The sequence below is a fragment of the Micropterus salmoides genome, unplaced genomic scaffold (genome assembly GCF_014851395.1).
Source record: "Micropterus salmoides isolate LMB-PRFRI ecotype aquatic unplaced genomic scaffold, ASM1485139v1 Ms_hic_scaffold_7, whole genome shotgun sequence".
In the NCBI taxonomy this organism is placed as follows: domain Eukaryota; kingdom Metazoa; phylum Chordata; class Actinopteri; order Centrarchiformes; family Centrarchidae; genus Micropterus; species Micropterus salmoides.
The window spans coordinates 16,857,519-17,000,158 of NW_024044459.1; the positions used below are offsets into that span (position 1 = coordinate 16,857,519).

A 142,640-nucleotide genomic window follows, 5' to 3' on the forward strand; every position below is an offset into this window, starting at 1 on the left:
GATGCAATCAAAAACCCTGATAGGTAATCAATGGCAACTAGATCAGGGCACAAAGGCAGTCCATGTGTCTCAATCAGCCACCATTCAGCAGGACAGGGAGATCAGTACTGGCCAAAAACTGCATTCACTTTTTGTAGCACATGCATGCACATGCGTGGTGCACATAATATACAGTATCACAAATATCTAAAGACACGTACGCATGCATGCACACAAATACACACTGTTACAAAAGTGTACAATCACTGGGACGACAAAATGCATTGCCAGAAAATCCACGCCCGCACACACATGATAGTAAATTGATCTGCAGATGGCCATGGTACTATGACCTGTTCCCAGACAGTGATTTATCAGGAGGCACGTAATGCCTTAAACACCACCCCCTGAGCTTTAAAAGAAGAATTACAGGACATAAAGGGGAATGATGGAAAGAGCGATGGAGGAAGAAAGAGAGAGGGAAAAAATGAGTGGGGAGGGAGGAGTAATGAGGGAATAGGTAAGAGCGAAGGAAGGGAGGAGGTTGTGGAGAGACAGGCTGATTTATTAGACCTTCTAGTTAACCGAGCCCTTTGCACAGGCACATACTGTACACACACACACACACACACACACACACACACACACACACCTGCAGCATCCAGTGAGAGTGATGAGTGGAGAGAGGTTGGTAATGCTGCTCAATGATGCGTATGGCGTTTAGTTCAGTCTGAGTGCACCCGTTTCTCCAGCCATGCAGGCTCGCAATATGCCCCAGCAGGTGGACAAGGAGAGAGAGAGAGAGAGAGAGAAAGGGCCAAGGCCACAAATTGGGTCAATATGCCTGGTTCATAAACAGAGCGGAACCCTCAAAGTAGCCCGGCACTCTAAGGGGCAAAATTAGCACCCACATCCAAGCTGGAGGGACTTCAGGGTGCACGCAAACATACACACATACATATGCAAACAGACACAGACGCTCAAGAATGTGCAATAACTCGATTTATTAGGTTATATACACCAGCGCATATAAATGCAGAAACACATATACCAATAGGAACAATAATAGTCCTGACATGATAAAACACCATCAAGAAGGGGATATGAAACACACCATGCTCCCTGCAATAAGATTACAGGCTATCAGCCCTCAGTAGATTTGCCAGCGGGAGTCCCCAGTATAATAAAATCAGATTAAAGGACAATCATATTTATTTCTAGTATATACAATATATCAAGGTTGCTCAGTAGCTCTTACTGTGATAGGCTGTGAAAAGCCGAGCCTCTGTGTACTCTCCTTCTTCTAAGTTGACGTTAGGCTGTGTTTAATGAGCTTCAGGTGTCAAGGAGTCGGGAATGTAACAGGATATGTTGGCGAGGCTTATTGATTTATTGTTTTTCAAAGAAGTTTTTGTACTTTTGTTATTGCCTGGCTGTCCCCGGTAATGTCATTTCAGAATCATTTCTAGTGAATAAAAGGGACGGTGTGTAAATGTGAGCATGTGATTGCTCTGCTGCTGGATAAAATATTAGAAAATAAGATGACTTAGAGAGGTTAATATGACTTCTGACACACCCTGTCCTGGGAATTAGTAGGTATGTGAAAATATGCAACGATTTTAATTTGTAGGGATTCAGAATAGAGCCAAAGGAGTGAATGAAATGAAATGGAAGTTTTACATAACATGTCTTAATTATTTATAACCTAAATAACTACTGCCAGTTCTGCTACTGCCGCTACTACTACTACTGCAAACACACACTATACACAAGTATGGAGGATAACAAATCATTCCATAAAACTACCTGTATAAAGAAATATATTGTCACACAAGAGCTGAAAGTGAGAAACCTAACTCATTTGGTAGCTCACACTTAATAAGTTGTTTGCAATTATACTGCATGTGTAAATGTTACTGAGTAAAATGGCGTTGGGACCAGATGCTCTTCAGTAGGTGGTCAAAAAGTCTATGCAGGTGTCCTTCCTCATTAATTAATATTCCAGAAGGTTACTAAACCAAAGTGAGCTGCATTGGCAGGAGATATACACAAACCACAGTGATTGATTACTTAAATGTCAGCTTACAAACCCAGTGTTTTTTTATGTATTAATTATAAAAGCTTATTAACTGTAAAACATTTAAAACAAATGGTTAACCATTATTGAAGTCCAGAAAGTTTTCGTATAATTGCAAGACAAATAGGCAGTGGCTTTTCTTAAAGATGCTATAATCATTCATTGATCATAATCATTAATAATTAATCATAATCATTAATCATAATCATTAATAATTAATCATAATCATTAATCATAATCATTTTAAAACTGTTTTTGTTTTACGGTTTGCAAATTTACAGTTTGGTTCACTCTTTTGTTAAGGTAATTTTGAGCTGCAAAAAGCACCTGTTTTCAGCAGAAAAAGCTCTACAAAGCCACTATTCACTACCTGCACAGCACAGAACAGCAACAAGGTTAGCTACTAGCTGTTGAACACAGTGGGCAACTACAGAGGCAGATATTTCCATAAAAAGTTGATGGAAACCAAAAGAGAGCTAAAGGAAAGTGAATGTTGGACTCACATTGGTCGGATGGGCATACACACAACTACAAATGAAAGCTATGATTGCTCCATATTGTAAATAGGTAAATATGCGATAGGTAATATGTAATGTAGCTAACAGTTTGCGAATCACAACAAAAGAGATTTTTCAGTATGGTGTTTACAGCTTGTTGGCAACAACAAATATGAGGTCATTTACATACAACATATACTGATATAAGTTAGGAAATGTATAATGTTTATCTTGTGAAGTCAAAAAGACCTTTAAATATACACAGAAATCATGCCGTCTTGAGTTAGACTTTTAATTGTTGTAAATGCCATGAATCATTGCTCAGGTGGCACAGATACTGAACACAGAAACCCCTGAACTACACATAACGGGCATCACATTTTAAAAACATAAAGAACAGTAGGTCTCTCCAAACAAAGAGCAAATTTTATTATACAGGCAGACCTTTAATAAGAAATTTAAGTCTATATCACATAAAATTATAGAAACTAAAATCTAATATGTGCATAAAGATTTGACTTGAGTTTACATACTGTATCATGCTTTCTATGTATGACTGTATAATAAAGCTCTTGTCAGCCTGAATGATAAGCAGTATAAATGCAGTGTTAGCTCACGTCACTTCGTTCTGCACAGCAGGGTTTGAGGTCACTTTGCACCATAGCATACACTTCATTTGGTACCGGTCTCTTGACCGAGAAGCTCTTTTCCCTCCACACTTTTGCATCCACTGAATAGAGGCTCCGTGCACTCTGCCCCCAGCCAGCTTTGTGCTTTGCAACCAGCTGTTTGTCTGCTTTGCGCATCCTGTCCAGGGAAAGCAACTGTCTAAACAGCACTTGTATCATTGGATCGTAGAGGTTGTTATCAGAGCCTGATAATACAAAGAATGTTAAAAGCCCACATAGATTTGACTGATTCCACCAGAGGTATGGCTGCTTCTTGTGCAATGTTTAATATTGTTAAAAGAAGTCATCTCTGCAGTGACCGCAATATCCTTCAATATCTTTGTCAGATTATACTGTCTGGATAAAGGACCCCAGCTTGGCAAATAGTGTGCTATCTGTGCAGTCCCGTGGACTGAAACCATAATTTTCTTTTTAACAGAAAACACAACTATCAAGAAAATGTGAGATGCAGGGTCGTCACACTAGCTAACACACCAAAGGTCAAATTGTTTTGCAGTTGGTGATGTTGAACTGTAGAGAGGGTGATAATTATCTGTGGTTTTAACACCATGCATGACCGCACATAAACTTTTATCCATTGTTGATACAAAAATATTGATTATTGTGTGAACTGTTTCCATGGTTCCTTATGACTGGACTAAAAATGTACATTTTTAATAGACTTCAGGCTTACACATCACAAAAATCCTGTTTAATTGCTTAACCATATTTCCATCTCCAGACATTGCAAAGCAAAAAGATACTGGAGGCTATTCAAATAGCCAATGTTAAATATATAAGCTCTATCCAAGCTTGCATTAATAGTTGTAGTCCACTCTTTTAAGTGCAGGGAATTTGCAACTATGCCTACTCGTTGTCAAATAACAGCTTAAAATGTAGAACTGGGAGGCTCAGACTTTGCAGTGGTCCACTCGCCCCCACATGACTAGATGTCCCTTTCCTTTACCTAAATGCCACACAATTATGAGTGGCTCCAGGTTTGACAGGCCAAGATGGTTGGGGGTTGTTGAGGAGTGAGATTGCATGTGTGAGTGCATAAGCGCGTGTGTGTTTGTGCATGTGTACATTGTGTGAACAGAGAAGTCATCTTATTTACCCACCTTGGTGTTAGGGGTGGCCATCGCCCGCCCAGCTAAATGCCATGCAAATGCTGCTGCTGCCGTCAAGCTGCCAATCACGCCGGTGTTGGCATTCACAGCATGCCGCCGGAGCATTTACAGCGCCTGTGATCTTTACTAAATGAGAAATAACCCTAGCCTGTCCAAGCTGGCCGCAGCGTTTAAACAACGCTATCCCCAAATTCCCTTTGGAAGAATGCTGTGAAGTGAAGACATCGTATTGTGTTAGAGGAATGATAAAGAAAACAAAGGGGGTGGAGGGGAAGTGGGTGGATGTGTGGGTGGTGAGGGAGGTGTCTTACTCCCCTAGTACAGCCTCATTATGATGATGTGATTTGCTGGAATGGCAGCAGCGGCTCTCATCACTAATACCAGCTCCCCTGAGCCACGAAACAGCGCTTTATTAAACTTTATGAAAGGCTTAGCTGTCCAATTTATGAGCCTGCCTGCTGAGGACATGAGCGTGCAGAGACAGAGGAAACACTGCAGCACTACATCAGATGAGATTACACAGAACAAAAAGTTTTACCCCTGACAGCACTTTTTCTCTCGCTTTATTCAGAAATGCAAACACGAGACACTGTGTTAGAATGTTCTTACAAGAATTGAAAGAATTGGATCAGTTCGCTAAGTAAAAGACATTCCTATCATCATACAATCATGGAAAAACTTTAATGAAAGCATTAATAGAAGTGCAATCATAAGAAAAAAAGTCATTATGATTTGTAGGGTTACATTATCATAACTTGTTTAATTTAGCGATGATGATATGTTGTGTGTAAAAAAAAAAAGAGGTTTTAAAACTAAACTACACTATTTAAGAGAAGCAGATTTATAGATAATTAGATATACATTATAAAATATAAAACAGGTTGTAAAACTACACAGCCAACAATTAAGAGAAAGTAAATTCAAGGTCAGATTTTGTTTAATTTGAGAACAACCAGCCATTCAGAGCTTTTTAAGTTATCAGTTAGAAAGGACTGTAAAATCAAGGAAATGGCCAATCCTCATTACAAAATACATGAGTGAGCTTTGCAGGATAGGCAACTTTATGGTTATCTAAATGTGCGGAGATAATAACATTAATAACTATTAACTTAACAGCTAACTCCAAACCTAAATCTTCTGTACCTTCGATGGAGTTAATGAAAACAGGGCAATCTGTTGGATATGTTACAATTTACATTTGAGTTACTTTAAGTTTATTATCAAACTAAAAAAAATGGCTTGATTAGATTCAAATTTGAATCCACTTTAGATCAGATACAGTATGGACAGTAGTATAAATATGTATGGGTACATGAAAAAATAGTGTATGTATAGTAGTGTGGCAGTAGTAGATATTAAAGTTACTTTGGGATTATGAGAAATTGATTTTGTAAATATGGGTGATGCCCAAAGACTGTAGGCTTCTAGCTAGCTTGTTTCTATTGTTCAGTTCACCATTAATTAAAATGTTTCATGTCAATATGCTATATGAAAGTATATAGAAAACATTGTAAGCAATATATTTTTTCTTTTATGGTTTGTGTATGTTTAAAATTAGATGAGATGATTTTTTTGATGCTTGAAATTTAAAACTGCTTAACTATTAGCAGAAATTGTATTACCAAATGTTGACATTATTATATTATTATATTATATGACCATTTAAGATTCGTCTTCATTCAGAGAGTAATAAAATATCTAGCACAAAAACAACCTAACAGATGGGGGACCCTGGGACAAAATCCTTGATGTGAAACAGTTAGAGAACCACTGACATACACAATGTTGCAGAAAAGCACAATCATTTGAATTGCACAGGATAAACAGGTACAAACAGTGTGCTGTCACCAAAATACTAATTAAGAGACACTGATACTCATGTAACCAGAATGGGACCCAATACAGAACCTTGAGGAGCCCCACAATGGACCACAGACTGCCAATCTGTCAGGTATAGGTGAACACAATTCATGAAATGACAACAAAAGAGCAGATGACCATTATTATCACAGTATGATTACTCCCTATTATCTTCCTTTACACACAAACGGCATAAAGACGGTGATGACCGCTTACTCTGATAGGCTGATACTGTTCTGTGCTCTGATGAATGATGTATCAGGGATTGCAGAATTGTCTCATATCAGTGTTGTGTTGATTTACTGTACTGATGATGAATTTGAGTACCCATTCTGATACTCTGCACTACGGCTGCACAGATTACTCACGAGTCATGATTATAGATAGAAATGGTGCCCACAGAGCTGTGTTCACCTTGCTCAATCCATTTCTGGTGAGAGGAAAAAAATGCCTCATTAACTCCTGTGTCTTTGCTGACATTCTGTTATCACACACTAACAGACACACAGAGATAAACACGTGCATACAATATTCACTAAAGTGTTTATTTTGGCAGAAAGACAGCCAGGCAAACACTCACACGTGTGCACACACGAACACAGATCCCCAGGCAGCAATTAGTCCTGCCCCATAAGAGTTCCTATCATCATCTCACTTAGCTGTTGGTGCAAATTAAATTTGTCTTAATGCGCTGACACTGGTCTCTCATCATAACATGAACATGTCAGGGTCACACAGAGGCAAAGGCACGTGCGCTTACTCACAGCGGGATTTTTTTAATTTCCTGCTGTGAAAAGTAGACTCTCAAGAAGAGAGCTGCAGAGTTTTACCTTGATTTCTGTGTCTTGGTTGTAAGATTATTCACACAACTGATCTTTTAGTGATGCTGTAATCTGAAAGGGGAAAGTTTTTAGATTAATTTAGTGTCAGTCTTTCTTTTTAAACTGATGAGATGCACCTTGCTCGGGAAGTGAAACTATATGATATATTGTTATACTTCAGAGCTCATATTAGGCTACAAAGCAGGATTTTCAGTCATCACCTGTGGAATTGATTTATTGTATTTTGCTGATACAGGAAATGTTATGTAACTGTGATCCTAAATAAATGTAAAGAAGCAAAGCAGAATTGGTAACACACTATTTTAAGAATCTGTAATTTACTCATTGCCTTGAAAGTGTTTTAGAAAGATATTAATTGGAAGAAGAGTTTGAAGAGGTATAATGAATTAATTTGACATATTTATAGAAACAGAGACATGTGAGAAGTCTTTGCCAATTAGACCTCGCTTTGACATCAAAAGGGGTCTTATCCATTCGGGCCAAAGATGGATTTAAAGGATTTAGAGAAAACTGGTTAAGGCAGGTGAATTTCTGTGTGGAGAAACACACTTATCTGGCTTTGTAAACCCACTAGACCAGGTGCTTTAATTTCATTGGAGGGATTCTCAAATTAACCATTTGTAAATTTTCACGAGAAAGCCCAGGACAGGAAATGTTTTTCTGCACAGTAACAAGGTAAACGTGGGATTTTAGAGAAACACTAATAGTATAAAAATAGTACTAGAACTAATAATAATAGCAGTAGTACTAAAATTCATGCAAATTCTTGCTTTGCTGCAACCTGATTTATCACAGTAATCTGTAATCTGAATCTGATCCGGTAAATGTAGTCAGTGACTCAGCACAACTATTAAAAAAACTCCAAATGTGCAGTTATTCCATGCCATGACTTTACCACATGAATAAGTTAAGCACACTTGTACCACAGCAACGCTGAATGGATGCGTGTCAGTGGTGGCAAAATGACAATGTAACACTCAAAACCAATGGCACTCTGCTGCTAATGAATGACAAGGCTAATTGCGGGAACGGCTTGTTGCTCTTTGGTTGAGATAAATACCCCGACAAGTGAAGTGCTTTAATTATCCCCAGTGTGTTTGTGCCTGAGCGCAGTCGCCAACGCTTCACTCGAGATGCCTGCCGAATGAGACAAGCTAATTAGGAGTGATTTCCCCGCTCCCCACTCATTAATAACACAACAGCAATTAAGAGGAGCTAGCGGAACATGGTGCATTTGGTGCTAACAAGATTAGCCTCATGGAGCAATGAGTTTACGAAACAGACATAGACACACGCAAAAAGGGAAAGATAAAGCTGGGAAAGAGATTCAATTAAGAAATAAAGATATTAGAAGGTGTTGGGAGGAAGGAGAGGGGGAATGAACTGAAAAGACAGGGAAGAGAAAGGAAGCAGAGAAAAGAAGTTTTAGTAAGGAAATAATATTTAGTTAAATGGGGAAGAGAGGGACGAGGAAGGTGCAGAGAAAGAGGAAGAAAAGGAACAGGATAGTAAAAATAGACAGAAACTGTGTGCTTCTGATTCAAACAGAACCTTTTTATCATTTTCCTGCATGAATCACCAGAGTGGCCTTTAAATGGGCTGTTGCATAAAGGACATTTAGTTTCATGAGCTCACTGAATAATAACAGAGGCTGGGAAGAGACTGTGCACCTCTGAGTGTGACAGCATTTAATTACCAACAATACTTGAGCCTCTGTAAGAGAGATTGTAGAGGTAATAAATTCAGGATGTAAAATGCAGTAAGTAGGTTATGTTTACACTCAGGCACTAGTTTATAACATGTAGGTACAACAATCAGTACATGGAATTAGATCACCAGTACAGTGAGTCACATGGCCGTTATTTGCTATAAAAATAGGATAAGCTAAATTAGGGGCCTGACAAACAAGAATAGAGTCTAAAGCCATACTAACATCTCTTTGAGGCCAAACAGGGCTTTGAGCTAAATGCTAAAATCAGCATGCTTACATGTTCCCAATGACAATACTAAAATACTGATTTTTAGCAGGTCTAATGTTTACCACATTCACCGTCTTAGTTTAGTGTGTTAGCATGCTAAGGTTTTATAATTAACACTAAACACAAAGTACAGGCTGATGGGAATGGCATTAGTTTGCAGGTAGGCTACTTGTCATAAACCAAAGTGTTTGACCATTTTTAAAACTGATGTTGAAATAAAGTATTTTAGTCTGTACCAAAGCGGTGGAGAAACCAAGCGACCAACATTACCACTAGTGACTAAAAAAGAAAAGAGGAAAATCCCACTCACCCCTAGCAAACTGGTTTAATTTGCTGAGGCTTTTTGATGCCCATCAAAAATAAATTTGCCAGAAAAATTTGCAGTCTAAAATCATGATGACAGTGGTTTTCTGAGCATGCTCGTTGTGCGATTTCAAACTTTACACTTCTGTTTTGTGCTAGCATGTTGTGGTGCTGTTAAACAAACTAGGTAATTTACAGTGTGCAGACATTCTCAGGCACAAGCGTCTTTCCCTTCTGTTAGGCTACTTCTTTCTGCCAGTTACACAGGCTTAAGTAATAATGAGAAACTGAAAGAAAACAGTGTTCATAATTAATACGTTTATTGTGCTGTTCTGGAAGAGCTTGTTTGACCACGTTAAAGCTGCATGAATTCACATTTTATATTAAAAAATGATCAAATTACTAAGTGTAAAGTGAAAGGGGAGCTCGTAGAGACAAACCTACAGAGAATTATCTCCTGAATGCAGGGCCCTTTAGCTTTACAGAACATTTTAGCATCTAACAGTTCATTGTGTTGGTTCTGGCCTGCAACTTAACTGTTTTGATTCACTCTCACTGCTCTCATCAACACTGTTTTCAGCAGCAGCTGGCGTTGTCAGTCATAAAGCTCTGATAAATCCACTGTACGCGACCTGCTCAACACCAAACAGCAGACAGACAGACTGTAACAGTTAGAAAATAGCTGGTGAACATAGTGAAGCGTTTAGTGGAGCCAGATATTTCCCTCAAGATATGGCGAATGAATATGTGAATAGTGAATAGTGGAGACTAACACAAATCCAAATAACAGACAATGAGTATGTCTAGATCTGCACTACATGAACCTTAACAAAGTAGTTGTGGTGCCTAAACCTAACCAAGTAGTAAGGCTTCTGGCAGATAGGCTTTCTGCCAGAAAGACCTGAGGACAAACTACTCCCATGTGTGCTATCATCTCAAAAAGGGTACTCTTATTCCACATGAAGCCACCATTTTCTGCTTAAACTATGCTTTTCCTATGGAGCTGCTGTATGCAGCAGTATAGCAGCACAGATTTGGGGAAGAAACACAATTATTCCTTTTTCTTTTTTTGGGTGAAACTGTACTAAATGCTCTGTAATGCAAAATGAGCATTCCCAGGGGAAACTAAGAAACTAGTTCAAGGATAAATTCAGAATTTAGTGATCTTCCTTGAGCAGACAGTATGTACAGTATCTATAGAAAACAGATTCTGAGGAAAGGCAAAATGTGTGTGTGTGTGTGTGTGTGTGTGTGTGTGTGTGTGTGTGTGTGCGTGCGTGCATGCGTGCGTGCGTGTGTGTGTGTGTGTGTGCGTGCGTGTGTCTGTCTGAAATAGACTGTATAAAGGATGTCAGTCACAGTAACTTTTCATGCTGCAAGCATGGAGCTCTTGACAAGAGACTCAATCAGCAGCACTAAAGCCTGCCTCTGCCTCCTCTGCCTCTGCCACCCTACTTTTGTGTCGACTAATCTCCACTGTAGGATGTAGAGGAGCCATTTGATATTGTCTTCCCCGGTGTTTTTCATTATCACCGTCTTACTGCAGCCTGTCGGTGGCATTACCGCGACATTAGTGGGCTTGACAGGACGAGAATCACCACACAATCCTGTCACAACCTCCCATCTGTGCTGTAACCCTACTCACATTTCAAAGCCCCTCTGCCTCTTCTTATCTTTCACTTGCTTTTTTTCTCCTTTGAGTTGGATCTGCAGCAGGGTCATGGACAGTATTTTTGGGGAAATTGCTGAGAGGTTAGGCAGTTTGTCAGAATCCAAATTGCATTTAGGCAGACAGTAGAGTATAAGAGCCATTGTACACCTAAGACACAAGAGCAAAATCTCTATTGGAATATGCCATGCATAAAGCTATAAACGATTTTTTCATATTTCCTCCACAAATATCTCTCCTCACAAATGTAGACAAATTGTTGAATTAGCTTAATTTAATTGTCTTAAAGTATTCTAACAAGGATTCTTTATCAACCTTTTTGTCCTTTATTTTATTTCTTGACTGCAATAAACTGCACAAAAGGCAAGTTTGTTCAACACAGTCACTTCCAAACATGCACAAATTGTTGACAGGCTTATTCCAATTACTGCAGGGCTGCTATCAATTATAGCGCCCCCTAGTGGCTGTTATAGTCCACACCAGCAGATTTTGATGAGCAATCTAAAATCTGTGTTTGTCAGAGGAAGATCATTTTTATTCCCATCCCTTCTTGCATTTACATTGCCTAATTTGTTCCAGTTCTTTCTTCCATTTTAGTTCCATGGCTTTTGGGGGGTTAAAGGTCTCAAGTTGGCAACAAGAGACCTATTCAGTTTTCCATTCCGTAAACACACCTCAAGTTATAGAAACAGAGATTTTGAGAAGAGAGAGCTCACATTAATCCTTTTGCGTCATTTACCGTACCTCACTTGCCTCAGGCAACAGTGGATCTTATTGAATTTCATCCTGAACTAGAGGTCCCCACCCAACGGCATGGACTGGAGATTTATCACTGGAGGCTTGTATAACAGTGTAGATTCCCAGGTTTCCTTTTGCAATCTAAATGAGCAGGACTGTCTTTATTTTACCTCCCTATCAGAATCTTGATTTGCTTACAACTTAGTTGTTTCTGTTCTACTAGCTCTCTCTTACCTGAGCACATGTCTAGCCACGGTAGTATTGTGGCTCTGTGGACGGCAATGTTGTTCTGTCAGTCCATCACTTTGATTCAGGGTGTAGTTTCACAACAGTTATTGGATGGACTGAAATTAAATTATGGTCAAACATTCATGATATCCAGAGGATGAATCCCACTAACGTCGTTGTTAACGCCACCACAAGGTTGGCATTTGTGGCTATGAGTCTCCACGAATCCTGAATGGATTTCCATGAATTCTTGTATGTTCCCCTCTGGATAAATTGTTATCACTTTGATGATCCTTTGACTTTTCATCTAGCACCATCATCAGGTCAAACTTTCAATTTATTTTGGTTTATGACCAGATACCTGCAAAACTAATTACATTCCTCCCAGCCTCAGGTGAGCTTTGTGTTTAGTACTAAATTGTGAATGTTAGCATGTTAATACACTAAGCTAAGATGATAACAAGTTGACATTGTCATTGTGAGTATGTTAGCATGCTAATGCTAGCATTAAACCCAAAACACTGCTTTGAAGTTCAGCTTCACAGAGCCACTGTCATGACTGAAGACTCTTTATCTTGTTTCAATATCCAAAGCTGCACTACACCTTGACCCAAACACAGAATCACACATTTTTAAGTTGCCATCTTGTAAACTTTTTTTTTGTCACAATAGACATCCTTCTCCTGTGTTCTGAAGCACCATGACCATGACGTGTGCCAGGAGAGGTTTGATTAATCTAGGAGCTGACCCAAAAACACATAGGGAATAAGGTAAAAAAAAAAAAGTACCTGTCTTGGTACACTGAAGATTAGCCACCAAAATCAAGCTAAAAGGTAAGATTGAAGTAAAGGAGCTCAGATGTGTTCTTATGCCCCTGTGACTCTAATATGAGGTGGCAAAGAAAGGTTTATTGATGATAAAAATGAGCATGATGTCAAAGTTCCTGCAGCTGATGGGAGCCTTAAGGTTTTCAAGGCCATTATTGAAGATGACCATGAACTAAGACAAGCTGTCACTGAAAGACTTGTATAAGAGAGGTATGAATGTATCGTGCTAACATAAAACTCATCTGGCTTAAAGCAATACCTCACTCTGGCAGTACATTTTTATCTTTCAGCATACAAACCTTTGCAGCAGGTCCAACATCTCCAGCCCTGGGGATCCACAGTCAACACCAGCATTCAGACTTTCTCCCTTGCTCTTGGTATTGATATTTGCTAACAGCCAAAATTACTTTTTGGAAAGAATCATCCGGGATGTTATATAAAATAATAACTCCTGGATCAACTTTACCTTGTGTTTCATTACATTTCAAAATGAAAGTAAGAAAAGTAGCTAGTTGCTTCTTCCTGTGGTGACCTCCTACTCACACTAGTAGTTTCAGAGGTTACACTTCCTGATCGGCCACCACCTAGATAGTAGAAGTAGAAAAGGTATATTAAATTTATGTGGTGAAAAAAGAACTTAATGAGAAATATCACTTAAGGTATAATACAGATGCTAGGCCTGCAAACATGTTGAGAGGCTGCCAGGGTAAAAGTTAAATTCCAACTTATTCCACCCATACAGCCATTCATGCACTGATAAAGTTGTAAAGCATGGAAGATAAAGGCACTGTCAAAACATGCCATGCTCTATTAACATCATGCCCACTCCACACTAATTGCCTTTTTACACAAGTCTACATCAGGATGACAGTCATCCGGAGAGGAGATATTCCTGTTAATCACCTAAACTGTCCAGCTCCTGAATCATATCACGTGCCTTACAACGATAACTGTGAACAACATGCTTTTCTATGTCTAATGGGGATATATTTTCAGTGGAATAAATGCTATGGATTGATCAGAAGTGAAATGTAACGCTGCTGAGCTGGAGACTGTTTTTTCTGCTGAAACATTATGAAGCAGTGTTTTTAGATACAGATTTTGTTCTTTAGTTGAGGACCCTTCGTCTGTGGTGATGAGTTGACCTTATCTGAAGAAACCACACAAATTTGTGTGTGCGTTTACGTGTACTTACTGCATTATGACGACCAGAACAGGATTTTAACCTACAGATTGAGGACATTTTTTGAAAATTAGGATATTTTGGCCAATCCTCACAACATCCTCACAGAGTGCTGTTCAAAGTTTAAGATTTGGTTTTAAGGGTTAGGGTGGAATTAGGCTGAGGTTAGGGTCGGCATTTTAGTTGTGATGGTTAAGGTTAGGGTAAGGGTCCAGGGAACATATTATGTAAATGAGGGTCCTCATTGTACTATAGAAGTACAAGGATGTATATGTGTGTGTGCATGCGGGTGCGTGTGTGTGTGTGTGTGAGAAAGCAAGAATGCAATCTATCTTTTTCAGAAGTGAATAAATTATCAGTAATTAGTTGTTTCAATCACATGTTTTGCTTAGATTTTTTGTGTATTGGACATTATTATAATTATTATTTATCTATAGTACTTGCCATATCAATCTATTTATTGCATATGTTTTGGCAACATGATTTGATCAAAATATCATGCCGATAAAGCCTCATTGAATCACTATGGAAGGAGTCAGACCCCCATTTGATCACCTGCACTTTGCAGACATGCGTTTCTAGATGAACACTTCCACCTAGAGGTCATTTGCATCAAAACTATCAGCTAGTTTTATTTTTGTTCAAGCTTTTAAAACATACTTTTATTTAATATCTCATCTTGATTTTAATTGAGCTTTTTTTCTTTTAACTTGATTTTACCTCAATTTATTTATTTTACTGTGGTCCATGTTGTCTTTTTTGTTCATTGGTTCTGCACTTATATTTGATTTTCTAATTGTTGATTCTTGTTTTAATTTCTGCCTAGGGTGAACCTGTGTTTTGGAAAGTGCTCTATAAATAAAAATATTTTTAAATGTTTTATATATATTTCTTTATTTATTGTTATACATATTTAAAGTATGGTCTATACCTGCTCTCCTGAGATAACTTTTGTTATGATTTGGTGCTATATAAATAAATTGAATTTTATCATTATGATTATTCTTCAGATAAATGCCTGCTATATCAAGCAAGTTACAACAGACAACTATTTGCACACATTTTGAATACACCATAGACTGTATGATATACACACCTATACAAACAGTCTGGTTGCTGGACCCTGCCATCCCATCTTCTTTGAGACCTCTTTAATTTATGTAACACACAACTCCTACTCTTGCAGACAGTGAGGACCTGGAGAGGACCTGTAGGCAGGTTTGGTCATGACACTCGCATGCATAGTCGGAAAAAGTCACAAAAAACAAAGCAAATACACACTCACCACAGCTTATCATACTATTCCCTCACAATACACATGTTAACATCAAAAATTATCTCAGTCATTTTGAACCAAACCTACATAACAATTTTGTCTTGTTAGTAGCCTTTAAGGATACGTTACGTTATCGACCCCAGTAATGAAATTCTCATTTGGCCGCCTCCTGCCTCTCTTCTCTTTTGCATCTCCTCCAGGGAGTTCAAAGGTCAGGGTCAGATACACTCGGTGCTCCTGGAGTTGGTACGGAGTCTTGCTGAAGAACAGCCTCAGTGGGGTGAATGCAGAAGGGAACCGGCCTCTGGACATCCAGATGGAGGGCAGTCTCTCTCACCATGAAGCCATCCTGCCGCCCTGCTGATGTTATGTAGACCTGTTCACTCCTACATACTGGGATGTTTTTGCTGTCAGCCGGAAGTAAAGTTGTAGGAGGTGATTCCTTAATCTCACAGGGAAGAGACTGACTGTGCTTGTAAAGTAGTTGAGCTGCATATTATTATTTAAGAGTAACATCAGACTAAAAGGCAAATGTTCTCTGCCTTCTGTTGCACCACACACTAGAGGCTGACATTTTTGCAGCCTCTAGTGGCATTCCTGTGGAATGGGAGTCAATTTCACTAATCATCACGGGACTTGGGACTCAGGACTCAGGACAAGACAGGGAAAATAGTCAATGGGAGCGGATGGGACGGGAATCATAGGTCTGTTTTTCATATAGAAATATGATTTCTAATATGAATACTGTAAAACCTCAATTAATAGCCCAGGCTTTCATTTGATTCAAACACTGAACTCTCCCTGCCTTTATTTGGGAGATGCCTTTAATTCCTTTCACACGAAACTTTTGCTCAGCAAAAATAGGCTACCATCAAATTGTTTATTTCCACCAGTATAAATATTACTTGCATAAAAATCAGGCTTTTGTTTACCATACCTGTAAATCTGAATTATGTCCGTAAAATGAACTGAACGATTGACTTGTGAAGAATCTATTTGATTGAATGATGTGTAGCATGCCCATATTGATTGTCAAAACGTGTAGCCAAACTAGGCCATTGAAAGGGACAGGCGTCTAATTGAAGCTTTACAGTAAACACTATTTTGTGATTTTGTTTATCAGGATTGTGATGGGACAGAAATCATTCTTCTGGGATTGGGACGCAACAGAAGAGTAGTTTTTACTCATGGCCGATTGGGACACGGGTATTTTTGTGGGAGTGAGATGTAACAGGAGTAAAATTATACTCCTGTGTTACTGTCTACCACACACAGCATCACTGATGGGTATGGTCAGAGGCATGTACGTGGACTTCATTCCAGAAAGATTTTCAACTGCTAAGGTTACTTCTAGCTAAAGGCCAGAAGTATTTTTAGTCCACATGGTTTCAATCTGCAAATTAGAGTTCTTAAGAAAGTCACATTTTATCTTTGGCTAACACAATTAGTACTAGATGACTGTTGTTGGTTAAAAGGTCAGTTCACCCACATTACAAAGCATTTTCTCACTTATCACCAGCATCTTGCCACACAGATATTGTGCAGGCTCCTTCTTGACCTTGGAAACAGCATCTTGCCAAAAAAATCGTACTTTTTGTTTCCTAAGCTTTCAAGCACATCTCGTGGCCTTCCGCAGTGGATGGAGTTGCTCAATTGTGTCTTGGAAACAGTTTGGTTATCACGTGACCTAAGATGATAACAGCTGGTTATATATGGAGTTCATAATCCCCGTCTCTCTTGAAAAATAGCCTCTGGCACACAGTCTTTGATCTCTTCCCAGTCGATGCTGTGACCAGTTTTAGTGTGGTGTTCACAGACAGCTGATGTTTGTTGTCCACAGTCCTTGATGTTTCTGTAGCATTGCAACTAGTTTAACAAGTAAATTGGACCCTCTGCCTCCACCACAGTAAACTAGAGTCAATAGTTTTTTTCCCCTTGCTGAGGTTTTGTGTGATAATTATGTTCAGCAAGATTTGGTTTGATGTTGCAATCTACAACATTCATTATTGATTATTGTTTGGAATATAGTACCGCCTCTTGGCTGCTTCATTATGCAATACAGCACTCCTGTGCCACCCACACCACAACAAAGCTGAGCACATTGATTTATATTATCATTAACGTGATCGCCACAAACAACAAAACTCCATTCACCTCCACTGTATTGGGGGTAGAGTCAGAAATCTCTAAATATCCTAGGAGATATCTAAAAACCTGGGCAGACAAAACCAATACTGTCTGCATGGCTAAATACTAGAGATAAGAGAGAAAACATGTTTTTCTAAAGTTGTAACCACCACAGCCAGTCAGATTGGTGAGGGTAAATTTAAACCCCTTGAGATGCACCTTATAATTTTCGAGGGGTTCCTGAATTTTTCTTGTGTAGCACTGCTTCTCTGTTCTAAGATGTGAGAACTGATTGATATTGGTTGATAACTGTTTAAATCATAAAATGTTGTCCGTTGTAAAACAACACTCAAGACAAGAAATGACAAAATGTAAGTAATGTCAAGTTAGATTTACTGGTATGTAAATATATTTTGAACAAGTAACAAGAATTACGTACAGTATGTACACCAAAACACCGTTAGTCAATAAATTCATTAAAAGAGTAAAGTGTATGAAACACAGATGTAATTAAGACATTACTTGTAACAGCAGTGGTTAAAGCTTATTAGGAACACAGAAACGTCTAAAGTGTCTAAAAGGTGCACCTTCCAGATCCAACACAGATCTTAACTAGAGGTAAACAAGAGCTGTTTTGAAACTGTACTGGTGTAACCAAATGCCACTATGTGATATCAGCTGAATTTTAGCGTGGCCTGTATTACTGGTGCTCTTTCAGGAATTCTTTCATATAGGCAGCCAAGGCTTCAGTGTCCTCCACTGTGACAGCATTGTACAAAGATGCACGAATTCCCCCAACTGACCTGCAGGGAGAGACAAATCATGTTTAAAAAGGTCTTCAAAGGACAGGTAGTTCTCACTTTTCATAACGTCGCTTGAAAAAAGACACAGGACCCAGTATTCTCTAGAACATGCAAATAAAAAAGGTATTAATTAAAAAGGAGGCATGTGTTTGACAAACTCTAACCTGTGTCCTTTCAGTGATATCATTCCACGTTTGGATGCGCCATCCAGAAACTTCTTTTCCAAGGCGTCATCTCCCTCTTTCTTCCCCACACGAAATGGCACATTCATGCGGCTTCGACAAGCCACATCGACAGGACACCTGGACACAGCCGTAGGTAGTTCAAATTAAAATGCTTTGCTTTATAACTTAAAGTGTATAATATTTAGGAGGATCTATTGACAGAAATGCAATATAATATACATAACTGTTTTCAGTGGTGTATAAAGACCTTACATAATGAACTGTTTTTATTAACTTAGAATGAGCCATTTCTATCTACATAACAACGTGTGCCCCCTTACATGGAAGTTGCCATCTTGCGGTGCCACGTTTCTACAGTAGCCCGAACAGAAAAACTGCTTTACAGAGTGTGTTTCATCACTACGTTGAATACGTACGAAGAAGAAGACAAAGAAGAACAAGACAACGTCTGGTTTGTTAGAAGTAAATTTTGACATACAGTCTGTGATTTTGACAAATGGAGGACCACATGTATTATTTAGCCTTAGAGCGGACAGAGCGTGTCGGCCACCGTAGTTTCTACTACGTGCTTGCAAAGGGAGCAGTGAGCAGTGACTGATGAGTTGTTTGCAATTCGCAACCTTCACCACTAGATGCCACTAAAACTTACACAATGGACCTTCAAACAGTTTCCTCACTGTTACTGTCACTGTAGACAAAAAGTGTCTGCGGAAATTGTTCCAATTGTAAAAAGCATTGTGTCCAAGGCAAAAGAAAAAAAAAAAGATTATGTAAATAAATTAAATAATTCAAGGGGACAGTATGGGTGGGTTTATCAAAGGCTAGGCTTTGACGTAAATAACCTTCAGTTTGGTCTAGTAGTCTATACTCCAGTAATTTGTTGTTATTCATGCTTACGGATTATAATGGCTGCATTATTATTTTCCCTTTAGTTGATGAAAGAGAGCCCAAGGTGCAAATGATTTCCAAACAAATGAAAAGGTTGTATTTTGGTCAATAAGGGCACAAGCTTTTAGTATTTTGTTTCTAATTGTGTCTTTTCATAGTTTTCTTGAGTTTGAAAGTGACTGTGTGTAAGACAGCAAGACTGCTTACATTACACGAGTTCTGTGCACCACAAATTTGTCGTCTTAAACAATTGAAATTCCTTAGTTAAGTTGGTTTTGCTCGTCTTTAAAACATGCTGTAAAAATGACAGTATATGAGGCAAAGCATACTTAAATAAAGTAGGTTAAATCTGTGCATTTTATGTGTTATTGTGACCATTTCTTTTTTACCTTAAATATACTGACATGTAGATTTCTAGCAGGGCCTTATATATAGTCAATGAAATATCGAGAGTAGTAACTGAAGATCTTAAAAATCGCCACTGGAGGATTATAAGGCTACAGTCAATTGGCACCAGCTACCAGCCAAATGCTGGTAAAATGTGCAAATGTATGGTAGATTTACTTCCCTCACCAGCCAAAAAACAATGGTCAATCTATTGAGTGGCTGGTAGACTTTGAGCATTCACTAGCCATTGGCTGGTTTGAGATTTGTACAGACCACAACAGTCTCCAGAGAGTCATAAAACCTGGAGAAAAACAATCATTGGACTCACCCTGCCCTCTCTGGAGGACATCTTCAGGACCTGCTGCGTTTGCAGAGCTAACAGCATCCTGGGAGATGCGACCGTGCCCTATCAAGCCTGTACTCTGTTACCCTTCGGGAGGCGGTACAGAGCACTCAAAGCTCACACCTCCAGACTGAAGGACAGCTTTTATCCAAGAGCCATCACTGAACGGGACAGCACTGCTTTCATGCTTTTAAAAGGCTTTTTAATGTGCTTTGTTTTCTTTTCTTTTTTTAAACTTATCTCTTGTGTTGGGATGACTGTGCACGAGTGCATGTTTAAGTATTTATTTCTGTTTGTTTTCTTTTTTTTTTAATTCAGGCACAGCACAGCAAATTTCATTGTACATAAATCTGTGCAATAACAATAAAGTCTATTATCCTATTCAGCAGGGGAAGCTATACAGTATATAATGCTGATACAGGTGGAGTTTTAAATATTGTCTTTGCAGATTCAGTAAAGCGTGAAATGGACTGTGGGCCTTGACTGGCACTGGTGGCTCACAGTGTCTTAACGTTTCCAGAATGTTTTAACCTTCACTGAATTTCCTATTTTATCATCAGCTGCTAAAGTTGTGCGATACTTACACATAGAAACCGTTAGAGGTGTCAATGAGGTCATAAATCATGGAGGACTTCCGCTTGTTGAGAGTTTCCATGGCAGCACTGCCACCATTGTTCTTAATCCACTCCAGAACCAGACCCATGATGTAGATACTGAACGGACACACACAATCAAACTGGTAAGAATCACTGTTACTACTGTTGAGTTTTCCCTTCTCTTTCTTATCATTCATATGTTACGATTGTAAAATATTTAATATATTTATTATATTTAATATAAATATTTAATAGGTCTATATTTCGGGAAATAGGCTTATTCGCTTTATTAGAGTTACTTGAGAAAACATTCTTGTCTTTATGCTACATATAAGGCTAGATGATTAGATGATTAGCTTAGCTTAGCACACAGAAAAGACCGGAAACAGGAGGAACAACTAGTCTGGCTCGGTCCAAAAGGTTCATTCTCAGTTATAAATTTGTTTGTTTCATTCATCCAAAACTAGATGTAAAAACAAGTTGTGGTTTCGTCTCTGTCAGTGGAGACTCCAGGAAGCAAATCGTCCAAGTCAGGAAATAGTCCAGCACATGAACCCCCGGAAAGCCACAATGGGTCGTTAGTACAGATTAAAACAAACAACATATAACGTGTTAATTGGTGAGCTTTAGGCTAGCTGTTTCTCCCGGTTTCCTGTCCTTATGCTAAGCTAAGCTAATCAGGCTGTAGCTTAGCTCTGTAACAGACAGATATGAGTCATATTGATCTTTTCATCTAAACTCACAGCAAACACATTCCCCAGAATGCTGAAATATTCTATTAAAACTTGTTAAAAATGCAACCAGCAACTCCAGGAGACTCATAGAAATCAGTCTTTTTAACATGTACACTTTACAAATGTATTTTTCCTAGCTGACTAAAATATTGATAATCCTCAATCTGTAGGTGACTTCAGGGAGTTTCTAAAGTTACAAACAGAGGTGAGTCAGCACCTGAAACTTGGTGGTGTGTTGTAGAGGGAGTTCATTTCAGCCTGCACCTTGTAGTCCAGGACAATGGGACACTCTTTGAGGGCATGACCTAACAAGTCCTCCCGCACGATTACCACAGTTACCCCGGCACAGCCCACATTCTTCTGAGCCCCGGCGAAAATCAGCCCAAACTAAACAATGCAAGAGGACACATTAAAACATGACTCTCTATAACCACTTTTTATACAATCACTATGGACAATCACTTGTCCTCACCTTCGACACATCCACAGGTCGGGACAGGAAGTTGGAGGACATGTCACTGACAAGGACCACCCCGTTTGTTTCAGGTGTGAAGTTGTATTCCACGCCGTGGATCGTCTCGTTGCAGCAGTAGTACACGTAGGAGGCTGAGGGGTTCAGGGTCCAGCTGCTGGGGTTGGGAATTTCTGGAGAGAGCAACAACACAACATAGTTAAAGAGTCTGCAGCTACACTAGCAGCTCTGTGAGACTGAACTGTCAAAATACTAACATGTTCACAATGCTAACATGCTAATGTTTAGCAGGTATAACGCATGTTCATGATCTTATTACGCAACACTCACCCTGTGGGGACCATGAATGTCTTTGCAAGATTTCATGGGAATTCACCCAACAGTTAAAATATTTCAATATGGACTAAAGTGGCGGACCGATGCTGCCGTCCCCAGAGCCATGTTGATAAAAACTGTCCACATAGTCTTGCATTACTTTGGCAGTATTATATACAGTAAGTCATACTGATTGCTTCTGCAAATACACCCACACCCCTTTCTCAAGCCAGGGTGTGTGTATTTTCTTGGAGTATGGTTTCCACAGGCCAGAGTGACCATTTAGCAAACATGGCACAAACCAGAAGTGCCAGTTGTCTGCGGGACCAGGCTGTTAATGAGAGACTTCTCTGTCTGTCGATGACAGACTGAATCAATTTTCAGCCTGCCTGATGACAGACAGAAGGAGCAACATATTTGGATTTGGATTTACTATCATTTATCTTTAAATCTATATGTGTGCAATGAAATAAATTTTACATTTACAGTTAAATGTAATTCTAAAAACACAATAAAATTCCTTCCAAACATTAGGTTACACAAGAAGCCCACTAAAATAACTCAAATCAGACACAACCATGTGGAAAAGGCTACTCACATACCAGAGTCTTTCATTGGCAGTTGGCTCTATTGTTTATTACATAACAGTCTGGACACAGCCAGATTTTGCAAAGGGCCCATCCTAACGCAGCCTGAATGACAATGACCGAGTCATAGCAGCTCAGCTCAAACGGTTTTTTGATGTGGTGACGGCAATTAAATTAAAATTCTTTGTGTCATCCAAGAAAAAAAAACTGCATTCTGGATCTAAACCTTCTCACCAGTTATTACTACTTATTGCTGATTGTTTTCCTTCTTCTTTTTGTTAGAATAGGCGAAAAAGAAAATTATTTTTCTGCATCTGTATTCACACAAACAAAATTCAGACTTTTCCCCATGCACAAAGTCTCACTTGTGTAACTATCCAGCTTCGGGTGGACAATGTTGACTTTGCCGTATTTCTCTGCTTCTTTTGCTGCTTTTGCTGACCATGTGCCGGTCACCAGGTAGTCAGCGCACCTATCTTCCTTCAGCCCAATCAGGTTGAGAGGAACAGCGCTGAACTGTCCAGACCCGCCGCCTTGCAGAAACATCACCTTGTAGTTGTCTGGGATGTTTCTGTGAAGACAAAAGGTTACTGTGTTAAACACTGTGTACGGTGCAGACAGACCATCATCAGATGAAGCAGTGGACTCACAGAAACTATTCTTAGACTGACCCACATGCACAGAGATACAGTTTGCGATGAAATGTTACAAACAAAACAAGTAGCTCTGTATTGTTTCTCTATAGTTAAATCTTCTGGTGTATTTAATACAAATAGTAAAGTAAAACCAAGATTATTGAAGCCATTTAAAAAGCAGATCAAAATTGACTGAATGGAGTATGTATCTGAATTTTATAAAACTCAATGAAGTCCATTTTGACCAATTCTGGGAGGAAAAAAGTAAGCTGTGTTTCTTTTAAATTAGAGACATTTTAGCATGAAAGAAATTATTTTAATAACCAAACCCCTTAAAATATTAACGTAAAGAAAATCTGAACTACAAACATCCGATTATCACATGAATATAACATAATATGTAAAACATTTTTAGCTTGCTGATTTCTTTGCAACCATTTTGCATATTTAAATATGTCTAGGTAATTTGACTTTTTCAAATGTAAACCTTTGGCACTTTAAAAGTACTTGAATTCATAAATGTCCAGCAGGTTTGTAAAATCGTGAAAACTTCTTGAAAGATTACACAGTAAAGCAAGGTTAAACTCCTCCTGATGAATCTTTCTTCATTAATAACTACGTGGAGAAACACACCTACTTAACTAACAAACACTACCTTTGCAAAGTCTAACCCAAAGCCTTTTAGGACACAAGACAGCCAGAGGAGAAACTAAATAGGATGTGAAAAACATGGGAGAGAACGTACAGGTAATTATTATTGTGGCAATTATTTCGTTCCAATCATTCTAATTGTCCATTAATCACATTTAATTCATTGGTATTTCTAGGTATGATGGTGCTTTGTGTTTCCAAAAGTGTATTTCCAACATATTGTATATTGTAATCTGAAACTGCAAGAGAACATGCATTAACACCCTCGTTTGAAAGTGTGCACAGTCATACTGTAGTGCGACCTTCCTTTAAAAGGAAAGAGTGAAGAAGGAGGAGAATACAGTCGAAGCCATGTGAAACAACAAACACAGCACTTACAGCAACTCTCGCAGCAGACTCTCTGTTTTGTTGAGGATTTTGCTGAAGTCCGATGATCGGTGACTCATCTCTGGTTTGAACAGAATCAAAAACATTTGAATTGAATCGCAGTCATTGCCTCTTAGCTAATTTTGATTATATTTTGGGTCATTTAACACTGGGACACATCTATAGAACAGATACCAGAGGGTGAGGAGTCAGTGATCAGCTGTGAATGCAGATAATACTGATCTGCTTTGTGTAGATCTCTGTAGTTATCATGAATGTGGACAGTGTTTTTAATCCATACAAATGCGATATATGTCAACTATATGGGCTATAGCGATGCATTAAACAACAGCTATTTCAATACAAATCATGAGGCATGCAGTAGTTTTGTCTCATAATGACTTCAAATGCAACCCATCTGTAGTAGGGTTGAACAATTAAATGAAATTTTATCGAAATATGGCCTAGGTTCAAGGTGATGTGTGTGTCAAAATACCATTTCAAATAAAATATTGTCATGCTGCAGGGATGTTCTGGCCTGCACATCATATTCTAGAGACTTAAGAAAACATCTTTGTGTGGTACAGATCACCACAAAAATCACAGCATAATTCATTTCAATATGTTTTTCAATGAAAATGAGAATAATGATGTAAAACAGATCATTCCCCCTGGTATGGCGAATCACATCGCAATTGCAATATCAGTCAAAATAATTACATACTTTTTCAAAATCATTCAGCCCTAACCGTTAGTTCTACTCACCAAGAACACTAATACCAGTGCCACCGTAGTTGAGGAGCTCCTTCTGTGCTTGAAGCAGCACCTGTAACATATTAAGTATTTCTTCAAAAGACAACAAACAGCATCAGAAATGATGATGGTTTTTAGGCGGTTTAAGAACATTAGAAAGTGTAAGGAGCAACAAGAAGTCAGATGTCAAGTCCAAAACTTAAGAGGCAAACTAGAGGAGCTGACATGTTTGTGTCAACAATGAACACAATAAAAAAAAAAAATGTATTGTGTTCCCCTAATCATGGGGCTCTTCATCTGGATTATTTTTCATCCAAATAAAGATTACCCAGATTTTTATGTGATTTGTTAGAGTTTATAGATATACACTGTGGCTCACTCCAGTACTTTGGAGCTAAGTGACATTTGGTTCAGACTGCCAAAGAATTAATACATTACATACATATACAATACATAAATACATTTTAAAAAACTGCAATGTGTTTTGCAGCACAAAAGCATGCACAGCGAATATCTACAGTTTTTTCTGTACTGTAGTTTAATGGGATTACAATTTATTCTATGTGAGACATGTACAGTTTTCCATTTCCTCATTTGATCACCAATGGGATCTATAAAACATCAGACTCAGCAGTACATACCTTTGTATCTTAACTCATATATTTTATATAAATCACATGACTTAACCAATTGCAAAGACCTGGATGTAAACATTACTGGGACTGCTCTTTTCAGCAAATAAAACACAGAAACAGCATTACTTTATCTGTTTTTTTTATGTTTACTATAGTTTCCTAAGAGAGAGCTGTGATTTATTTTTCTGACATGCAAAGTGTTTTTCTGCCATCTAGAGGCGTTATCTGTGGCTGCCAGAGAAGCACAAAGGCGTAGGTTTCCACATGAATGAATGAGGCTGATGCAACTCAGCACTCAGTTGTTCTCAGTCGGTTGGATCTGCTGACAAATGCCAAGCCGACAAAGCACCAAAAAAACCAACTAGTCCTTTTCTCACAAATCTGCATGCCGGTTTCTGTCATTATGAGGGGGAAATAGCACCAATATATAAATCCTGAGTCTTGAACGTGCCTTTAATCAACAGCACGACTCGAAATGAAGCGTGCATCTTCAAAAACAGCGCGACATTTCTCTTTGCAGTAGTTTTATATACCACAACTGGCTCGTGTGTTAAAGCACTCATTCACATTATTAACGTTGCACAAGCAAAATGTGGATCTAAACTCACGGTTTGGGAGAGTTTTGCAGGTCCAGCGCCAAAGTTGATGGTTCGTTTCTGCTCCATGATGTAAAACGATGTCCTGTGTTCAACAAGTGTTGTTTGATTCAGCGGATGAATGATCTGCCCCCTGCGCTTCTGCTGTACTTCTACTGTTACGTTACTTATGCTCTTCTTCCCCAGCGTGGATACCAATCGTGTAGCTGGTGTGTCTAAAATGTTGCGTTCAGGTGCTCCTCGTAAACGTGAAAAGTGTGATAAAGGTACGTTAGATTTTGTATACTGTAAGTGGGCTATAAAAATAAAGTATACACACGTAAACAACTAACGTACAGCTGTCACAAGCATACCGTTTAACAGCAATTAGCAGCTGTTACCAGCTAATTAACCTCCTGAGACCCTCCTGAGATATAGCTACATACGCTAGCTTCTATGTATATTCTTAACGTTACATATTGTAACTTACACACATATATTAACATATATATGAAATAAAATGTATATAATATATTCGCCCTGTGTTGAAATATATTAAACAGATAATCAATGAGGTTACCCAACTTATTAATTATGCTATTTTGAAGTACTTTGCATAACTTACTTGTTCAAAAATTGTAAAGGAAAATTAATTAGCAAAAACGTGCTGATTAATGTAGTTATTAATGTAATTATTGTTAAGTTTTTTTAAACTTAGCAGCTAACTTCGCCGTGGACAGTTCAATGCGTTATTTGTTCCCACCAGATTTTCGATTACAGTATTAGCTTGTTCTGTCACAAAATCACACGTATTCAATCACCAAAGAACCAACCAGAGGGCTGTTTCACAAAACCAAGATAGCGGATTAAGCGGGATTTTCCAGATATCCTGGCTGAATTTAGTCTTGACTCGGTTTCACGAAAGCAGTAGCACATAAATTATCACGGAGATTTATTCTGTGCAGCTGCTCCAGAGCAGCCAGTTAAGGTGGTGCCTTATCTGTTCAGTCATCAGAAACCAGTGATTTTTTTTTCAGTTATTCCATATTCTCGTGCACATTATTCATTAGCCTGCATTAAAATACAGGTAGCCTACATTGGCAAGATGGTAGCACATAGTTTGTGGTCATTCGATTTTATAATTGGAGAAGAAGACGCGTGTACCGTCCTTTACACACAGTGAGTGGTATATAAGCGTAAAAAATAAATACATAAATAACTGGGGCTCAATATATACATACATACACATAATTGGATAATAGGCTATACTTCTCCCTATTATTATCCCACTTCACTGGACATACTGTGCACTACTCTTTCATGAAACATTAGGGAGAGGACACAACAATTAAAAAAAAAAAAATGTTCCCCTCCCTGGGATCACTTATTTGCTGCAAGCTTTTTGGAGAGAAAACAATGATTAATGCATTGTGTTACAATCATGCTTACAGTGTGCATTGTCAATTTCTCAAGAATCTATTTTTATCCCCATATCTTGGTTCAAGTCCTGCTGGGGATTTGGTGATATTTTATTTTGTTAAATTTTTCAAGTGTGTGCAGTTCAGACATCTGACAGTTTGTAAAACACTTAGCACTTAGCACAGTAGGAACTGTTCACCTGTGGAAGACCTTCAGGTAATACCACATTGCCAGACTGGCTGTCAAACTGTAGGACTACAGCCTCAGGGTCAAGTTACAAATATGATACAGTATTTTCTATGAGCAACTTATATTGTTCTATGTTAAATAACTGGAAAGGCTTAAGAAAGGTTTATTTACACAATAAAAAAAAAACATACAATTCGATGTAAACATAGAAGAAACAAATGTACATTGTCCAAATAAGTAACTTACTAAGCTAAAAGAACAAGCTATGATTACTGCATTATATTTTTATATTTTGAATTGTCACCTGCCTGCTGCATGTTGTGTAATTGGTGAAGAATATTTCTCCAGAAGTCAGGAAACTAAGTGTTTAATGCTTACAAACGTCTGGGGAAGGACTCCCAGACTCACCACTCATATTTAAGCATTGAACATTACTTCAAAATTGTGTTAAAATATTGTTCTTGTCTTGTTCTCATGTGCATCATCACATATCGTGAATCAAGCCTATCGTCACACCCCTAATCTGAGCCCTTATGTCCCCACCACTTTTCAACACAGTTAGTTTTTCTATAGGCCTACATAAGTAACTTAAATACAATAAAAGGAGATACATTTTATTGTGAATTGGCTCTCCATAATTACAATTTAATTGTGGCATATTAACGTCCACTGCTCACTTTTAATGTATGACATAACATCTGTAACATTAGAATTTTGACAGTTTCAGTTTCAAGAGCGGTGATATGTTTAGCTACTTACTTTATCAGTCAGTCATTGTTTGCCACGCTTTTTTCGCTGTTTTAATACTGTGCCCGTGTTACTTAATTTTTTGTTTAATATTTTGTGCTTTTTATCATCGTAAACCTTCTTCATTCGTGTTACTCAATTTTTTGTTTAATATTTTGTGCTTTTTATCACCGTAAACCTTTATACCTTTATATATATATATATAGCTATGGTCATGTGTAAAACCAGCAGCAAGGTTCATGTAATTTATTTAGTTCAGGAGTCTCTCCGCCTGAAGAAAGATGCTGCTCTAGCCTGGTGGTATGACAGAGGATACTTCTGTATCGCATGCCAGATGGCAGCAGGGTGAGCAGGCTGTGGCTGGGGTGGGTGGTACAAATAAAATCAGGAAAATGTGCTTTAAGTATTAAAAATGAAAGTACTAAATCCCCCCCATAAAGGCCCATGCAACTGTTCATATATTACAGAAATAATTTGATTATTACTCATGCATTAATGTGTAAGCAACATTTTACTGTTAATGTTGGTTGAGATGGGGTTAATTGTTAAGTGTCTTATTTATTAAGGCTGCAGCTAATGATTATTTTCATTAGGGATTCATTTGCCGATTGATTTATTGATTAATCAACAAATTGTTTGGTTTGTAAAAATTAAGAATATAGGGAGTAATGTCAATCAACTCCTCAGTTAATCAACTAAAATCAGCTCTTATTGTATAAATGCTTGGGTAGTTTATCTAGATCAAAACATCATATTTTATAAGCTCTTTATGTGTTTTGTATTTAAAATCTTTATTTGCTGTCGAATAATTGTAGTGGAGTAAAAGGTACAATATTTCCCTCTTACTTGTAGTGGAGTAGAAGTATAAAGTATGAGTACTTCAGTACTGGAGTAATTTCACCACTGCCTAAATAACTGAATTACTCTCACACATTTTGTAGCTGGTCAGCACCTTTCCAAAGTGGCTATTCACAAAGGATGAACTGTAACTATACAGTACGATAAAGCTCCACTAATGGTGCCAAAAATTAATTATATAGTGCAGAACAACCTGCTAAATAAGTGTTTAACCCAGATTCTTACTGTAACACTATACTATACTATACTATACTATAAATCATTATGTCCAACAAAGCTGTTGTCCATAAAGGATGCAGTCACTAACAGTGCAATTGTTGTCCGATATATTTTTGCACACTTCCTTGAGACCTGGAGATCCAGAAACCCAGCAGCTCAAACATTTTGACTTGTTGTATTTGTTGCATTTTAGAAGCATGTGAAGGTCACGAGAGACCTGAATGGTTTGCCATGTTTCACAGTGATAACATCAGAGGTCACACAGCAGCAATTGCTCCTCTGTGTGTGTGTGTGTGTGTGTGTGTGTGTGTGTGTGTGTTCAAACCTGTCAGTTACTGGTGTTCTTTGTGCTGTCTAAATTGAGCCCACATTGTGCCTGTATGTTCTTTGTGTGTGTGTGTGTGTGTGTGTGTGTGTGTGTGTGTGTGTGTGTGTGCTCGTCCATACACACATACACCAGGTTGAGCAGACTGCTCTATCTCCAGAACAAACTCTAAATAAACAATGAGTGCACAGTGTCTGGATGCCCAGCATGGCCTTTAGGAACCAGATGAAAGAAAGTGCATCTCTGCTTCTCCTTTGGGTGCCTGGCGAACCATCTCTCCCCTGTTCTCTGTGTCCATGTGTCCCACACTCACTCTCCCCCTCATACGCCACAGAAATACGGCAGGGAAGGCGTTCTTGAAGGCCTTTCGGAAGTTGTTGCCCATGAAGGCGTAAACAAGCGGGTTGACGGAGGAGTTGGAGTAGGACATGCAGTGACCCCAAATCTTCAGCTGTGGATGCAAAATTAAAGAGGTGGTATTATGCTTTTTGGCTTTTTCCCTCTCCTTTATTGAGTTATACACCTTTTTTGTGCATGTAATAGGTTTGCAAAGTGAAAAAGCCCAAAGTCCACCACAAAGAGAGTTCCCATCTCCCACAGAAAACACTGCTATGAACTGCCTGAAAACAGCTCGTTTGGTGTCCAGCCGTTTCCCTTTCATCCCTGTGACGACACAGCAAAAATGCACATAGTATAAGCATCATAATGCTTGCCAAGCGGCTAGTCCAACACGCCCACAAAAACACCGGTGGAAAAACACTGAGCTCCAGAACACCTCTCCTCTCCCTTCCAAACACTAGCTACCCTCCAGGCAGTCAGTGGACTTAAAGTTGTTACTGTGATGTAGAGACAGAGCTTAGTTAAAACTTTATGGATGAAAGATACTTTTGTTACAGATTAATAACTCACCACTCTGAAACTCTTGCTCCAGTCTATGTTGCCAAGCAGGTCGGCAACATGTACAGCTGAACCGAAGCCCTGTTTACCTTCTTCTTGCTGACTCGCCTATCTCTGCTTCTGATTGGCTAGTAGTCCTTACATTTATTCATTTAGCTGATGCGTTTATCCAAAGCGACTTACAATTGCTATATATGTCAGAGGTCACACGCCTCTGGAGCACCTAGGGGTTAAAATCAGGGACACATTGGTGGATGTGTCACAGCGGGGGATTGAACCCAGGTCTCTCACACCATAGGCACCATAGGAACTGCACATTTGTGCAACTCCCAACAAAGATCATTTAGAGACAAGATGTATCACTCCATAGATAAAATGAAGCCTTCAACAAAGGGTGAAAAGAGGAGCTGCAGCAATGTGCAGTATGACAAAAGATATGATGTTTTTTGAAAATTAAACTATGTAAACCTGTTCTGGTACAACCCCTAAATAGGATTTTAAACCTGAAAATTAGCACAATACCACCTCTTTAAGACATACTTAGATGAAGCAGAAATGGGGGTGGGGGCTGAATGTTGAACTTAAACCTCAGTACACCTCCAAGTTTTTAGCCTGTAGCCTATTCACATTCTGGCTCATCTGGATCACAGACAATCACCTGGATTACTCTGATACTGAAGAAAACGTTTAAATCTGATGATTATGAGACAAGATATGAAATCAATGAGAAGTGTTATTTTTAAATGATTTCGAAATGGATTAATGAACATCTGTCCTTGACGGACACGGAGATGTGTGTATGATGTCTATGTGTTCAGAGTAGATTGAGTTATGAAACGTTACTGCAAAAATTTGGGTTATCAGAGCACATCTGAACAATGTGTTCATATTCGGTTTCACCCCTATAACCTCCCTGCCAGCAGCACAGTGAGGCTCATTTAATCAAACATCATGGAGAGTATGTCACCTTGTATAGAGCGTAACTGCGGAGGCCAAATGTTTGCAGGAGGATGCAGACCTGGATGGGGCCCCAGCAGATGAGGAAAAGGGCCACCATCACCACCACCATCCGGGAGACTCGCGCCCGCACTGCTGCTCCCCGCTCGGCCTGAGCCTGAAGCTGGAGTTAAGGAGGCTTTGTAATGTCTTTGAAATAACCAGAAACATTCTCTGTCTATGGATTTAAGGTGTGAAAAATAAGTTTTGCAAGTGAAAGTAACTCCATATCGCCCTCTTACTTGGTAGCTGCTGTCGATGGGATTCACGCTGGCCTGCCCTATTCGCTTGAGCATGAAGGCGTAACAAGCGGTGATGGTGAGCAGGGGCAGAAGGTAGACTGCCAGGAAACTGTAGATGATGAAGGCTCTCTGGAGACGGGCCGAGGGGAAGACCTCACTGCAGTACGTCTGAGGACCAAACCAGTATCCTGCCTCCAGACGCTGGTACACGGCTACAGGGATTGACAGAAGCAAGGAGCCTGGAGAGGACAGGGCACATGACTGTGTGACACAGAGCATAATGGTCATAATAACATTCACTCAATGCCACTAGACGACGGCTCGGAAAATCCCAAACTGCTATATAGAATTACCCAAAAGCCCCAAAAAGCAAAAATAAACAATTTGAAGAAAAGCAACTTGAGAAATTGGGATAAAATCAATCCAAAATGTTTTTTTAATTCTCTGTGACAATAAGTTTATTTCAACAACAGCATGTACATGAAGTTTTGTTTGATTACTCAAAGAAATAATACTCACACTAAATTGCTGGAAGAATGTATAATATGAACTGAATTAATACATTGTTTTATGTTTTTTATCACCTCAATAAAATCTCCAAATCAGCTGCTTCAGTTTTTGTCACTTTAATGCATTAAATAATTAGCATCAAGGGGAAAAAACAGATGCAATACGCTGTTACCGCTGTCTCATTGCCAATGTGTGTATAAGGTTGTGTAAGTGTGCATGGAGTATTTGTGTGATACCTATCCAGATAGACAGAGAGACGGCCAGAGCCAGGCGTGGGGTTCGGTGTCGCAGTGACTGCAGGGGATAGACGGTCACGTAGCAGCGGTCCACACTCATAGCTGACAGAGTGATGCAAGTTGCCTGAGCAGTCACCTGAAACACAAGGCAGGTTTGTTTCTGTCTGACACTTCATTCTTCTACCGCGCAAAGAAAATGTTGCCTTTTTTCTCTCTGACATATAGGCTATATTAGCTTTTATTAAGGACACACATCCGGTCCAAAAGATATACAATGAAAAACTTAAACAGACAAACACTAAAGTAGACAAAGGAAAAAACATACATAGTCCACAATATTACACAGGCCTATTTACACAGAGGCTAAAACGCCAATGATTCCACGTTCTGGAAAAGAACATAACTGAACTTAGTGCCGCGTTGGTCAGTGCTGAAATGATACTGTTTGCAGAGTCTGATAATCTACACATACATCTGTACATGAGATTGCGCAGCACAGAGCAGGTGGGCACACCAACACTGACGAACATTTGGCTTGCACTGCTCCATTGTGGCTCCTTCAGCAGCAGCTTCAAACCGTCATTATATGCTACATTGAGCTTCTGCATACTGCTCTTTCTGCAACACCTCCACAAATGGGCAGTATACATAGGGGTACAATATGCTCTAAAAAGGGTAGTCTTAACAGATTCTGAGCATGTACTAAATTTGCGAATCAACATATTAGCCTGTGCATACATCATAAGACACTGTCCACCATCAGACAGGTCGTCAGTTAGATAATGTCCAAATATTTAGCCTCATCACATACCTTAAGGACAGTACCAGACAGAGAGAAGTCACTCTACTCTTAACAATCATAATATTACTCTTCTTGGCATTATACTTAATGTCAAAGCCTGAGCTTTGAGAACAAACCCTCAGTAACTGTTGAAGACCAGCACTATAAAGACAAAGAATCACCAAATCGTCTGTATACATCAAGTGGTTGATGATATTGTTACCAACCATACAACCTGTTCCACAGCTGTTTAACAGCTTTGATAAATCATCCAGGTAGATATTAAAAAGAAAGGGAGACAAAATACCTCCCTGTCTAACTCCATTGCATACATTGAATGGGGCCGACGCAGAGTTGCCCCATTTCACATACATTGATTGATGAGCATTCAGAAGTAATCTTAAGTGAGAATTCTCACTTAAGATTTGGGAACTCCTCTATTTTGTAACTTTAAAAATAGTTTTTCATGATTATTGCGATCAAAGGCTTTAGAGGCATCAATAAAACACATAAAATGGTGGAATTGTGCCTGTTATACAAATCTAAAATTTCCTTCAAGGCAAAAATACACGTATCTGTGCCGTGTTTAGGTTTAAAACCAAACTGGTTGTCAAAGGTCAGGACAAACTGTTCCAGCTTATTTAGTAAGGTCCTCTCCAAGACCTTGGATAAAGTACTTGCCAGAGCTATAGGCCTGTAATTATCCATGCTATTTGTTTTGCCAGCTTTGTCTTTAATAATTGCCACTAACATAACAGATAAAATAGAATCAGGTAAAATACCATGAACTAGAAACCCAGTAAAACAAATGGAAAGCAGAGGACAGACTTTTCTACTTGCAAATTTTAAATGTTTGGCAGAAATCTTATCTATACCGCATGCCTTATTATCTTTTAGCAACATAATTGCATCATAGACTTCTTGTGGGGATACAATCACATCTTCATCATTATTAATATTGCCCACTGCAAAGGAGTTACTTTTAACACAGTTGAACAGCTCTTAATAATATTTCTGCCACAACTGAGTAATTTCCTCTGGACTGCTTACACTACACATACATTTCAAGTTGGTTTTATGTTATGTACCGTGTAGAAATTCATGATGGAATAACACCGTAAAATGTAATGCACATTTTGAGCAAAACCTTTTTTGAATAATGGAGGCTAACCTTCAGACTTGACCAATGACAGCACAGCTTGATAACACTGATACTCCCATGTGGTCTGTGAGAACTAGATGTTTTTATTATTTTATTATTTTCGTGTGAGAACTGAACATTTAATAAATCATATTTACTTCTGATGTTTACAGTCTGCTTTTGCATTATTTGAGTAGCTGTTCATCTGATAGTAGTTATTCTGCACATAGTATAATGTCTCATGGGACTTCATAGAAATTATTATTGCAGTGGTATAGAGTGGTATTTTGGTCACCATGCCACAATATTACTTGTATTATGGGACTGTAATCGTTACCATCTTACTAGTGACTGTGATGACATGTTTACAGTGCCAATTTTTAAACTCCAGGCCTGTTTATGTGTGCGTTTGTGGTTTGTGCGTGTGTGCCTGTGTGCGTGTGTGCGTGTGTGTGTGTGTGTGTGTGTGTGTGTGTGTGTCTCACCTGCTGAAGGTAGTTCACCAGTCGGCACATGAACTCTCCAAAGATCCAGCTGGGCAGTGGGTACAGTGTGGCAGTGAAGGGCACGCAGCAGACCAGAAACAAGATGTCGGTCGTAGCCAGGTTTACTGTAAGAGAACCAGAACAGAGAAATGCATTCAAAGGGGCAAAAGACCATAAATGACTGTTTCAACACGGATAACATTGGTTGGTGCTGAGGTTTCTGCCTTTTAAACTTCACAAACTAACCTGTGTTCTTCCTTTCTAATTCTCACCCACTGAAATCAAATATATATAGTCAATATAATCACTAGGTTGCTGGGCAACACAGTGGTTGTTGGCGTCCTAATATGGAGAGAGAGAGTTACATCCATTTGTTTGTTGTTGTACTCACCTTATCTGAACATCTTTATGTGAGTCTTGAGCAAAACAAAGTCCTCCTCAATCTGTTCTAGGTTAAACCTCTGAGCTTGTTTATTCTCACTGCATAATATAACCAGTCTACTCAGCCTCCCTGTCCCACTGTAACCAGTCTACTCAGCCTCTTTGTCCCACTGTAACCAGTCCACTCAGCCTCTCTGTCCCACTGTAACCAGTCAACTCAGCCTCTTTGTCCCACTGTAACCAGTCAACTAAGCCTCCCTGTCCCACTGTAACCAGTCCACTCAGCCTCTCTGTCCCACTGTAACCAGTCAACTCAGCCTCTTTGTCCCACTGTAACCAGTCAACTCAGCCTCTCTGTCCCACTGTAACCAGTCAACTAAGCCTCTTTGTCCCACTGTAACCAGTCTACTCAGCCTCTCTGTCCCACTGTAACCAGTCAACTCAGCCTCTTTGTCCCACTGTAACCAGTCAACTAAGCCTCCCTGTCCCACTGTAACCAGTCAACTAAGCCTCTTTGTCCCACTGTAACCAGTCAACTAAGCCTCTTTGTCCCACTGTAACCAGTCCACTCAGCCTCTCTGTCCCACTGGAACCAGTCAACTAAGCCTCTTTGTCCCACTGTAACCAGTCCACTCAGCCTCTCTGTCCCACTGTAACCAGTCAACTAAGCCTCTTTGTCCCACTGTAACCAGTCCACTCAGCCTCTTTGTCCCACTGTAACCAGTCCACTCAGCCTCTCTGTCCCACTGTAACCAGTCAACTAAGCCTCTTTGTCCCACTGTAACCAGTCAACTCAGCCTCTTTGTCCCACTGTAACCAGTCAACTCAGCCTCTTTGTCCCACTGTAACCAGTCCACTCAGCCTCCCTGTCCCACTGTAACCAGTCAACTAAGCCTCCCTGTCCCACTGTAACCAGTAAACTAAGCCTCTTTGTCCCACTGGAACCAGTCAACTAAGCCTCTTTGTCCCACTGTAACCAGTCCACTCAGCCTCTCTGTCCCACTGGAACCAGTCAACTAAGCCTCTTTGTCCCACTGGAACCAGTCCACTCAGCCTCTCTGTCCCACTGGAACCAGTCAACTAAGCCTCTTTGTCCCACTGGAACCAGTCAACTAAGCCTCTTTGTCCCACTGTAACCAGTCCACTCAGCCTCTTTGTCCCACTGTAACCAGTCCACTCAGCCTCTCTGTCCCACTGGAACCAGTCAACTAAGCCTCTCTGTCCCACTGTAACCAGTCAACTAAGCCTCTTTGTCCCACTGTAACCAGTCAACTCAGCCTCTTTGTCCCACTGTAACCAGTCAACTAAGCCTCTTTGTCCCACTGTAACCAGTCCACTCAGCCTCTTTGTCCCACTGTAACCAGTCAACTAAGCCTCTTTGTCCCACTGTAACCAGTCAACTAAGCCTCTTTGTCCCACTGTAACCAGTCCACTCAGCCTCTCTGTCCCACTGGAACCAGTCAACTCAGCCTCTTTGTCCCACTGTAACCAGTCAACTCAGCCTCTCTGTCCCACTGGAACCAGTCTACTCAGCCTCTTTGTCCCACTGTAACCAGTCTACTCAGCCTCTCTGTCCCACTGTAACCAGTCTACTCAGCCTCTTTGTCCCACTGTAACCAGTCAACTCAGCCTCTCTGTCCCACTGGAACCAGTCAACTCAGCCTCTCTGTCCCACTGGAACCAGTCAACTCAGCCTCTCTGTCCCACTGTAACCAGTCTACTCAGCCTCTTTGTCCCACTGGAACCAGTCAACTCAGCCTCTCTGTCCCACTGGAACCAGTCAACTCAGCCTCTTTGTCCCACTGTAACCAGTCAACTCAGCCTCTTTGTCCCACTGTAACCAGTCAACTCAGCCTCTCTGTCCCACTGTAACCAGTCTACTCAGCCTCTTTGTCCCACTGTAACCAGTCAACTCAGCCTCTCTGTCCCACTGGAACCAGTCAACTCAGCCTCTTTGTCCCACTGTAACCAGTCCACTCAGCCTCTCTGTCCCACTGTAACCAGTCAACTCAGCCTCTCTGTCCCACTGTAACCAGTCAACTCAGCCTCTCTGTCCCACTGTAACCAGTCAACTCAGCCTCTCTGTCCCACTGTAACCAGTCTACTCAGCCTCTTTGTCCCACTGTAACCAGTCTACTCAGCCTCTTTGTCCCACTGTAACCAGTCAACTCAGCCTCTCTGTCCCACTGTAACCAGTCAACTCAGCCTCTCTGTCCCACTGGAACCAGTCAACTCAGCCTCTCTGTCCCACTGGAACCAGTCAACTCAGCCTCTTTGTCCCACTGTAACCAGTCCGCTCAGCCTCTCTGTCCCACTGTAACCAGTCCGCTCAGCCTCTCTGTCCCACTATAACCAGTGTGTGGCATATAGTGTGGGTGTGTTTGATTTATGTCACCTAGTGTCCTCTCCAGGAGGTGCATTTAATAAATGATTAATTAAGATGGGACCCTTTTTAAAACTATGCCAAGGTGTCCAAGGAAGGTTAAATCAAGAGCAAATGAACTTGGTTGAAGATACTAGAAGACGTTTCGCCTCTCATCCAAGAGGCCTTTTCAGTTCTAACTGACTTGCTACAGTATTTAAACTCTGTGGGGTTGAGACATCTATGCCGAGGTGATGCTAACCTTAACTATATCCCCCATAATGACGTCATCTTTGATCCAGAATTATAAACAATCCAAAAATAAATAAATAGATAAAAAATCAGCTACACAAATGTCCGTCTTGCACAAAGAAAGAAAACTGTTTGTAAGAAAACTGCAGAGGGCACCTTTAATTTGACTGATTACGTCTCTGACCTGCAGAAAGAGTGCCCTCATCTATGTTCTCTCTTTTTACTTTGCAAAGTCACAATTTTCTTAGGAATTTCCTTTTTTTAGCCCTGTAACCTTCTGTGTGGGGCATGCCACTTCCTATATTATCAAGCTACTGCAGTTTCAAAAACACATTTCTTTCACTGAACGCACTGATACTACATATATTTTTTAAAAGAGTGTGTCTTATTAATGTTACCTATGTAAATGTTGGTGACGGTCTTCATCTGCTGGTGCTTGGTGACCACATGGATGACCAGCGAGTTCCCAACCAGGCCAACCAGCATGATGAGGCTGAAGAAAGTGGGGACCAGCCAGGCGTCGACCAACACGGGTGGCCCTTGGCCCTCCAGAGCTGCGGACTTGTTGCACACAGACCCACAATCTGGCCCGTGACTGGCTGCTGTTTCCACCATCATCTTCACAAATAAAAGACAGGAATATTTCTATGTTACATGCAACACTGTTACATGAATCTCCTCTTATGTTACTGCGGTGTCTGTCTCAGATCAAGACAGTATCGGTTTCTCTACACCATACAGACGAAACACAAAAAATTACAATATCAAAGTAAAGAAAAAAAGTGGTACATTTAAACATATCATCTTTATTTAAGTTATTTAAATAAATACTTCCTATTTTGGATTTATTAAATCAGACAAAGGCAAATTAAATATAAATATAGTTTTTTCCTTTATAAAAAGCTTTTCTTACCTGTGTTGTGCCTGTTTGAATCAGTGTTCCCCTCTCTGCTCTGTAAGGTTTTTGTCTCGTGTCGGTCAGTGATGGGCTGCTGTTTTGTTCTTTGCAGGTCTGAGATGAAAGCACTGTTATAGACCACCATGACTGGTGAAGGTGGGGGTTAGAGGAGACATGAGTCATGTTGCTTGTGAACGTTTATGTGAATACAAGACAGACTGATGTGATAGGAGCTTTAAAACTAAATCTGCATCTTCACCTATAATTACCCAGGACTGAGTGCCCTGTAAAGTGACTGCAGCTGGAATCAATAAAATCAGTTTATTTCTTCATCACGTTAACATCCAGAAGTTGTGGTCAATGCAAGCTTCAACTGAAACTGCAGCTAAACCTGAGTACAGCTGAGCCAAGTGTGGAAAAGTAGAATCTGAAATTTAACCAAATATCTTCAAATTTCTATCAGTCTGGGACGTAACCTGCAAACCAAAATTGAAATGAATGACTCATGGAGGCAGCTGGGGGTCGTGGTGACAGTACAGCCTGATCTCCCCCCCAACACACACACACTTCAAGCAAAACAAATACCTTTTAAAGCTGTCATTACATCCATCATGGCCTTGGCTGCAAAGTGGCAAACCATGCCAACTGCACAGCGTGACAGAGTAAATAAAGTGTTTAAGTGTTAAAGTGACTTTGCTGTTTTTGCAGTTGTTGTTTTGTTTTTTTTGCTTTTTTTAAAAATGTTCTCCTGGACATCAAATATCTAAAAATCATTTGAAATTATTTGGCTTGAGATTAAATCAAATGACTGATATAAATATCAAATATAATTTGAGCTTGTCTTGATAATAATAATAATAATAATGCATCTTTAAGATGTGTTCAGGGCTACTGAACAAAAACAGGATTTTGAAGTGTCACTAGATGTTTCATATTTTTAGATTTACTTTACTAAATGCATTACTGTGGAAGAGAGTGCACATAGAGCATATTCAGACAGTGTTTGTTGAATGTGGAACACACGACTCCTTAAATAAACCTTGTGTCTAACGAGTACTGCAACAATGGTCCGTGTTGCACAAACAAATGGTATGTAATTTTTTTTTCTTTTTTTTTAAACAGGCAAACTGTGTTTACTGGTTTCAGGTGGATTTTATCTTTTCTGTCTTTGACTTTCTTTAACTGGTTGGTAAAGAAGTGGATTCTGCTAAGATGTGGCGAGTAGTTTTCCAAGCCTTCTGAGAGTTACTCTGGACTCTAGCGCCTACAAACAGCTCCTTCTGGAGGTCGTCAAGTCCTTAAAAATACATTCGTTCGTTGGCTCTGAATCGGGATCAAGCATAACAACAATTAGTGAAGGATCAACTATTGATCTACTGATTGGTCTCTTTATGCACCTAAACCATGTTACTCTACTGATGCCTTTTTCCCAGTAAGAACACAAGGCATTCACGCTAATGAAATTATTACATGATCACAAGAAAATGCTCTGTTATAATATTATTATGGTTACATCACCATTTCACGTCTCATTCATTTATAATTTTTTATCATGACCTTAAGAAAAATCATCAATTAATTGAGAACTTTTCATGAAACAGCTCTCCTGCAGTGAGTGTGTCTCTTCAGCAAGACCAAATTGTCAAATAGGGCTAAAACCACCTTGGCCTCTCCGGCCTAGTTGTGTGGAAGGAGTTCTATAAAGGATCTATGTATCTGTGAGTCTGAGAATGTAACGACTAATTGCTTATTGACCAGTGTTCAAAGTGCCTGTCCCTGTGTTCTTTAAGATGGAGAGGGTGGTGCTGATGTTTCGGGGGTCAGTATGTGTCATGTCACATGGTGGTGATTTCCTCTCAGCCAAAGCCTTTAGTAACTCTGAAATCTGAGACAGGGAGCAGAGGGAGAGTTTTTCAGTGATATAATGATATGAATCCAGTTTAATTAGGTGGGGTTTTTTGAACACTTAGTAAACACGCTGTACTTTGCACAAACACAATAAAATCAAAAGGAAGTACAGCAAGAAAATGAAAACATTATGTCATTGCTTATTCAGGAGGAATTAACCTGCAGTTACTTGAGTTATCAGGTTGAAGAGCATCCACTTTGTTTGAAACAGTATCTTTCACAACAATACATTTAAAGCTGTGCTAAGCAACATTTTTATTTTTGCAATGAGAAAGTGGGTGATGGCAGTGACAAACCCACAATCAGCTGACTCCCAGCTCAACAAAGCCTTTTAGCATCTTTTAGCTCATTGTTTTCCAGGAAGCAACATTACTGTTTTGATTCATTCTGTTATCAGGATCTTTTCTGGATGCCGCAAGCAGCTACTTTTCACCAAAAAGGTTCTGATAACCACCCAGCACCAAACCGTCATACAGACAAAGTTACCCAACATAGCGGAGCTTTTAGCTGCTGGAGAGTGGTGAGTGGACTACTACTAAATAAAGTGAAAAAGTAAAACTAGAATGTCAGTACATCCCTCCCCCTTGTGATTTCATTCATCTTTTACAAACCTACAGCATTCAAAAGCAACCAGTTATTTCAGAGTTAACATCTTGTTGTAAATCTAATTTTTCACTACCTTCAGTCCACAAGACTCTCTGCTGTCTGACTCTCCATCCTTGTTTTGATTGTCCATGACCCCAAATGACCTTTACAAAAGCAAGCCAAGTGCCCACTTGTTAGTTCAGTAATGTTAAAAAACTAAAATACAGATGATTAAAATAAATCTTTTAATACAGCAGTACCTCCTGCCTGAAAGAAGTGACGACAGTTCATCAGCTGGCTGCAGAAACAGATGTACAGTGTAATGAAACAGTGACACAAAATCCATCTGGTTCTGACAACCGAATGATCACCAATCACAACAGAGAAGAAGATTCTAATAACAACTGACCCATCTCCATAACAACCGGTCTAAGTTTGTCATCCAGGCACAAGAAACTGCAAACACATTAAACAGTGGCCACACGATTTCATAATACAGGATTTAGCTATTTTTTATTATTTCATCTGTACACAGACATATTGCACAGGTTACACATCTTAAGAGCATAAAGTCTTGCTTGATCAAAGTTCTGGCTTTGATCAAGCAAAATATAATCCAACATAAACCTCATGTATTCTTCTGTGAGGGATACATGTTTGGTGTGTTGTTTTGTTGTGCGTTTGTTGTTCAAGGGTGATTTACATTCTTTATATGTACACAGAGATAAATATATACTTTACAAACTAATAAAGCAGTTTCAAGACACTAAAACGCTTCGCCTTTTGCATTCTGCTGGTACATCACTGAATGATAGGTGGTACACCGTCATTCTCTTAGCTTTACCAACTTAAACCTGATCACCTCTCAGCTTCAGTGAGCACGTTGTTGGTCATGTTGTACCATATCCTCCTGCGTAAAGGTCGTGATGAAATCTGAAGATAATGTGCGTGTGTGTGCGAGACGGCAGCGAGTCCCTAAATTAAAAAACACCCTGCTTCTGAGGTCCTTCTGAGGTTCTAAGAATGAAAAAAAAAAAAAGCAGTTAACATCAGGAGGTATCTGGGCCTAAAATCAATTTGCTGAGGCGGTTTTGACTACACTGATTGTATTAAAACCTTCCTCTAAGCATGAACATGCATAACTGGGTTTCACGAATGTGCGTGTACGAGTGGTCTGCAGGAAGAGCATTTGTAGAAATGCAGGCACGTCCACATCTCAGAGATTTCCTCATGTCCGTCTTCCTCGTTAGCATTCAGTCTCTCAGTCTTTATAGGTGGGACATGGGTTTGGAGCGGGGAGGGTGCGGGAGGTCCGAGGCTCCATGGTCCTCAGATATTGAAGCTTTCGCCACAGCCGCATGTGCCCTTGATGTTGGGATTGTTGAAGACAAATTCACTGGACAGTTTTGACTCCACAAAGTCCATCTCAGTTCCCAGAAGGGTCAGCTGAGCCTTCTTCTCTATGAACACCCTCACACCTGCAAGCGAGTCACAGTAAAGCCGTTACTACTCCCAAGTTCAAACCTTGGCTTTAATACTCGGCCAGACTGACGTGGCTTTGTTTATACGTTGAACACTACAAATACATATTTTTTATTAAAGCCACTACACGTAGAATTTTAACATTTTCAACTTATGCACCCCCTTGTGGTAGTGTCAAAGATTTTTACTGTGGCAGACAGCAATGCTGTGAATCATTAACCCATAGCTTACCATCCTGCAGCACTTCCTCATCAGACTTGTCTTTCTCCTTGGTGTAGTCCAGTGTGTAAGTCAGCCCATTACAGCCACGTGTTCTCACTCCGACCTTCAAACCGATCTACAAAGAGCCAGACGTAGATTTACCTCTGAGCTACAATCTAATATTCAATTTCTTAAAAAAAGAGAACAAACATATTTTTAAATGTTGCGGAATAACAGATGTTTGCTGATGTTTTGTAGTCTCCCGCCACTAGACATTACTAAACATTGTCCTTACAGCGCCTTTAAATTTCACTTCAAGAAATCTTTTACCCAAAAGCCGGCGAAGGAAAAGAAATGATTGTGTGGCCTTATTATTTCCCCTTACATATTCGGTAAAGATAAAATGTCCTAAGATATTAATAAAAGTTTACTTTTTAACCACCTGAAGCATAGGAGGATGAATGCTTTTGATGAGAACAACCCAATTAAATGAATTAAACCAAAGACAGCTCCCTGCTGCCATTACAAAAGAATAGTACTGCCTGCTTTATTATATGTTTCTGTGAATGTCCACAGTATGAATTACTCACATATTCCGGCTTGTTCTGCAACAATAACCTGATCTTGCTCACAGCCGATGGAGTCTAAAGAGGAGAAAGCACATGGTAAAAGGTTACAACTCACAGCTACTATATACTTATATGGCAGCAGTATATTTTCACAAAACTGTAACCATGCTGAACATACGGAACAGAAGAATTACAATAAAGAAGCAGACTATGGTGCAGGTTCAAGTTTCTATGGCTGTTAATGATGCTTTCTGTCCACTGTAAAGACACAAACTTGTCTGAAATGAGCAGGTATACAGTATAATGAAATAACCTGCACCCCGTACCCTCCTGCTGTAATTGAGTGCAAAAAAGGACGGATCCCAGTGTTTGGGCTCTCACGTGGAGGCATTTGGGAGACTGAGGTGAACTACATTAGCCACATGGTGCTAATCCCTTAAAGCCGCTGTGTTGATCTCTGTGAGCAACTGTGCTGCTGAAGCCAAAATATGCAATACATTCCAACTGTGTCACAGCCTGGAGTGGTTTCATAACTATGCTGTCAACCACGTGGAATGATAAAGTCAAAAACTTGTTACATCCATGTAGCCATACAGTATTGCCACGGAAAACATCATGATACTGTGCTATATCAATTTATTCCCTCACCCCACTCTGATTTAGCACTGGATTTTAAATTGTTGTTTCTTTAAATCATTTTTTTGGGAATAAACATGAAGTACACATGCAGATAAAGGACCACAATAACACATGCTGAAAAAGACAAAAATAATAACAAATCTTTACCCCCCCCCCCCCCAACACACACACACACACTTTGAATCTTAATCCATAAGGGGTATAATGGTTAAGCGCACATGCTACTTTTGCTAACTCTCCCACTTAAACAAATTTTTATATTAAAAAGATGTCAAGTTATTTATTAAAGAAAATATGTACAGCAGAACCCTTTAATGGCACGTCATCTGCATTTGCCTCAGCATTGAGAGACGTCGGTTACTTCAGCACACGACCTTTATCAGCTCAGACCACCATGCGCACACATTATCTTACAACAGCACTGTCAGCGGGCGTTCGTCATGCTGCTATTCAATATCAACACATTTTTCTCCCGCCCATAACAATGACGCTGCACTGACAGCTTGCTAGTCAATTCATTTACATCATATGTAGTTTTTCCCATAGACTACAGATCCTTTTCTAGTATGTTTGCCTCTATTACACAGCTAAGAGTAAAAAGTGACAGTGAATTTGGGGAAATACTGAAGAGAACATGCAACAGATAGAGAGGAGTGATAAATTAAAGGAAAAAACAAAATTAAGTATTTCAGTAAGGTGTCTAGCTACCACAAGCCTCTATAATCACCCACCTGGGATCAACTGGGTTGAGATGTGGTAACTGAAGTGTATTACCTCATCAACACACACATTAACACGATGTGTTAAACTGTGTTTAACTGTGAAGGCCACAGAACATGATACACATCATTTACATACTCATCCAATCATTTAGTGAGCCCTCGTGCCCCGTAGCATCTCCATTCATAATGTTTCTCCACTTATTTATTCAAAATGTTCCTTTCACTTGTTTCACTTTAAATTGTGGTATCTTTCATGCACACTGATTCTAGCCTGGTATTTGATTGACCCCATTTATAATTAACTGTTGTTAGAGTCTACTTAGTGTTAGAATTAAAAAAGTAACTCATATTACATTATATTACAAACTCAATAATAATAAATAAATAAATGGGCAATCCATTAATTTCAGGTATAAAGGTCAGTTTACTACTCAGGAGGACTGAAACTCTGCTTGTGAAAAAAGTATATTGTCTAATGGCTGGACATGGGAGCAAGGATGTGGACTTTAAAAGGAAAATATGTTCTTGTTATTGGTTGCATTATGGAAAATGATGCAGAACATTTTTGCGTTAGGGACTGAAAGCCAGGATATTTCGACATCGCCTGCGTCGATTTTGAAACCTGTCTCTTGAGAGCTCCTCAACTTTACGTAAACGCAAATTACTGATTCCAAAAGTGCAATAACTTCAAGTTGTATGGCTTTACACGATTTTCTGTATCGTGTCTGATTGCTAAATGTACAGCAAACGGCCGCTATTAAGGAACATAACAGTCCATGGCTCACTACCAAGCAACATCTTAGCTTAGCACCTTACCTTGCCTGGGAGTAACCTTAGCATCTAGATTAAGTTAGTTAAAGGACAATTACGATTTTACGACCAAACGTCAGTCTTATATAACCGCCCTACTGTGTAAATCTGCTATAGAAGATCATGAACACGGTAAAATTTACAAAAAAGTTACAGGGAAGTTACGTAAAAGGAGATACCGAGTTGTACCAACGTCTCTGGTTGTACCGTGTATAAGTTAACGTTCAAGTCACAGATGGTTAGCTAGCGCAGCTAACTTTGGATCACGTAACGTAAAGCATCGTTGACGGCACACTCAGAATAAACATATTCTGAACGGACAGATAGGTGATTCACATGCGTTTACAACCACTGTTTATAACTTACCAGTGTCAGTGCAGCTCTTGTAGGCAGTATCTTTCTTTTGCTGACCGCTCGGACGGTCGCTCGCACCATGGAGGCAGACATGTTGCTACAGTTAAAATCACAACATTGAGTTGCGCAAGCGTCAAAAAAAAAATAATAACCGCCCCAAATAAGCAGCCCGTTCAATGATTGGCTAATACCATGACAAACGGTCGCCATAGCCAATGGACTAACAGAAAATAAAGTCTACGAAGATGCGCATCAGTCTTTGTTGTGTAACCTACTTAGTCCAATTTATGCTTCTCTGGGAATATTTTTATGCCATTCTTCTTGTCTTATTTATAACTTAGAAAAAAAATTAACTTAAGGCCCACTTACTAGCTTATTCCAGCACTTTCAATCACATCAAACAGGTTTGTGATAATACATCCACGCTAAAGTTAGTTCCCGATTCGCAGCTTCCGTTTCGACAGTTTAGAGGAACTTATGATACGACGTTTTTTTGCACCTACTTACTGTTGTGGAAAAAGGACGATAATGTATTTTTACATGTGGTCAAATCTAGACTAGATTTTACCAGAGGGACTAAAGTTTCTTTAAAACACAGTTTCAGATTTGTGAAATTAATATAAGGGTGACTTTTACGTTTTTCCTCACATGTAGACCACATTGGAACAGGTTCCTATCAAAAGCCACTATGCCTAGAGCTGTCAAACCTGGACAAGTTTGTCCCAGAGAGGCCAAAGCTTTACAAATCCAGGTCCATGTGTAAAAACAACTAGAAAAACATACATTTATATTTTTTACAAATATAATAAAGGTTTTACAAATCTGAAGGTGGGTTTTAGACGAAGTTCAGCAATGTAAGTTAAGTTTTCCTTACGTTTCTTAACTGCAGAATCTGAAGTTTACTTCAGCATCGTGATTGAATCACTGTTTCCAAGATCAATAACGAACTTTCATCCTCTACTGTGACGTTTTGTGTGTGGCTTACAGGTAGTCTTACATAGAGTTTAAACACATCCACTGATGTGGGTGGACTAACTGTACTACTGCTGGATTGTACCAAATTAAACTTTACTGAGTTTAAGAACAAAACAAAACGTGTGACTATCATAGGCGAGGGCAGTTTATTGTACACTAATAGTAGGCTACAGTTGTTATATTCACCATTGGCTAAAATGTATCAAGCAAAGACAAACCGGGAAAACGTTCAAAGTAGATAACCACCCATCCATAACTTCACCTTTGTCAGTTTTATTGTAGGACCCGACCGCACATCAAAGCAGCTTGAGTGTTAGGTGATAGGATAACTGAACTTTTGGCCTCAGGTGAACGATGGTCGTTTAGACTTGGCCTCGGGTGTCTCCAACGACCACAACGACTGCAGTTACAACCAGGAGCACTAACGAACTAAGACGATCATCTTGATAACCACAGAAGTTAAATAGCTGAGTTTCCCTACCAGTCAGCCAGAACTAAAGAAGTCTCTTGGGTGAGAGACGAAACGTCTTTAAATCTCTTTAACCAAGTCCAGTGACCCTTGATTTTAAACTCACTTTGGATGACCGATAACCTACACCTACCCCCCCACCCTCCCCTTCAAAACAATGCATAGATTTCAAAGAATTTTTCCACACCGGTGTTTGATTTCTGTTTAATGAATTCTTTGAGACACAAAACAGACTGCAACACAACCTTTCCTGGCAGGATCAGCGTTCCTTAACTAAAACTCCCATTTGATTCCAACAAAAGAAACGCAATAAGGCTGGCATTAAAACAAAGCTACTTTAAAATGAGAAATTTGATTACAATACCACAAACTATTATAAAATTCAGCTATATTAGGACAACAAAGCAAGACAGTCCATATCTGAAGTTGAATGATAAGCAGGTCTTTCAGACATCAACTAGCAGCAACATAATTCAAGGGCGTGGACCCTCACAGTGCAGCTACCAATCTGTGGCACCATTACAACAAAATGAAGCCTTTGTGGCAATTAAATACATTTATCTTTCCACTGAACTGAGATTACCTCTAGTTTAGGACTAAGTCAGAGTTTTCAGCAGTGTATGCCATCAGCTGGACCAGTTGACTGGTTTCTCAAAACCTGACCACTGAGTGCAAGCATAAAACCTTTCATTAAATTTTCTCAACTATATATGTTCTTGCACTATAGTTACGACACCTCCTATGTGACGACATGGGCCAGGGTTAGCAGATTTAATTTCAGTTTCTGTCCTACCGTTCAAAAGGCTGTTGAGGGGAAATACGAGTCTATGAAACAGGGGTGGATCAGCAGTCTCAAAAAACAAAATGATCCTGAAAATATATCTACACCGCGGTTTCTCCAATACAGAGACATACATACTGTAGGTAGAGCTGCTCTGAAGGCTAAAGGACAGACGGACGTCAGTGCAGAGGACAAATTAAACAGGATTTAAAAAGAAATTCTATTTGCCATTCAAAAGTTTTAGAACAACTTGCATTGTAATTTTTGGGGGGTAAAATCTCAAACAGTTGTAAATCCATCATAAAAACATACTTATAAATAAGGAATAAGTTAACTGATAAGTGATTTTTTGGTTTAAGATGAAATGGCCTTGATGGCTATAACAGACCTCAAATCAGTAAGTAGGTGTTACCTGACTAACGACAGTTGAGCCTATACAAGTATTTTATATGAAAAAATTGCTTTATGACGATCACGATCTAACCTATTTACTGTTTGAACACTGAATCTGCAATGGTATTGCTTGTAATGTAGTGAATTTAAAACAACTTGACCGGCAGTGTAGGTAAACAATGACATGGGTGCATGCACAATGGCTTGTCTTGTTAAAATGAAAGTTTTTTTTTTTTTTTTTTTAAAAAAGCTCTCCTCTGAGGAGGAGAGCTTTTGGGGAAAAAAACCAAAACAAAAAATACGCATAAAAAGGCCCTATTTGGCTTCAAGTCAAGACGTCCTGGCTTTGGCTTTAACGGGCTCCCATTAGCCCAAAAGTCCCATTCAGATTTAAGGAACTCTGGATTTGGGTTGCTGTCTGCCTGGACGAGGGTAGAACTTCATGGTTCGCGTAGCCACAACTGCTGCTTATTCCACTGGGCTCCTCCTGTGACCAGAGCGACCCAAATTTCGGGAGGCTAAACTGCCTGAAAAAAGCAGAATGCAAGGGTCAACATTTATTTCAAAACATATTTTAGCCTGCACGAGTACACTTTAAAGTAGAAACTATCTAAAACAGGGCAGACTGCCTCATCCTGATAAACTGACCGCTGTATTTGCTTTATTTGCCGCTTTATTTGCACAAACTCATTTCAGGTTACAGGTATGATCACTCACAGAATGTGTTTTTGGACTGCATAAAAAAACAAAAGACAAAACAGAAGCAAAATGCTAAACTTTAGCCAGAACATCAGTAAGCGTGTGGTCCAGAGTCCAGAGAAAGATGGATGAACCTGAACCTGCTGCAAACATTTCTTGCCCTCATTCACTCTCCTCTCCAGCCCTAAAACGAGATAGTTGACCCAACATACAAAAGAATACTGTCATCTGGTTTTACTGAGACCAATTCCTTTGTAGAAAATTCACAGAGCCCCTTGTCTCCATAAGTTATAAACATTTTGGTTCAAACAAGTTATTGGGGTTAGGCAATCAGGGAAAGATAATTGAAACATGGGCAGACAATATATGCTGAAGGGAAAGCTGCCTCTTTAAGAGGAAGAAATATTGTTTAATGATGATGATAGGTGAGGTGGATCATACATTCCAGCAGAAGTTGAAATAGGGCTGGACAATAAAAACCAACAACAATTGTCGCAATATAATTTCAACATTTTCAATAAATATTTGACTTTATTCACTTGAAGGAAAGGACAGAAAAAACCTTTTACTTATTTTTAACTGTGCATATTTGTTGACCAAGATTTTGTCATAATTGTTTTGAATGTTCTACCTTAGATTTGGGAAATGATCCACAGTTTAGCATCAAGTTTTCACCATAAAGAAGAGTTAAAACCACAATTAACCAACAGGTTTCAACTTTACAACTCAGGAGCAAAAATCAGCCGTTATACTCGCAAGAAATAACGATACTTATCGTGATCATTATCGATATCAAAAGATATGAAACTTTATCGTGATAATATTTTCAGCCATATCGTCCAGCCCTAAGTTAAAATTACTTAAAACAAGACATTTTAAAATTAACTGTTGAGTTAACAATACTATGACAATTAGGCTCTAAATCTTTATGGATTTAAGCATAAGTACAGTAATTTAAATACCTGCTTGTGGACTTAAGATCACATTTTGTTGCTTTCTCTTCTTCTCCTCTTGTATGGGCGAACTCTGACAAACAGATGTAGTAGTGTCACAGTATCAGTAAAACACATCTTAAAAGAATCGTTTTCATTGACTGGCACAAAACAAATCATACCTGTCTCTCCTTTTCTCTCAGATTCCTCAAGTGGGCTGAAGAGGGAGAAGAAAAGCTTTCCATCTTCACATTACCTTCCAAATGAAAATAGAGGTTAAAACAGAAGCAACTGATGTCTCCCCTCCGTTTTTATTATAACATGAAGGTAAAATAACTTCTTGTGCTCTATATTTTTAATGCAACAGAATGCAGAAGAGACTAACACAGTTCTACTTCAGAGTTAAGAAATCTCTTTTGGAAGAGGTTCCACAACGCAACTGAGAAATATTTTATAAAAAGAAACTTTGTGTGAACCTGCAGGGCTTCTGTACAGCTGACAGTCCCTCTTGATGTGGGCACTTGATCCACACAAGAAGCAGCAGCGCACCTCTGGTCCATCTCTTTTCCTCCAGTGCTCACTCTTGTGTCTGACCTGATCCTTGCCGTCCTCTGCTGTATCCATTCGGTCTCGCAGGTGCTCTGGCCTTCTCTCAGAGTCCCTTCTATGCTTGGACCTGGTCCAAAATGATCCACAATGTAATACAAACATGTAGTGACACATGGTATAGCTCACTGGTTCTCAAACTTTTTCAAGTCAATGATCCCTAACCTGACACAAATTAGACCACGGGTCCCCATTTGATAAGATTTTGTCCAAGGATCGCCCATATGAGAAGATTTGGGCTTTTAGATGTTTTATTCCAGAGAGTGTATGAAATCCATGACCAAAATAGTCATGCGTTCAGTCACTATGTTGGATGGAATTATAGTAAAAAATAAATGATTCCCCCATTTTGCTGGAACCTCCTCAAGGACCCCTGATGTAGATAAAAATTTATCTGTAAAGTTAACAAGTGTGACAGACCGGTATTGTGAGTATACCCACTTCTTACGCAAGGGGCAATCTTTCATGAAGTGGCCGATCTTGCCACAGATGCGGCAGCAGCGGTCATTGGGAGCAACTTCTCCCTCTGTGAGGACTTCAGGGTCAAAGAAATACTCCTAGGAAATATGAAGACAAATCACAATTTCAGTGCTTAGATAGTTCCACCACAATATGCAAATTTGGTGTTTAGACAGTAAACGCTAACCATGTGACTGGGGTACACGGCAGGAAAAGCTTTGACTGGCGTGCCAAACACTGTTCTGCCGTTGATGAAAGCCTTCATGATGAAGTTAGTCACTGTTTTGATGACAAAAGAAAATGTAAGAAGACAAGAAAATGCATTTGCAAAGATAGAAAAATGAGGAGAAAACAACAGCGAGACAAAATGGCAAGACAAGCAGAGACAAAAGAAGACCGAAATCATCCTACTTTTCCTGGACAGACCAGCACCAAGATTATGATTCAGGTCAAACGGATCTGCAATATGAAAAGAGAAAGAAACACATTTTAAAAATGACAAGTATTTCCAAACAGCTATGCACATTCATTTAATGTCAGAAAACTATCCAACAAGACTCATTGTCACATGAAGCAATTACTTTGATAGGGGATTAGTTTAAACCAGGACACAACAATCTGTTGCATCTACCCAGTGTAACTTATGCTTCTGTGTTTGGCATTATCCATTTTTTATTTTACCGAACCAAGTCTGGGCCGAGTTTGTCACACAAGCTAACCTTCAATGACGATGTATTTGGACGTCCACTGCTTGTTGAAAGTGGTGAGGCGGCCGTGCTGACGGATACACACAACATGCTCCCTGAAGTCAAAGTCCTCGGTATAAAAGCGGAGCAGGCCGAGCCACAGCTCCCCCACCGACTCCACGTTCATCCTATACTGCGGCCAGCGACTGGGCTGCAGGTGTAATACAAGACTGGCGTGTTAGAGACATGCACAGTCACTAAAATGTTTACGGGGACACCCACACAGAATATGCAAAACAACAAAATGCTCACCAGTGTTTTTAAATCATTAAAGAAGTACACATTCCAGCCATCAACTAGAACCTCTGGCTTCTTTCCATCATAAATCTGAAACACAAGTGTGTTTGTAAGCTTGGGAATACAATATTGTACATGGAGAGAGGAAACACAATTTGAATTCAATATTTTTTTCCCTACAAACATGTCATTTTTGTACCTCTTGCAGCACAGGAATAACTGGTGGGTTTCTCTGCTGGAGAAAGAAAAGCACCATGAGGGTGTAAGCGTAGGACGACAGGCTGCCACGTGAAGCATCCCCAATATCACACATCTGTAATCAAACAAAATACGGTGGTAACATAGTAATGCAATACAATACCATATGACACGGGAGACATACAAGGACACCTCAGCTGTGTGCAGACTCACCTTGGCAAAAACCTTCATGACGTAACAGAGGATCTTCACTCTGCTGTCAATGGCAGCATACGAAGCTAGCAGGTGTGTGTTGTGCAGGGCCTGAAAGGGAAAATGTTTGTCTTAAAGCATTAGGATGCAAGTTCCTCACCAGCTCATTTGAGACAAAATTAAAAAGGGAGAAAGAGCCCTACCAGAGTGTTGTAGAGGCTAATGTCTCCCTCCAGGCCGGTGCGAACATGGTAGAACTTCACGATGGGCACTTTTGCTGTTGTGATAGGCAGGATGTTCTTCAGACCTGGTGACAGGGTGCAAATAGGTTAAAAGTGAACGTATTTACATTTTGTGTTTTATACATTTTTACTCTCACTTTGCAAGGCATATGTAAAATTATGGGACAAACTATTATCTGACCATTAGCTTTACTTAGAATGGCTTGTTACAGTTCCTCTCAAATGGCTGCAAGCTGAGAAACTATTATTGCTTAACATAAAGAACCTTATGTGTGCCACTGGAACTACATGAAGGCCACACTTTCTATTTTACCATAACTTTCAAATCTGTTATTCAACAGAAGTGAAAGGGTTTTGGGGGAGTTCTTCCTGAGGGTCTGGTCTGAGGGTGGGAGGTGTCATATCCTGCACAGACTGTAAAATAAAATAGAATAAAAGTGCTTTGACTTGTTGCTGACCTGGATGTTTCCTCAGCAGTCTCGCCAAGCTTTCAATTATATTGATGCAGTCAACATCCTGTGGAAGAAATTCATGGATCAGAGATTACAACCAAGCACGCTAATTAAATTACCATTACCAGTAACTACAAATGTCTCAGAATGACACTTAATTCACAATGATTGTAGCAGAAACACTAAATCTTATTTTTTTCAGTTTCTATTAATCAAAAACAAAATTCAGTTAGGAATTTGGTCATGTAGCCAAACTTTAATAGCTTGCAGAAATTACAGCTCAGTACTCCAACTGTACAAGATTTAAACAGTGCTAAACAAGAGCATACCTCACCACAATGACAGATCCTACTTGAAATAAGATAAAAATAACTTACATCCATAGCGTCCTGCCCCTCCAACACCATACAGATGTCTAGGTCACTCTGTCGGAAGCCAAAGCCATTTTTGGATGATCCAAATAGTTGTAGTCGAGCTCCTGTCCATCACAAAAAATAAATAAAAATCACACAAAAAATGATTGTCACTTTCATAATAAATGTGCACCGTGTTCTGTTGTCTTTCAGTCTGAAAAACTAAAGAGGCTAAACAGTGAAGATAGCCGTTTACTTTACCTGCAAACTGTCGTCTGACAAAGGTCTCCAGGTCTTGAAGGATGTGCTCTCTTACACCCACTTCCAGTTCATCGGGGGCAAAGTCAGCTAAAACGGAAACAGACCCATCCTCAGATCTGACCAGTCATATAGTTCATTTGAATGATTTTCACTCAACTGTAATGATGCCCCACCTGTTAAGACAGTTTTTCAACTAAATTCATGTCAAACGTCTGTTTTTGTCACAGTACAGCTTTGCTGACATGTTGACTGTTGTATTAATGTGCTGGAATGTTTTCGGGTTACTAAATGCTGATTTTTGACAGCAGGACTTAAAGCGCTCTTTTTTCAGCCTTATATGGAAACTTGAGGGCATTGTTTATGCTAATGATTGAATCTCACACACACACACACACACACACACACACACACACACACACCTACTCATGAACAGGTGGCAGTCATCAAGTTGAAACGAGCCATTTGCAACAATCAAATCCAACTTGAAGCCCTGGAATGATCAGACCTCAGACAAAAAAACCCAGAATGTGGAAATGTTCTTGCACGAGCCCTAATGTTAACTGACAATTTTTTTAACAAGTATAATGGTCTTACTTCTCTAATGGCATTTCACACGTCAACATTTGGCTTAAAGCAAATTTTACTAATTTGATTTTAGCAAGATGCAGGTGGGTGAAACATTTCACTGCCGTTAATGTAGTCACTTTGCTTAAGCAGTCACACAATACTCACTGTAGCACTGCTCACAGACTTTGTTAAGGACCGTGAGAAACTCTGGTGTTAGTAGCGGCAGAGGATCCAGCGGCACTTTCTTGAAATCTTCCGGACAGTCTTTCTTCAGATGTCCATCACGCTTACACAAGCTGCACACGACCATGTGTGACTAAAAGAGATTGAAATTAGTTTAATTAAGAATTAGAACATAAGCTTATTTGCCATCATTTCTTTTCCAGTTTAACTTCCAATCACCTGCAATTAAAATCATTACAACATGGTTTGAAATGTGTCATTTGTTTTCTTAAAACATCAAGATGTAAGATGAAGATTAAGAAGCTTGCTTTTCAAAGAGATATTCAAATATAAAGTGAAAAGAATTGAGGCTATACTTACTTTGCCTCTGGTGAAAGCTTGCCTGGTGAACTCATAGCACAGTTTCCTCTGTTTTTGTATCTTATTTTCTGGGCTCTCATCTTTAACTGCATCCTCTAAAGGTGTAGTTGAGAGTTTCACAGGTGCCAACTCCACCTCCTCCCCTTGTTCCTCATCTATTGAACCAGGTGTGTCAAAATCTGGACCCTCCTCATCAGACAGAAGCTCCTCCCCCGAGATCTCATCCACTGGGAAAATCTCCTCATCCTCTGTGGTGAAGCTGTCCAAGTGGAGTCTGTTATGCGTGTCCACATCAACATCCTCATCCTCCTCATCCTCAGAGAGACTGCTTTTGCCTAGGTCCACTTTTTCCTTCTCCCTCTCCTCTTCGGAGTCACTGTATTCTTCAACTTCCTCTTCTTCCTCGATAATGCAATCAGAGTCTTCAGGACCGTTTTCTACAGCTTTAGATTGATTTGCTTGTTGTGACTGGATGCTGAGCTGACCGAAATCTGACACGATATCTTCTTTCAAAGCCTTAGCCGTTGCCCCTTTAATGGGTCCACACTGTGCCTCCGTCTTGTGACTAGCAGCTGGCGTGTTGAGTGGCAGTGCGAAGTATTTGTATGTGGTTTTGAGGCAGTGGAGGATGTACTCGTACATTTGCTGGCTGTTCAATGTGCGGGCCACATTTCTCTTCACGGCAAATGGGTCTGAACACAGAAACAGAGACGTTACAGGTTAAACCACCATGTATTCAACGCAAATGTGATTATGTTTGCCATTTACTAGACTTAGACTAACAAATGTCTGGTTGGATGGCATTTGGAGATTTAGTTAGCCTGTCAAATTCCCAGAATTCCTCTGCAGTGTTTCCCACACGCTGATTTATTTGCAGCGGCTCGCCACATGCTGACCGCCACATAGATTTTCGATTTTTATTACCATTTAAAATGGGTAAAGTCATATTTTATTACAGAGCGGCGCACAGCGCATATATTCACTTAGCTCCTTCACTCGCTCAGTCCCCCCCTAGTCAGCTCACCCTCCACAGCGATGCGTTTCTTTGGCCAGTCTTTGATCTCTCTGGAGAGAACAGCGCTGGTCCGTACACTGATGACGTAGTCAGCCATGTTGAACTCCAGCGAGTAGAAGCGAAGCATTTCAACCCAGAGAAGCCCAACTTCCACAGGCGGGTGAGGGCTCTGACACACCAGCGGAACCTGCACGGAAACATACCACATACTTTCAGGTACTATTAGGTATTATACATGCCTTCGCTCCAGATGGTCTTTGAAAGAAATTTTTTTTTTTTAATATATCTCTCCTTTTCCTATGATTAGACCATTGATCACGTTTTGGTTGCCTTCCAATGTATTTTGAGTGATGGTGCATGACATATACATTTGACATAGATAAACCTGGGTAGGGCGTTCACTATGATACCTATGGCATCTGAAGGTTCCAAGGGTTTTTACTGTGATGAAAGAGAAAATAAAAGCATCTGATCTAGGAAAAGCACATATCATAAAATCTATAAAAATAAAATAAATTAAAAAAAAAAAAAACCCAATACAAACTGCCCAGAATAAAGAACTAACACTTTTCTTAAGCCCCTTTTCCACTGTACGGTACCAGCTCGACTCGACTGTTTGGTTTTCCATTGTGGAAAAGGTGTACGTGTACCTGCTTCCAGGGTCTTTTTCTTAGTATCAACTCCGTCGAGGTACCAAGCAAGCTCAGGCGTTACTATAATGTGACATAAAAACACGGCAGACTGCTGATTGGTCAGAGAATCGTCACTACTCACAGCATCGTCATTGCGCGCGCCAGACAGAGGCCAGCAACAGAAAGTTTTAGATTTTACAGTTTTCGTATGAAATTTTATCACTAAATCCACTTCTGAGACGTTTTGAGGTGAAAAATCAACTGTGTAGATTTCGAATATTCACAGTTTTACGAAAAGTGATGGAGGAACAAAAGTGTGCTTTTGAGTTGAGGAGCTCCGCAGCAACAACGGCAGAGGAAAACACAGCTGGAAGGTTTTCATACCGCTTATGTCTTTACATTCTGAGTAATGTTGAAACATTTTAACTTCAATAAAGAGACAACTGTGTGGATCGCTGGTGTGTGTGTAGCATTGAACCTTACGTCGTGGCAGTTGTGTGTGTGGTGGCGTTATGACGACCAGCTACATTGAGGGGTACTATCTCTGGGTACAATCTGCAATGGAAAACGGAGCACGGCCAAACCGAGTCGAGTACAGCTGGTACTGGTAATGGAAAAGCGCCATTAGATATAATATTACAGTAGTGTCCTCATGATTACCTTTCCCTTTATACAGGAGCCCTCTGCTGGCTGTGACAATTCTTTGGAGGAAGGGGTGTAAGCCCAGTGTAAATATCCATCTTCTACATGCGTGAGATTAAAGTCTGACAGCCTGCTGAGTGAAAAAACCTTAATCTAGAAGACAATGAGATGATTAGATTAGATTCAGTTCAAAACTACCCAGGACAAATACTGAAATTAACACTGTATATTTTATTTCAGGGTCAAGACGACAAGAAACACACCTCTTGTTTCAGGTAGGCAGGCAAGAGGGACTCTTTGCGCTGCTGTAAGAAGTAGATAACCATGAGGGCGAAGACGTACGGTGGCAGCCCACCTTCTTCTGCACGGTCGATGACACAGATCTAAGCCAGACACAGAAACAACACATGTTGGAAAAACAAAATGTGCTGTTTTACAAAGAATGTGAGCCAGGATCAGGGTCTCAACCAGAAACACACCTGGGCCCAGCGTCTGAGGCCCAAAACCAGTGGGAGGAGGAGATGCTCCCGGCTGGACAGAGCCGACAGATAGGAGGTGGTTTGGAACGCGTTTTCATTTCCTGCACTCACTTTGCAGATCAGGCCACTGTTGAGAAATTAACAGTTTCATTTTTCATTAGTGGTTTGCTGCTCTTGTGCATGTGGTGATGTAACCCTGATATGAGCAACTATCTCTTTTTCTCCTCTCTTTGCATGTAAGAAAATGTCAGAGTTTGGTTCATAAATTTGACGTGCAAAAAAACCAAGTAATTGAACAACTGTCGGATACACCCACCTCTTTTCCTCTTTGCAGATGACCACCGGCACCCTGGCATGAAAATCAGCCTCCAGCTCGACGAAGAGAGCTGAGGACACAACAAGTTAAGTTCAATTTAAAACCCTCAATGACAGTCCAGCACATGACTGTCTTTCCTGTGGTGGAATTTCTTAACAAGGGGAGAAAAAAATTAAAATTGTTGCAGTGAATTGAATAAGGAGGTGACTCACGGCTCACAGAGAGGCTCTCCTTGACCAACAACAAGATGTCTGGCTGATGCATCTGTGAATACATTCCATTTCAAAGCCTTCATACAACATACAATATGAAAAGGACATATGAATGTGGTGTGTCCTACAAACACAACATCCACAAAACAGTCAAGTGTATAATACAACATAATGAACACAAAATAACGGAACTTTTCTGCCAAGCACAATGTCATAACTCCCCCCCCCCCCACCCTCTACGTAAAAAAGGTTGCCATAAAGCCATGCTGGAGTGGATTCAATCTGAATATCCAACACCGATATAAATTATCCTGAACATGTTATTTTACTCAATGCATCCTTTGACCTTAATCTTGTAACATTATGACTTGCATATCTGCTGTGAGAAAACCCAGTTAAAAAAAAACACACACAACACAAAAAACTGTTGTGTTCACACAATCAAACTCACACTGGGCTACTCACGTGGGGTGGATACTGAATGTCAATGTTGACATCAGAATCCTTAAATCCAAACTTAGTGCAAGACGATCCATATAGTCGGAGCCTGATCTCTACAGGTGAGAGAAAATAGTGTTATTAACTTTAAGACATAACATAATAATGAACTGATGTAAAGCATAGGAGCAAACAGCTGGTCTGTTACAAAGCTATATCACAGGACGAATTTAGGTCATGTGTCCGTCACCAAACTAATCTTTCGTCCTTAGGTAACTTACCAGGCAGGACGGACAGGAGGAGGTCTTGCATGGTGGAGACAACACATTGTCTCCTCTCAACATCCTGGTCATTCAGCCCATGCTCTCGGACGACAGCCTCCAGTGCAGCACTCACTGCACCAATCTGCTCTGGGCCAGGAGGCAGAATCTCAGTCAGCATCACCTGCTCTTGCCTCTCCTAGATACACAAAATACACACAAATAGGAGTTCATCCAAGGTTATAATATATAGAGACCATTACCGTGCAAGGTCTTTATAGGCATTATCAAATATTTACTGTTTTTTTTCCCCCCTCACCCTAGTCGCCTTCTTGTGCCGTTTGTCTCTGATATGACTGTAAGCATCAGACAGAGACTTTAGGAGAACGTCACACAGAGTGCAGGTGAAAAGCCCATCGGGGAGGCTGTGGGACATCTGAATCCATTTTAAACAAGGAGGAAAGTACAGACATTAGAAAACGGCTGCTATAATTACATAATTGTGAATGTTCTTAAATCAGCTGTACCTCAAAAACATATCAAATATTGCATCCTTGAAACAACTATAGACTTAAAAGAATTCCTTATCGGTTTAGCTAGTATAAAAATAAAAAAATAAAAAAATATCAAAGCAAATTTGGGCTGCAAGTAAAGATTTTAATTATTGATTAATCTGCTGATTTTTTCTAAATTAATGGATAAATAATTTGGTCTTTAAACATCTCAAAACAATAAAAAAAAAAAAACATTCTTAAACACAATGTCCTAGAGAATTAAAATGTCCTTTTTTGTCTGACCAACAGTTCAATACTCCAAAACGTGACTTTTTTGTACAATGTAAGACCAAGAAAAACAGCAAATTCAGAAACTGGCATTTTTTTGCTTGAAAAATTACTGAAACAATTAATAAATTATCAAAATATTTTCAGAATTCATTTTCATTCAATTTGCTAATTGCTTAATGAAAATTTTTTATATATATATATATATATATATATATCTCTGCAGCTCTAATAAATGAGGCTATATATTTGGGTTACGACACCGGGAGCCTGTACCGTCCTCACGCAGTAGACCTCTTCTCTGTTAAGCCGCTTCTCTGCCTTCTGTAGGGCGCGTAGCTGTATGGCTGAGAGTGTGGGCTCTTCAACGCCCCTGTCCTCTTCAGCAAAAGTTCTCTTCTTGTTTCTGTTTCTCCGCCTTCTCCCTTTTGAAAGAAGAAATACATGTCATAAATGTGTTGACCATTTATTTTTTGGTGGGGGTTATGCTAAAAGTGTTCCACTCTTTCCCCAGTTTGATTTCTGAATGATCACCTGGTTTATGAGTACTGCCATCAGTGTCCTCCCTTGGGCCTTCTCCTTGGGTGCTCTTTCTCCAGTGCGGCTGTGAGCGTTCTCTCCAGTTATCTTCTCGACTCCCACCACTGTTCTCAGGACCAGAGGACCACCGGAGATCATCCCTCTGTGATGGGCTGTGACCACCTCTGAATCCACCAGGGGAATAGCTCATGGGCCCCAACACTCCCTTCTTGGGACTGGCCCGATAGGGCCCTCCCTGGTTCTTGCCCTGCTGACCTCCCTCTGATCTGCAGTTCTGTCCTCGGCCCTGGTCCTGGATCCTCCAACTTTCTGCCTTGTCTGCTGCTGCTGCTGCTGCTGCTCCCCTCTCCCAGCCGCCCTGCCTAGCCCGGTAAGGCCTGCCAGAGTTTTCCATGGTTCGCTTATGCTAAAACTGAAAGATGAAATGTTCGGTTAATATGAAAAAACATTACTTCAAAACATTCTTGACACAAACATTATCTGTAGATATCCTTTCTTTGGAGCAGCAACTTGTCATTTTTGTTGCCTTTGTATTCCTTTGTGCAGAAACTTTAAATGGCTGCAATAAACCACAGCTTTCAAAGGGTGACATGTTATTCAGACGTGACTTTGCAGTTACATAAAGACACAATTTGAACTCATCTTCTTTAGTTGAGCCAACAGTCTCATAGCTGACATCTGCAAAGTCCGGTTAACCGTTAACAGACTTTATTGGCAATGGACGTTGACAGTTCGATGCTATAAATCTGACCCCCGTGAAAGAACTAACTTAATGTTAACACTGGTGCTTCCCACGTTACCACACCTAACGTTATCACTAATATAATGTCACTGTTAGATTAATAAAGTCACGGTAACGTTACTTACTGTGTACACACAAATGTAAGGTTAGCCAACGACCACCCGCAACGTTACCCAACTAACCAAACTGATTTTAGAAGCTTATTGCGGCATGGTGTTAGCGTAAGCTAGCTGACTAGCTAACGTTACTACGGTCTGATTTGCCTCTAACGTTACTTCTTCCTCTTCGAGTGAACGGCGTTTAACAGTATCACGCATGCAGCTAATCCGCAGTCAACAAAATAGTGTTAAGTTACACCTTTTAACGATAGCTAACTTGCCACCACAGCTAGCCTAGCTAAGGTTACTGTTAGCTGCTACTATTTAGCTTATCGGCTAGGACGCCTAACACAGCTAGCTGCCTAGCTAGCGTGTTTATTTGAGAGTTTTTGTTAAGCTGTTCAGCTGCGGTAAAAACAACCATCAGTAAAATGGCATGATTACCGATAAAGAATGTTACAGTCATTAAAATACCTTTTGGACGTGTACCGTGAACATACTTGAAGCCTTGTTCAGGTCTGACTTGGCATGATCGCTTGTCTTGCGCTGGAGTTTGAAAGGTGACGTACGGGTTGTCTGTTTTGTAGTCGTCATCGTTCAAGATCCGCCCACCTGTCTTTTTAAAAATTATACAAACAGTATAAAATATTAGGATGTATTTATGGACTGCATCTAGGTAACACTTTGAAACAACGCCAGTATAAAACATAAATTGGAGCTACCTTAAGGACAAACAATGACATATCCTCAGTCTCCACCCACCTCCACAGTTTTATTATTCATGTTTGGCCTTTTGACACGTTCCTTATTTTGCATTACTTTTACCTTATTTGCAATAATAATAACAAAATAATGTATTTTCGTATGAAAAAAATATATAGCCTAAGAAATAGGCGACCCGAAAATACCCTTACAAAATACTTTTTAATTCATCACGTGGAACACCATTTCAATGTACAGCTCCATTTCACATGTGAAAAACACACATGTGGTTTTTATTTATTTCATGTGAAATGTAAGAACATGTGAAAACAACAATTTTATATATAATATCACAAGTGAAAAAGCAATTTAAATTTCACACATGTGGTTGCGTACATTTTACATGTGAAATGTATTCTTTCATTCTTTCCAGTGACACATTAGGCTACAACTGTTAACCTATTTAAGCATGAAAACATTACTTTTGCAATATTTTCGCAAGATTAGTCTATATTTATTTTTGTCTCCTACTTTGTCGGCCTACAGACAGCAACAGGTAACTATGACATATGGTTCAAGGTTTAGGATAATTAATTGATACAATTGATAATCCATTGTTTAGCCTCGGTTGCCCTGGTGATGGGAGAAAGGTGAGCTGCAGGAGCGGGGAAGACCCCGGGAAAACTGACGTCACCAGACGGAACTCCCCTCGCCATCCCTCAGCCAACATCCAGGAGGCTGCTGCTGCTGGCTAAGACCTCTCAGTAATACTCAGCCAGTGGACTGGTGGCCTAGGCTCCAGTGAGAGGTAGCGGAGATGGTGTCATTTGTGGACGGTGAATGTGGCTCAGAGACTGTTCACAAACGGAGACGGACAACCGGCGCGTCTCCTCCAACAGAAGCGCTCACACCGATACAGCAGCGGCAGACTGCCCGGCACAGAAAGCAGACACTCATGTCCAAGTTGAGTGACTCCGGTTTCGAGGAAGACTTGGGATCCTCCCCGATTTCATCCCCGGCTCGGATAGATGCGTCCCCGTTCCGTTCAGAAGAGCCTCCTGCAGGACAGCTGTCCACCTGGCACCTCCAGTACGGGGACATAGGTTACAAGATCCAGAGGGAGAAAGAGGCGCAGTTTCATCCCTGCAAAAGCCTTGCACGCCAGCCACAAGTAGGGTATCAGACACTTTATAATGTTCGTCAGGTAGAGAAATGTAGCCAATTAGCCTACTCAATGAAAAACACACAAATATGAAATATATGAAATGAAATTAGGCAACTCGCCTGCCAAAAATTTTACTCACTGTCTGCCAAGAATTTCGCCTATAGAGAACAACATCTGCAATCCAAAATAATAATTTCAAAATAATACGTTCTCCAATTCATTAGTTAATAGTTTCATCATTTATTGTGGCACCAGCTATTCCAGTAGACATCATATAGTTTTTGCTATCAATCTCTCAATATCTCTGTATATGTTTTCAAAAAAATTCAACAGTCTCCTGATATCCTCCATGTCATCCTCCCCGATGAAATATTTGTGAAATCCTGCAGTAGCAAGCTACGGAAAGGATTAAATATTTTTCTATGCACTTAAAGAGGAAAAATACATGCCAACTTGCCAACTGTCACTAAATCCTCCTTTTTTCATTTTATTAAAACTATAGTACTCTTAATCGGAAGTTCATGCTATCGGGTTCTGTTTTACTTACAGTTGACTGCAGAGGCCCGGTGCAAGCTACTCAGCTGGCTCATCCCTGTACACAAACATTTCCGCCTGTCCTTTGAGTGCTGCTGCCTGGCGGTGAACATTATTGACAGGTTCCTGGCATCCACACCGGTGGCTGCTGATTGCTTCCAGCTACTGGGTGTGACTGCACTCCTCCTAGCCAGTAAACAGGTGCGTAATGGTAAATGCTTAAGACAGACAGTTTGCATCTTTGGACTTCATCCAATAACTCACTCCCTTTCTCTGTGTCACCCAGGTGGAAGTGTGCTCACCACGCATCAGCCATCTCTTGTCATTCTGCTGTGACGCCTTCACAAAGGAGCAGCTCTGCAACCTGGAGTGTCTCATCCTCCTCCGTCTCAACTTCTGCCTCTCTGCACCCACCTTGGCGTTTTTCCTGGGCTATTACACCAACTGCATTGAGGCTACCCACCTTAAGTCTAACAACACAGGTGGGGACAGTTTCACAAGGAGGAATCCAGACGCAAAGAGACGCAGGCAGTGCAGCAACCTCGCACAAAAGGTGTGCGAGTTGAGTCTAGCAGACTACACTTTCAACAAATACCCCCCATCTCTGACTGCTATCTGTGCACTGAGGCTAGCCAGTGAGTTACTGAAAACTGAACAAAGGCTTGTTGAGTATCCAACCATCCAGGCACAGGAAGACCAGTGGGGCGGTTTTGTGAATGAACTGTGTACCCAGCGAGCTTCTGCCCAATTATCTGAGAGCCCTGAGCTTTCTGGGGGCAACTCTCTTGCAGTAAAGAGCCACTTCCTGTCACTGAGTCAGGGGAGCTACAACCACAATCTGGCCAAAGAATGCAAAGACAACTTGAAGCTGTTGGTGTCACTAAACCAGGAGACGTTGGAAGTGATGTGACTATAAGTGTGCCACCATTATAGATGTCAACAAAATGCCAAATTCATTTTCAGGTGATCTTCAGAAGGAAAGTCTGGTTATACAGATGTGTCTCATCTATACCTCAGACAATCAGTCACTTGCACCCACTGAATGTTTTATAACTTAGCATAGTTGTTTTATATTTATTGAAAGTAGGTTGTTGTTTGTCGGTAAAGTATAATAATATATTTTGTTTATTTTAATTATTTCTAAATCATTCATTACTTACTGTATATGCACTAATTTGCTGCAGGTTTACTATGAGCAATGTAAGAATTGCAATCTCTTTAATGAAGGACCTCGAAAAATGTGCTGTAATTAATTGTTGGTTAATTATGAAATAAATGACTAGTAAATTGATTGGTGTTGGTCTCTGAATTGATGATAAAATGTGAAGCCATGATTCAAACTTGGCTGATGTTTGATAAATAAACCCACATGAGCCTCTCCAGATGTCATGGAGAGATGGCATGAATAAGAAATCACAAAAAGCACCATATAGTCTGATGTCTATGTTGGCAAATTTATCTGGATTGGATGGATATAGCAGGGATTTTTAGTCTCAGCCTAAGCCATCTCTGCATTGCAGTGACTTTTTTTTACAAAGCTCACTGTGCCTATAAGAGCCCTTCCATTCAGACTGACATAAATCTAAATGCCCTTTTTAGGGATAATAACAGATTAAAACAGTTATTTTCTCATGGTGTAAGTGATTTCAGGCTGTTTTACTTGGAGGTCAGTTTACTCACATCTTTACACCATTGCATCACTATATGAAACTGAATTGTCCCAACACCTCCTGGTCAATTGAGAGGCTTTCTCTGATAATCGTCTGGCTGGGATAATCCATTACACATAGCATCTCCCCTACTGACCTGCCTTTCTGTATGTTTACTAATGGAGGCATTTGTCACGAGTGTTTACTGAGCCTTCTGCAGTAGCTTATTGTCATTTACAATTTTTTTGCCTTTTCAACTTGTCTTTACATGTGGCTACAGGCCTTGGTCTGATTTGGGTAGATATTTTACGCACAGTTGGATAGAAATTACGCACTGAATTATATGGCCGTATGAAAAAAAAGCAGGACTCATAATAACATAAAATTAGATCATCAGGAAGTGTCGGGTTGGTCTGCCTGATGAAGACCGTGAAGACACAAGCTAAGTTGTTTGATTTTATGAAACAGACATGGTTGGTCGAGGCTCTCTACATGCGCCTCTGGCAGAGCGCAGAGAATATTTGGCCGTAGGCGGAGGGAGGGCAGGTCTGAGGCAGAGAGCACCTGCTGTAATGGCGCCGTTATGCCCGGTACTACTTTACACTTAAGACCAGAAAACCGTTAGTCTAAACCAATTTAATCTCCGAGGACGCTGTCAGTCCCTGGAGACCAAATAAGTGCATTTGATTGGGCCACAACAATGAGGCCGCGGCACGGAGAGACACAAACCGGGAGAATTTGGACTATATCAGCTCTAAATCAAACCGTGATCCTTCAGTCCTGCAGCCAGAGCTGAGCTGATGAAGATGCAAAAAGACAGAAAGGTGTTCGGTGCTACCTGCCCAAACCAAATGGGCCAACAGGGGAGGAAAGCTGCAGTAAACAAAAAGGTATGCAATCATTATCTTTGCAATAATGCACACAACATAGCTCTGTGGTGTTAACAGATGTTCTACCTGCAGGATAAAGTGTTTGTGCCAAGAAGCAGCAGTCCAGTTACTGTGTACGTGGAGCTCCCCTCCATCATTGAACAAGGTACGCGCATCTCTGACTGTGTGGTTAAACACCATGCACTACCTTAATCCGTGTAAGCATAATGACAGCATGTGAATAAATACAATTCGATGGTTGGGTCATGCAGACGCACTTTTCTTGTGTTACAGCGTTTTCAACAATTGCATGGGATGATTTGGAGGACTGCGCATCTGTGGTGAGACGAGAGAGCGACTCCCTCGGCTCTCAGGTTAGGAAAAAATGTAAAGCTACCCATTTCAAACTGTTTATATCTTACACAGAGAGAGAGAGGTAGAGATAAAATGGTGGCAAATCTTCATCACCCCCAGGCTGTTAATGTTTGGCAGGATGTGCTGGAATTCTGCACGAATGAGATTGTTGTTTAGCCTACTCCTGACACTCAGGCTACCGCTAATTGGCTGGACCTCACAAGTTCTGTCCACGAGCATTTAAGCGATGGTATAGGCCTAGGTCACTGAAATGAGTACAAAACATGTTCTGCCATAAAGCCAGGTCATGGCGGGGTTTTCAGGTCTGGGGCAGTTATGCTTTCCTTGTCGACTGCGTTTTTAATATATACGTGTAGTTTAATGATAAATTGTATTCAGCCACAGGTGATTGAGTCTGATGCAGATGACCAAGACTTTGGAGATTATGCACTGGATTTCATGGCAGGTGAGTAAAGCAAATCTTCTCCTGTGGAGATCTAAGCACCGATATTGTGTGCTATGTTGTTACTACAACTATAATAATAATAATAATAATCTTTGAGGAAATCCTCAAACATTGAGGAAATCCTCAAAACAAAAACATGTTGACTAAACCCCTGGGTTGTCTCCTCTGTCAGATTCTCCTGGCACATTGGAGAGCAGTCTGTGTCCAGCTGAACTGGTACCATTTCAGGGATGTGTTATACCTCCTCTCACCCCTCAGCGGTACTTCTCTTCAGATGACAGTCTGGTTCACTCCTCCACAGAAGCAGGCAACTCATCTGCCCAAGATGCAGCTCTCTGGAAGAGCACTGCCCAGTGCCAAGGCACAGTGTTTGAAGATTCCATGGAAGTCAACAATCAGGTAAATCCTTACTAAGAGATTTATAACCAGACCAGTGTACAGTGTGAAAGTCTGCTCTGGACTTAATGACTATAAAGCAATATTTATATGTTATTTGTTTTGGATGGATTTACATTTATGCAGTAGTAATATTTTGATATGTTAGAGTTATCTTTACCTTTGGCAAATTAAATGACACATTTGGTCATTCACTGACTCTAGAAGTGTTTTTTTTATTATGTAACCCAGTTGGTTTAAAACGGTGTCTACTGGAGAGTTTGTGTAAACCATTAAACACATTTCTTTTGGTTAAAATTACAAAAAATAGTAAATGTCACTTTGTTTGTGTTTGTCATGTGGCGGTTGCAGGAGGGCTACATTTGAAATAAATATTGATTTAGTATCTTAAAAAAAAAAAAAGCACCTACATCGGTCGTGCCAAGGTAAAGGAAAGAACCCTGAGTTTGAGCACAGCATGACTGAACATATTTTCTTCTGTGTGTCCACAGCTCCATGAGACTCTACACAGAAAACAGGAAGAGATTGACTCCCTTCAGGAGAGGAACCTTCACCTCAGGCAGCTGGCCAGCCGTGCAAAGCACCTGGCCTCAGTGCTTGAAGTGAGTACACGCCTGAGACGAGCACACGTACACACAGTTTCATCCTGGATACAATTCAACCTCTCATGCCTGTATTGTCATAAATTATGTCTAATCTATATTTCTGTTGGTCTCGTACCATTTTCTTACAGAAACTGATGACAGTCAGGGACCCACATGCAGGAGAGACAGTGATGCCTTGTGGTGATAAAACTTCACTGAGTCCCTGTAAACGTAAGCGACTGGATGAAGGATATGAAACAGAGTCCTCTGCCTCAGTGGAGGACATGCTGAGGGACATCAGCACTTGCTGCAATGCTGTCCTGCACAGCGCTGCTGCTGGACCAAGACTACAACGGGAATCAGAGACTATACGCATGTACGGCGTATTCTCAGGCCTACAGACTTCTATTTCCAAAGACAGCAGCATGACGACAGATGGAGCAGATCCAGAAGAAAGTGTCGCATCTTTCAGAACTTCTATCAGAGAACACTGCACCATAAAGACTCAGGTGTTTCCTCATGGACGAGCCTTCACCTCGAGGACACAGCATGGAGGATACCGCTTTCGCTGGGTTCCCAACCACAGCTGAAACCATTAGTGCTTCTTATTAGTGGTTTGAAAGTGCCATATGTCTGTTCAAGACTGGAAGGAAGTGTGGATGGGCAGTAGCTGTTTATGCTTAGCTAATAATCTATAATGATATCTGTGAATGAATAAATTATGTCTTCCTCAGGTAGCTTGTAAGCTAATCAGTCAGTTAGGGAGAGTTGCCTAACAAAGGAAATGATACTGCCCGAGCTTATGTTTTCATTATGTTTCTGATTACCTAAAATGTAATGGAGCTATGTCTGTTTATTTTTACACCTCACAATATGTTTTGTCTTGGAAAATTGAAATGATTTTACAAGTTTGGAAATAAAAGTTATGGTTTAAAAAACTGACTTGGAGAGATTTTTGTTGCGCTGATCAATCAGTGATATTTAAACAAATGGAAATAAGGGCCACACATAGACAGACAACCACTTACGCTCACACCTAAGGACAATTTAGGGTCACCAATTAACCTAGTCCGCATGTCTTTGGACGGTGGGAGGAAGCTGGAGCACCCGGCCACCACTGCACCACCGTGCCACCCAGAAAAAGAAACCAAAGAAATCAAAACAAGAAGAAATTACGACCATTATTAAAGGGTGTGGCATTCAGACCTCTGGGTGTCTGTGATGTAATCTTCCTTCAGCCTCACTGTTGTAAAAAGTGGGTTTGAGTGAGGAAGACATCAAATCTCAGATAAGACACCTCTTTGAACTTCACTAACCTGCGCCTGTTTACTTTAGAGTAATGAAGGCAGTGCTGCAGCGCTTAGGCTGCTCTCATGAACACTGGCTTTTACAACACAAATGAAAAGAAGAAGTGAGATGGAGGTCTGATTAACACAGGCATGAAACTGAATTTTAACATCATCACATCATCATCAAGCTACATCACAGAGGGAAGTTTTATGTTAATAAATGTACAATTGATAGGACATTTGGATTACGAATGTAGACTCCACAGACTAATTTGCAGTTGGATGTTATATATAGCTATATATAAAGGTTTATCTTTACAACAATACTAATGATATGCATATTTCATTATTTTTGATGTGCTGAAATAAAAGTTTTTTTTCTCTACAAGTGAAATGGTGATACTGCATGTCAGAGCTGTCTGAAATGTGTACATGCTTGCATCACCTAAGCATATCCAAAACCAGAGCTGTATTTATCCTGATGTGTTGTTACAATACTATATATATGTATAAACTCCCAGGACCTGAGCTTGAGCATGACACATACCACCCCGCAAGGGGTGAGAGGGGGATTTTATTTTTTATTATATATATAGATACACATATATATGTACATATGTGTATATGTAGCCTATATGTATAGCCTATATGTATATGAAGAATGTAGAGTTAACATTAACTTATATGAGAAGAAAGTATGGTGATAGTTGATTGACTGATTGATGGCTTTGCAACCTGTCATTTACAGATAAGATAGGCCTAGTATCATCCTAATCTAAACAAAATGTAGGGTCTAATATCCCTGCAGAATTTAATGTAGGCTATAGGCCTACAGATTTGGCATGCACCACACACCATACCTGACTGACCCTGACCTCATCGGTTGCCCACAGACTTGATCACCGTTAACAATTTAAATTCTTGCTGCAGGAATCAAATCAAACAGGACGCTTGTTGTCAATCCTCAGCCACTCACGCAAACCTTCACGTCAGCTTAGCTCGACACCCAGGGGCTTGAAGCACTTTTAGCCTACAACAATAAATAAATCCGTGTGTCATTGACCAGCAGCGCCGGGGAGAGTGAAAAGGCGCAGAGGGCGAGGCTTTGATTAAGCTGGTTGTGACACATTTGACCGGTTAAGCTACCGCCAAACTGCGGGAGGGGAAAGGAACATACAGAAACAATGAGTTTCTAAGGTGACCAAAGCCAAACCCGGAGGGAGGCTGCAAACCAGACAGGCTACCGCGGGAAAGAGGGTGGAGAAAAAAAAAAGATTATTTTTCCTGTGGAGGCATACTGATGGGGCCTGGTGAGTATAACAAAATATAACTTACAAGCTACAATACTCTGAAGTAGCCTAATACAATGAGGAAAACACGAGACAGAAGAACAATTATGACGAACGGTGCGAAAAATAGGCTATCACCACAAAGGCACAGATACAATACAGAGAATAATAAAATGCATACATTCATTTAATTTCCTGCTTATAATGAATAGCATTTATAAGCATCTAGTTTAACTATTATTCTGTGAATGTCAGACCTAGCATTTAGGCTACCCTTAGTTATAGCCTTACTGATAACTATCAAAACTTAAATATGCCTTGACATTTCAGACCTACAACCTATTTGATTTGTGCTGATACATGTGGATAAATGAATTGCCTGTGATCTGGATATTGGCCTCCGTGGATGCCTGCTTGAGGAGCTGTGATGGAGCTGCTGCCTGTCATTGAGAGCGCGCACCTGTCGCGCTGTTCCAAGCTCGAGCTCAGGGGGTGAGCGCATATGGAAGTGGCAGGTGGCATGAACGTGCGCTGCTCGCGCCGTTCAGACCACTTACCGCCAGAGCAACTCATCATGAAATCGGTGTGGCCCGCGGACACACAGCCTCTTCCCGCAAAATACGGCGATTGTTAAACAGAGGAACTGTTACAAGTATATGTCCCTGAATATTGAGAGCAGTTTCTCCAAAAGTAGCTAGGCTATTTATTGAATTAAATTGATTTTTAGTCTTTTTGATTGTTGATTTTTAATGTGTACATTACCTCAACTATAAACGATTTGAATTATTTTATTTTAGTAAGGCTAAGTAGCCTAATATTTCACTTAAGGACTAAAAATGCTGACCTATAAATTAAATATTTTGAATAGACTCTAGAATCTTTAATGTTCTAACATTTTTAATTTCAGTTTAATTGTAAGCTAATTAAAATATTTCAGGCCTACTTAACAACTAAAACAAATTATTAAGCCTATTTTGCAAAAATTGTAGAACGTGTAACTGCTACAATAGCTGCATTTTGTTTACATCGTAGCCTATTATCTGAAGGAGATTGTAAAAATGTTCTATTCAACAACAACAATGCACTGGTACAATAGTATTAGCATAAACTATTTATTAATATTAGCCTATTATTGTTTTTATGTCGATTATTATTGTGTCTTTTATCTTACGTAATTTCTGCCTATTATTGAAGTAAACTTTTTACAAAGAATAGCTTCTATTATAAAGCCTAGTATTATATTTATATATAAATAGTCCGTTTAAGAGGTCTTGTCATTCCAAATAGGCCTAATCATAATCATTGACATTGTTAGAATAATATTTTCTTCAGACCCAACAACAGAGGGTGGATGGGCTAATAGGCTGTCTTGTTTATAAACTGGCGTAAAGTGACATCTCCTGAAGAAATGAAAGTTCTCCACGTCTGAATTAGACTATTAACTTTTAACATGCTGCCGTCTCCACCTTTACAACATTGCGCGTTGCTCTTTTTTACTGTGTCTATTTGTTTCCAATAGAAACCAAGACGCGGAGGGAATCCCATAAGAGGAGTGGTCGGGGGGGGGGGGGGGGGGCTCCAACGGCCAATAGCAGAGCATAGGCCGGTGCTTCCCGCTCCGCCGTCCGCCCGGGGAGGGTATTTAGGAGCTGAGCCCGTCCAGGAGAGCAGACGATAGGTGCACCGGGCACGATCGGGTCCTACAACAGGCTAAGAGGGACCGGAATGGTGTTTTAGATATGTAATAGAAACTGAAGATGCCTGAAAAGTGGAGATTCAAATGGCTGGGTGAGTAATTCATAAAATAGGCTAATATTTAAAAAAAAAAAAAAAAACCTTATAGGTTATTTCCTTACATCACTTATGATCTGTTGTTGCTGCTACCAGGGCAACCACTTCAAACTCTGAACACATGTCGGTGTCTGTTTGGTCTAACACTCACTGCAACCTGTGGCAACATATGTTGACTTATTTTTCAATATCAATACTACGCATTATAACATTAATAAAACAATCCCAAATAATTATTTGAAGGAAAAAAATGTTATTTAGCCTAATGGCAAGTTGGTTTTCATGATAATGAGCATCACCTTGACTGAAGTGTTTTTGTTTTCATCCCCAGGACAATATGAGGAGAATGCTGAGAGATTTTGTAGGAATGAGAAGACACCGCCCCTTCCAGGTAAGAGGGGAAGTACACTTTAAGGTTAACTGTGCTGGCTGTGTCCTCCCCTCCAGCATCTGAGCGGGTGGTGACAGTGTGGCAGTGTACTGCTGCTGGCTGTGCTATCCGAGTGACAGCTGTCAGCTGCACTCCTCACTGCTGCCACCTCAAACCTCCTGCTGATGCTGCCACTTCACCTGTAAGATAATAAGCCAACGGTGGAATAAAGCTGCAATCGAAACAATAAACTCTACATTCAGTACAATGACAATCATTCAGCTCAACATCAGTTCAACACAGTCAAACCCGTGCATTTGCATCTATGGCAGGCCAGTGAGTTGTGACTGGCTGGGAGGCAGTGTAATGTTAGCTGACGTTTCTTTTACCCAGCTCACACTGCTCTGCTACCTTAACAGTTATATTTGACTATGCTTACTCATTTATTACTCATTCGGATCAAGAGTTACAGGCACCCTACGGGACTTTGAGATGTTCAGAAAGTTTACACAGGAGGGAAGGAGGTTTATAGTGAAGTAGAGGCTGTCCAATTTATTTTCCGTCTTGATGTTATTGTCGCCTGACATAATTTTTAAGGCAACGTTGGTTTTCAGCTGTCTTATTGTGGGTGGTTGTTAGGCAGTGTCTTGTTAGCTGGTTGATTCTGTGTGTGCCAGCTTACCTGCTGCTGCCCTCCAACTGTCCACTTAAATCCACACCAGCGCTCCAGGGTACTTCTGCAATTAACATGTAGGCTACTTCTTGCAATTAAGAACAGCAGGCTGGGTTTCACAAGTTCAGCTGTTGTGCATTTTATAAAAGAAGCTTTTTCTGCATTCAAAATGTGGACTCATTTATCAGTTAAGTCTTTTCTCACTTGCTTTTAAAACATAAATAGCCTGAACTAGTGGTGTGACGAGATCTGGCAATAGTACGATCTCAGCATGAATTGTGAGAGTGAACCTAGCACAGAAGATGCTCCCATCACTTTTAAATCGTTTGTGTGGCGGCACTACCCAGTGGAAATACAGGGTGGAAACATTAAACGCCAACAGAGTGACAGAATAATATGTAAGCAACACGTCAAAATGCACCTGCTTTTTTGCAAAGACTATTTTTCCAGTCATATATTTCATCACTGAAAATTTCTTCAAAATAGTGTTAAAATATCGTCTTGTTCTTGTGAACCCACACTTAGCTCATCTCATGAGCTCATCATGTTTAGCTCATCTCATGAGCTAAGTGTATCGTGAACAACAGATCTTAAATCAAATAAATATGAAATTGTTTTATTGTCAGATGGATGTTTCACAATTTGCTGAGCTCAAATCAGTCCAGAATGGGCCAAAATGATCACCTTATGAAATAGATTTAATGTAAACATTAGAAACGGATAGTTCAAAGCACAGACACAAATCCAACATTTCAATGGCTAAACAATCCTTCTGCTACAGAAGTGGTCATTATAAGGACTGTTCATCATGACTGTCATTATTAATCACAGGATGGTCCCCACATACACAAACACAAAGACTTCCATCGCCTAAAGCTAGTGGATCTTTTCACCCTGCAGGTTTCTGGAGCGAGACATCGCCCAACCACACACATGGTGACCACACACACCGCTCAGTCCTTCCTTTGCTATCAAAGCACAGGAAACACCAACATAACGCACAGAGGTGTGTCCATTGTCTCTTGATAAGCTCCATCAAAGCTCCACCCGCTTCTTCAGGATGATTTCTCGCACCAACGCCGTGGCCTCTTCTCGAATGCTCTCCATGGGCTCGTCCATTCGCCAGTACCGGACCACTTTCCCCTCAGGATTAACCAGAAACTTCCAGAAGTTCCACTTTGGCATTTTCTGCACAGAATCTGAAACACATGACCGCAATCTAGATTTAGCCACAAACGCTGATGATGCTCTACAGGTTCTCATGTCCAGAGCTTTAATGAACTTATGCTTAATATTGATCATCAGTGGTGGAATGCAACTAAGCACATTTACCCAAGCACTGCACTTAAGTACGAATTTGAGATACCCATGCTTTGAGAAATACAGTTTTATGGAACTATATCCTTCTATTCCACAACATCTCTGAGGCAAATATTATACTTTTTAATGAAGTATTAAGTTTTCCTTCATGGGCTGTGATTTCTCAACCCAGAAAGGACACAAAGCTGCAAACAGGGCTGTTTTTCTGAGCTCATGAAAACTGCGGTGCAGTTCTCACAGGACAGCGACGCTACAAACATACCACGATCTCATAGAAAATGATGCCTTGCTGTAGATTAAACTGCCCAACAGTACAAAAATTAGTTCAAATGAGTTCAACCTTGAACTGAAAAGCACTAAAATGCAACAGACACATTAAAGCAGCAGTAATATTAATCCAGATACATCATATGTAATAGTAAAACACTGTAAAACATTTTGTACATAATACTTCATACTTTTACTTAAGTAAGGTTTTGAATGCATGATTTTTATTTGTAGTGGAGTATTTTCACAGTGTGGTGTTAGTACTTTTACTTAAGTAAAGGATCTGAATACTTCTTCCACCACTGACTGATTTATATCAGATAAAATCAAACCCCAACCTCATAGCAGTTAAAGATATGGCTTTTTACTACTATCCAATAGGAGTGGGTGATAGATAAAATAGGTATCAATCGAGATATAGTAGATTTCACTGAAAAGCAATTGGGAAACTGGATTAAATAACCAGATGTGTATGGCTGATACAGCAAATTTAATACAGGGAGAAATCAAGTTCCCTCATCACAAAATTTCAGACAGGTGACACATTTATATGATCTGATGGTATGTATCGCCGACATATCTGATAACATTCACACACTGAATATTACTACTGAATATACTACTGCAGAGAAAATGTTTACATTTCTGAAGTCACTGGGATGTACAATCTGCAGCTGCTTCATTATCCAATAATGTTGGTTGTTATTTTAGCAGAGCTGTAAGGTGCTAAAATGAGATGTCACACCTATTAACCTCAATTTAAACTCTATTTGGGTGCAAGAGCTACACACAAAATCACAAGTCAACACCTTTACCAACATAACTATGGGTTTACAGATTTGTTTTTACGGAGGAAGCACAATTACAAATTTTGTGTGAGACATGAGTTATTTCTGGAGGGAAGACGTTAGTAAAGAAAAAAACAAACTTAGTAAAATAGATGTAAAATATCAAACGTGCAAACTTTCATTGTGAATTTATAAAAAAATAAAAAATAGGGTCTACCACAGATGCTGAAATAACTGTTGAACAACCAACAGAATAAAGAATAGCAGCACCAATATGCACCAATATTTGTGTTGCATTACTTGCAGGCATCAATACTCCGAATCCGCATTTAAAATGTGGTTTAATCTATCAGTTAAGACTTTTTTAATCTTTCTTTTAAAACATAAACAGCCTAGGGGTGTGATGAAAAATATAAATTTGACAGATCACTTGATCTTAAAAATAACATTTAGCTGCAGCCCCATGGGAAAGTGTGATGCAGTGAAAGTTCAGCCTGTACTTCCTGGCCATAAAGTGTAGCCATAAAAATACAAGAATAATCGTTTTTACTTGAACAAATTGCAAATATAGCCTTTAATCATAGCGATGGTGTAGTGTCCCTCCAAATATCTGTGCAGTGTTGTCTTTCTTTAAAATATTAAGTGTCCAGCAGACAGATGTGGTGAGGTGTCTTTCTGCCTACCTGTGAGGAATTTGAAGGCTGGGTCAGCCTCTGAGCCCATTATTTTGATCCTGCTGAAGAAGTGGAAGGTGACCCCGTAGGTGGACTTGGCGAAAGCCTCGATGTCCCGGCTGGTCCCGGTCTCTGTGTCCCCGAACTGACCGCACGGGAAGGCCAGGACGTTGAAGTGAGAAGTGCCCAGCTCGCGGTGGAGCTCCTGCAGAAACATGTAGTTCGCCTCCGTCTGCTCGCTGTGACTCGCCACGTTTACAACCAAAGACGCCTTAGGAGGAGGGTGAACAGGGTGTAATTATGTTACAAGAAATCACATAAAAAAGTAATGTTATGCATTGAAACCCAGCCCTCAAAGGACTCTTGATAACTTGGACGAAGTTTGCACAGATTTCCTCTCAAAGTGAAATGTCTGGTGATGATGTGGACTTACTTTTCCTCGGTACTTCTCCAGGGAAACCGTCCTCCCTTTCGCGTCTTTGACCTCGAAAGAATAAAAATCCTTTGGTTTTCTCAGCTTCACCAGTTGCGTCTGCAGGAGGAATAAACAGCCCACACCGACTGTCATGCTCAACAGTAGCGTTAACCTTTTTGCTTTTGGGTTGGAGGACTTGGCAGGGTAGCCCCCTAAGGCCTCCATCTTGGAGGGGGAAGAACGAGCCGCAGTCGGAGAGAGGGGTGGGGGGGCTCCTCCTGCCGAAAGTCTTGGAGCTGAGTACAGTCTGACAATGCCGGAAGCTAGGCACTAGTCCCTTCAAAATAAGAGGACAAAAACAAAAGCCATGGAGCCTTTCTATTGTGAAGCCCAGCTGTTCTCAAACAGTAGGATTTTTGTTTTTAGCTGTTTACAGAAACATCAGGCTACAGAAAGTCTGTGAAACCCATGACCAAAATTGTCATAGTTCTGTCTTTGTAAATGGATGGAATTGTTAAAATCAGTTATTCTCCTTTTGCTGGGAACTCCTCGTAACCCTCAGTGACCCCTGGGGGTCCCTGGACCCCACTTCGAGAACCACTGGTGTTAGCCCACCAGGTTTTTGGTTCAAACCCCGGTTGCCCCGGCCTTTCTGTGTGTGGCCCTGCGATGGACTGGCGACCTGTCCAGGGTGTACCCCTCCTTTCGCCGGATATCAGCTGGGACTGGCTCCAGCCCCCTGCGACCCTGCACGCAGGAAAAGCGGTTGGCGATGGATGGATATAATTTCTGAAATTAACTGTGTATTAATCAGCATAAACTTTTAACACAAAATTGTTCTGCTGGATCAATCTAGTATTAATTAGAATTGTTAACAAATCTTTATTTTTTATTTTTTTGCAATTTGTCACTATTGGTGATTGTCCACAAATATGTGTTCCTATTTCTGGTAGCCATGAACATCATAGCAACCAACCAAAACAGCCTGGCAAACCCATAGCACTAGCTACCACCTAGAAACAATCCCAAACACTTAAGAGACAACTCAGCAAACACAAATGACCTTGCGACCTACTTAGCAACCACTTCACGAATCACTGCAGTGGTGGAAGACGTACGCAGATATTTGTCTGCTTTGTCTATATATGTGTATGTATAGGGTGTTTAATTAAACCAAACTTTGCCCTCAGACATAACACAAAACCACACACACTACAACACATTTTTACACACTGGTGAGATAAATTCAAAACAAAACTACAAAAATTGGTTATTAGTAATGTTGCTGGAGGTTCTCCCCCTCAAAAACCTTTTCACATGATCAACAAAGCAAAAGGAATAACAAATGTAAACATTTGCATTTGCAACATTGCATTTTTTATTCCTTAGTGTACTATACAGTACAACACGCCAAACAACAAATTATTCTGCCCCAGCGTCACGTCTTTGGTCTGGGACAGGACAGAGATTCTCGTCCTCCACCTCCTACTACTCCTCATCTTCCTCCTATCCCATCTCCTCCTCCAACTTCTACTGTTCCTCTTCCTCCTCCTCCTCCTCTATGGTGTCCTCTACCTCTTCCTTCAGATTTCTCTGGATCCATTGTTCCAAAACTGAATGAACTGACTCTGGCCCTTTTATCTAGGCTATTTATTGAAGGTTCTGATTGGTGTGTTATCAATTTTGACTGTTTGTGTTTCCACCTGGGTAGGTGTGTGCTAATTGAGTTCAACCTATGCTGACTGAGCAATATTGAATGTTAATGATTTCTCAATGATCACATGGTGTTGGCAATGAGAAATGAAGGGATTTGAGTGTAGAGTTTAGAGAAATGGGTATGCTATTTGAAAAATGCAGTTATGGTTTTAAAATTTTAGTTTAATAGCCTGGTTATAGTGTTTAAGCAATTAAGAGAAACTGTAAAATATACTACCATATAAAATAAAATAAATCAATATATACAGTTATTTATATTCATATATACATACATGTATAGACACCACAGATATTCTGCAGAGCATTTTTATAGTTTTTGTCTGGGAGAATGTAAGTAGCAGCAAAAATATATGATAATATGGTTTCATCTTCACTATAAAACCTGACATTTGGGAAATAGTGTCCATCTTGACTGTGTTTGAGCACCAAGCATCATCGATGTAAAACACAGAGTCTCTCATCTTACCGGAGTCTTGCACCTTAAATCTTGATATTTATCTTAACAGTAGCAATACTACAGTGTAAAATTACTTTTTACATACATTTATTGTAATGTAGCCCCCCCAAGGCCATTACAATGCTTTTGCTTTGAAAGTTTTAACAGGAAGTTAAGCTCTTTAAATGTTGCCTACTTGACACTAGTGAAGTGTGTTTTAAATTTGTAGAGAAATTACGTTTGTGTCGGTTTTCAGTATTTTTTGTAAAAATTATTACTATTATTATTATTGTTTTCTCAGGGTCTAAACGACGCCCACCACACACCGTACAAGCGGTTCAGGAGGCGGATCACTCAGAGGAGCAGCAGTGAGGGTCCTGCTGCGAGTACACCGCTGGTCACTGGGCGGCAGTGTGAGCCAGGCTTTGAGTTTGATGCAGTCTGTCAGAGACTAGAGCTGGATTCTCCATCGAGACACCATGAACCAGAAGAGAGAGACCTACACGGAAACCGTCAAGGTATTATTTTAACAACACACCACATCAGAGAAGAATGTGGAAATAACTATATAAGTATAGGGAAGAAGAACAAAAATGTATAGCATACTTTTAATTCAGGCTTACATGCAATTTTTTTTAAGACGGATTGTAATCAATTCATTGAAATAAATTAGCTATTTACCTAGGTAAATATTTAGGTAATGTATGTGTCAATAAATTGTGTGTCCTGCAACATGCTTCAGATGTTAGCTTCAACTGTGGACAACACCTAAGTTGTCAGTATTGCATATAGAAACTGAGCAGATGGTGCTGCAGAAGAACATATTTGTGTTTCAACTGTAAAATACCATGCTTCCAATATATATCATGGTCATAACTTTTATATTACCACATTTTAGGGCTGAGTACTAAACATACATATATATGCCTTTTCAGTGGATAAAATGAACATAGGCTGAAATTTGTACAATCTCCTGTAACGGTATCAGCATTGGCTCCAAAATCCAGTATCAGTCAAGATGAAAAAGCAGTTACAACAGTTACAGAAGCAAACTACAAATGTATTTTGGTTTTGTTGTTCAAATACAATACTTATTAAATACTCCAATCCTAAACGAGTAACAGTTCCTTGTAGGGCTACAGCTCCAAACCCACATCCATTCTTAGTTATCTTCACCATTATGTTCAGCTGTGTCACTATGTGATGCAGCATTGCAGCACAGTCTTGTGATTCAAGGTGAATGTGCTGTAATGTTTTCTGTGCCTGTCCCAATTAGAGACAGCATTGGCAGGAGGTGTTTCCCACTGTGGAGCTGCTACATCACCATGCACCATTTCTGCCAGGGGAAGCCATGCAACAGAAAATGCCCCAGAACAGGTTTGTTTAAGGAACCTGCATCTGTGGTACTGTAAAAAATCCATTTGTTTGTGTCTTTCCTGTACCACCTGTACTTCTTTATACAAGATACTTGAGGTGAAATATTAAAAAGCTGTGAGATTACTTAAGGTCAAAAACGTAATAACCAAACAACACAAAAGATTGATGGGCACTGTGCTCCCAAACTTGGACATAGTGTGTGCTAGCCATCTACACAGGAAAACATTAGTAAGGACCCAACCCACCCAGGTCACAGTCTGTTTGTCCCTTGCTATAGTGGAAAAGATATAGAGCAATCAAAGTCCAATCTAAAAGACTGAGGAACAGCTTCTTCCCCAGAGCTGGAACCTCCATTACCCCTCATTGTTGAGCAATGTTGTAAATTTGGTAAAATTAAATTTTACCAAGTTAATTCCATTCCATTTATTAAGTATAGATGGGGGATGCTACCCCATCATATTTATTTTGTTTATTTATCTTGTTTTCTATTGCTACTGGTCTTTGAGAGTTACCAAACGTAAGTTCAATGTGTACCTACAATGGCAAAGTGTCGTATCTTATCTTATAACCCAGTTGTATCCTCACAGCTAAAATAAGGATAACGCAGTTATTACTAAAGGAGGTTAGCGTCATTATACTTCAAAATACATAAAATAATGGACAAACTTGGCCTGAAAAACGTGGCAAAATCACTTCTAATGCTCTTGATGAAATCAATATTCATGTAAAACACTGAATCTATAAATAGTCCTTTACTTTTTGCAGGGATGGGTGTGGAGAGCTGGAGTCCAAGAACATGGAAATGCCCCACAGTCTGGTACTGCATAAATGTTTTTTTCTTTTGCTACATGAAGAATTATCTGAATGACATGTAGTGATACTGCATGATATCACACCAGGAATCGTAAAGTAACAGAAACTACTGGAGGACTGAGAAAGGTCTATGTTAATGTTGTGTTTGCTGATGACATTATCTCATGTGATAAATACTTTCTCTGTCTCCGGGAACCTTCCCAACTACTTTCAAAAGGGCTTGGGTTACACCCCTTCTCAAAAAACCCTCCCTCAACCCTGCTATTCGCCAGTATCACATCTACCATTTCTATCCAAAGCTATTGAACGGGCAGTCTTCAGACAAGTCTCAGAATTCTTCTCGTGGAATATCAGTCTGGTTTTATGAGCGTCCACTCTCCTGAAATGGCTCTGCTCTCTGTGACAGAAGCCCTAAAGTCAGCTAGAGCTGCAGCCCAGTCCTCGGTTCTTATCCTGCTTGACCTATCAGCTGCCTTTGACACAGTCAATCACAGGATCCTGCTGTCCACACACACAGCAATGAGCTTCTCGGGCAAAGCACTCCTGTGGTTTGAATCCTACCTCTCTGGGCATTCCTACAATGTGTCGTGGCAAAGACAGTTGTCCTCCTCTCACTGCCTCTCCACAGGGAGTGCCCCAAGGCTCAGTGCTAGGGCCTCTTCTCTCAATTTACACCAACTCACTGGGGCTGATCATTCCCTTGCATGGCTTCTCTTACCACTGCCATGCAGATGACATGCAACTTTACCTATCCTTCCAGCCAGACGACCCCACCTCCTTGGCACGGATCACGGACATGTCTTTTTGGATGGAGGCTTGCCACCTTCAGTTAAACCTCTCTAAGACTGAACTCTTGGTCATTTCAGCCATGCAATCTATCCACCATAAGATCAAACTACAAATTGGCTCCTCAACCATCACTCCAACCAGGGTGGTGAAAAACTTGGTGGTCATGATTGATGACCAAATGTCCTTTTCAGACCATGTTGCTGCTGCTCTCGGTCGTGCCACTTTGCTCTATACAATATAAGAAAAATCACGACCTACCTTACTCAGTACGCCACCCAGCTTCTGGTACAGGCCATGGTTATCTCTCACCTCGACTACTGCAATGCCCTCCTAGTGGGTCTTCCAACTAGTGCAGTGAAAAACCTACAAGTGGATCAGAACGTAGCAGCGCATCTGGTTTTTGATAAACCCAATGGCCTCCCGAATCAAATTCAAGTCACTATTGCTTGCATACAGAGTGAACACAGGGTCTGCACCCATCTACCTAAACTTCATCATACAAGCTTACGTTCCTTCTCAGCCACTGCGCTCCTCCAACGAACGTGCCGTCCACGATGGTGGAACAAGCTACCACATGCCATCAGAGCAGGGGTGTCTGTCTCTAACTTCAAGAAGCTCTGAAAACTCACCACTTCAAAGAACACTTTTTCTTATAACATCTCTAACCCCTAACCTCTAACATGCATGTCCTGTGCTCTGCTTCTTCTATCTCCCTACAATTCTCTTGTATTGATTGCACCTTTTTTTCTATATTTACCCCATTGATGCCATACGTGCTATTGGCTCGCACAAGTATTTATTGCTGCGCTTACTAGTATGTATTGTTTCTCAAATGTAAATTGCTTTGGATTAAAGTGTCTTCCAAATGAGTAAATGGAAATGGAAATCTCTAATGGGAAAAGCAGGCATTAATCCTGTAAAGCTTCTGGAGGTTTAACACAAAGAATACGGCATTAGATATGAAAGTGTGATGGAAATCATTGTTTAAGTCTCCGTAACCAAGGACAACTCTTTTTCCAAAACACATTAACTAACACACATTTATTGTATTTCTACAATTTTCATTTGAGTTGATTTCATTTGAGTTTCAGTGAGTAAAAAATGAACACAATTGACATCATCAATAGTAAACCAAAGATGTGTTTTGTGTAACTGTGATTTTACATGATATTTTTCCATTGCAGGTTCTGATGGCAGAGGACATGACTTACATCCATTTGCTGCTCTGGACAAAGCTTCTGTGGGTCTGCCAGGAAAGCCACTGATGAAGCTGGCGGCACCGTCACTGCTGAACGACTACTGTAAGTGAAGATACAAATCCTGCAATACTCCCACAGAAGAAAACTTCACAACAAACACACACACACACACACACACACACACACATATAAATATATATACACACATATATATACACACACATATACATATATATATATACACACACACACACACACACACACACATATATATATATATATATGTATAGAGAGAGAGAGAGAGAGAGAGAGATATCTACACATACTCATTTTCAGATGATACTTTTCCATGCACCCCCTGTGTCTGCATATCTTTCTTATTGCAGTACAAAAAAACACTTAATCAGCAACACACACTTTTCCAGTGTAGGACCAAGTGAGTATAGGTTTATTCCAATACATATAGCCTACACGCCTCGCATTGACTCACCAACTCCATCCGAGAATCACAAGTGGTCACCCACGTACCACTGACGATACTGAGCAACTTGGGTAATGTTTAAATTCAACAATTCAAACTATATATACATCGATATATGGTATTTTATGAGCTTATGAAATATAATGTGTCTCAATTTCACAATTTTTAGGCCAACAAAATAATACAGAATAAAGTCATCAGCATTTGTTCCCCAGAATTACTGTATATTGGCAGGAGTGGAGAAGGCTTTAAAACAGGATTTTGAGTATCATGGTAATTTAACAATGAATACATTTCAGTTTAAGCAATGACTAAACAAAATATGACAAATCCAGACCTTTGGTTTCTGGTCAAAATTATTTGATGGTGGTGGGGTGTGTGTTGGGGGAACTCCTAACGGCCCTGTACCTAAGTTTTAAAGAGTCAGTCAGAAGATCCTACTCTCTCTTTTTCTGACCTTCATAAGGACACTGTTTAAATAATCAGATAAAAATGTTTAACGATTAATGAACACATCACCGAACATCATATGTGACCACCAATGTGTTCCGTTTGTAGCCTCTGTAGTCCTTCTCTTTTTTCCATCTCCTCCCCTTCAGACACTAATCTTCTCGACTGCAGTTGTAATGGTATGATCGCATTAGCACTGGGCTCTTCTGTTTACATTTGGAATTCAGAAAGTCGTGCTCCAGTGGGATATCTGAGTCCAAGTCCACAACCAGGAGGGCTATACTGTCAGACTCCATCCGTCTCATTTCTGTGCTGGAGCAGAGATGGGAGAGCTCTCTGCATTGGGACCAGGTCGGGGGAGATACAGGTAAATGCTCTGGAGCTTAAAGTAAATGAGCGCATTGATGGTGGAAAGTGATTCATACAAACTGTGCTATGGGGGTCCTGCGCAAGGGGATGTGTAACACCTAGATGAATCAGCAGTTTGTGGCAGTTTGTGGTGACTCTGTCTCTCTCTTTGACTCTTTAGTTGTGGGATGTTGACCACGAGAAAAATGTGAGGTGTCTGCCATCACACCTGTCTGTGGTCAGAGCTCTTTCTTGGAAACAGCAGTTACTCAGCAGGTATGTGTGGTCAGTATACTAAACACGACATGAAGGTAATAAAAACGTTCAGTGTCATTCTTACACATCTGTCTCATCCCATGTCAACTATTGTAACTCCCCCTTCACCTGCCTCAGCAAAGCAGCTCTGGATTGTTTACAAAAATCCAGCTGAAGGTATTTGTGATCACTTATAGAGCTCTGGACACTGTGGACCCTGTGTCATTTTCTAAATCCTACTTACTCTCATTTGAAATAATTTCTATTTTATGGTGTTTTATTCTTCCTAAGTGTAGTATGTCAATAATTTATGTTGGTTGCTTTATTTATTTTGTGAAGCTTTGTGAGGTTTTGCTTTTGATAGGTGCTATAAAAATAAAGTTATTTACTTTCTTCTTAACTCTATACTAGCAGGACTGACACAGGAAACCATTTGGTTTTCATCCACTTCCAAATTTATACTGGTTTAATGCAATAGCAAAAGGAATTGTAACCTGTATAAAAAGGGCATCACAGTTAGTATCAATATGAAGCATGCCGTATTCATCTCTCTTACAGCGGCTGTGTTCTCGGGCATATCCACCACCTTGACACTCGTGTTCCCACACCTCTGGTGGGCGCAGCCGTCCATGAGGAGGGGATCTGCAGCCTTCAGTGGTCACCAGGAGATGACTGGCTGGCCAGCGGCTCCACAGGGGGCCATCTCTGTATATGGGATAGTGATGTCGCAGGGCCCACAAGGTCACGCAAGCCAATCACTACAATGAAACAGCCCAGCACCGTTAAGGTCAGCTTCTGCTTCGTGATTGGGACTTTCTAGGGAAATTTAAACACTGCTGCATGTGCTTGGTATTCTATATTTGTAATCAACTGATCACTTTGCTGAGATCTATTTTCAAGTTTTTTTTGGAGGACTGACACAACCGTAACCACATAATTGCAAGCAGCTGCGCATTCTGTTGTATGACATGATGATGGTGATTATTAATCTTGTCTTGTGCAAACTTGAGTGGCATGATACTGGTTGATAAGGGTTTAGCTGTTGTTATACAGATGTTTAAAAGAAAATACTGTCAGTTGATCCTGCAGCTATTCACTGGGAGGTCTACTTTAAAAACTGGACAACCTGCTGACCATTGTGTGTGCATTCATTGTGTTTGCGTGTTTAGGCGATGGCATGGTGTCCATGGCAGAGAAAGATGATTGCTACAGGAGGGGGATGGAAAGATGGAGAGCTGAGAATCTGGGACACAGAGCCGGGGACTTGTGTGACTTCTGCTGACACAAATTCACAGGTGTTTATGAAAGTTTATCTCTTATATGAGTGTACATATACTTCAAATTCATCAAAGTAGAGCGGAGGGATTTTTTAAAATTGTGTATAAATATCGAACAGACTACTCCAAATGACTCCAATTGCAGATATGTTCCCTTCGATGGGCTAAAGAGAGACGATATCTGGTCACAGGTCATGGCCTTCCACATCACCAAGTCACCTGCTGGACCTGGGAGTTTCCCTCCCTGAGCCCCATCTACCAGCTTACAGGTTAGAGAAACTGACACACAACCACAGCCAAATATTTCTGTTTTACACATTCACAATAGCCTCAAAGGAATAAACGTATTGCATCATTATACATGCTGACTAATAATAATAAAGTGGTGTCAATGTGACGGTTGGACCTGTCATCCATTGTTCAGATGTTTAATTAGCATTTTGTGCTGACTCATTCGGGTCCTGGGCTTCCAGTGAGTACAAAACTATGAAATTGAACCCATCAAAAGTCATTACGTTTGATGTGAGATGTCACAGTTTCCTGAGGTATTGTGAATCGCAGAAGAAAGAAAGACTAGACATTTATGACTCTAAATTCTCATTTCATTTGTGTTATTCATTTACTCACAAATTGCAGTTACTCTAGTGATGATATAGAGCCAGACAATCAGGAGGAATTGCCATTATTCAGTCATTGTGTTCATCTTGGCTGTTTTCTATTTCGGTAAAGTGGGAGGTGGGGGGGCATATCTGGTATCTGGTTGTGGTTGCCAGAAGAAGTGCTTTTGCTTTTCACATCAAACGAAGAAATATGAAGCTAGACTCTTTGAGACTCCTTTTTCATTTGTAATGTCCTGAACTTTTTGTATTTCTTCATTATTTACTGTAATGAATGTGAGGCGTATGCATTGATATATGCATTTATAGTGGTGAAAATATACACTGAGATGCCTCTGTTTTATGTGGGAAAGAAGGTATTTAAAAGTCAAAATTCAGACATGTTGTTGTTTTTTCAGGTCATTCTCATCGAATCCTACACTTGGCCCTAAACCCCGACAGTACTCAAATTTTCTCTGCTGGAGCGGACCAGTGCCTTCACATCTGGGACATGTAATTATCAACATCACTAATCATAGACAGTGACTGTTGTTGGGGTCTGGTCAGATCTATGTAAAACTTGCGGCTCACTTTCTTGGTAGAGTGATAGTGTAGAGAATGCACATTTCCTGATCTCTGCCCTGAACTAACCACAAATACAAAGCAAAGTACGATTACCATATACAAACGTATCACCCTAAAATACTTCATGCACCACGAATATCAGTTTCTTGTAGGGCAAAATAACACATTAAGAATGTTTTACTTTTTGATGGTTGAGGTATGGATAACAGGGCATTCATGTGAAAATAGAAAAGAAAATACCTCAAATAACAGACACAAAGTTATCCTCTTATCACACACCAACAAGACTAGAAAAACAACATAACATCCGGTGGTAAGATGACATAGCTCTATTACGCAAACAAATACGTCTAGTTGTCAGACAAGAAGGCAAGTCTATAAAAATGTGTTTTAAGGCATGATTTAAAAGCTGAGACAGTGCCAGTAGAACAAATACTAACCGGTGGACAGCTCTAAAGTCCAGGTGCCAGCACAGGAAAAACTTGATCATCTCTTGACTTTAACCTGACTTCAAGCTGCCTTTTTCCTCTGATGTGAAAGCCTTGTATACACCTTAGATACTGAACAGGATTTTAAAACAAATTCTAGGGTTCCATGAAAAGAAGCTAGACTTTGTGTTTAGGCTCAGGAGAATGTTTTCATGCAATTTTTCATTGTTGTTGAAGCTATCACTTTGCTCACTACGAAATCAAATACTGTGCACATGCGACTAATTACCATTTAATTATTTATTTATGTAATTTCTCTGATCTTTGGTTTCATGTATGTTATCCCCCTTGTCTCAGCTCCTGAGATATGTAACCCAATAAACACTGATAAATGTGGAAGTTAAACTGAGTCTGGGGGCTTTATTCTCGCCTACTGCCTGTCAGATTAAAGTTGATTGTTTTCTGGCTCCCTCTTTATCAGACTAATCTGGTTTTACTTGACATTTGTAACAGATAAAACAGAGTTATTGTAATTTCTAACAGATAAAACAGAGTTATTTTAAAAGTTAGGTAGTGACAGCAGTTGCACTTAACACAGAAAACAGAGTAAAGTCTTCCTGGCGAAGACCTGTGTATTGAAAGATGTCTCACTTGCAAGTATGTGATCAGACTAGAGTTGAGAAAACACTTTGTGCAATAGTGGTTAAGACTTCTCTTAAAAAAGGAAATGAAAGCAAGACCCCCGACTACTGTGATACATCTCGTGTGAAACATGTACACAGACACAGAGGTGCAGAAGTGATCGTGCAACACATGAGGTTTAAACTTTATAACCACAGACATCAGTTTCTCAGATGAAACCACAACACATTTCATCATTCTGATGATTTGATACGGTGGTCATGATTTGAAAACCTCTACCTTTCAGAAAACAAATCAATAGAAAACATAACGCAAAATAGAAACACCAAAGTGTGCCATCCCTCCAACAGTAACACACTGTACAGCAGTGGCGACTCCTGCCAAATCTCTCAGGGGGGGCAATTGTTGCTATGATGGCTAAGGTGACCAGTTCAATGGTCTAAGTCTGCTATAAGACAAGGATTGTTCCTTAGGCTACATACTGTACAGTATTTGTGAACAGCTACATCCTGAAGTTCATTGTCAATGTCTACAATGAATGAACAGTCCACAGTTAAGATCAACAGATCTTTAGACCTTTGGATCATATGTGTAGGAGCCATTATACATGAGGGGGACATGTCCCCCCCACATTTCAAAATCTGTTTTGTCCCCCTCACTTTTTTCCTGCGATTTCGGAGTTGGCTCATAGTGGAGGCGGTGTGAATGAATAGTCAATCAATCAATCAATCAATCAATCACACACCGCATCAGACATGATTCATTGGTTGAAACAATGACAAAAATCATGTTCGCCTATAGAAAACATGTGACACAAGGCAAAGGTGGTGCTGAAAAGTTAAGGGAGAAAAAAGTGTGCAGCAAAGTGCCTCAATAGGCTAGTTTCTTTTGTGCTGCTGTTACTTATAGCCTACCTGAAGACAGCAGTGAGGACTCCTGCTGCAGGGTGGGTAGTAACTTGTTACAAATAACGCACATTTGCTAAATAAATACATTTTAAAAGAGTAATTGGCACCTGTTGACGTTCCTTTTTTAAAACTGTACTTTTACTCTTTACTCCAGTATTTTCTTTAGGCCAGAAATCTACTCTTAATTTCTCTACATTTTCCATTCATACCTTAATAACTTAACCAGTCTGTAATCTGCATTTTGCTTCATTAACCTAAATGATCCAGTCTGTGTGCGCACAGTTACGCAGAAGAGTGCCTGGTCTCGGGCGCTTGTCAGTCACAGAGCTGGGCGCAAACATTTAGAAAATCAGGCAAACTCCTTTTTCTAAGGCTTTATTGTTCTAATAATATAACTTAAATCCAGTGAGCGCACACCATGGCAATGCTGACCGTGTTGGGAAGCAGCCTGCATCGCTCTTTCACAAGCAATACTTTCACTTTCCATTAACGACCCATTAAAAGCGTATTCACTCTCTGCAAACGTAGACTTCACACTGTAACATATGTTAGATGATCACTTCTTTCTTTCTTTCTTTTTTTTTTTTTACATTGGTCAGGCTACTATTTGTTTTACAGCAGCTACCAGCTGTTATTTATTCAGCAAACGATCATTTTTGAGATGCACCGAGAGAGAGAGAGAAAATATGGGTGGATAAAACAGTCCTGTTGGGCTTTACGCATGACGCACAGCTTCCTCTGTATGCAGGTTTACCTGCTTCAACAAAGAGCTGCTACGTGTTGCTGCCACAATAATTCTTTACGTTGTGAAGATTATTTAGATGCTTCAGGTATAATCAGATTGTATTGGCTGCCTGTGATACTGCAAAGCAAGTGGTTTGGTTGGCTACTTGTCCATAATAAAAGATACAGGCAACAATAGTGGCTGGGCAGCAAGCATGATATTTTAAAGTGATCTTATCAACATCTTCATTGAGATTTACTTGTTTTAAACAGCTAAATAGCTAAAGATAATCAACCAGCAAAGCAAATTGCATTTCTTAGAAATAACTATGTTGCAGCTGTTTCTAACCTGATGAACAGCAAATGAAATATTATTATACTTTTACTTGAGTAGGTTTGTAATTTTTTCCTCTAACTTTTAATGGGAGTAATTGTACTTTTTTGAGTAAAGATTTTGAGTACTCTATCCACCACTGCCCAGCGGTGAACATGAGACAGCAGAGATGAGGGCAAGAGCAGAACAGAGTCAAAGCCAGCACAGTCCAAAGCACCAGTTTATGGTTAGATTGATGATGATGTGACTTATTTAGTTATCGACTCAAGGGCTCAGCTGAAGTGATTCACAAACATTTGTTGCAGGGAGAGTCAGGGCCAAGTGAGACACAGGAAATATCACAGACAGCTCACAAGTGGAATGTTAGGATAACTAAATATATTTGTACTGTGGCTACATTAACTAGCAGCTCTTCCATGGTTTTAATGGCATGTAGTCAGTTTGGTTCTAGTTATTGTACTCCGTCTCTCTGACCCTCTCCCTCTCCGAGTTTTTCTCCATCTTCTGTCACTACAAAGACCCTCTTTCAGCCACACAAATAAGTACATTCTGTTTTCAAAAGCCATTAGAAATGAGCATTTAATTGCTTTATTTAAAAAAAATTAGAATCGGGGGGGCATGCCCCCGAACCCCCCTAGCAGTTCAGTGTCCCCCCAGGTTCAAAGTCACTCCTACGCCCCTGCTTTGGATGTAAAGGCAACTACTTCAACAATAATGAAAAAATTAATGACTCTCACAATCATCTGATTTAGCAGTGACAAACCTTTTCTTTAGGATCAACAAATCCAGAATAAAGCGCAGTGGCACTGGGCTGATGATGTGTGATGAATAAAATTATTTACAGTTAATCTTGCGTTACTGGTAAGGGACTCTTCTCAAGTAACAGGCTACAGTAATGTAATAATGTCACATGTGCTGTATATGAAGGTGGATCAAACTTAAGTAATCTTAAATATTTAATGGGGTACAGAGGAGCACAGTATTTATTTTCATTCTTTAAGTTACACACATTACACAAGACTAATAAGGTAAGAAGAGAGTAGTAAAAAATCCACTTGTTATCCTGTAGATATACAGTATTATTAGGGGTGTGGGCTGTATGTACTCTATAATCGCACAGTAACAACGAGCTATGTGCTGTTCTCCCATTCTCACTCTGTATTTACCACATCATACTACCTCCTCTTTCTTCTTCAGTTTATGGCAATAAAAGAAAAAAACAACACATAAAATAATTGTTAACGTTACTGGTTAAGTGCAGCTAACTTTAAATTTACTCCACCACCAAACATAAAACATGGCTTAGTAACAATCACATTTAACATAAACATAAGAGTCGGCTTAATAATAACTATCAAGATTATTAGCTTAGCCTATGGCCTTTTACGAAGCATAAATTAACCTAGCGGACTTTTCCTCTCCTCATAGTTTAACAAATTAGGCCTAACGTTACATGTATTAATTATAGTGTTTAAGTCGCTGCATCTCCCGACACCGCGGTGGAATTTTCAGCCTGAACATACGTTTTAAAACAGCAGCTGGTCGTAGTGAGAGAAACAAGCTGGAGGACCTCAGAGCCGTTTTCAGGTGGCAGAAGCGTAACTCAGCTGCTGGGCGCGTGACGTAAACACGTTAGTGCGAGCCCTCCCGGAACCCATACAGATGGCATTGCAGCGGGAAAAAACTGCCTTTACATGAAAGTCTATGAGAGAGATCTGGGCGATTTATAACCAGACTGAAATCGCATTAAAAGAGGCGCCCCTGCTGTAGAATATCTAGTCTGGCAAAAATCCTGGCTATATACTCCAAATGTCTTTTTTGGATCTTGTTGGCATATTATATAGATAGGGACATGAAATGCTAGTGATCTAGGAACCAAAGTAAAATGTTGTATTTCCTGGATCATCATTTCTACTTCTGAATTGCTAACTAATTAGTGTAAGCTACCTGTTTATTTAGTACATGTCATCTTGTATGGGGACATTTGATTGGCAAGAGAGAGTCTATCATGCAATTATTTTACTTGATCTAAAATCTACATTGGCCCATAAAACTACAGGAAACTCAAAATGTTTTGTAACTAAATACTAATAATTTGTAACTGAATAAGGATTCATCTCTTGGCATAAGTACACGAGCGCTGTGGCTCTATATGGCAATGTTGGTCTGTTCGTTGTTCGGTCAGTTCATCACTTTGGTGCAGACTGACATAGTATCTCTACAACAATTGGATGGATTGCCATGAAAGTTTGTACAAACATTCATGTTCCCCAGAAGATGAATGCCACTGACCCTGGCAATCCCCTGTCTTTTTTTTTTCTAGCGACACATTGAGGTTGACATTTGTGGTTTTAACTGAAACAGCTGTTAGATTAATTGCCATAAGATTTGGTAAACATACTGATTCCCCCCTCAAGATTGAGGATGAAATTTAGTGGTCCTCTGACTTTTCCTCAAGCGCCATCATCAGGCCAACATTTCCCTTTGTCCAATAATTTGGTTCATACCCAAATACCTGAAAAACTAATTACATTTCCATTAGCCTCAGCTGTAGTTAGTTTGTTGTAATTAGCAAATGTTAGCATACTAACAGGCTAAATTAAAATGGTGAACATGGTAAAATTATACCTGTTAAACATCATCATGTTAACATTATCATTGTCAAGTCAAGTCAGGTTTTATTTAAAGTCCAAAATCACATGGACATGGTCCCAATACACTTTAAAAAAGGCATTGAAATTAAATAAAATTAACCATAAAATACAGAATGCATGTAATAAACACATAATAAAATCAGAATAAAATCAACTAAATAAAATGATAAAACGATAAAATGTAATAATAATTTATGTTGTGGTGGCAGTCTGGCTGACGGTGAGTGTCCTGTTTATTGTTCCTTTTTTCTTGTGATTATGTTTTTCCCTTGTGTTTCGGCCTGCCTGTCTGTGTCTACTCTGCTCCCCTTCCTTGTGTTCTCCCTCTCTCTCTCTGCTCCTGAGCCCAGCTGACGATCCACGCCTGCACCTCGTCAGCCACCTCCTCTGCCTGCCACACCTGCCAGCAATCAACTCCCTCCCTGCCAGTATTTCAACCCCGGTTCTCCACACAATCGCTGCTTAATCGTCGTTGCTCCTGACCTGGTGCCACTTCATCACTCAAGCTCTTGTGTAATCTGCGTCATCTCTTTTTCCCTGTACTTTGTTTTCCCTGTGTCTAACCCTGTCTGTCTCTTCCCCGTGCCTAGCAAGTCAGCCTGCCACCACACTCCTCCACCAACCCCCCCAGTCAGTTCTTCCGTGCCTCCTCTCTTCCTCGGTCCCCAGTGCCCCCCAGCTCCCTTGTCTCAGTCTTCTCGGTTCCCCGTGCCCGTGTTTCCCCGGCATCCGCCTCTCCCTCACCTCCACTCCCTCAACCCCTTTTTCTCCTCAATAAAACCTGTTTCACCGGAGCGTTGCTTTTGGGTCCTCTCTGTCCAACACACACAAACATTTATAGTTTGCTCAACACTGTCCTAACTAAAAGCTTTATTAAACAGAAAAGTCTTCAGTCTAGCCTTAAAAGTGGTGATGTTATCTGATTCCCGCACCCAAATTGGAACCTGGTTCCATAGTAGAGGCGCTTGATAACTAAATGCTCTTTGTCCCACTCTAACCTTAGTTACATTAGGCACCACAAGCAGCCCTCCATTTTGAGAGTACAGTGCTCTATTGGTGCAGTAAGGTATCAGGAGCTCCTTGAGGTATAATGGTGCCTGACCATTTAAGGCTTTGAAGGTAAGTAGAACAATTTTAAAATCTATTCAGTATTTCACAGGGAGCCAGTGAAGGGGGGCTAGAACTGGAGAAATATGCTCTCTAATCTTGACTCTAGACGGAACACGCGCTGCTGCATTCTGGATCAGCTGGAGAGGCTTTAGTGACTTAATTGCGCTGCCCGCTAGTAAAGAATTACAATAGTCAAGCCTGGAAGTAATGAAGTGTGGACCAGTTTTTCTGCAGTGTTTTGAGACAGGATTTTCCTGATGTTACGTACATGAAAATAGGCCGTTCTTGAAATTTGCGTAACATGCAGGTTGAAGGACATTTCCTGATCGAAAATAACTCCCAGGTTCCTCGCGGTGGTACTGGGGGCCACGGCGATGCCATCCATAGTAGCAATGTCGTTGGACAATATATCTCAAAGGTGTTTGGGCCCAAGTAAAATGACTTCTGTTTTGTCTGAGTTCAGCATGAGGAAATTACAGGTCATCCAGGATTTGATATCTTGTAAGCAACCTTGAAGTTTGGCTAACTGATGTGAATCATCCGGCCTGATTGCTAAATATAGCTGAGTATCATCAACATAGCAATGAAAGTTTGTCATGGTTTCTTATAATTCTACCAAGAGGAAGCATATATAGGGTAAAAAGGATTGGTCCGAGCACTGAACCTTGTGGTAATCCATGGTCAATGCTGGTGTGTATGGAAGAAACATTATTCACATATACAAATTGGGACCGACCACATAAATTGGACCTAAACCAATTGAGGGCCGATTCTTTGATGCCAATAAAATTTTTCAGTCTCTGTAGTAGTATATGGTGGTTGATGGTATTGAAAGCAGCGCTTAGATCTAGCAAGACAAGTTCAGAGACAAGTCCTTTGTCTGATGCAATCAGTATATCATTCGTAACTTTCACCAGTGCTGTCTCAGTGCTATGTCTTCTGAACCCTGACTGAATAGCCTCGAATAAGCTGTATCTATGAAGATAGTCACAAAGTTGACTAGCAACTGCTTTCTCCAGGATTTTGGATTGAAAAGGAAGATTAGATATAGGTTATTTAAAACCTCTAGGTCTAGGAGTAGGCTTTTTAAGAAGAGGTTTTATTACAGCTGTCCCTTTAGGATTGTGGTACATGGCCTGTTTTTAAAGAGAAATTTATCATGTATAATAAGGTAGAGCTGACTGAGGGTAGAACATCTTTAAGCAGCCTAGTAGGGATGGGGTCAAGGAGGCAGGTTGAGGCTTTCGACGAGTAAATCATTGAAGTTCAGGAAGACTGAAGTTCAAAACAGTCCAGATACACACAGATGTCTCCAAAGGTGATAAATGAGAAGATAAATCAATGCTGGTTAAGGGCAGGAGCTGATGAAGTCTCTGATTTGAGTTTTCTCACTAAAGAAGCATATAAAATCATTACTGCTTATGCTAGCAGGAATACAAGGCTCAGTGGAGGTGTGACTCCCTGTCAGCCTGGCTACTGTGCTGAAGAGAAACCTGGGGTTGTTCTTGTTCTCCTCAACAAAGGGTGAAAAGTAAGCTACTCTGGCTGCACGGAGGGCCCTTCTGTAAGTTTTGAGACTTTCCTGCCATGTTAAGTGTAATTCTACTTGGCTAGTGGAACGCCATTTTTTTTCAAGCCTCCGTGACATAAGCTTCAGTTTACGGGTTTGCGAGTTATACCAAGGTGCTTGTTTTCCTTGTGTAATTATTCTCTTTTTAAGTGGGGCACTGGAGTCAAGCGTCATTCACAGTAAGCCTGCAACACTGTCAACAAAATGATTAAGTTTGGAGGGACTAAAGGCATGTAGTCTAGTAGCAAAAACTCAAAGGTTATCAAAAAGTCAGTCAGTCTGAATCAAGAAATCAGACAGAACAGGATTTTGTGGAAAAACTGTTAAATGTTCAATGTCAATGCCATATGACAATACAAGATCAAGGGTGTGGTTAAAACAGTGAGTGGGTTTGTGAACAATATGACTAAAACCAACTGAATCTAGTAATGATATCCACGTCATTATCCACATCCATGTGAATATTAAAATCACCAACAATAATGACTTTATCTGATTGAAGAACTAGACATGATAAAAACTCTGCTAATTCAAGTAGAAATTCAGAATATGGCTGTAGAGTTTTCCAGGTAGGATGTGAAAGAGTAAGCAGAAGACTTTCAAATGATTTAAATTTATTTTGTTTAGGATTTATCAACAGGCTTGTGTCAAAGATAGCTGCAACTCCACCACCTCGTCCAGTACCTCAAGGAATATGAGTATTGGTTGGTATTGGTTGTTGACCATGTGAGCATGTTAGCATGCTGATGTTAGCATTTAGCTCAATGCACCTCTGTGACCAGCGTCATAGAGCCTTTAGTATGGCTGTAGAGTCTTAGTCTTATTATATTTTAACTGTGCTGGAGTTTTTGGGCCGACATTTTATGCTATTATTAGAGATGCCATGAAACAAGGGGAGAGAGAAAAGAAGAAGAACATGGAACAACGGTTGTTGACTGAGCCACCAGGGTTCCAAAGCTGTGTCAATTTTCTTTTAACTCTAAATCAAGTTTTACGTTGTTGAAAGTGCAAAAACAAATCAACAGAAAAGAAAACGATGACAACACATTGAGATGCCTGCAGTAGCTGCCAAGTATCTGCTTGTATTTATTTGCTGCTGCAGCCCAAAATTGAGTTAACAAACCCCTGAACCACCTCCACGTTGATCATCATCTGAATGATCAAAGTGATGATATTTATAACCTTTGTTTACGCAGTACAGAGAGAGTAATTCATCATCAATGACAGGTAAACAAAAACACTGTGCATTAGATCAGGATAAACTTGCTAAACAAGTGTTCAGACTTGGCCATGGGTGGCTGTAACGACCATGACGATTGTTGTTACCACAGCCAGGAGCACTTACGAACCAGCGGTATTGACGATCATAATGATGCTAATGATCCCAGAGGTTAAATAGCTGAGTTTCCCTACCAGTCAGTCAGAACTGAAGAAGTCTCTTGGATGAGGGACGAAACGTCTTATAGTATCGTCAACCAAGTCCAGTTGCCCTTGACCTCAACCTCTGTGATACCTAAGAACAACACTAAGACCTAATCCCAGACCGCAAGGGGCAACGCCACAGGAAATACTTTTCCTTCAACAACCTTTTTCTCTGACTTGTTCACTCTCACTCACAGGTCCAGTTTCTCCACAGCCAGTGACAGTTGACTCTCAGTTTCTCAGCTGGTACGTCTCTGCTATACAGATGACACCACAGTTACAACGTGACGACATGCAGCAACACGTGTGACACGCTCTTCTACCACCAAAGTGGTGACTCTGCTTTCATAAGCATCAACATCTCCAACTTAACTTCAGCCACAGAGCACTTCATAGAGATTTCTGCTTTTGTTGATCGGCAGTGATACGTATGGAAAACATATCCTTCAAAGTAACCCAACAGCTACACAAGTCAACACAAGCAGGAAGGATTAAAATATCATTTGTGCTGTGAATTTTGTGTGGAAGTCAGTCTGCTTTGTGTTGCTTCAGGTCATATATATATTATTTTCAACTGAATCTCTGTTCAGACACCTTGGGCTCTGAGAATTTGCAGAATTTGTCCTTGAGGACAAACTTATGGCTCAGAGGCATCACTGGTATGGTATAAATCAATATCATAGACATTTTTGGGTGCTTTTTTGTTGGTAGAGTACTTTGACACCTTTAATTAAGAGGATGGGCTTCACAGCATGAATGTTACAAGCATAGCAATAACAGTAGGCTAGAAAATAAATTTCTAAACAACAGAAACCTCTATGCTCTCAATCGGCTAAACAGTATGATTTGTAAGTAAAATGCACTGAAAACATTCAGAAAAGAACATGTGGCCACAGTGAAATGTGTAGGCCTTAATTTCTATTCCTGTACTGTTCCTATACAGAAACACAGTTAGCACTGATTTCTATTTTTGTTTCTTAAGGCTCAATAGAGATGTCGGTGAAAACCGAATCTTTAGTTAACATGATTAAGCATGAAGTCTGTTGAGGAAAATAATAATTTTGGATCCAGCTCTGATGAGGTGAAATGATGTTAGAGAGAGAGTTAGAGAGTTAGAGGATTGTTACTGCTGTCATGTCTTTACGATAAAGGTGAGTTATTTTTCTATGTTATTGATCATTCACCTCCACCAGCCCATCAGCCACTATGTTTCACATTCTCACGGTTTCCTCTAAATCGTAACATGAAAGGTCTGACATCAGCCCCCAGTTTTGGCTGCCCACCCTTACTGAAATGGCTGCACCCTGATGATGTGAGCTGCTTCACGTAAAGAAAGCCAAAATGGATACGATGACTGGTAAATGTAAACCACAGGCTTATAAATGAACATGGTACACAATAATTCTCATGTCATGCTCGCATACATTTTGTTGACTCATGCATTTCCACAGTCAGACCACATCCTTTGAGCTTAACACATAAAGACAAGTGTGTGCACTGAGGTGGGTTTCAGTTCATTTATCATCCCATCAAAGAGAGAGTAAAGAAGAAATGTTCTGTCCAGGAGCTTTATCTGTTTTATTCTCTTGTATGGTCCTCCTCATTGTCCAGTCAAGTGAGTAATATATATTGCAGTCAGACTGATATCTTGCTCATTCATGTAAACGTTCAGAATGCAAAGTAATGCTACTGTGTTTTATTTGGTTTCAACCAATTGTTGATTCATTTATCTAGTGTTTAGTTAAATTAATTAGTGTATTCCGTTTTAGGTCATGGCTCTGAGATTATTGGGGGGAAAGAGGTGGAGCCCCACTCGTTGCCTTTCATGGCTCTGCTGGAGAGCAAAATACCAGTCTGTGGAGGGACACTAATAAGTCCAAAATGGGTCCTGACTGCTGCCCACTGTGCGGAGTAAGAACAAGATACTTCCTAAAATGTTCAAGACAAATTTCTACTGATGAAGTAAAAGCTGGTGTGTACTGGTTAATTTTCTTTTTGTCTGTCTTCACAAGTAGAAATCAAGGTTTTCACTAACCAAATCAGAGACACAAGAACATAAGACGTGCAATGATTGTCACTTTCTAAACAACAACTGTGATGTGGTCCTGTTGCCATTTATTATAGATAATACGCCTTCTAAATTAGTTGACTCCACAAAGAACAGACTGAACGAGGCGGACATTGAAAAGAAAGATTTCCCTACTATTAGATGTAAAAGCAGATCTATTATTGCAACATTCTGCCTTTATAAATTCATCTCTGGAAGACTGAAGATAAATGTTCTAGTTTTATATTTAAATTGACACTTATACCCATAAGTGTCAATTTTTCACTTTCAGCTCCAGTACCTACTGCGCAGTCACATCAGCCCTGTTAGGGGGTAAACACTTCATTTGACACTTATCAACTAACACTTAAGTCTCAACACTCACTGATACTGAGGGGAAAAAACTGCTGTTATATTTTCTCAATGAACACCATATTCTGACCTACATATAAAAAAGCAACTGTGATAATGTCATCATTATGTCACTAACTAGCATGTTAGTGTATGTGAACATTGTTCTGATGAAACCCTGTTTCCTGCTCTTAGCATTAAGAAGGTGTACCTGGGGGTGCACTCCATCAAAGCAAAGGAAAAAGATTCACGGCAGGTCCGAAAGGTGACGCGCAGTTTTCCTCATCCCTGCTATGATAAAGCAGATAAGGTCAATGACCTCATGTTGCTCAAGGTAAGTTAATATTACAGTAACCAATAATGAGGGTCACAGCTGGCTCAAAACCGCAACAAAAAAGAATAGTACGATGACACAAAACTGCAGTAAAGGTTCCATTACTTTTGTTTTCACACAAACGGAAACAACTTAATGTTCAAATTATCATATGAAGTATGATAATCAGTAGGTCAGTCTTGTCAGCAGGTATGCATACTTGAAGGAATAGTGAGTGGAGTGTTGTTTGGTGAAAGAAACAAAAAGAGCATGGAGCACAGAGAACAGGGGTTCCCTCCTCTCTAGCCCACAGTGCAGAACATGAGATGTGCTTTTATACTGGAGAACCGGGCGCAGGTGGCTCCAATACCTGATGGTCTTAACCACACCTACTGGCATCTGCAACATAGAACACAAAGAGATAGACATCCCAGCAACTGAAAGAGATGGGGATGTCACATGAATAATTGCCTAGATGAAGCAGAGATGCAACAATCTGCATAGGAAAGTGGGTTGTTTGAACTCAATATTTGTTTTTTTGTGTTTGCTGAGGCAGGAGAAAAAGATGCCATGCAAACTGCAAACCACATTTGATCCAAATCAAATAATTGCCAATGCAAAGTCCGGCAGCTGCTTATCTTAACTGCTTATCTCTCTTATCTCACTCAGAGTGTGTATATTCTGTATATTTGTTACTTGTTCTCATGCAGCTGATTCTTAACTTTGCCATGAAAATTGTTCAGCATGTTGATCTACTGTGTTGTTTTTAAATCTGTAGCATTACATTTAGTGAATGTGGGAACATTTACAGTATATGTCTGACAAATTCATAGAGACAGGTATAAAAGATTATAAAAAGAAATACTAATACAAAACAATACATATGAAAAACAATATGAGCTTTCTGTGACTGCTTTGTTAGCAGCGACATTTGAAAACCTACTTTCCTTGTGCTGTGACCAGTGCTATTTAAACAATGAATGATACAAACAGTGATTTGATTAACAGTCTACAGATGTTTGCAGTCTATTCAGGTGACAAACACAAGATTTAGACAAATAAATTACCACAAGAATTCTAATCTCCAGAGCCCCCATGTTATTATAGATACTTTTATATCACTTAAACTGGATGGGTAACAGTGCTCAAGAATGATGCTAGAAAAGAAATTTCTAAATGTTATGTCTATTTTTTAATTTCAGCTTGACAAACCGGTGAAGCAAACCAAGACGGTGAAATGTCTCGGGTTCGGTAACACCATCAGAGAACCAGCAGCGGGCACCAGCTGTCTGGTGGCTGGATGGGGGAAAACAAACAACGTTTCCAAGCAAATGTCAGATGTCCTGAAGTCTGTCAATGTGACTGTGATCGACAGAGTCAAGTGCAACTCTCCTGAATATTACGGCCTTAAGCCTGTTATCACCAGTAGCATGATATGTGCCGGTTCAGACGGTAAAAACAGTGCTGATACCTGTCAGGTGAGAATGTTTTGTGCAGGAAGTAAACAGCCTGTCCCCAACATATCACCAATTTCACTGCTATGTTGTGCCTACAAATGACATGTCATGTGTTTATTCTCTCTCTAGGGGGATTCAGGAGGTCCACTGTTGTGCAATGGAGCACTAGTCGGAGTCACATCCTTTGGAAGGAAGTGTGGCCTGATTAAAAAGCCTGGAGTGTACGCTTTTCTTTCAGAAAAACAACTCAGCTGGATCAAAAATACAATGAAGAAGTCTGATATATAATTAGCCCTCCCTGTTTATTATTCTGTGTTCTTGACCCAGTTAACCTCTTTAAACGTGTCTGTCTCTGTATCTATTGTTCATGCTACATTCACTTCATCCTAATTAGATTAGATGTATAGATATAATTAGGCATTTAAAGAGCTTGGAGGGTGGTGTCTTTTTTTAGCCCTTTCAAAACTAAAAATACAAGAGCAGAAATGTTAGAGTAGTACACACGTGGCAGCATGTCTCTGACATGCAGTAGCACCTAGATGTGAAAAAGGTGGAGAGCATGGTCCCACCCATAGAGGAAGGTTGGGTGATGGAAGGTAGCGTGGATTTATTTTCATTAACCGTAGCTAAACTGTCTTGTAAATAATGACAATTAAACTTTCTCAGTAACAAAATGTTTCAAATGTTGTTTTTGTATGACTCTTAAGGACAGCGATTTGCATACTAACAGGATAACAAAAACTCTAGTGGTGAAAAACTCTACTCAGATAGCATTTGTAATGTTAAAAACACTTCAACAAATTAGAAAGGAGAGTCTGCGATGTAGGAAGGAACGTTTAGAGTTAAAAGCTAAAATAGACTATATTGTTCAACATTTAAAAGCCTAACGAGTTTACTGTATACTGTGTCTGATTTTTCTCATTCTGTTTCGTAGCTTTTTTAATCATGGGTCGAAAACGCCTGTGCAAATCATTTCACCAAAAACGAGTCTCCCAAGTAACAAGTAACAAAACTGATTATGAAGAATCAGATTTTGCTAGTATTTCATATGTAATAAATTTAATCGTCATGACAGCCATTCAGATTTAGAAGATGAAGAAAAAGAGCTCTGGGATGCCTCAGTGGCAGATGACCAGCCTCCGTCCGATTTAGAAAACTGTTTTGATGATGACAGTTTTGATGCATATGATATGGAAATGACAGCGGCATAAGTCTTCATCTTTTGCAAAACATGGGTATTTTCAGCGGGGACGTCTCAGATTTTATTGAACCAGAGGATGCAGTTCACACTTCACCCACACTGGCGCTAACATACGATGATGCGTACATAAACCATACAAAACATTCTCCATCGAGATACAGCATGCTCTCAATCACGGTGAAAAACAATTTGGCCCCCATCATGTTGATGGTTATAGTGAACGGAGTGGTGTGCTCACAGCTTGTGAATTTGCAGAGTGTTTCTGGCATGGGTGTCCCAAGTGTTACAGTCCAGGACATAAAAATACTGTAAACAATGTTCCATTTGGTGTTCTCTACAGATATTTTACTGCAAAAATACAGGCCCTTAGAGAAGACGCACATGCTTCATGTCAGGGTGGTGTGGGAATGTGAATTGGAGTGTTCAAAGAAAAAAGATCACATTCTGCAGGACTTTTTGAAAACTTATGAAGCCCCTGTGAGACTCAGGCCCAGAGACGCCCTGTTTGGGGGACGTACGAATGCGTACAGACTGCATTACAAATCTGCTGAGGGGGAGAAAAAAAAACTTAACTTCACATCACTATATCCAACTCTGCAAGCCCATAAATTCTAACCAACCGGTCAAACAACAGTCATTTTCTGAGACTTTGAACTGATTGAAAAGTATTTTGGTCTGATAAAATGTACAGTTCTGCCCCATAGAGGTCTTTCCCACCCTGTACTCCCAGTTTGTTGAAAGTGTAAACTGGTGATTTTTCCCTTATCAAAATCAGACCACTGACTGTTGTCATTCCATGGGTCAGTTTTGAGTTGCAAAAGGCTGTTGAAAAAGGCTATGTAGTAACCACAATTGATGAAGTGTGGCCTTTTGATGGTAAAAGTGACAATCTTTTCAAAGATTATATAAAAGCATTCTTACAGAGAAATCAGCAGCTGGCGGTTTTCCTCTAGCCCTCATGAGTATCGCTGTGCCTTTTATATCGAGTCTTATTGCTTCGAGACAAACTTAGATGACTATGGAGTATGCCCAAAAAATTTTTCTGGTACCTAAACAACAACTCGATCTTTTAAGAAGACCTCCGGCACACGAGTCTATTCGAGAGACTGTTGAAAATGAGTTGGATCGTACTATTATTAATTAAAGGATAGGTCCACATTTTTCCAAGTCGGTCTTAAAACAATGGCCAAAGACATTCTGGATCAAAAGACTGAGGATCTTCATGAAAAAGCAAAAAAATATTCCATTGCATTGCAGAGATTTCTCACCATGGTAAAACAAGGAGAAAGAGATCAGAACACACTAACTTTGTCTATGCTGGGCGCTGAGGATTTTCACTCTCCAGACCAAAAGAATCAAGAAGGAAGAGATTTTGTTTTGGAAGAAATTTTTAAAAACATGCCAAAAACAGCAGGAATAAAGCTCAGCATATTTTGGATAAAATGTCCTCCTCAAAAACATATCTTCATGGACTGAACAAGGGGATTGAAAAAAGTTACGGAAATGTTGTTAAAGGGTCTCTTGTATGATTTGATAAGAGGTGTGACTACGTCTCACAACGTGTCCGACAGCCAGAGAGCTACAGGTTGGGACGAATATCTGCAATCTTGGCTATATTGAATATACCTTTGCGAGTTGTGCCAAATCAACAAGTAAAAAGAAAAATTGACGACTTACAGAGAAAGACCGGAGAATCTTCTCCTCTTGCTACTGTTCCATCTACACCTCTTGTTACCAGAGGGAATCGATTAGCAAGCAATGAAACAAGTCCTTTTGTATCACCTATAATGCGACTGAGTGATTGGATGACTTTTTAATTATATCGGTACTGGTTTTAAATAAATACATAGAAACATGATTTTACATGAGTCTTTTTATTTATATCACCAGGATAATAACAAAACTTTGTTGTACATGATTCATGCTATTAATTATTTTGATAATGGCTCACACACATAGCATCTAATAGGGAGAGCCGGGACGAATGAAACACTTTTCAGATATACGTCATTTTAAAATATAACGTTACAGACAGAAATCATTTGTTGTAGTCATCAACAACTCACATGTGTGTTCTATCAATACCAGGTGTCATCTTGTTAAAATGTGGACCGAGTATAATATCACTTTGAAGGAAAGATGCGAATTGTTTCATTTGTCCCTACTGTGCGGGACGGATGAAACACAACGACATACATTTAAATAGTTTAAGTTATTCTTGTTTTTATTTAGAAAGCTTGACACTACCCTTCTTGATATGTAATTGCAAACTCATTATGTCCTTTTTCTTAATAAAAAATCGTATAAATACAACTTAGCTAGCTAACTAGAAAATCTAACAGCTAATGCACATTTGGATCAGATATCAGCTGCTCTTTTTATGTACATCTGCAGCCTGTTTTCCTGGTCTACTGTGAAGATCCTGTTATTTGGCTGTGAGTATCCTGGTGGTCCAGCCTGCAGCCTAGTGGACTCTGGCCTCCTCCCGCCGTATCTAAATAAGGTAGAATGGCTGCATGTTCGACAGTGACTCTTGACATTTAAACTTCACTAGCTTCTAAACTGTAAAACTTTGACATTTAAAACTTCAGGATGTGTTAAAGTACTAACTAATCTTTTATGTGATCATGACCATGGCACATGGAACAATAAACACAACTTGTCATTCAAAAAAAATTATTGCTTGAGTGAATTTACTTTCCGTCATTGAAAACAGCTTCTTTTGTATAATTCTGTGAAAGTGTGACGTATTCCCCTGATTTTTCCCTGTTCTGTTAAATACTGTGGACTGTATGTGCTGAGGTAGTTTGGCATATCAAACTTGTATGGGCTCCGAGAAAATCGCTGTGTTTCATTCGTCCCGCGTTTCAATCGTCCCGGCTCTCCCTATTATTTCACACATTTAAAAGAATCTCATACTTTGGTTAGATCCGCCGTTTGGCTAACTGTTAGCAGAGCTAGATTATTCAACAGTTCTGGCGTGCACACCCATTACTAAGCTATAAATAATGACGGAGGAATAAAACACGGTGGGGCATCAGCGCTCGTGCTGGAACTCTCACACAGGAGGAAAAACTTTATTGCTTATAAAAAAAAAAACACTTCACGTGTCACATGTCAATCACAGCACATCTTATTGGTTGTTGGCATTGTTCATCGCACAAGATCTTTGTTAACACATTGAGAGCACATTTTTTTCTATTATGTCAACACTAACACACTGCCATGGGCTCATACACAGTTTCTGTGGGGAGGGGTGTGTGAAGGGACCTGATCATGAACAGTGTACTGCTTGTTGCTTGAGCTTCAAGATGCAGATTTGCCACCTGACTAACGGCAGCTGGCTCACACAGTGTGGGAAATGTGTGCTTGGTGTGGCTGGTTCGACTGAGACAGGTGTACACAGCGTTTGTTCAACAACTTCCACTAAAGGAGCAACAACATTTCACACAGTTTTTTTCGACCCACAGCTTACCAGCGGTCTACTCTGACCGACGAGGGTCGACTTGCTTCTCCTCGATTGCTTATTTTTTCTAGTCTTAGTATAGCTCTTGTTATTTGTTGTTTGGCCATGGCTACTATTCCCGACCCCTGTTGCTGCCTGTTGCCACGACTCATGACGTTAGTGATAACATCCATATCGTAGAGTTGGTATAATGGCCCTATTGCCATGTTGTTTTTAGCTGCTGTCTTTAAATGAGGGGCAGCAAATGTAAATCCTTTCTTGAGTAGGGGAATGCAAGTCTGAACAGTCCCCTAAAAATACCCCCTGACCATGCTCCATACTGACAACCGAGTCCGCTGTATCCTGGTAAATCTCCACCCACATGAGCGATATAGTGTGCAACGTATTTGTCCGTATTGTGAACATATGGCTGATGTTTGCTCCTTGTCTAATACTGGTATTTTACCAGTCAGAAGTGTAACTTTATTATCGCTTTGCCGTATGTGAAAGGGATATGTTGGTTCTGATCTGACTTGAGAGAAATCTCGATACTGTCAATTTGTGTTTTGCAGAGCCTTAGGTAGTGTCATAAGTATTTGTGATCACATGGTTGTTTGGCCCTGTTATATGTACCATTCTTAAAAGAGGGACATAACTGTCACCCACTGTTTGATGTTCAACAATATCGGTGTAAACAAACATATTATACAGGCCTACATTAACATTGGCAGGATGTGTTGCCAAATATAGTATCGGAGACAGCACCGCATTAGTTTGTGGTTGAGACCTAAATGTGACTGATCACTCATGAGTTTTTGAACTTCACTCCGGGAATAAATCCTAACATTTGTGCAAATGTTCCTTGAAACGTTCATTCTATGTCTCTCGTTGGTAAAATATTGGTTGCTGTTTTAATCAAGTTCGATGTGATCCATTTTGTTTTCAGATAAACTGTTTGTTTCAGCTATTATCTGTGACATGGTTGTATATAATCCTTGTGTCGCTGATAGTGCCAGTACTCGTCGTGTTGGGTCGTGGCAGCTGTGCTGTTGATTCTGGAGAAGAAGGTCAGCTTGTAGAGGTCGATGAGAGTCGGGTTCAAACCGCCCTCTTGTTGGATTTTTTATCAAACACAACAAATTTTGAGCCTTCAGGTGTTTTTGGATATTGAATCTCTATCAACCCCACCTCGTATGCTGATTTAAAGTGTAAAGGCTTGGAAAGCTTTGTTCTAAAATTTACTATTGTAGACGAGTTGCTGGGTAGGGTGACAAAAAAATCCTCCACGTCCATTTATACGTGTTTGGAAGCTGCTAAGGCAACTGAATGACCTTTTTTTCTGAAATCCAAGAGTTCAATTTATCTGGCCATCCGACCCACCATGTCACGGCCTTGTCTTTTTTTTCAAGATAAAATCTTTTCTGTTTTAAATGTTTTCTTTTTATCTATAATAACTTTTTGCATCTCTGGGTCATAAAATGTTCCCTGTAATATTTCCCCGTCATAATCTTTTATAATTTCGCTCTTTTCCCTCGTCTGTTTGTATTTTATGCAGTATTCCACCTTCAGCTAAAATATCTTTGAAGGATGCTGTGGCGCGTTTACTTTTTTTCTACTCTTATTTTTTTTTTAAACAACATACCCATGCATATTTTGAAAACAAGTCTATATATGCTAATAAATAGCGTACCCCAACATTTTCTGCAGAATAAGCGGACAAGTAGATCTTAATGGAACTGCCAATCTATTGTATTCACTAAAACCTTGTTTCTCTTAAAATGCACCAGAACCGTCTTGTGAAGAGAACAGGCATCTTGCTTCATGTGCCAGTTTTCTATATCTGAATCCTTGCACCGAACTCCAGTACTGTCAAATATAGACAATAAAATACTTGAGCACAGACATTGAAGGGTCCCTTCAATGTCTGTGCTCAAGTATTTTATTTCCACCGACATACACAACATACCCGTCAGTGAGAATTACAAGTATACATTTTTCAGAAAATCAATACAAGCACCTAAGATTCAATTAAGCAATACATCACATCATCAACATCAACATGTTGCTTTCTGGTTAACATTAAAACACACAAATCAATACAACAAAAACAAAATACATGACCCGTATGAAATTCATTATCCAATCCAATCCACTTTATTTATATAGCACAATTTTAAAAAACAACAAGGTTACCAAAGTGCTTTACAGAGATAAAACAAACTATGTTTATGATAATAGAAAACAAATAAATAACATCAACAATGACCACAGCAGCTCTCATGCTGGTCTTCCTCCTGGTCCTGGGCATGTTCAGCCGCAGCTGATCAGCAGACCTCAGTGACCTTGACCTCAGAGATGTACTGAGGTGCCAACCCATTAAGTGACTTAAAAACAAACATTCAAATCTTAAAATGTATTCTAAAATCAACACAGTCTCACTCCCTACTCGTCAAATGTCTGACGCATGGTCAAGGCCCTTTGTCGTCGCTTTTTAAAGACTTGGGTAGCCCTTTTGCATCAATTATTGACGTTTAGGGATCCACAGTCAAGTTAGCAACGCTTAGCAACGATAAATATGCAATATCCGGTTACACTTTCAAGATAAAACGTAACATCTCGATACATTGCCATGTTGAAATGCGCATAATTAAAGTCGTGAAACGTTGCAGTTTCGGTTTAGGCACAGAAAGTACTTGGTTGGGTTTAGGCAACAAAACTACTTGGTTAAGGTTAGGAAAAGATCATGGTTTGGGTTAAAATAGCTATGTATGTCAATTAAGACTTAAGTTAACTAACGTTAATGTCAATTTACCTCACTCGCCTAAATAAAAACATTTAATGTTTTGTTTCGCACGGGACACAAACTCTGTTCTCCTGCTTCAAGGTCCAGGTTCTGGCTCTCTATCCACCTCAATCACCTCCTTACTTCGTCTTTTCTCTTAAATATCATACTTGCCTTTACCATCAAAAACTGACACAACAGGGCTTCCCTCAATACGTCGAACTATGACGTCAAAGGGATCCCTAGTGCGTCACAAACTGACGATTATGGCTCTTGACCAAGCGTCCATATGTGACGACTTGGGAGTGAGACCGGGTTGCTAAAATGTACAGGGAGCCAGTGAAGCGAGGCCAGAATGGGGGTAATGTGTTCGTGTTTCCAGGTTCCTGTTAAAAGACGAGCAGCTGCATTTTGGACTAACTGTAGGCGTGAAAGGGAGGTTTGGTTCACGCCGATCTAAGGTGCATTACAGTAATTCAAACAAGTCGAGATAAAAGCATGTGAATCACATGCTCAAGAAGATCAAAAGATAAAACAGGTTTAATTTTAGATAAAAGCCTCAAATAATAAAAACTGGATGTAACCACAGTGTTTATCTGCTTGTCAAGTTTAAAATCACTGTTAATTTTGATGCCTAAATTGGTGACTACTGGTTTTACGTACTGTTGCAGGGAGCCAAGGTTTACGGGAGTGGAATCACAAACCCGACTGGGTCCAAACACAATGACCTCCATTTTTTCAACATCGCTCAGATAAATATGATCTGAACCACTGCAGGGCAGTGTCTCGGGTTGCCAACAAAGTGCTGTAGGCAAGAGATAAGAATGGCCGGATCAATTGTGTCAAAAGCAGCTGTAAGGTCTAAAAGCACAAGAATAGTAGAGTCACCACGGTCTGTAGTTATCATTCAAAGGATAAACATTTGCTACATCGAGTATAGATTTCACATCAGCATATTTATCTGCAGTCATTTGCACCATGGCATGCCAACCCGATGTCATTCGTCTAACACATTCTGTTTTTCAAATCTAGAACAATATAGCGTCCTATCTGTGTCACATATTGCATTGTTAACAGCTTCACACAACAATGCTCTCATCCTATACATGATGTATCTCTTTTTGACATAGTTTAGTGGACTAGACATATTCCCCATTGTTTTTTAGTGTTTTTCCCCTTTCCAAATGTTCAGGGATTCCTTAACTATTGTGCTCACACTGTCCTCCACTTTAACCACCCGTTTAAGTGATGCAATGAGAAACGGTTTCCTCAGCCAAATCTGGAGAGCACCTGCTGCAATACCTCGAATGTTGCACACAGATGTTAGCACGACCCCAACGTAGAATATGCTTTTCAGCATCTGCAAAATTTTTGTTAAGAAGCTTCTGCGTAATTTAATAAAAGAATGGTAGTATGTCAGTGCATATGTGAGATTGTTTTCTGCTCCAGTCATCCGTATAAAGGGAATACACACGTTTGTTTAGCTTTTTGTTGCAGTGTGTCATGTAAATAATAAGCTACGGTTACCTCTATAATACTGCAACCAGTAGTGTTAGATGATGTGTCGCAACAGTCCAGAGTTTCCAAACAGGATTCCTTAAATGGCTTGTCCCTGCTCTCATCCTCTTCTAATTTTTCTTCAGGACAGAGAAATGTTAAATTTCTTTTCCCCAGTTCTTTGCCAAAGTCATCCCCTCATGAGTTATCGATATCGTCATCCTGGAGTAATGGAAAATATTTAGGCCTGCTGCGAGCACCCTCACCAGCTGCACATGTCCTCGTACCTGTGATGGTGTGGATTTCCTGATCTCTGCTCTGAACTAACCACAAATACAAAGCAAAGTACATTTATTTGAACATACAAACGTATCACAGTAAGATACTTCATGCACCACTATTTCAGTCTCTTGTAGGGTAAAAAAACACATTAAGAATTTACTCATTCTATGAAATCATGCCTTTTTTTAGGTTTTACTTTTTGATGTTTGAGGTATGGATAACAGGGCATTCATGTGAAAAAGTTATCCTCTTATCACACACCAACAAGACCAGAAAAACAACATAACATCCGGTGGTAAGATGACATAGCTCTATTACGCAAACAAATATGTCTAGTTGTCAGACAAGAAGGCAAGTCTATAAAAATGTGTTTTAAGGTATGATTTAAAAGCTGAGACAGTGCCAGTAGAACAAATACTAACCGGTGGACAGCTCTAAAGTCCAGGTGCCAGCACAGGAAAAACTTGATCTCTTGACTTTAACCTGACTTCAAGCTGCCTTTTTCCTCTGATGTGAAAGCCTTGTATACACTGCCCACTGGACCCGATTCCTATGAATCTCCTCCAAGCCATATCTCCTACTATGGTCCCGACAATCACTCATGTGATAAATACTTCTCTGGCTTCAGGAACCTTCCCGACCACTTTCAAAAGGGCTCAGGTTACACCCTTGCTCAAAAAGCCCTCACTTGTCCCAACTCAAGTTGAGAACTATCGACCAGTGTCTCTTCTACCTTTTTTATCCAAAACTATTGAACGGGCAGTATTCAAACAGTTCTCAGAATTCCTCTAGGGAATGACCTCCTAGATCCATATCAGTCTGGTTTAAGAGTGCCCACTCTACTGAAACAGCTCTTCTGTCTGTAACAGAAGCCCTAAGGTCAGCTAAAGCTGCAGCCCAATCCTCAGTTCTTATCCTGCTTGACCTATCAGCTGCCTTTGACACAGTCAACCACATGATCCTGCTATCCACTCTCTCAGCAATGGGCATCTCGAGTAAAGCACTCCTGTGGTTCGAATCCTACCTCTCGGGGCGTTCCTACAATGTTTTGTGGCAAGGACAATTATACTCCTCCCACTGCCTCTCCACAGGGGTGCCCCAATGCTCAGTGCTTGGGCCCCTTCTCTTCTCAATTTACACCACCTCACTGGGGCCGATCATTCGCTTGCACGGCTTCTCTTACCACTGCTACGCAGACGACACGCAACTCTACCTATCCTTCCCGCTAGGCGATCCCACTGTCTCGGCGCGGATCACGGACTGTCTATCAGACATATCTGCATGGATGAAGGCTTGCCACCTTCAACTAAACCTCTCTAAGACTGAACTCTTGGTCATTCCAGCCAAGCAATCTATCCACCATAACATCAAACTACAAATTGACTCCGCAACCATCACTCCAACCAAGGTGGTGAGAAACTTGGGTGTCATGATTGATGACCAGCTGTCCTTTTCAGACCATGTTGCTACTGTCTCTCGGTCATGCCGCTTTTCTCTATACAACATAAGGAAAATCAGGCCCTACCTCACTCAGTACGCCATTCAGCTTCTGGTACAGGCCATAGTTATCTCTCGCATCGTCTATTGCAATGCCCTCCTAGCAGGTCTCCCAGCTTGTGCAGTGAAACCCCTACAAATGGTTCAGAACGCAGCAGCGCGTCTGGTTTTTGATCAGCCCAAAAGGACTCATGTCACTCCATTACTCGGTGACCTCCACTGGCTCCCCGTGGCCTCCAGAATCAAATTCAAGTCCCTAATGCTTACATACATGGTGTATAATGGGTCTGCACCCATCTACCTAAACTCCATAATACAAACTTACGTTCCTTATCGGCCGCTACGCTCCTCCAACGAATGCCGCCTGGCTCTGCCATCCCTTCACACAAAGCAATCCCAGTCCCGGCTATTCTCATCTGTGACACCACGATGGTAGAGTGAGCTACCACACGCCATCAGAGCAGGGGCGTCCCTCTCTAACTTCAAGAAGCTCTTGAAAACTCATCTCTTCCGAGAATACTTCCTCTTATAACACCTCTAACTCCTTACCTCTAACATGCACTTCCTGTGCTCTTCTTCTTCTATCCCCGACAATGATCTTGAATTTATTGCACTTTTTGTTAACTCTTACTTCCTTCCCTAGGTATCTACCCCATTGATGTGATATGTACTGTGAGCTCTTACTAGTATGTATTGTCAGTTGTAGATCTGTAGTTGATACTCTGTTGATGCTTGTATGTTGTTCCTCAAATGTAAGTTGCTTTGGATAAAAGCGTCTGCCAATTGAGTAAATGTTAATGTAAATGTAAAACGCAGGAGAGGAGGAAGGGTCGATACGTTAACATTTACATTAAAATTACATTTTATACAGCTTTGCTCATTCATCATTTACCAGACTTGAATTTCCTTAACCCTCGCGCTACCCTTCCGGGTCCGTGTGACCCCCGCGAGAGGCCGCTGTTTCTCTCGCTTACGTGTCATGAACGAATACGAGTTGTTGGGAGAATGTACAGATTGGAGAGCGGAGAGTGGTCCGTGAGCGAGCGAGAGAAGTAGAGAGAAGTAGAGAGAATAGTAAAGAGAATAGTAAAGAGAGTGGTAGCTGATGTTGTAGGCCTGTCTCTTAGGGTCAGGGTGACCGAGAGAGAGCCCAACGCGTGTCCGTCTGGGTCAACGTGACCCGCAGCAGAGACACGGGGTCAATCTGACCCGCGGAGTACAAGACCAGCGAGTAACAACAATAACCAAAACACATAAAAAAAAAACACCTCTTCTATCGGGTCAGATAGACCCGCGAGCACCCTTTCCCTCTCGCGTACGCTACGAGAGGATACGCTCATACTCATTTACTGTAACCTGGCCTGCCATGGGTCACCCTGACCCGGCCGCACTAAAACCGTTCACAGGATACGCTCATACTCATTTACTGTAACCTGGCCTGCCATGGGTCACCCTGACCCGGCCGCACTAAAACCGTTCACAGGATACGCTCATACGGTTTACTGTAACCTGGCCTGCCATGGGTCACCCTGACCCGCCACACTAAAACCGTTCACATTACATTTGATGACATTATTACGAGCGCTCGGGGTGGAGGGTCAGACTGACCCCGTGATATAAAGCGAACGAAGGGTCCGCCAGTTAAGCCTGGTCCTCACCTTCACCAACTTAATAAACTTTGTCAAAAAATACTCCATTAGCTTTCTACGATAGTCAATAACTCTGCAGACAAAAAACGTCTCTGGAGACGGTCAAGAGTCAGTGCAAAAAGAGTTTATTCCAAAGAGGACACATAAACCCGGACAGCATCCCAGCAGGCTGGAGGACGAAGTCCCCTCTATGGTCTGCGGACAGCCTTAAATACCCCTTTTGGGCTGGTGTGCCCCCCTCTTTTCTTTATGCTGAGTTTCTTATCTTCTGTTTTTATGCTGTTCACACATGTTGTTTACCACTTTTACCGGTTTTCCAGCTTTCATTCATCCTTCTGTGTTGTTGACTTTCTATATTTTGTTATCTTTCAGAATAATAAACTCAGCACTTACATTGAAACTCAAATGTCACACTTTTTCAGCAGTTATGATTATATAATTCCACACACAGTTATACTTCTTGAAAAATTACTACAGGAATGACAAGTGTTGTGCTTTGCCTATTATCAATGGTGGATTCCTTACAGTAATCTTGTTGTTATAGTAACTTTTTACTACTTTTCTTGTCACCATCTATGCATCCTTTGAAACTCATTTACTCTGCCAAGCTGAGTCAGCTAGTGCTTCATCAGCAGGTTCACCAAGCGCCAACGGCAAGTTCACTTGAAGTTCACACAGGCTCTAGTATCAGTGGTTACAAGTAGACAATCAATCCTTTTAAGCAGTAATTAAGCATGTAGTCTTACTTGGTAATTAAACATGTAGTCTTAATATCAGCAGAATGACACCTCGGCAATGAAAATCTCTCGTTTCGCGGGGCCCCACCGGAGTTGTTATTAACCTAGAGTCTCTGGACCTCTAGGTAGCTTTTAATGATAGCTTATTATAATTATTCACCAGTGATCAGTTAGTTAATAATTGCTCAATTATCTTAAATCAATCAGTCAGTCTCATATCTAAAGGGTAAATTCTATTGGCAGGGACTTCCTTGATTCCTTGATTAAAGTGAATTTATTAACTAACTAAGGTGATATACAAAGGTGGTTAAATACATCAGAGAATAAACAATGGCTAAACAATGAGAATGGAGGTTCGACTGTGGGAGGATTTGACTCTTACCGCAACTAATGGAAGTAAGCTATGAGTTTAGGAGTTAAAAGACCATATTAACTCTATGGGATATCCCCGACCACAGAATGCTTTGTTTTGGTCTTACTGCTTGTCGGCGGCCTGCCTTGGCCTGTTGCACGGGTCCCACGCTAGCTGCCCGATCCCTGGCTTTTTGCTAGGGATTTCTCCAAGGTTCTCCGTGTCTGATTGAAGAAAAACCCTCAAGGGTTGGCTGTCCTCTGTCTGGCAATTTGGCTGTTGTCCTTGGTTGCCGCTGGTGAGACCACGTGGCTTTGTTTGAATTCTTAGGGCGTTGCCGGGAGAGGGCAAGCCGGGCACGTGCCGAAGCGCCATTGAACAGGGAAGCATCCAGAGAGCAGAGCGAAGAGCGGAAGAGAGCGAACGACGTCGTGTGTCGCTCTTTTGTTGTCTGGGGTGTGGTTCCCCAGAGGGCAGTCCTTCGTTTCCCGCAGGGCGGCCGTTTCCGGTTTCCCGAGGGACTGTATTTCTAAACTTTTAATATGTCTATAAAGAAAAATAAAATCTATTTGCGCGTATTATAATCAAATATTTTCCCACAATCAAACCTCAATGGTCAAACGGTTATACCGTTCTAAGTTTAAGCATTTGGTAACAGGAAAACAATTGTCAGTAATTAGACCTTAAAAGGTTAGCATTTCAGAATGATGGCATGTAATACTTATTTCATCCACTTGGGATAGCTCAGGTTATATGAAGACAGCTTAGATTAATCCAAAAACAATCTTTCCTTAGGAACTGGGAAATTTAGTTATTTAGCCTTAAATTCAAGCTGGCAATTAATAGCGTATAGTATAACATTTATCATAATTTCTAAAGGACTTGTGTGAGAAAGTATTGTGAACAAGCATTGGTTACACATAAAATGAAGATGTGTCCTTAACCTTGCTGAAAATTAAAACACTGCAAAAGTAACTTATTTAGATTCTTTTCAGCAATAATATCAACAACAGATAGCAACAACATGGTAACATAACTTCTCAAATAGAGGCAGCGCCACTACTAACTTAGCAAGGATTATTATTTGAAGAGAACAGTTTATAATGAAACATTGTTTTAGCTCAAGAAGGCAGGAGTTGTGTCCCTTTTCGCATATCCTGGCTTATCATGTTTGCACATCAATCTTTGTTTGCATAAGGGAGTTCAGGTCTGTGTCTCTGGTGTCCTGGAGTTCCTCAGCTAGGCGTGAAAAAGAGTATCTCTTTGATGGGGTAATGAAACACAGAGCAAGGTCAGTTGTCATGGTTGTGTGTGTGTGTGTGTGGGGGGGGGGGGTAGTTTAGGGTTTCCTGACCCCTTTTAAGAAGAGTTCTGATAGGCTGTTTAGGAAAATACTAATCACTAGTTAATGTCCCTTTTGTCAGTTTAACAGTCAGGCACCGCGTTATCAGGCTACGGAATCAAAGGTGCCAGTTTTACGATCAGGCTGCTCAGGAATAGCATCCCCCTTTTGTTGGGGTCTCTTCAGCCGTCTGTTGAAAGTTGATTTCAACCCCCCTCCTCCTTCTCTCAGGAAGATAAGAGGAATTGTCTCCAAATTATTTAATATAAAAAGCACAAATCCACACTGTTGTTCACTACACTACTCAAAAATGATGACCTGCCTTCTCCTGATCAAGCTATTTTCATCACAAACATCACCCCAAGACACCACCCAATTTAACTTTTCTGGTGTTTTTATGATGTCATGCTGTGCTCATTCACTCTGCTCCCACAGCACACGTGCCTGCTTACACCCATGTGCTACTGTTACTGCCTCCGGGCAGTTAGACACAGAGAGGACCACACACACTCAAAGCAATAGAGTTTCAACATTGTGGTCTTAACTTTACACTATAAAATAACTCTTTAAATGGTGACAAGAGCTTTAGAGTTTTGACACTGTGATCCCAACTTTTACACTCTAAAATAATACTTAATAATACTCTGAATAATTTAAATGATGAACACTGCACTTAATGAAATGATGGCAATACAATTAATGACAACAATTTAGGCTGTACTGTTCGAAATAATTTGTGACGCATCAGTCTTTCACGGCGTCCTCTCGGCTCCCCCCTCGCTCCTCGCCAGTCTGCCTACCACCACACTCCTTCTCCCATCCCTCCAGTCAGTTCCCCAGGGCCTCCTCTCCTCCTCGGTCCTCTGTTCCCTTCGGCACCCTCGCCTCAACCTCCTCTGCCCCACCTGCTCCTTGGTCCTTCGTGCCCGTGTTCCCCGGCGTCCACCTCTCCTTCATCTCCACTCCCTCACCCCATTCTCCCTTTTTCTAATAAAATCTGTTTAACCCTCCCGCTGCCCCGAGCGGGTCATAATGACTTTGGCTCACTTCTTTCCCTTCCCTTCGAACAAACTGGGTGCAATGGGGCTCGCACCTCTCGCGCCCATCTGTCTGACAACTCGCGGGTACACGCAGTGCCCTCGCGCCGTCCAGACCAGGTCAAGACGTCCGCTCGCTCCCCTCGGAACTATACTCGCCGAATACACAGCGCCCTCGCGCCGTCCAGACCGGGTCAAAACGTCCGCTCGGAACTACTCGGGGGACTTTCTCGCTTCCTCGCGCTGTCCAGACCGGGTCGAAACGTCCGCTCGCTCCCCTCGGAACTATACTCGCCGAATACGCAGCGCCCTCGCGCTGTCCAGACTGGGTCAAACAGGCCGCTCGGAACTACTCGGGGGAATTTCTTGCTTCCTCGCGCTGTCCAGACCGGGTCAAACCAACCACTCGCTCCCCTTGAAACTACACGCCGAATAAGCAGCACCCTCGCGCTGTCCAGACCGGGTCAAAACATCCGCCCACTCCCCTCGGAACTATACTCGCCAAATAAGCAGCGCCCTCGCGCTGTGCAGACGTTTTGTGTCCAAAAACGGTGCAATCACATGGTCCTCCACGTGTCAGCATCTCACAGGGACACTCCGAGCACCACATCATCAGGACCGTCTGCAGCATCCGCAGCCACCACCACCGTCCCGGGACCCACCCCGTACGCCGCGTCCCTCGCCCGCGACATCGTCTCCACGTTCCGCCTGTTGTTCACGCCCGCGATCGAGAAGCTCATTCTGGAGATGACTAAGCTGGAGGCCGGTCATCGAAAATACGGACAACGATACGGCTGGTGGAAGGGCATGGACGAAGACCAACCTGTGCGCCTACGTCGGGCTGCTCATCTTGGCCGGCGTATACAGGTCGCGGGGCGAGGCGGCGGCCAACCTGTGGGACGCCGAGAGCGGGCCACGATGCCCCTCAAGGTCTTTTACTCAATGCTGCTGCGATTCGATGACCGCGAGACCAGAGCCGCGGGACGCGCTGCGAACAAACTGGCCGCGGTCAGAGACCTGTGGGACAGGTGGGCCGAGCGGCTGCTCTACCTGTACAACCCGGGGCCCGAGATAACGGTGGACGAGCAGCTGGTTCCCTTCAGAGGTATCGCCGTGTTGTTGATGTTGTTGGTGTGTGTGTGTGTAAAACGAGGATGAAATGTATAAAATGGTGATAAATGTATAAAATGATGATAAATGTATAAAATGATGATAAATATATATATATTTATATATATATGTATATATTATTTCCAAAGGTCGCTGTCCCTTCAGACAGTACATGCCCAGCAAGCCGGCCAAGTACGGCATCAAGTCCTGGATTGCTTGCGACGCCAAATCCAGCTACACCTGGAAGATGCAAGTCTACACCGGGAAACCCCTCCCTGCGGAGGCGGTGGCGGCGGCGGCGGCAAGAGGAGGAGGAGGGGGAGGAGGAAGAGGAGGAGGAAGAGGACCCGCTCCCACCTCCGAAAGGAACCAGGGCATGCAGGTCGTGCTCGACCTGACCGAGGGCCTCGAGGGTCCCCGCGGCGTAACCTGCGACAACTTTTTCACCTCCTACGAGCTCGGCCGGCGACTCCTCGAGCGAAACCTCACCATGCTCGGAACGGTGCACAAGAGCAAGCCCGAGCTTCCGCCTGCGCTGCTCGCAACCAAGGGCAAGGCCGTCTTCTCCTCAAAGTTCGCCTTCGCGGGCGCCACCGCTCTGGTCTCGTACGTGCCCAAGAAAAACAGAAACGTGCTGCTGATGAGCACGACGCTGTGCCCCAACGCGCGCCAGGATGCCGTCAGCGATCGGCGAGATCGCAAGCCGGACCTCGTCTTCCGCTACAACGCCACCAAAGGAGGCGTCAACAACCTGGACAAGGTGATCGCCACGTACAGCTGCAGGAGGATGACGGCTCGCTGGCCCCTCGTCGTGTTCCACAACGTCCTCGACGTGTCCGCGTACAACGCCTTTGTCCTGTGGCGAGAGATCAACCCCGGATGGATGGCGCGCAAGCAGAACAAGCGGCGCGTCTTCCTCGAGCAGCTGGGCAAGGCGCTCGTCCGGCCGCTCCTCGAGAGGAGGCGCCATCTCCCTCGCGCCGAAGCCTTACGCGGCGCTCGTCAGATCTGTTCGCGCCAAGTCCTCCTCGGGGGATCGATGACGAGAAGGACGAGAAGAAGGAGAAGAAGGAGTGGAATGAGAAGAAGGAGTGGAATGAGAAGAACGACGAGACGGCCCACGACGACGACCCCGGCGTGCCGAGACCGCCGTGGCGGCTGCGGCTGTTTCCTCCCACGGAGCAATGCGGGCGGCCGGCAAGAGAAGAGATGTCAGTTGTGCCCGCTGAAAAGGGATTGCAAAACGCACACCGTCTGCCGCGGGTGCATGAAATTTCTCTGCAAAAGCTGCGCGCTCCCCTACTGTCCCGCTTGTGCTGACGAGGCGGATCGCAGGACACCTAGACCCCGAGGAGTGGGTCAAACATGCACAGCACCCACGGGTGGGGAAGCAGGCTTCTTGACCAAATGAGAAGGTATAGTTTTTATCTAAAAACACTAAACTAGCAAACACACTAGACACCCTCCCTGTTCCAAGGGAGTCTGCGAGCCCACAGCTCAGCTGCTCCCGAGCACACAGTTCCACACAGCTCCACTCTGCTGCGAGCACAGCTCCACACAGCTCCACTCGGCTGCGCCCGAGCACACAGATCCACTATGCTGCTCCCGAGCACACGGCTCCACACAGCTCCACTCTGCTGGTCCCATGTACACTGCCCCACACTGCTCCACTCTGCTGGTCCCAAGCACAGAGCTCTACTTGGCTGCTCCCATTACACAGCTCCACTCGGCCGGTCCCATGTACACAGCTCCACTCTGCTGGTCCCGAGCACAGCTACACACAGCTCCACTCGGCTGGTCCCATGTACACGGCTCCACTCGGCTGCTCCCGAGCACATAGCTCCACACAGCTCCACTCAGCTGGTCCCATGTACACAGCTCCACTCTGCTGGTCCCATGTACACTGCTCCACACAGCTCCACTCTGCTGGTCCCGAGCACAGATCCACACAGCTCCACTCGGCTGGTCCCATGTACACAGCACCGCTCGGCCGGTCCCATGTACGCAGCTCCACTCGGCCGGCCACAAGCACACAGCAAGAGAAAGAGGTGTCAGTTGTGCCCGCTGAAAAGTGATTGCAAAACCCACACCGTCTGCCGCGGGTGCATGAAATTTCTCTGCGAAAGCTGCACGCTCCCCTACTGTCCCGCTTGTGCTGACGAGGCGGATCGCGGGACACTTTGACCCCGAGGAGGACGTGCCGTGTCTACGCAAAGCTGGGGCAGTGGGAGGGTTAATCCTGAGCGTTGCATTTGGTTGTGTCATGATTCACGACACACATCACATCACTGTGTTATAAAGGACAGTGTGGCTTATGGATTTTATTCTGAGGATAAGTTTGCGATGTCCATACATCGATGACAGATTGATCATAAATGCGGTCATGTTCAAGATCACGTTTGGGTAAAAAACTAATAGCTTATTTTAACTGTGATTTTGATGTTTCTATAGACGTAACTGTGTTCCAATATGTGATTTGATGTCGACAGTCTGAATGAGGAAATGTCAGACAGGCACTTCAGTTTCCGCAGGAGGGGTGAGAGAAACTCAGTGTTGAAGTAAACCTCCTCTCAAGGAGTTTATGTTAACAGCGTAGTTGCCGGGGTTACAGACCTAGAGTTTATCTGATCTCGCTCTCTGAAACTGAAAACAATGAGTTTCCCTCACTTCTTGCTCAACTTACTCAGAATTTTCACTAAATCCGCTTTCTGAAACAGGGCCCTAATCTCAGACCGCAAGGGGTAACGCCACAGGAAACACTTTTCCTTCAACAACCTTTTTCTCTGACTTGTTCACTCTCACTCACAGGTCCTGTTTCTCCACAGCCAGTGACGGTGGAACGTCTCTGCTTTTATGCAGATGACACTACACAGTTACAACGTGATGACATGCAGCAGCACATGTGACACGCTCTTCTACCCCTACACTGGTGGCTCTGCTTTCATGAGCATCAACATCTCCAACTAAACTTCAGCCACAGAGCACTTCATAGAGATTTCTGCTTTTGTTGATCGGCTTGACAGTGATGGAAAACATATTCTTCAAAGTAACACAACAGCTATACAAGTCAATACAGGCAGGAAGGATTAAAATGTCATTTATGTGCTGTGAATTTTGTGTGGAAGTCAGTTTTCTGTGGTACTTCCTGAAACCAGTACAGTGGGCAATTGTTTGGACACAATTCTTTATAGAATCTTTGCAATAAAAGGCAGTTTTGAAATTGGTCTAAAATTTTGTGGGAGGGAGGGATCTAAACCAGGTTTCTTTAAAAGCGGGTTCATGCAAGCCGTTTTAAAATAATCAGGGACACAACCAGTAGATAGGGAGCTGTTAAAAACAGAGATCAAATGGGGCCCAACAGAATCCATTACTTTCAGTAAAAACTTTGTAGGTATTACATCAAGTGGGCTGGAGGAACACTGTTTTTAAAAGCTCATACAAGTCGATGGGATAAAACTGGTTAAAACTCTCTTGTTGCTGGTGAGGGACCTCTGAGTAAGAGGCCGCGGGGGTAATAGAGGCTCTGATTGACACCACCTTACTGGTAAAATAAGATAAAAACAATTCAGTCATCATTCCTTCCAGCTGAGGCACAAGGAGGGGTTAGGTTTACCAGCTGATCCACAGTCTTAAACAGAAACCTGGGATTGTGTTCATGTGTAGTAATGAGTTCAGAAAAATAGTGTGTTCTTGCATCCTTAACCATGTCATTGTAGTTAATTAATAAATCCTTCAGACTGAGGTAATGGACTTGGAGACTGGATTTTTCCATCTGCACTCTGCTTTCCTGCATTCCCTTTTTTAGGCTGCGAATGCTTTCATTTATCCAGGGTTGTTTACTAGCTTAAGACGTAGGCCTAACCTTTAGAGGAGCAGTAACCACCGGACACAGTTCAGCTAGCTGGCCAGAGTCATTCATTTGCAACCATGATTCAGTTAAAAACATAAAATCTAGATTTGCAGACAAGACAAAAATCATTTAAGATAAAAGTCTTACTTGACAATGATCTCACATTGAAGAGAGACATTTTAAATGAGTTTGTTCTAGGTGCTGGAGTTGGTGCAGTTGTCCTAATCCTTATAAAATTACTATTATTTCTGTGTGGGATGTGCACATTTCGGTTTACTGGTCTATGCGTGATGATGACAGGAATAGAAGTCTTTGGAACAGCGCTGGGAGCAGACGCTTTACATGCCAGCAGGTGGAGACAGTTGTTAGTGGCAGTGAGGCAGAGATCTGTTCAGTGACCGGTGGTGTGTCCAGGTGTACTGCACAAATGATTTGTCATTCACGTAAGTCATGTGTGGAGGACCGCACCACATGCTGGATGTGAGCAGCTAACATTTCTGAGCCCCGTTTGTTTGGGTGAAGTCCGTCTGTCTTAAAAAGAGACATTCTTTGCCAGAAAATATTAAAGTTGCAGGCGGGCTAGAGCCAGTCCTGGAGGCCAAGGAGTCTACTGAAGCGGCCAGCACCGAGACCAACTGTGGGAATGGGACCAGAGATAAAAACGGACTTTCCACATTGCTTTAAAAAGTTAAAAGGACGGTTAAAATCTGATTTTGTCAGCTCAGACTGCTGAAGAGCTGTGTCATTTGTTCCCACATGGACTATCACCCTTGTGATGGAGGACGGGAGCTATGGCATTAGGTCCTGGAGTTTTTTTTAAATGTCAGCTGTGGTGACACCGGGGAAGCAGTGAGTGGTGGTGTTAAAGAAACGGATGTTTCTGGTTATGGAGTCACCAATTATTAGTGTGGCTGGGGAGAAAAGGGGACGAGGAGATGCCGGTTGTGGGGTTCCAGAGCAGGACTGAGCAGAATCTGCTTCAACACTGCGTGTGGACTGAGGATGGAGTGTGTGAGTGTTTTGTTGGAGCAGCAGTAACAGACCTGAGAGAAGGGCTACCCCGCGGTGCAGGGTAGAGACGGCCACTGGAGCGTCTAATCACAGCTTCCTTCAGGATCCTACGTCGGGAAGCGGAGGTTTTTGACCGGGATGATGGCCGCCGATCAGGCCCAGCGGCAGACCGGCAGCCCAGCCGATCACTATTTGCCGCCAGTGCAGGAGATGTAGCCAGTGGAGGAGATGCAACAGTGTTGGCCAGCAATATCCGCTTAAAGCGATCCGTATAAGGGAGACTCGAAGCCGCAGGTGCATCCGCTGGATAGACCGGAGTGTCATCAGACAGGGCTACATAGCGGTTGGAGAGGCGGATGTGCGGAGGAGAGGCCTTGGAAGGGTAGAGGGGTCGCACTGAACATTACGTCGCGGCAGTTGTGTGGGGCGTCGCTATGACGACAAGCTACATACTATGGGTACTATCTGCAGTGGAAAACGGAGCAGGGCCGAGTAGAGTTGAGTCTATCAATTTGTGCTATGGTAGCATTTTTCGGCACGGCAGCATAGATCGTCAGAACACCGCAACAGTACCAACGTTTAGTCCTTAAGACAATGCAACTCCTCAAAGTGCGGAGTTGTTGTAAACGTTGGCTAACAAAGCTAAAGTTATAACTATAAAATGCTAATGTTACACCTGATGTGAAAGCTACTGAGCAAACATTGTTTGGCCAATTTTTATGTAACATTTAGTTGAAATATGGTGATTTTTGTAGTGGTTTATGGTAAGATGTGGAACAATGATGTTGTGTGGTTGTGGACTTATGATGTTGTGAGTAACTTATACCATCTTTGATTTGGATCACACTACCTTGTTTCTTACGACCCTCCCTTCTCTGCTTCTGATTGGCTAATAGTCCTTACCTGGGAACGCATGTGCAACTCCCAACAAAGATTTTGTACAAGTAAGATGCATCACTCTGTAGCTCAGCGGAGCATTATTATATCAGAGTTGAGTTATTATGCTCATTTTCAGTTTCATAATCTTATTTAGGGGTTGTACCAGAACAGGTTTACATGGTTTAATTTTCAAAAAACACCATATTTTTTGTCGAGCAGTATGACAAAAAATATGGTGTTTTTTGCTGCAGGTCCTCTTTTCACCCTGTGTTGAACGCTTCATTTTAGCTATGGAGTGATACATCTTGTCTCTAAATGATCTTTGTTGGGAGTTGCACATGCGCAGTTCCTAGTTTAGGGCTACTAGCCAATCAGAAGCAGAGAATTTTGGGCCAATGAGAAGCCGGTAAACACGGCCCTGTACATGTTGCCGACCAGCTTGGCAACATGGACTGGAGCAAGAGTTTCAGAGTGGTGAGTTATTATTCTGTAACAAATGTATTTTTCATCCATAAACTTTTAACTGAGCTCTGTCTCTACATCACAATAACAACTTTATGTCCATTGACTGCCTGGAGGGTAGCTAGTGTTTGGAAGCGAGAGGAGAGGTGTGTGCTGCAGCTCAGAGTGTTTTTCCACTGTTGTTTTTGAGGGCGTGTCGGACTAGCTGCTTGGTTGGCATTATATGAGGCGCATTTAGCTTTCATCCCTGTGTCATCACTGTGTGAACTCGCAATGTCGCCCTGCATCTCCCTCGGGAAATGGCGCAGAAGGCTCAACACCACTTCTCTCTCCTCGTTTACTCCTCTCATGGAGAGTGAAGTATCAGAACTCCTGACCCACTGGACCCAATTCCTACAAATCTCCTCCAAGCCATATCTCCTACCGTGGTCCCAACAATCACTCGTGATAAATACTTCTCTGGCTTCAGGAACCTTCCTGACCACTTTCAAAAGGGCTCGGGTTACACCCTTGCTCAAAAAGTCCTCACTCGACCCAACTCAAATTGAGAACTAAAACCGGCCAATTTCTCTTCTACCATTTTTATCAAAAACTATTGAACGGGCAGTCTTCAAACAGGTCTCAGAATTCCTCTTACAGAATGACCTCCTAGATACATATCAGTCTGTTTTTAAGTGTGAGTGTGTGTGAGTGGCCACTCTACTGAAACTGCTCTTTTGTCTGTAACAGAAGCCCTAAGATCAGCTAAAACTGCAGCCCTGTCCTCGTTTCTTATCCTGCTTGACACAGTCAATCACAGGATCCTGCTATCTGCACTCTCAGCAATGGGCATCTTGAGTAAAGCACTCCAGTGGTTTGAATTCTACTTCTCTGGGCATTCCTACAATGTTTTGTGGCAAGGACAATTATCCTCCTCCCACCTCACTGGGGCTGATCATTCGCTCGCACGGCTTCTCTTACCACTGCTATTCAGACGATACATAACTCTACCTATCCTTCCCACAAGACGACCCCACCATCTCGGCGCAGATCACAGACTGTCTCAGATATCTGCATGGGTGAAGGCTTGCCACCTTCAACTAAACCTCTCTAAGACGCTCCACATGCCATCAGAGCAGCATTCCTCTCTAACTTCAAGAAGCTCTTGAAAACTCATCTCTTCCGAGAACACTTCCTCTTATAACACCTCTAACTCCTGTCCCCTTACAATTATCTTGTATTGATCACACTTTTTTGTTAACTTCTAACTTCTTCTTGTCTACTTCTTTCCCTAGGTATTTAACCCATTGATACGATATATTACTATGTATGTATTGTTATTTGTAGATCTCGTACTGTATTTGATGCTTTGTTGATGCTTGTATGTTCTTCCTCAAATGTAAGTCGCTTTGGATAAAAGCATCTGCCAAATGAGGAAATGAAAATGACTACAAACGAGCTGTTTTCAAGCAGTTCAGAGCAGTGTTTTTTGTGGGAGATGGGAACTCCCTTTGGGCTAGACTTTGGGCTTTTTCACTTTGCAAACCTATTACATGCACAAAAATGGTATATAACTCAATGAAGGCGAGGGAAAAGGCCAAAAAAGCGTAATACCACCTCTTTAAGATGCACTGTCAGTGCTTGAAATGGGCCGGAACACCCTGGTACATAGTACCGGCACCTCAACATTTTACTCTTTGGCATACCAGGACATTTTCTTGCTTACCGGGACTTCTCCCAAGCAGCCGGTATTCTCCTGCATAATAAGAAAACATGCAATGCAATTGAAATATAAAAGAAACAAATTTGCATTGTCCAAAAGCTGATTAATTAATTATATTCCATTATATTTTGAATTGTCACCTTAATTTAGTTTCCCTTCAAATAAATGAAGACATTTCCTCCATAAGTTGGTGCAGAAAATGTGTTCAGAATGCAGGAAATGAAGTGGTGTATGTGCAAAGTCGTTAATGTTATAATATTTACTAGTTTCATCTTGTGCACTGTAGATTCATCAAAGCTAACTAGAAACATGTTCTATAAAGTTTTATTGTTAAACTCTAGGTGGGAGAGTTTTGCACCAGCCCTTCTGCAACTGCAGCTGAGAAAGACAGTGATGCATGCTAGTCACCTGCTTTACTGAATCAGCAGCAAAAAGAAGAAGTATTAGCTACATTTTTTTTAATCTTGACACATAATATGTCAAATAAAACATCACACAGGGGTTAGCTAGTTTGTTTGTTTATTTCAAAAGGTCAGTAAATGCGAAATGGTCCAAAGTTAGCTAAAAAGGATGTATTTTATCTGGTGTCCCGGGCCAGATGTTACAGCAGACCCTACAATGTGATTTAATGCCTTGACTAAAAACATTATTTCAGAGAAACTGTATCTAAAAATTTTCAAATCCAGGCTTAAAGGGAAACATTAATGTGAATGTGACATGGGGAATGGCTGAGTGCAGAAGCTGAGAACTGAGGTGTGGACCCAAATGCAGACTGTAGGCGAGGTAGTTGCAGTTCGAATAAGGATTTATTAACACAAAACTAAACAGGCTTACGCTGGGAGCTCAGTGGCAAATGTTCAAACAAAAGGGAACTCCAACTCCAAACAAAACATAATCCAAAGGGAAGAATCCATGAACAAAGTACAAACCAATGAAGTAATCCAAAAGGGCAGGGAAGGCACAGAACACTCAACACAGACGACGCAGATAATGCGGACAATGCAGACAATACAAGGACGTGACAAGGAGTGAAGAAAACTGAGGACAATATATACACACGTAAACGAGCATGGAGGGAAGTACAGCTGAGATACATCAGGTAATCAGACAAAGCTAGACAAGGACACCAGGTACAGAAGGTTACCAAAATAAACAGGAAGTAAAGTTCACAGGAACACACAAGGACAGATCTACCAAAGTAAAATGCAAAAACATGGAAAAACAGCAAAATCATCTAAAACATGGAGATAAGACTAAGGACTAAGACAGACCATAATGAGAAAATACAGAAGTAAACCGATAAGGAAAACACTAAACATGAACTAAAGCACAGGACCAAGAACTAAGATGAGAGATAAGACAATTACAAAGAAAACTTAAAGCGAAAGAGCCAAAATAATAAACTAGACTACAAAACTCCAAACCATGACAATATCAAATAAAACACAGGAAAAACAACAGCACAAAACCAAATCCTAACAGAATGTGGCATAAAATTCTGATAGTATTAGTCATATCATTAAGACACAACTTATTAAAAAGTATGTGGCATTATTTTTATTTGTACTTCTATGTTGTTGTTGTGTTTGTTTTTGTTTTTTATTTGTTTGTTTTTTGTATTTTGTACTATACAGTATTTTGAGTTTAGGCCTTTATGTGCATGTGGACCACACCTTATAAACCTTACAGACTTTAGGTTAATTCAAAATGTATTTGCTGCTGTCAATTTGTAGTATAATTCAATTCAAATTAGCTATACTTTGTAGTATGTAAAAATAGTTTTTAGGAGACAATGTTGAAAAGTCAATGTAGTGTTAGATTTATAGTATTCTGATAAAAAATGTAGCTTTCCAGCATTGGAAACTAAGCTAAGTTTAAATCACATAGTGATGACTAGAGCAATAAACATTTACACAGGGAAAGTATTTGTGACCACAAACTGAGCCGTTCTCATGTGCCTCTGGCTGTTAGATTAGATTATGAACATTATGTTTTCTACATGTACTGTAAGCATCATGTTGCTTTCTTTAGTAGCTGCTATGTAACTAAGAGTCCTATAAATAAATAAATACTGAAAGACGTTTGACTATTTCTTGCTCGTTTGTTGAAAATTAAAGCAAAAGGGCCACATTTTGGAAAACATCCTTCTTTGTGTTCTGGCAGAGAGTTAGAGGATTGTTACCGCTGTCATGTCTTTACGATAGTTATTTTTCTATGTTATTGATCATTCAACTCCACCAGCCCATCAGCCACTATGTTTCACATTCTCACGGTTTCCTCTAAATCGTAACATGAAAGGTCTGACATCAGCCCCCAGTTTTGGCTGCCCACCCTTACTGAAATGGCTGCACCCTTATGATGTGAGCTGCTTCACGTAAAGAAAGCCACCACCACACGGCATGTGAATAACATGGATACGATGACTGGTAAATGACAAAAGCTGTTACCACCAAACTTATAAATGAACATGGTACACAATAATTCTCATGTCATACTCGCATCCATTTTGCTGACTCATGCATTTCCACGGTCAGACCACATCCTTTGAGCTTAACACATAAAGACAAGTGTGTGCACTGAGGTGGGTTTCAGTTCATTTATCATCCCATCAAAGAGAGAGTAAAGAAGAAATGTTCTGCCCAGGAGCTTTATCTGTTTTATTCTCTTGTATGGTCCTCCTCATTGTCCAGTCAAGTGAGTAATATCTTTTATATATTGCAGTCAGACTGATATCTTGCTCATTCATGTAAACGTTCAGAATGCAAAGTAATGCTACTGTGTTTTATTTGGTTTCAACCAATTGTTGATTCATTTATCTAGTGTTTAGTTAAATTAATTAGTGTATTCCGTTTTAGGTCATGGCTCTGAGATTATTGGGGGGAAAGAGGTGGAGCCCCACTCGTTGCCTTTCATGGCTCTGCTGGAGAGCAAAATACCAGTCTGTGGAGGGACACTAATAAGTCCAAAATGGGTCCTGACTGCTGCCCACTGTGCGGAGTAAGAACAAGATACTTCCTAAAATGTTCAAGACAAATTTCTACTGATGAAGTAAAAGCTGGTGTGTACTGGTAAATTAAAGCCTTACTATAGTTGGAGTTTTGATGAAAAAGATCAGATCTGCTTTGATGTTGAATATTTGCACTTTTTGTAAAAATAGTAAAAAGTAAAAATCAAACAAGGAAAAATGTTTTCACTAACCAAATCAGAGATACAAGCATATAAGACACACAATGATGACTGCTTTGAACTGTTTTGAACACTAATATTTAAGATAAGGTTATCCAAATGCATTCAGACAGAATGACATGTAAAGTACATGATGGCCAAACTTCTGACAGGGAAGAAAAAACAAGAGATTGTCATCAAGTAAAAATTGTCTTTTGCTTCAACAAACCACAAAAGACACGCGTTGAGAGAAGACATACTCTTGAGCCTTGTAACATTTGTATCTGTATATACTATATGTCACTTTCTAAACAAGTCCATGTCTTTGCTGTGGTCCTGTTACCATTTATTATAGATAACACGTCTTCTAAATTAGTTGACTCCACAAAGAACAGACTGAAAGAGGCGGACGTTAAAGAGAAAGATTCCTCTAATATTAGATGCAAAAGCAGATCTATTGATGCAAAATTCTGCCTTTATAAATTCATCTCTGGAAGAGTGAAGATAAACATTATAGTTTTATATCAGTCCACACCCATAAGTGTCAATTTTTTACAGTACCTACTGCGCACATCAGCCCTGTTAGGGGGTAAACACTTCATTTGACACTTATCAACTAACACTTAAGTCTCAACACTCACTGATACTGAGGGGAAAAAACTATATTTTCTCAATGAAGGCCATATTCTGACCTACATATAAAAAAGCAACTGTGATAATGTCATCATTACGTCACTAACTAGCATGTTAGTGTATGTGAACATTGTTCTGATGAAACCCTGTTTCCTGCTCTTAGCATTAAGAAGGTGTACCTGGGGGTGCACTCCATCAAAGCAAAGGAAAAAGATTCACGGCAGGTCCGAAAAAGGTGAAGCGCAGTTTTCCTCATCCCTGCTATGATAAAGCAGATAAGGTCAATGACCTCATGTTGCTCAAGGTAAGGTAACATTACAGTAACCAATAATGAGCGGTTGACGATCGTTGGACTAATACAAAACAATACATATGAAAAACGATATGAGCTTTCTGTGACTGCTTTGTTAGCAGCGACATTTTTAACAAGCCTGCATTCATGAAAACCTACTTTCCTTGTGCTGTGACCAGTGCTATTTAAACAATGAATGATACAAACAGCGATTTGATTAACAGTCTACAGATGTTTGCAGTCTATTCAGGTGACAAACACAAGATTTAGACAAATAAATTACTACAAGAATTCTAATCTCCAGAGCCCCCATGTTATTATAGATACTTTTATATCACTTAAACTGGATGGGTAACAGTGCTCAAGAATGATGCTAGAAAAGAAATTTCTAAATGTTATGTCTATTTTTTAATTTCAGCTTGACAAACCGGTGAAGCAAACCAAGACGGTGAAATGTCTCGGGTTCGGTAAGACCATCAGAGAACCAGCAGCGGGCACCAGCTGTCTGGTGGCTGGATGGGGGAAAACAAACAATGCTTCCAAGCAAATGTCAGATGTCCTGAAGTCTGTCAATGTGACTGTGATCGACAGAGTCAAGTGCAACTCTCCTGAATATTACGGCCTTAAGCCTGTTATCACCAGCAGCATGATATGTGCCGGTTCAGACGGTAAAAACAGTGCTGATACCTGTCAGGTGAGAATGTTTTGTGCAGGAAGTAAACAGCCTGTCCCCAACATATCACCAATTTCACTGCTATGTTGTGCCTACAAATGACATGTCATGTGTTTATTCTCTCTCTAGGGGGATTCAGGAGGTCCACTGTTGTGCAATGGAGCACTAGTCGGAGTCACATCCTTTGGACGGGAGTGTGGCCTGATTAAAAAGCCTGGAGTGTACGCTTTTCTTTCAGAAAAACAACTCAGCTGGATCAAAAATACAATGAAGACGTCTGATATATAATTAGCCCTCCCTGTTTATTATTCGGTGTTCTTGACCACATTAACCTCTTTAAACGTGTCTGTCTCTGTTATTATAGATAATTAGGCATTTAAAGAGCTTGGAGGGTGGTTTCTTTTTTTAGCACTTTCAAAACTAAAAATACAAGAGCAGAAATGTTAGAAATAGATTAAACTTTGTGTTGAACTGCTGTAATGTAAGCTGCTTTCATTTGCATGTCTGCCTAATTAGACTAGCTTAAAACAGTAATAAACAAGCATTACTTCCAAAGCTAAGGAACAAAAAATTTGCTTAAAAAAACTTACGATCAGCTTCAGTTTTTGTGCTTTTATTTTTCTGCTTAACACAAATGTGTGGATGTATTTTTAAAATGAATTCATAGTTTTATATTTTTTCACATACATCCAGGTAAGTGCATAATCATCCATAGATTACTACAATATGACTTTGCTGCAATATAATCAAGCCAAAGGCAAAGGGGATTTTTTAAGTTGTACACCAAAGAGTTATCTCTCTTAAGATGAAAGCAAAACACCAAAGTGACATTATTTAGCCTATTAACCAGAGATATTCACCACTTACTGCATCCAAAGCTTAAAGGGGCCATGTGTAGTTTTCAGTTGCCTCCAGGGGTGAGGTTTCAGATTGCTACTCTTTCTTTTTTTTCCCCCAACTTTGTTTATTGAATTTTTAAACATATAAACAACAGTTATAAGAAAGCAAGTATCAAGTTTCTCATTATTATTATTACAAAACTCAAATAATGTACAAGACTCTTGTAAATATATATATAAACAAACAAACAAAAAAGGTAGAACATTCATTAAAGGCAAGTCATTAAAACAGATCAGACAGTGTACAAAGGGTTGTTTGTCAGTTCAGGATGTTAGGAAAAGTAAACTTATTTGCATACTCAAAAAATGGCCCCCATGTTTTGCTGAAAAGGGCTGACGATCCCCTCAGTGTGCAACAGATTTTCACCATGTTGATAAAGTAAAAAATGTCCTTTATCCACACATGACAGGTCGGGATTTCCACTTCATAAGAATGAGAAGTCTAGCTGTGGGGGGGGTACAAAAGCTACCAGGTTCTTCTTATAATTTGGTATAGCAGGTATGACGGTGACTACAAATACCCCGCCGAAGGTGTGAAAGAGACAGAGGTGATCTGTGAAATAGTATTAAAAATTTTCAACCAAAAGGTATTCAAAGAAGGGCATGCCCAAAGCATTTGAAAATAGGTTGCTGAGTACTGGCGACATCTGTCACAAATAGGATCAACATCACCATATATTTTAGACAGTATGACCTTGGTTAAATGACAGCGGTGAAGAATCTTACATTGTAGCAACCCGTGCCTAGCAGATAGGAGGAAGAATGGACCAGCCGCAGACACTCATCCCAAACATCATCTGCAAGTTCACATTGTAAATCATTCTCCCATATCGTCCTAATAGTACAAAGTGAGGCTGGGTTTATAGAGTGAATAAGATTATATAACACAGAGATCATTCCCTTCGTAGCAGGCAGCGGGGTCAAAAATGTGTCCAATCCAGTGGGTTCCGGTACATTTGGAAAACTGGGGTAAACATTTCTAACAAAACTATGAATCTGCAAACATCTGAAAAAGTTATTTTTTAGGAAAAGCAAACTTCTCTGAAAGCTGCTGGAAAGATGAAAATATGTCATCATTATACAAGTCCTTGACTGTTTTGATACCACGCGCCTGCCAGGAAGAGAGCGCTCCATCCATTAGTGAAGGGTGAAATAGCAGGTTTGGTGCTAGAGGGGCCAGTTCAGAAGGAGCACTGAAGGCGGAAATATCGTCTGAATTGTCTCTATATCCTCACATTGGATTTAACTATTATACTTTTTGAATAGGGTGAGCATGGACAAGCGTAGACAGAGAGGCTGGTTTGGCAGACATAGATTCCATAATTATCCATGCTGGGGGAGAACCAGAGTCCTCAAAATGAAGCCAGAACTGGATTGCCCTGAGGTTACAGGCCCAGAAATAAAATCTAAAATTTGGCAATGCCAGACCCCCCTGAGATTTTAGTCTCTGAAGCAAGGGTCTGCATAGTCTTGGGGTCTTCTTGTTCCAGATAAATTCAGATATTAATTTATCAATCTTGGAGAAAAAAAAAGACGGTGGGCAGACATTGGAATAAATAGGAAAACTTTGGGAGGGTATTCATTTTGATAGAGACTAGAGTCCAGCACTCAAAGTCATCTTGCATCTTAGCAACCAATGGGAGAATGTTAGATTTAAATAAATCCTCGAACTGAGCTGTCACCCGAATACTAAAGTATAAAAAGTATACAAAACTATCTGAAGCAACTTTGAATGGAAAGTTGTGCAGTAGGAAACTTCTTGCTGCTGGATTCAAGGGTAAATGTGTCTAAAATAGTGCGAAATGAGACTGAGGGGTCCGAAATGTACACTGAAAGATCTGCGTAAAGGGAGACAGTATGCTCGACACCATACCTGAGTACACCTCTGATGCGTGGGTGTGACTGAAGGGCCACAGCAAGAGGTTCAATGGCAATAGTGAACAGGAGGGGACTCAGAGGTGGGCAGACATTGGAATAAATAGGAAAACTGTGTCAGTGCCGGGTGGAGCGACGGAGAGGAAAATGTTCAGAGAGGATGTTGTTGATTCTAATGGATGCTGTGGGTGAAGTGTATTCTCACCCAGGAAATAAACTTATTGCCAAAACCAAACTTCTGTAGGGGACAGAAAAGATAATCCCACTCCACCCGGTCAAAGGCCTTCTCTGCATCAAGCGAAATTAAGACTTCTGGCATGCGTGATGAAGAGGTATTGTACAGGATGTTAAAAAGCCTCCTGAGATTAGAAAAATATTACTGTTTCAAGCATATGCTGGTGCGCATGCCCAGACTACTGTCTAGCACTCTGCATCAGCCAAAACAAAGACATAACAAGAGACGGTTTCACACAAAATGATGGAAAGTCAGGTAAACTCCCCCTGCATTGTTACAATATTTTTATCAGCTTGTATTGAAGTAATGCTCGTTGCATAATAACGCTACACTGACTGCATTTAGCGACATGATATATCTGTGTTACCTGTTTTCTCAATAACTATTTGTTGTCTTTCACTGGAGAGGCTCAGTAATGTCAGCATAGCTAAATTTACTGGATGATGATGAAAATGGTTAGTGAGCAAGATTGATTATTATAAATGAGATTGTTGCCACACTTTAGTTAGACTGTAGTAAATAATGTTACTGTAGTCAATGGGTCTTCCACTTTGTATTATGTGGGTCAAGTATGTTACAGCGACTTTGACCCACGAAAGTGTGTACCTGAGTAACAGTAAAATGACAATAAATGTAAATTGAAGGGTTACTAATTAAACAACAGCTGATCCATGCTGATGTAGCTGCCTTGCATCACTATTGGCTAGTAGAACAAATTGTTGTACATTTGCTTTGTACCGTTTGTTGTATGTGCAGCACATTCCTATACATGCGACTACATTTATTCATTTAGCTGACGCTTTTATCCAAAGCAACTTCAGTTGTTATATGTCAGAGTTTGCACGCCTCTGGAGCAACTAGGGGTTAAGTGTCTTGCTCAGGGACATGTGAATGTGTCACAGTGGGGAATTGAACCCTCACACCAAAGGGACATATCTTATCCACTCTGCCGTCACCACCCACAGACTACTGCTATGCATAAAATAACACTGCAGCACACATTAACAACATATTTAAGGAAAGAACCAAAATTGAATAAGAAAATGTAAAACTTAGTTGTGGGCACCCGCCTTCCAGGTGGGAGATCAGGATGAAGGAGAGCCATCTTGGATTCATCATGGCACCCAAACTGGAAGAAAAACCTGAAAACACAGGAGAGAGAGAGGCAGGCCAACACCACATAGTCCTAAGGCAACAGGCCGTCACACAGGCTAAAATCAACACTTTGACATAATACCTGTGGTTCACAAGATAGTAATATTAGCTGGTGAAGAAATGTGGCTAGCAAAACAACTATAGCATTTTGCAACATATAGCCCCTTGAAAGTGGGTTAGCAAAAGGTCATTGAGGCTTAAGCTTAAGTCTTGTAAAAATATGTTGTGATAAAGGTTTGTACTCACACCTCATTATTTCTTCATTATTGATCCACATTCTTATTGCATGAAAACCCCAAACCAGAGACATTTTCTACCGTTCTAATGTATTATTTTTCTATTTATACGACTCATTACAGTAGCTCCTCACAGGTTTGTGTATCAGTGGTCTGGTTTCAGGTTGTGTGAGATCTGTGTTCAAATAAAAACTCCTAGATGTCATCATTTAGTTGTGTTTTCTGTCTTCCTCCTCTTTAGGTCATCTGTAGATGATGCTAAAATGCTTCCTATGTGGGGCAATTACAGTAATGTTAAAGCAGTAAGAGTACATGATGTTCTGAACCACAAAGAAAAAAAGATTGTCATGATGCTGTACTTGGTGAGACCGCACCAAGACAAATTCACATGGCATATCTTAAGACCCCAAACAGGAAATGTGCAAAATGTCAGTGTTGCCTTTTTTCGAATAGGCTACTGAAGGAGACATTAACAGTGAACACACCTCAAACATCCACTTCCAGTAAAAGTTGTGTTTGCAGTAGTCATCAAAGTTGGCTCAGTAACATTTCTGGAAGGATTATTCAGCAGTTTCTTTGTCTCCCTTATCTTAAATACTGTTGTTCTCCTTCATTCCTTAGAGCTGAAGGAGCCCATTTGTCTCTCCACTTTAGTGGGGTTTTTTAATTTTTGTGGGTTTATTGTGTTGCATGCAAGTCAGCTAATTACATACACCCACTCTTTATGACCTGGGACTTACTGTAATGTGGCACTGACATTCACTTTTTATATTACATCACTAGGTGGTGCTCTCTACCAGTGTTGCAGAAATTTATAGAAGTGAGATTTCACTCAGCTGTGTTCAAGATAATTTCACTCAGCTAAAAGTAAGACTAAAATGACTTTGTTAAAAAAAACACACACAAGTTATGTTAATAAGAGACATGTTTGTTGCTTGTTCAGTTTACAATAATTAAATATATAGACTAGCAGAAATGCGTTTTTTTATGCTTTTCTATTGCAACGCTTGTGAACGCAGGTTGGGAAACACTGCTGTACATGATACTGTATCATCACCTCTTAGAGAAAATGGTAACGCGTGCGTGAAGTTGCATAACTTGCAGAGTCACATTTGGGGAATCATTAGATGTCTGAAGAGGTAAAATGATTGAGTAAATCAGATGTTAAAAAAAAAGAAGAAGCAAAGAGTAGTGGAGAGCCCTAAAAGATTACCATACATTTGTGGAGAAGAAATGTGATTTTTTTATTTATTTTTTTTGCTTTCCTATCCCCTTTATCACTTCTCCCCTTTATTTAGAGAAAATGAAGTGATCAGGAACAAATAAAAGTGGGATTATTGCTTTTTCCATCAATATCACATCCTATTTAACAACTCTCTGTCTCTGTCAACTAACCTGTCTATTTCTTATCAAACAGGTTTAACATAATACATTTGTACTTGTAACATTCAACAGAATTGGGTGTGATTAATGCTTATTAATTTCATTTACTTCATATATATAAAGACAGAACAAGTCTACATCCATGCACAGTGAGACTGCTTTGACATAAATGCTAACAAATCTTATATTGCTGGATCATGTTGGCATGCTAACATTTGCTTAAGCTACATCTGAGGATGACAGGAATGTCACTGGCTCTGTTCAGCATTTGGTTATGAACCAAAGTATTGGACAAATATAAGTTTTTAACTAATGATGCCACCAGGGGATAGATTAAGGGATCACAAATGATATTACAGTTCATCCTGAGGAGAACATGATTGTCTATAACAATTTTCACAGCAATCCATTCAATAGTTATATTACATTAATATAATCATTTATATTATATAGCAATATTTTATAGTAGTGTAATATTTCACTCAAAACCACAAACGTGAACTTCAGAGTGGCACTGGAGGAAAGGTCAGAGGATCACCAAAGTTTGACGGATTCATTATCTAAGGACCATGAATGTTATTAGAAAATTTCACAGCAATCCATCCAAGTTGTTGAGATATTTCAGTCTGGACCAAAGCGGTGGACTGACTGACTTTGCCATCCAGAGCAATCCCACTTTGCTAGGCAACCTGCTGTGTCACTTTGCTGAAATAGAAACCTGTGTGGGAAATTAGAATTAAAAACAAAAGACAATAAATAAAATAGTGATCCCTGACAACTGACCTGCTCCCTTGTAAATGTGAAGGAAAAAACGCTACCACACCCAGGAAATTCCAGCATGTCCTTTATTTGAGCTGTTATAACTTACTCTGTTTCCATGGTCACCCACAAAAGCTAATGGGCCCACCTCAGTGCCACCGAAACTACAAAGCTCACCACACCCATATAAACTTATTTTGTCACATGGATGAATGCCCGGGTGTTTATGAATGTTTTTGGTGCTTTTAAATAGCCATTTAGGCCACTGAGATCAGCGTGTCGTACACATACACACACACACACACACGTGAGAGAGTAAATGTTTGCTTGAGCTTGCATCACCTGTGTGTGTGAGCTGCCCACCTTGCCTCGCCTTTTCCTTCACTCACTAGTGACTCAACGCCACACACACACACACACACACACACACACACACACACGCACACACACAAACACACACACGCATAAACCTTGCTTTAGAAAGGTAGCTGGAAACTGTTGTATCCTGGTAGGTGAGGTTATATGCTAATGTAAGTGCATTTTTTGGTTGAAGACTTCCAAAATCAAAATTGTTTTCTAAAAGACTCATTTGACATTTTGAAATTGTAATTCTGCAAGACACTTAGCTTTTTTGACAGAGAGTTCAGTGAGAAGATTGATGCCACTCTTAGCTCTGTCCATTAAATATGAAGCTACAGCTAGAAGTTGTTAAGCTGGAAATGGGGAAAGAGCTATCCCAACTCTGTGAAATGTTTATAAAATCTGCCATCCAGCACCTAAGTAACACCTTATATCTTACAAAAGTGTAAAAACAATAATTTGCCCTGTCAGTAGGAGTTATGTGCCAAAGTATTTCACAGGTTTAAAACCTGGGGTGGACAATTTTGATTTGGATCACTGTTACGACCCCCACTGCAAAAACTAAACTACTATTCCCATCAGAAAGATAAGAAAAGAACAATAATCAAAGAAATACAAATTAGTCGCAGTCTCAGAGGTGTGCTGCTGCCATAGCTGGAAGGTGGACCAGAGAGAGAGCCAAGCGCCCAGCCCCCTCTTGGTACTATTTATATCCCTGCCTTAAAGAGGTAGTATTAATCTTTTTAGCTTTTCCCCTCGCCTTTAATGAGTTATATACCTTTTTTGTGCATTTAATAGGTTTACAAAGTGAAAAAGCCCAAAGTCCAGCCCAAAGGGAGTTCCCATCTCCCACAGAAAAATCTGCTCTGAACTGCCTGAAAACAGCTCCTTTGTAGTCCAGACGTTTCCCTTTCATCCCTGTGACATCACAGGGAAAGGGAAATGCTCGCCAAGCGGCTACTCCAACACACCCTCAAAAACACCAGTGAAAAACACTGAGCTGCAGCACACACTTCTCCTCTCCCTTCCAAACACTAGCTACTCTCCAGGCAGTTGATGGACAGTTGATTGTTACTGTGATGTAGAGACAGAGCTCAGTTAAAACTTTATGGATGAAAGACACTTTTGTTACAGATTAATAACTCACCACTCCGAAACTTTTGCTCCAGTCCATGTTGCTAAGCTGTTAAGGGGAACATGTACAGCTGAACCGAAGCCGTGTTACCAGCTTCTTACAACCCGCCCTACTTTGCTTCTGATTGGCTAGGAGTCCTTAACTAGGAACTGCATATGTGAAAGTCCCAACAAAGATGATGTAGAGGCAAGATGTATCACTCCATAGCTAAAACGAAGCCTTCAACACAGGGTGAAAAGAGGAGCTGCAGCAATGAGCAGAATGACAAAAAATATGGTGTTTTTTGAAAATGAAACCATGTAAACCTGTTCTGGAACAACCCCTTAATAAGATTATGAACTCAAAAATGAGCATAATACCACCTCTTTAAAAGACCTCTTTAGACCTCTAGTAACACTGTGGATCTGCTTTTCTTTCTTTCTTTCTTTCTGTCTTTCTTTCATTATGGGCCATTTTTTCACCTTTATCGGACAAGGTGAGGTGAAGAGGAAGACAGGAAATGGTAGAGAGAGGCATGACATGCAACAAAGGTTGCAGGGTAAAGTCGAACATGCGGTGTTGTGGTTAAATGGCATGCCCTGTAACTGTTTGCCTACCACGGCGCTCCAAGAGCCGTTTTTCTTTTTACTAAAAAGGTGATTTCATTCATCATTTCTGCTTTATTAGACAATCACTGTAGAGAAAGAGAGAAAGGATAGGCAGAAGAGAGAGGATGACATGCAGCAAAGGGTCCGGGATGTATTTATGGTAGGAGGTCTAATAGATGAGCAACCATGGCGTTGACGCCCCAGGAGCTGTTTTTCGAAGAGTCCCTAAGAAGACACCTATGCAGTCATGTGACCATGGGGTCTCAGTGCTTTACTAGACCGACTGGAAAGCTGTGTGGGACCTTCTGGCACAGTACTAAATGAATCCGACAATTTGAATCCGACAGGTACTGCGTATATCTGAGCAGACAAAAATGACCTGTGGAATTTCCTAAGGGCTCAATTCTGGGACCTCTTCTGTTTAACATCTACATACTTCCACTGGCTCAGATGATAGAAAACAACAAAATAAGTTACTTTAAATAAATAAATTATTTCAAAATACTGCTGTTGGTTTATTAAGCACTGAAAGGTTTAGGGCCAAACAAAAAAAATCTTCTGCTACATTAAGAAACACCCAGACCTCTCAGGTCATCTGGGACAGGTCTGCTTTCTGTCCCCAGAGTCAAAACTAAACATGGAGAAGCAGCGTTCAGTTTTTAAGCTCCATATATTAGGAACTCCCAGAAAATTGCTGCAACTGTCAGTTCTTTTAAATCAAGGCCGGAGAATTTCTGTTTGCCACTGCCCTTTATTAAATCAATGTTAGGCTTTTGATTAATATCTTACACCACACTGAGTTACTTACTCTGCTTATTTAAATGTCTGTTTATAGCTCCTTTTTTTTTCCTTTTGTTGTGATGCCTTTTGTGTTTTATGTAAGGCACTTTGAATTTGTTGAAATGTGCTATCCAAATAAACTTGCCTTGCTTTCTGCATATGTGTAATGTTTGTGTATATGATATGGAAGAATTTCTCCAGATCAGAGATACAGATTTTGGAACATGGAGCAGACTCATTTGACTATCTGATGTATTTACTATGACGCTGAATTGCTAAAATGTTTTTCTTCTTTCATTCAAAGCAAAAATTTGATTGAAATCTCTGGGACTTGTTGCAAAGTTATACGTCATCATCAAAACGTCTCGGGTTACATATGTAACCCCTGTTCCCCGAGAAGGGGAACGAGACACTGCGTCGGTGACGACACTATGGGAACGCCTCTGGGCGTGGCAGGGCTGAACTATGAATGAAACTACTCCAATCCTATTGGTGTTACTAGAACGGTAGTGTGTGACGGCGTAACCGGAGGGGGTATATAAGCACGCCGGCACATAGGACACATTAGCCCTTTCTATGAAGCAAGGCACTCCAGGCGGGGTGAGGTGTGGCGAACCGACGCAGTGTCTCGTTCCCCTTCTCGGGGAGCAAGGGTTACATACATAACCTGAGACGTTCCCCTTCAAGGGAACTCGAACTGCATCGGTGATGACACTATGGGAACAAGATACCCACTTAGGCCGCGCCGAAACCCTGCCTGCCCCCAGCATGCAGAACCTGACGGCATGACTAGGAGGAGAGCCCACGGGTGCCGGGTGCAGAAGGAAGGTCCAGACTGTAAAACCGGATGAAAGTGTGAGGGGTGGCCCAGCCAGCCACGTCACATAAATCATGGAGTGACGCCCCTGCGAGGAGGGCCCTAGATGCCGCCATTCCTCGGGTAGAGTGCGCCCTTACGGCCATAGGTGAAGGCAAACCACGCACCTGATAGGCCAGGGAAATAGTCTGAATGATCCTGTTGCTGATGGTGTGTTTAGAAGCGGGGAGCCCAGCCTTGGGGGATCTGAAACACACCAGCAACTGGTCTGCTTTACTCCACCGGGAAGACCTCAGAGTGTAAATATTCAGATGCAGCAGATGAAGTCTCCCGTCCTCCGTCGTCACATGAGGTGGGGGATGAAACGCCTGCAGCACCATGGACCAGCTGGAACCTTAGGGACATAACCTGGACAAGGGTGCAGGATGGCCCTGACCCTCCCCGGGGCAAACTCCAGGCATCGGGGAGAAACCGAAAGTGCCTGGAGATCCCCCACCCTCCTCAGAGAGGTGATAGCGAGGAGAAAGGTCATCTTAAGGGTCAGGTGCTTGGCCTCAGCCGACTCCAGGGGTTCGAAGGGGGCCTCAGCCAGTGCTTCGAGAACCACTGAAAGGTTCCAGGTGGGAACCCTGGAACGAGTCACGGGTCTCATCCTCCGGGCTCCACGGAGGAAGCGCACGACCAGTGGAAGCCTCCCCAAGGGCCCATCACTCAGAGGGGCGTGGAATGCTGCAATGGCAGCCACATACACTTTGAGCGTGGACGGGGAGAGGCCAGCGGAGAAACGCTGCTGGAGGAACTCCAGTATCACAATTACCGAGCAGGTAACTGGGTCCACCGCCCGTTCTCTGCACCAGGTGGTGAACACATTCCACTTTAGGCCGTACATCCTTCTCGTGGACGGAGCTCTGGAGCTGAGCAGCGTCTCGACTGCACCTGTCATCAGGCCCGCCTCTAGGGGCCAGACCCATAGCTGCCACAGGGATGTGGGTGAAAGATCCGGCCCTCCGCCTGGGACAGCAGCTCTCTCCTCAGAGGGACCTGCCAGGGCGGGCCCTCGAGGAGCGATATTAAATCCGAGAACCACACTCATGCCGGCCAAAACGGGGCTACTAGTAGTAGACTGACACTGTCCTGGCGGACCCGCTCCAGAACCCCCGGGAGCAGA

General features: G+C 40.9%; 10 protein-coding genes across 12 annotated transcripts; 5 read left to right on the forward strand and 5 right to left on the reverse strand.

The window, feature by feature from the left end:
* Positions 1-17,759: 17,759 nt before the first annotated feature.
* On the reverse strand, positions 17,760-26,526 carry psat1 (phosphoserine aminotransferase 1). 2 transcript variants are annotated; one of them, XM_038704572.1, is made up of 9 exons: positions 26,342-26,518; positions 25,111-25,171; positions 24,358-24,427; positions 23,059-23,264; positions 21,792-21,964; positions 21,537-21,706; positions 20,574-20,702; positions 18,351-18,488; positions 17,760-18,186 (listed from the first exon to the last, which is right to left on the reverse strand). In XM_038704572.1, the coding sequence occupies exons 1-9, from the start codon at positions 26,396-26,398 to the stop codon at positions 18,084-18,086; spliced, it is 1,107 nt and encodes a 368-aa protein (XP_038560500.1). In that variant the 5' UTR covers positions 26,399-26,518; the 3' UTR covers positions 17,760-18,083. The 2 variants fall into 2 exon arrangements, with proteins under 2 accessions (XP_038560500.1, XP_038560501.1); XM_038704573.1 differs by lacking the exon at positions 20,574-20,702 and having other exon boundaries at positions 26,342-26,526.
* A 1,626-nt stretch (positions 26,527-28,152) lies between these two features.
* On the reverse strand, positions 28,153-38,966 carry kiss1rb (KISS1 receptor b). Its single transcript, XM_038702712.1, has 6 exons — positions 38,747-38,966; positions 35,354-35,478; positions 32,947-33,082; positions 32,201-32,439; positions 31,930-32,082; positions 28,153-30,516 (listed from the first exon to the last, which is right to left on the reverse strand). Exons 1-6 carry the CDS (start codon positions 38,964-38,966, stop codon positions 30,280-30,282), a joined length of 1,110 nt encoding a protein of 369 aa, XP_038558640.1. The 3' UTR covers positions 28,153-30,279.
* Positions 38,967-42,225: 3,259 nt separating this feature from the next.
* On the reverse strand, positions 42,226-46,656 carry isca1 (iron-sulfur cluster assembly 1). The gene is made up of 4 exons (XM_038702711.1): positions 46,529-46,656; positions 44,013-44,066; positions 43,453-43,558; positions 42,226-43,217 (listed from the first exon to the last, which is right to left on the reverse strand). The coding sequence occupies exons 1-4, from the start codon at positions 46,607-46,609 to the stop codon at positions 43,069-43,071; spliced, it is 390 nt and encodes a 129-aa protein (XP_038558639.1). The 5' UTR covers positions 46,610-46,656; the 3' UTR covers positions 42,226-43,068.
* Positions 46,657-48,148: 1,492 nt separating this feature from the next.
* tut7 (terminal uridylyl transferase 7) lies at positions 48,149-62,402 on the reverse strand. 2 transcript variants are annotated; one of them, XM_038702709.1, is made up of 29 exons: positions 62,252-62,402; positions 60,932-61,349; positions 60,674-60,822; positions 59,935-60,051; positions 59,637-59,814; positions 59,383-59,471; positions 58,918-58,969; positions 58,706-58,775; positions 58,390-58,516; positions 58,174-58,293; positions 57,929-58,063; positions 56,646-56,823; positions 55,622-56,313; positions 55,244-55,394; positions 54,512-54,598; positions 54,275-54,375; positions 53,904-53,961; positions 53,407-53,510; positions 53,225-53,314; positions 53,013-53,126; positions 52,829-52,903; positions 52,550-52,727; positions 52,242-52,289; positions 52,018-52,109; positions 51,813-51,928; positions 51,242-51,441; positions 50,948-51,021; positions 50,796-50,859; positions 48,149-49,661 (listed from the first exon to the last, which is right to left on the reverse strand). In XM_038702709.1, exons 2-29 carry the CDS (start codon positions 61,329-61,331, stop codon positions 49,603-49,605), a joined length of 3,918 nt encoding a protein of 1,305 aa, XP_038558637.1. In that variant the 5' UTR covers positions 61,332-61,349; positions 62,252-62,402; the 3' UTR covers positions 48,149-49,602. The 2 variants fall into 2 exon arrangements, with proteins under 2 accessions (XP_038558637.1, XP_038558636.1); XM_038702708.1 differs by lacking the exon at positions 48,149-49,661 and adding an exon at positions 49,793-50,017.
* Positions 62,403-62,680: 278 nt separating this feature from the next.
* On the forward strand, positions 62,681-65,403 carry LOC119892088 (cyclin-O). The gene is made up of 3 exons (XM_038704180.1): positions 62,681-63,650; positions 64,194-64,379; positions 64,465-65,403. The coding sequence occupies exons 1-3, from the start codon at positions 63,297-63,299 to the stop codon at positions 65,086-65,088; spliced, it is 1,164 nt and encodes a 387-aa protein (XP_038560108.1). The 5' UTR covers positions 62,681-63,296; the 3' UTR covers positions 65,089-65,403.
* A 1,184-nt stretch (positions 65,404-66,587) lies between these two features.
* LOC119892207 (multicilin) lies at positions 66,588-69,434 on the forward strand. The gene is made up of 7 exons (XM_038704358.1): positions 66,588-66,717; positions 66,790-66,862; positions 66,991-67,070; positions 67,456-67,516; positions 67,689-67,915; positions 68,404-68,514; positions 68,646-69,434. The coding sequence occupies exons 1-7, from the start codon at positions 66,628-66,630 to the stop codon at positions 69,084-69,086; spliced, it is 1,083 nt and encodes a 360-aa protein (XP_038560286.1). The 5' UTR covers positions 66,588-66,627; the 3' UTR covers positions 69,087-69,434.
* Positions 69,435-72,718: 3,284 nt separating this feature from the next.
* LOC119892294 (cell division cycle protein 20 homolog B-like) lies at positions 72,719-88,511 on the forward strand. The gene is made up of 12 exons (XM_038704492.1): positions 72,719-72,862; positions 73,197-73,256; positions 79,826-80,042; positions 80,801-80,901; positions 81,667-81,718; positions 83,688-83,804; positions 84,783-85,000; positions 85,163-85,257; positions 85,795-86,023; positions 86,406-86,531; positions 86,659-86,782; positions 87,529-88,511. Exons 2-12 carry the CDS (start codon positions 73,203-73,205, stop codon positions 87,624-87,626), a joined length of 1,431 nt encoding a protein of 476 aa, XP_038560420.1. The 5' UTR covers positions 72,719-72,862; positions 73,197-73,202; the 3' UTR covers positions 87,627-88,511.
* gpx8 (glutathione peroxidase 8 (putative)) lies at positions 74,509-77,632 on the reverse strand. The gene is made up of 3 exons (XM_038704493.1): positions 77,391-77,632; positions 76,967-77,228; positions 74,509-75,107 (listed from the first exon to the last, which is right to left on the reverse strand). The coding sequence occupies exons 1-3, from the start codon at positions 77,595-77,597 to the stop codon at positions 74,944-74,946; spliced, it is 633 nt and encodes a 210-aa protein (XP_038560421.1). The 5' UTR covers positions 77,598-77,632; the 3' UTR covers positions 74,509-74,943.
* A 10,467-nt stretch (positions 88,512-98,978) lies between the features above and the next one.
* LOC119891208 (granzyme A-like) lies at positions 98,979-102,312 on the forward strand. The gene is made up of 5 exons (XM_038702584.1): positions 98,979-99,100; positions 99,255-99,396; positions 100,079-100,217; positions 101,399-101,674; positions 101,783-102,312. The coding sequence occupies exons 1-5, from the start codon at positions 99,037-99,039 to the stop codon at positions 101,939-101,941; spliced, it is 780 nt and encodes a 259-aa protein (XP_038558512.1). The 5' UTR covers positions 98,979-99,036; the 3' UTR covers positions 101,942-102,312.
* Positions 102,313-129,072: 26,760 nt separating this feature from the next.
* LOC119892071 (granzyme A-like) lies at positions 129,073-132,374 on the forward strand. The gene is given in 6 exon segments (XM_038704161.1): positions 129,073-129,182; positions 129,344-129,485; positions 130,450-130,516; positions 130,519-130,590; positions 130,997-131,272; positions 131,381-132,374. Coding segments are annotated over 6 exon segments (780 nt in total). The 5' UTR covers positions 129,073-129,118; the 3' UTR covers positions 131,540-132,374.
* The last annotated feature ends 10,266 nt before the right edge of the window (positions 132,375-142,640 follow it).

Excerpts from the sequence above, each read along its gene's own strand:
- LOC119892207 (XM_038704358.1), top strand. The coding sequence starts at position 66,628 with ATGAAGATGCAAAAAGACAGAAAGGTGTTCGGTGCTACCTGCCCAAAC. Across the intron at positions 66,718-66,789 it reads AAGCTGCAGTAAACAAAAAG|GATAAAGTGTTTGTGCCAAG; the intron begins GTATGCAATCAT and ends TTCTACCTGCAG. Across the intron at positions 67,071-67,455 it reads GCGACTCCCTCGGCTCTCAG|GTGATTGAGTCTGATGCAGA; the intron begins GTTAGGAAAAAA and ends ATTCAGCCACAG.
- gpx8 (XM_038704493.1), bottom strand. The coding sequence starts at position 77,597 with ATGGAGGCCTTAGGGGGCTACCCTGCCAAGTCCTCCAACCCAAAAGCA. Across the intron at positions 77,229-77,390 it reads TGGAGAAGTACCGAGGAAAA|GCGTCTTTGGTTGTAAACGT; the intron begins GTAAGTCCACAT and ends CCTCCTCCTAAG. Across the intron at positions 75,108-76,966 it reads AGCCTTCAAATTCCTCACAG|ATTCTGTGCAGAAAATGCCA; the intron begins GTAGGCAGAAAG and ends CATGTGTTTCAG.
- LOC119891208 (XM_038702584.1), top strand. The coding sequence starts at position 99,037 with ATGTTCTGTCCAGGAGCTTTATCTGTTTTATTCTCTTGTATGGTCCTC. Across the intron at positions 99,101-99,254 it reads CCTCCTCATTGTCCAGTCAA|GTCATGGCTCTGAGATTATT; the intron begins GTGAGTAATATA and ends ATTCCGTTTTAG. Across the intron at positions 99,397-100,078 it reads ACTGCTGCCCACTGTGCGGA|CATTAAGAAGGTGTACCTGG; the intron begins GTAAGAACAAGA and ends TCCTGCTCTTAG.
- LOC119892294 (XM_038704492.1), top strand. The coding sequence starts at position 73,203 with ATGAGGAGAATGCTGAGAGATTTTGTAGGAATGAGAAGACACCGCCCC. Across the intron at positions 83,805-84,782 it reads GTCACTGCTGAACGACTACT|ACACTAATCTTCTCGACTGC; the intron begins GTAAGTGAAGAT and ends CCTCCCCTTCAG. Across the intron at positions 85,258-85,794 it reads AAACAGCAGTTACTCAGCAG|CGGCTGTGTTCTCGGGCATA; the intron begins GTATGTGTGGTC and ends TCTCTCTTACAG.
- psat1 (XM_038704572.1), bottom strand. The coding sequence starts at position 26,398 with ATGGAGCAGAAACGAACCATCAACTTTGGCGCTGGACCTGCAAAACTC. Across the intron at positions 21,707-21,791 it reads GACCTGTGGATGTGTCGAAG|TTTGGGCTGATTTTCGCCGG; the intron begins GTGAGGACAAGT and ends TGCATTGTTTAG. Across the intron at positions 18,489-20,573 it reads ACCTCTAACGGTTTCTATGT|GTGTCCTGTCGATGTGGCTT; the intron begins GTAAGTATCGCA and ends GGCTGTGTCCAG.
- isca1 (XM_038702711.1), bottom strand. The coding sequence starts at position 46,609 with ATGTCTGCCTCCATGGTGCGAGCGACCGTCCGAGCGGTCAGCAAAAGA. Across the intron at positions 43,559-44,012 it reads TGCAGAACAAGCCGGAATAT|ATCGGTTTGAAGGTCGGAGT; the intron begins GTGAGTAATTCA and ends GGCTCTTTGTAG. Across the intron at positions 43,218-43,452 it reads TGAGGAAGTGCTGCAGGATG|GTGTGAGGGTGTTCATAGAG; the intron begins GTAAGCTATGGG and ends ACTCGCTTGCAG.
- tut7 (XM_038702708.1), bottom strand. The coding sequence starts at position 61,331 with ATGGAAAACTCTGGCAGGCCTTACCGGGCTAGGCAGGGCGGCTGGGAG. Across the intron at positions 58,970-59,382 it reads ACATTCAGTATCCACCCCAC|ATGCATCAGCCAGACATCTT; the intron begins GTGAGTAGCCCA and ends ATGTATTCACAG. Across the intron at positions 58,064-58,173 it reads CTGCCTACCTGAAACAAGAG|ATTAAGGTTTTTTCACTCAG; the intron begins GTGTGTTTCTTG and ends ATTGTCTTCTAG.
- kiss1rb (XM_038702712.1), bottom strand. The coding sequence starts at position 38,966 with ATGATGGTGGAAACAGCAGCCAGTCACGGGCCAGATTGTGGGTCTGTG. Across the intron at positions 33,083-35,353 it reads TGGTGAACTACCTTCAGCAG|GTGACTGCTCAGGCAACTTG; the intron begins GTGAGACACACA and ends CTTGTGTTTCAG. Across the intron at positions 30,517-31,929 it reads GCAGTTACGCTCTATACAAG|CTGAAGATTTGGGGTCACTG; the intron begins GTGACATACTCT and ends TTGCATCCACAG.
- LOC119892088 (XM_038704180.1), top strand. The coding sequence starts at position 63,297 with ATGGTGTCATTTGTGGACGGTGAATGTGGCTCAGAGACTGTTCACAAA. Across the intron at positions 63,651-64,193 it reads GCCTTGCACGCCAGCCACAA|TTGACTGCAGAGGCCCGGTG; the intron begins GTAGGGTATCAG and ends TTTTACTTACAG. Across the intron at positions 64,380-64,464 it reads TCCTCCTAGCCAGTAAACAG|GTGGAAGTGTGCTCACCACG; the intron begins GTGCGTAATGGT and ends TGTGTCACCCAG.